General features: G+C 35.5%; 2 protein-coding genes, 1 non-coding gene and 2 pseudogenes across 3 annotated transcripts; 2 read left to right on the top strand and 3 right to left on the bottom strand.

The window, feature by feature from the left end:
- Nucleotides 1-1,118: 1,118 nt before the first annotated feature.
- On the bottom strand, nucleotides 1,119-35,066 carry LOC127873720 (uncharacterized). The gene is made up of 3 exons (XM_052417682.1): nucleotides 34,674-35,066; nucleotides 15,578-15,641; nucleotides 1,119-5,280 (listed from the first exon to the last, which is right to left on the bottom strand). Exons 1-3 carry the CDS (start codon nucleotides 34,884-34,886, stop codon nucleotides 4,670-4,672), a joined length of 888 nt encoding a protein of 295 aa, XP_052273642.1. The 5' UTR covers nucleotides 34,887-35,066; the 3' UTR covers nucleotides 1,119-4,669.
- Nucleotides 35,067-44,883: 9,817 nt separating this feature from the next.
- On the bottom strand, nucleotides 44,884-44,965 carry Trnas-gcu (transfer RNA serine (anticodon GCU)). The gene has a single exon. It is a non-coding gene; the product is annotated as a tRNA-Ser (tRNA).
- A 1,015-nt stretch (nucleotides 44,966-45,980) lies between these two features.
- Nucleotides 45,981-46,204, bottom strand: LOC127875498 (small nucleolar RNA snR44; annotated as a pseudogene).
- On the top strand, nucleotides 46,023-46,251 carry LOC127875491 (small nucleolar RNA snR44; annotated as a pseudogene).
- Nucleotides 46,252-67,031: 20,780 nt separating this feature from the next.
- LOC127872159 (neuronal PAS domain-containing protein 1-like) lies at nucleotides 67,032-130,063 on the top strand. The gene is made up of 6 exons (XM_052415489.1): nucleotides 67,032-67,166; nucleotides 69,640-69,757; nucleotides 70,748-70,920; nucleotides 118,362-118,439; nucleotides 125,211-125,323; nucleotides 129,860-130,063. Exons 2-6 carry the CDS (start codon nucleotides 69,651-69,653, stop codon nucleotides 130,061-130,063), a joined length of 675 nt encoding a protein of 224 aa, XP_052271449.1. The 5' UTR covers nucleotides 67,032-67,166; nucleotides 69,640-69,650.
- The last annotated feature ends 12,296 nt before the right edge of the window (nucleotides 130,064-142,359 follow it).

The following is a 142,359-nucleotide window of genomic DNA, read 5'->3' on the forward strand; positions in this document are numbered from 1 at the left end:
ATATAATTCAATGGTTGAACTGTCTTTAATTGACCATAATAACTGCACCCCAAAAATAATTATGCAGGCTAGATAATATGGTTATAATCTTGATTACTAGTATTTACCTTCAGGCTGGTGCTACTGTGCAGGTTACTATTCTAGCTAAATTATTTATAAATATTATCTTGATTTAAGAACAAGATATCAGTCATTAAGCTGCGGCAGATAATTAATGAAAGGTGAGTTTTGGTTCAGTAGTACACATTATTGACATGTGTTTGAACGACTAAAATAATGTACCAAAATCATTCTATGCCAAAAACAAATTTAAGGTCGCCGTGGTGCTCTTACATTCTATACATCAGGTACTGTTTTGTTTCTCCCCACTACTTTGCTCTACTTAAGATAAGCCTAACGCTTTCTGCACAATCAAGCTAAAAAAAAAAGTAAATCAAGTGATCATAAATGGAAGCATTGTTTTTAAAAGGATATAGTAAGCCTTTGATAATATCTGCAACCATAGCAACCACAATTAATTAAAAAAAACATGAGCTTTCTCCATGGGAAGACATAATTATGCCCCCGAAAAACGCTTTGATAGAAGTTTTGAGCATTTTTCGAAACCTAAATGCAGATTTCGAAACCTTAACGCGGACCATAAGTTCAAGGTCAAAGGGGTCAAAATGTGTGTGCGTATGGAAAGGTCTTGACCATATACACATGTATACCAAATATGAAGGTTACATCTGAAGCGACATAGAAGTTATGAGCATTTTTCGAAACCTAAACATAAAGTGTGACAGACAGACAGACGGACTGACAGTGCGATCACTATATGCCCTCCTTATGTGCAAAATTTCCAAAATATCCTTGTGTGCACAAAGTTTCATCTTTGTACCTAAGTTACACATATATGGCCCTCTATCCACATGCTAAGTTTTATCAACAAAGCTTAAGTATGTTTTGATGGACAGACACACGTAACGGAATGACAATTTCCATGTATATATCTCCACATCTTTTGAGGGTGGTTTTAAAGCATTCTCATAAGTAAATATTTTTATTTGAGACTAATGTTTGAGATTGAGAACATCTATAGTCCTGAGTCCAGAAAAAACAACAAATAAGGTCATCTGTTGGTTTCTAATATTTTTTAATGTTTTCATAATATATTATATACATCTTTCAATGTACAAGGTCATTAATATCATAGTCCACCTATGACATCATCAAAACTTTAATTAAAATAACCTAGTCTACACGTTCAGTATATTTACAAACATAATTTGCCCTGAATTGTCGGAAATCATCCATTTCATATCAACAGAGTTCTGGTCTTAAACAACATCGAACCAGATATAAAAATGATTTTAGATTGTAAAAATATAAGAAAAACAACATCACAACATCCATACAATCTACTCAATTGGAAGAAAACATATCTGCTGAGGTTAAATTAGAAGAAAAGAAACCTGATAGTGTTTATTTCATATTCTTATTAAAAAAATAACCTGAAAAGGAACTGTTTTCTAGATCTAAATTTGAATTAAATGAATATTTGTTGTCTTTTTTTCAAAGCCATTAAAAATCTTAGTACTGTAGACTAGTACTGATTCCGCTTATCCCATATCTTGATTTGAAGTTTATAGGACTTCAAAACATTTAAACCCTTTCAGTGCTAGAACCGAATTTTGAAGGCCTTTGCAAACAGTTTGGATCCAGATGAGACGCCAAAGAACGTTGCGTCTCATCAGGATCCAAACTATTTGCTAGTCTGATAGTATTCTTTGAAAAAAAGGAATAAAATGCTAATTTTAGAAATTCAGCAGACGACATTTTAGCAGACAACAAATTTTTCCAGCATGCAAAGGGTTGAATCAAGGATTATTCATAAATATTGTGTCGAACACATGGCGGCAGCACATCGACAGGTAACTTGGTATAGAAATGGTACAGAAATAGAAAATTAAAATGAAGCCAAAGCAGAATCTTTCACCAGAAAATGTGAGAAATGAAATATCATCATGAAATACAATGCTCTTTGTTCAACTGATTTTTAAAGGGATCTTTTCACGCTTTGGTAAATTGACAAAATGGAAAAAAGTTGTTTCAGATTCGTAAGTTTTCGTTTTAGTTATGATATTTGTGAGGAAACAGTAATACTGAACATTAACCATGCTCTAATATAGCCATTATATGCATCTTTTGACGATTTTAAAACCTAAAAAATATAAAGCGTTGCAACACGAAACGATTGAATAATTTGGAGAGTTCTGTTTTTGTCGTTAAATTTTGTGAAACTACGAAGATTGCTTATATAAGGTAAAAATTACGTCACGAATGTGTACTCGGCGGAATAGCTCAGTAGGCTAAAGCGTTTTTACTTCAGGACTCTGGCAGGACTCCAGGGGTCACTGGTTCGAAACCTGCTCCGGGCAATGTTCTTTTCCTTTTTTTAAATTTTTTCTTGATTTTTTACTGGATCTTTTACGATCCAATGTTTACATTTATCAATATTAACCATTTAATGAATAAGTTAAAAAAATGCCAAAATCTGTGAAAAGGCCCCTTTAAGTAAGACTAGAGATTGTGAGTGAAAATTGGGAAACAATATATCATGGGAAACTACTTCAAAATGTTGTATGCTATAACTAGAGAAAAACATGACTGATTCTTAACTACATACGTATGAATATCAAATAACCACAACAAGTTATTTAAAAAGTACCAAACAATTCACAATTAGATACATTGTACGAAATGAAAACTGCGAAATGGTGCTAAATAATATATTGGTGTGGACATGAGATAACAATAATATGATAATAGAATGATGGAAAGGTAATATTTCAAATAAAAATGGTGGTAATATTAGCAACTGGATGGCACCATTTACCCAAAGATGTTGACATTGCCATAGATACTAACGTCCATCCACAGCACGCAGTTTTAAACAACTTGGAAAGACCTACGGTCAGTCAAACACACATGAACATATTTTGTTCAGACACACTTAAAGTAAAACAATTTTCATGTAATATTAGTCCCCTTTGTTTGAATTCTTTTGAGGTAGATAATTCTCAAATTCACAGATCAATCTAGCCCACATACCAAAGAGAAATCAAATTTCAAAGAATCTTAACTTTTGATTTCCTCAGAATATAAAATAGCAAACTTATCATAAAGCTTGCTACCTCTGACAAAAGAGATCAAATGTAGAAGGCTGAAAGCATACTTTTGTATCTAATGTACACGACTTAAAAGTGTTTAGCAGTCTAAAGCAGGTACAATACTTATAGGGTCAACCCTATAAAAATAAACACCACTTTGGCAGAATAGGATTTCCCGAGGAGTCAGGTTTGTAAAAATTGACCTTCTAGTGCTCATGAAACCTAAAATTAATGCTCTTCTTTTGGTATGTGGACTGCAACGGTTTATCACAAGCAGGGGAGTTCAATATTTCAGCACAAAACATTCAACTTTCACGATACTAAAACATTCCATGTTGCAACGAAGGAAATTCAAAGCATAAAAAAACGCAAGATATAGATCTAACATGTATCAACTACATTTACAAAATTTGAAGCATTAACTTCACACACAAAATTTCTTCCATTAGAGTATGATTTATTCCTGAAGTCACAAATGCGTAGACGATAATCAGATATGCATGTCTTAACCCTTCCTGTGCTGAATTGTTTTATGAGGTTATATATCCCATTGCTGACTTGTTTAGGCCTGATTATGCTAAATGTACCTACTTCACTTGCATTACATGTTACATTGGTTTTAACGGTCCAATTAATACACAATTTTCCACGTGAACTGGTCACACATTTTGTTTGACGATAATCATACCGTATACACATTTGATTGATCGGTTACCATGGTTACCATAGAAACAAAGATAAAAACCAGGTTTTTTGTGTTTAAATCATCTTTATAACACTTTAAATTGTCAGTTTCAATCTTTTTTCTAACGGGAAATCTACATATACATCCACATATCATTTGTACTTTTGTCACCAAAATTAAATAGAAAAACTATTTATATTTTAAATTATATAATACATATAGCATGACATTCTAATTTATTAATTAATTTAAAGATTAAGCAATCCACTTCCAGTTGTTGTTTTTGTTCGAAATGGCGGAAAAATTGTTACATGTAAACCACAACAAACGATTTATTTTGTTGCAAGAAATATACAAATAACAATTACAAGGATATTAAAAGATATTGGAGAAAAGACTTAGGAAATGGATTATGTTTAAGAATGTTGATGACAACATTGGATTATCTAGGAGGAGGATTATTAAATGGAGTATGGGAAATTGTATGATTTGACGGATTTATCCGGTTGCCGCATGAGCCGGGTTAAGAATTGCCTGACCGGATAAATCCGGTCGCCGCACAGGAAGGGTTAATATAATCACAAAAAGCAGTAAAGCAAAATGATTAATGGAAAGGTTGGTCAAGTCAGATACAAAATGAAAAAATAAATCATGTCCAATTTTAATAAAAACGTCCATTCCAATTTGCCCTAGCACTATTCCGCCCTGAATAATTCTCTACTTTCTCCTACTGTAGAGAGAAATATTTCTGTCCCTAAGAATGTTAACATAGCCCTGCAGAAACTGTCCCTACCTGTCATTTTTTTCCACATTTTGAACACAAGATTCATGATCACACAAAAGCTTGCACTTGCTGCATTTTTTCAAAATCCAGACACGGCCTTTGTGTGACAGGGCCTGAATCAGAGTCATACGCATCGTCCGATTTTTTGTCCGAGGACTTATTCAGCCTGTGCCGTTTCCGTGGAGACATGGTGGTCACTGTAATTGGGGCCATTCCCGCCAAAACCCGTCTTTGTGTCTGGCCTGCCGATTTTGAATACACTTTAACTTTCTGAACACCTTTTGGTGGACTTGCACTTAACAAGACTGGTTGAGAATTTAGCAGAAATTCTTTCACTTCGTCGTCTGACGAATCTTCGCTATCACAGTATCCGCAAAAATTCATGTCTGACCACTTGCGCTTCTCCCTAACATTCTCTTTGTTAATGTTCACGAGTTCGTCTTCCGAACTGTGGCGATCAAAATCTAAACTGTGCCGCTCGTAATCAGAGGTGCAGCTGACCGTGTCAAAGTTGTGCTCGCTGATCTCGTGGGTTTTTGCCCCAGGCAAGTCAAGATCTTGTGTTTTGTCGCCAATGCGGTCTGTGTTGCTTGTGTTGTTGTTGTTACTGTTGTGGTTGTTTTTGTGTGGCAAATCATCGAGACTGGTGTGAGAGCCATCTTAAAATATAAAACAAAATATAAATGGTGTTTTATATTCTTTACGAAATTATTTTCTAAACAGAACTTGAAAGTTTTAAAAATTATTATCAAATATTGATCTTCTCATGTAATGAATGTAAGTGCAGAAATGCTCATTAGAATGATCAAACAAGAGCAAACACTTAACATCAATTTAAGATCTGATCTGACATTTCCTCTCTTTAAGTAGAGAAATTTCCTTTAACACAATATTTAGGATGAGCATGCAATTATGATGGTAGTGCTTAATGGTCATGGTGGATGATGATAATGATGATGATGATTGGAAAATGAGGAGGAAGAAAAAAGGATTGAAGAATGACGGGGTCATTGAAATGCTGATATACTACAAGGCAGCTGCTTAAGCTAAATTTTACTGACCGAAAATTGCAAAGGCTGATTTTCTGCCTTCGGCTACAACAATGACTATTTACAACGTACTGATGATATTTACCACAGGGTAAATGTGTGCAGGGTAATTTGGTGGTGTTGATGACAATACATGCAGATGTTACAACAAGCATTTTCTAATTTTAGCAATTTGCTTTCTGTGAAAATTGACCCACCAAACTGATAGTGCCTGCATCAGATAAAGGTTTATAATTAATCAAGGATTATTTTGCTGCAATGTCAGCCTGCCAGCAAGCCTGCAGATCAAATAAATTCTGTGGGAAATGTGAGTGCAGACAAAAGCAATGCAGATAATTGGTTTTATATCAGGAGAAAGGTTCTGGCTTGGAGATGAATGCTGCAATTTGTTATCATTATCTCTGCAGAATTTTCTTGCAGATAGACCAATGAGAGAGGCATGCACAGAAACTGCAGGTTTAATTTCACACCAGAGATTGTAACTGAATTCATGCATTAGTTATGCAAATTTTCTTCCTGACAGTAACAAATTTTGTCAAAGCTTCTTGATGAAAGGGAATCTGACAGAACACGCACCACATTCAACTTTGAAATATTTTTTACTCACACCACCAAATTAAGGGCCAATGGGGACACTAAGTTCAATTACTGGTAAATTGTAAATTGAAAGCTACTAACTATATTTTAATAGAAAAAAAAACGTATTACACAGGAAATTTCTGATAACACGATTAGATATTTATTTTGAATTAATGAAAAAGTTTAAGAGTTGAGAGGTTTCTTTCAATCCAGCAGGCAGAGAGACTTCAACCCAAAACAGGCTCATTAAAATTCAGATCATTTCAACAGGGCAATTTTCTAATGTATGTGATTTAGTGCCCTCTTATTGAAAAGCAAAATAACAGGCTTAAGACCATGCTTGAGTCATTTTATTAAGTTTAATTCTAATCTTCAAGATCATTTCAAGTGGATTGGTTTTCATTACAATCACCCTGAAATATGATATGCCCATGAGTTTTATTGTTGAATCCCAAGCTAAACTTTCGTGACCAGTTCATGCAAAACAAATGGCTGTTTTGTTCATAAACTTGAGTTGCTGAGGCTTTGAACTTATGTTCATGATTTGTTCATGAACTACAAATAAGTTCATTCTATGAACCAATTAATCTGCTAAAATTAATAAACAAAATTGCCATTTGTTGAGCATGACATCCACTGTTCATGAATTATATCACGAAAAATATTTAAGTGATGGCATTAACATAAGGCAAAAAGAATGTTTCCAATACTCCAATCCCATAATGTCTGTATACTACATTGGAAGTTCAGGTTGAAATTATAAACAATTTTGCAAACTTGTATCCAATTTTATACATTTACTCATGTTAACAAAGAAAGTTCAGAGTACAGATTATTTTGCCAAAACCTGGAGTCAAATGAAATTACATATCTTTTAATCGTTCAATGTACATGAACGACCTCATTTGTCGACAAAACATGTATGAACCTGGGGTTAATAAAACCATCATGCTTTTATACACACATTTATTAGTGCCGTATTATTAATTTTATGGTCCATTAAAAGATTATTATCACTGTTTTTCATCAATTTGCCTTGCATCCACAATGTAGAAACGAAAAATCTAGAAATCAACTAAGAAAATAGATCCCAGCCACAGTTTTGTAAATATGACATAACCACCCCATGACAATTTCCAACATTTTTTGTTATCAAAAATAATTTTATAGTACATAATAATACAATTATAACTAACAAACATTTATTTGTTTATTCTTACTAAGCTTTAAAAATAAAAAAAATCCTGATATGCAGATCTATTGTACAAGGAAGCGTTTTTATGCCCCTGGATCGAAAAATGGGGGGTATATTGTTTTTGTCCTGTCTGTCTCTGTGTCTGTCTGTCTGTCTGTCATTCATTCATTCATTCATGGTGTGTGTCCCAAAACTTAAACCTTGATTAAAGTTTGATAACTTTTGCATTATTGAAGAAAGCAACTTCATATTTGGCATGCATGTGTATCTCAGGGAGATGCACATTTTTAGTGGTGAAAAGTCAAGGTCATCCTTCAAGGTCAAAGGTCAAATATCATTGTATTTTTCTTTCCTAAAACTTTAACCTTTGTTAAAGTTTGGTCATAACTTTTTTAATATTGAAGATAGCAACTTGATATTTGGCATGCATGTGTATCTCATGGAGCTGCGCGTTTTGAGTGGTGAAAGGTCAAGATCATCCTTCAAGGTAAAAGGTCAAATTAATGGCTTCAAAGCGGCGCAATAGGGGGCATTGTGTTTCTGACTAACACATCTCTTGTTTCTTTTCTTTTTGAGAATAATAAGCTTAGCTTTTTGAATTGTTGCTTTTTCACTTTAAGTGATCATGTTACTGTACTTGTTACAATAAACCTCCTAGTACATGTTTGGAAAATTATCAGATGTGCCAACAATTATCTGACAGGTTTTTTCCACATGATTTTTTTAAACCTAGCAAGCCCGCAGGCAGGCTGCTCTTTATTACAATGTTATCATCTCCTCATTGTTATCATACATTTAATTTCATTCAGTTTTACTAATGATAAACTCTTTATATATGCCTTTGATTTACGGCATGGTGGGTGGTTAATTTATTCACATTGGTTGAGCTGGCACATTTTTCTTTTTTCTAATGTATTTAAACAGGATAAATAATCATGCAGCAACGCAGTATTTAAGTACCATATTTTTTACATAAATCAAATAGTTTAGCAAATTATGGAAGTCCTCACATAATCATGTTTGAAACATAATGCCACCCATGTTTTGACTGAGTTTATTACACAAGACAAAGATATATATTTTTCGATAACCATACTTCATGTATTAATCATATTATTTGGTCATGAACTATTGGTTCATCAACGCATTTTTTTTCCACCATTTTGGCCTTAATAGGATTGGGAACATTTGCAGCATTTTGATGGTTGTTTTGCTAAACAATGTTTTAAAATTGAGAGTATTAGTGTTGTCATTATATTTACTAAGGTTGAAACTTGAACTTTATGGATGGAAGATGAACAAAATATTGAGATCTAGAAAAAAAGAAAAAAAAAATTGGGGGGGGGGGGACCTTCCATTGGGAATTTTTAACTCCAATTTGAGAAAAATATATATGTAAAATAATATGGTTTGTGTTTCTTTCTTATGGTGCTTTATTTTAAGATAAAAACGGTGTTTTGGACATTTAAAAAAATAACTAAAGCCCTTTATTTGCCATTAAAAGACTATGTTGTAATACCAGTCAGACCACAGCATTCAACATTTGCCACAAGCCTGTTTTTTATTATGTTATAAACATGTTATCATAAGGCAAATAAATAAGGAAGAGGACCAAAGACTTGCTGTGTTCAGGGATGTGCTGACAGCATGACCTGTCCGTTCAAGGGCAGTACATGACAAGCAAGCCAGGCGAAATGTTGTTCATGATTTCATGAACACTTCAAGCCAATCAAGAACTGTTCATGAACGGTTCTGAGAAAGTTCCTGAGCTTGGTTCATGAACTTTTGGACATGAACTGTTCTTAAGACATGTTCATGAACTGTTTATGAATTATTGTTGAACATTTCAAAGTTCATGAACAGTTCTTCATCTAACCATAAATACTTAGTGATGAACATTTCATGCACAAGTATTTCTAATGACTTTTCTGAGACAGACTTTAAGGATAATTCATGAATTCCTTTGTGCTAGATTTTTCATACATATTTTTGAAAGTAATATTGAAAATCTAGCATACAAATCTTGTAGATTTGTGAAACCTGTGAAGTTAGTATGAATATGCATAGTACTTTCACCACTGTAAGTTAGAGTTCTTGACCTGTTCTAGAGAATTTTAAGAACATTTGTACAAGAACTGTTCAAGAACTGCCTTCAGGAACACTTCAATAACTTTTTAAGGACCTTTCCTGTTCTTGAATTATTCTTTAACTATTCTTGAACACTTTAAGAACTTTTTTGAACAACATGTTTCCTTCTGATGTTCTTTAAAACAGGTCTACACAATGTTTTTGAACGTATGATGGACTTTTTAAGAATCCAATATGTTCTTAAAAGGATCTGTCATTGTTCTTGGAAGACTTAAAAGACAAGTTTAAGAACGTTTTAAAGACATCTTATTTCAAGAACAGTTTAAGATGATATCAAGAACTCAATGTACATTGCATTGCTGTTTTTACAAAGAAAGAATATTGTGTGCACAGGAAGTTGAAACGGAAAGCACATGGTTTATGTTATATTTGAAAATGTAAGTCTTTAATAAATTACCGGCTGAACTGATCAGCCATTGGTTCCATTTCAAGTTCTTTGGCACTGTAAGTGTAACCTATTCAGGGAAACCATTGATTAGTAAATGATTCTTGAACTGAAAATGAGACTATTAATAATCTTTTCAATACATGAATTATTCATGAACATATAGTGCAAAGTTGTATTATGAAATTTAAAGAGTATTATCAAACCACTTGTATCTCAGTTATTAGTGTTATATTTAAATTATTGTTATATGTTGCTATCAATATGTTAAGTGCTAATACAAGACTTGTTTCTTCTTATCCTGACCTGTTTGTTGAGCTTTAGTAACACTTATGATAACCTTTGCATAAATTGACAAATTCTTGTTCATGAATAGTTCATGAACACTTCATGCCACCTCAGTTCATGAACTCTTGAAGAACTATGGTTCATGAACTATTCACTTACAGTTAGTGAACAGAAAATGAGCCATTGAAAAATAGAAGGAAAATGTTCATGAACTGTTCATGAACAGCAAAACCCTGAAGAATTTTTCAAGAATTGTGTTGTTCATGAACTGTTCAAGAACACTTCATGCCATTGATGTTCATGAATAGTTCATGAACATTTCATGCCATAATGGTTCAAGAATAGTTCATGAACACTTCATGCCACACGGGTTCAAGAATAGTTCATGAACACTTCATGCCATAAGGGTTCAAGAATAGTTCATGAACACTTCATGCCATTAGGTTTCAAGAATATTTCATGAACACTTCATGCCATTAATGTTCATGAACAGTTCATGAACTAAAATTTCAAGAACTTTTCACAGACGTGGCTCATTTTCTGTTCACGAACTATTCATGAACAATTCATGAACTCAGTTCACGAACAGTTCATGAACTGTTCACGAATTATTCGTGAACTGCAGAACAACATTTCGCAGGGGAAGGCATGCTGTTAACATGCCTGTCAGCATAAAGCAGTGCCCTAGTTGACACTTTATAGGACTGAGGAGGCTATTGGTTACCTTGAAACTTGCACTATTTTCCTAGAAATGTGGTGCTAGCATATTACATGTCCAGTCAAGGACAATGTGACAAGGACAGTATGATAAGGGGGGGGGGATGTTGCTAAAATGCAAGTCAGCATAAAGCTGTCCTAGTGGACAATTTACAAGTGGCTAATTTGTTATCTTCAATATCATACTTTTTCCTAGAAGTTTGGTGACGACATTATTTATAGTGTCCATTTTGAAACTGCTGTAACTTATAATTATATTTCAATATCAAGTACAAGAGTTTCACATGTAAAATAGAATTTAACTGCATAATAACAAAAACAGAGATATTTCATGACTATGTAAAAGTGGACCATGAGACCATTTTGTTCAGTCTACTAAAGACTCTTTATCCCCAACTTCCCAATGCTGTTTCATTATGAGCACTTACAAAAGTTGATATTTTTAAACCCTCATATTTCTGACTTACAATTAAGACCTAATTGTAAAAAAAAGATAAATATATTTCTCTTAAAGGGGCCTTTTCACAGATTTCGTCATTTTTTAACTTATTCATTAAATGCTTTATATCGATAAATGTAAACATTGGATTGTAAAAGCTCCAGTAAAAAATCAAGAATAAAATTTAAAAAAGGAATAGAACATTGCCCGGACTGGGTTTCGAACCAGTGACCCCTGGAGTCCTGCCAGAGTCCTGAAGTAATAAAAAACGCTTTAGCCAACTGAGCTATTCCGCCGAGTACACCTACGTGACGTATTTTATACCTTATATAAGCAATTTTCGTAGTTTCAAAAAATTTAACGACAAAAACAGAACTCTCCAAATTATTCAATCGTTTCGCGTTGCAACGCTTTATATATTTTTAGGTTTTAAAATCGTCAAAAGATGCATATAATGGCTATATTAGACCATGGTAAATGTTCAGTATTACTGTTTCCTCACAAATATCATAACTAAAACGAAAATGTGCGATTCTGAAACAATTTTTTTCAATTTTGTCAATTTACCAAAGCGTGAAAAGATCCCTTTAAAGACACCATTTTTAGTTATGCCCCTTAAAAGTACATGAGAGGATAATATTTTTTTTATGAAGAAAATAACTGGACTTTAATAATTTCATACTTACGAAAGACTTCATATTTTAACCTTGTCAGATATTATGGTTAATGTATCAGAAACAGGGAATTTATTATCATGGTTTGGTCATGATAAAAAAGATCTTAACAAGTAAGGTCACAGCTGTGACTAATTATTTACTATTAGTTATCTAGATTTTATAGCATTGAATTCCATTTGAGGTTTACAATTCATGTTTGTTTTGTTTGAAGTGGAAAGCTGCATAAGTAAACAGAAAGATAAAAATATTTGCATAACGGGCCAATTAATTACAAAAACAAATCCCTTGAAAAGACATTTTATAGCTCTACAGTCTGCAGTCTGTTTACACTGACTAGATGACACATCAGATTGCAAAAGAAGAGCACATTTATTTCCCATTAGCTTGAATAACTTCCTTAATTATACATGCAAAGATAGGCATTATAACAATAAACAGTAAGTTAATATCACAATTTGTATCACATGTTATTGCTAATGACTTGTCATGTTAGGACAGTTAAATAAGTATTCTGAGAATAAAGCATGTGTTGCCTATAGTATAAGGACATTTAAAAGTGCTAAATAAATAAGAATGTGTCACAAACACACAGAAGAATACTCAAAAACAAAGCCACAATTAAAAAGGGGCATAATTTTAGGAATTTTTACATCAGACAATACATTTTGCACATGCACAACTTCATATTGCGAGGAACAAAGCTTGCAAAATCCATGGTTTAACTTCTATCAAGTCATGTAGGTTTGAAGGTCCGACCTTTTCACAAATTATGCATGAAATGATGTATGTCATTAAATGCTTTATATTTATAAATCTAAACATTGAATCTCCAGTAAAGCTCCTGAGTAAAAACAAGAATAAAATTAAAGAACGAAAAAAAGTAGCCCTCAACTGGGCTCGAACCACTGACTCCTGGAGTAAAAGTCTAACACTGAGACAAATCGGCCATCCTTGCTCATGTAATGAGTGATGTATTTTATACTTAATATAATTATAGCTCATAGCGTCACAAGATATAACAACAAAAACAGAACTCTCCAAATTATTCAATCGTTTTGCGTTGCAATGCTTCATAATTTACAGGTTTTGAAATCCTCAATAGATGCCTATAATGGATATTTTAGAGCATGGTTAATGTTCCGTAATACTGTTTCCTCACAAATACCGTATCATAACTACAATGAAAATGTTCGAATCTGAAACATTTTTTTTAAACCTCAATTAACCAAAATGTGAAAAGGTTCCTTTAATATGAGCCACACATGCCACAATGTATATGCTGTCAGCTTAGCTCATGACCAGACTGTGCATTCTTGCAGTCTTGTCAGGAGCTACCTTAAAAACTTGCATGACTATAAAACAGGGTAGCTCCTGACCAGATTTTACTGGCCGCATATGGCACAAGACCTATTTTCGCAGGATGTGGTTCATTAAAACATAACAGAGAGCATGAACTTTCTTTGTCATTTGCCAAAATCTGTAAGCAGTCTGCATTAAACAATTCTTGAAGAAGTACAACAGTGTACTGTAAAAATACAAAGAATGTAATTTTGAGACCACTCATGTACCAATCAAAAATGTATGTAAATTAACAACATGTTTAACACCAATAAATGACCTGCACTTGAAGTAGCTTGTAACAAAACTTGGTTTCTGATTTGTGAGCAAAAGAAAGCCAGCTGTTTAATACCACAGAAAGGCAATCTATCCCCAAAAATTAATATCCCCTCTGTAATAAATGGATTTGTATTGATCAGCTAGGCTAGTGTGATGAGTAGCCCATAATTATCAAATTCACCATCACTCAACGCCAAGACAATTGCCACAGGCACAGAGAACTGTGTTCCATCACGCCATCAATTTTGGTTTTGAATACAGTCTCCAATTCTATTGTGGGATGCTGGGTTTATGTGACACTCGTTACATTTTGAAAGACCCGAGCCTGAAACCATAATACTATGAGTCCCGCTCGGAGGAAATGGGGCTGAATTCAGTCTGCACATGCTAATCAGGGTCAACACTTCCGACATGACGTGTATGGTATTTTTGTTTACAAGGAAATCTGTTCTTAGCAAAAATCCAGTTTAGGCAGAAAGTATCATCCCAGAGTAGCCTGTGCAATATAAGACAACACTTTATGAACATGCATAAAGCTCCATGTTCCCAAAGCAAGGCTAACAAGAGATTGAAAAGCAATATGGTCCCCTACTGGTGAAACTCCACCATTGTCAGTTAAAAAAAATATATATATATATATATTTGTTGCCATAGTAACCAGAATTTTTTACATAGAAACAAAATGAAATGACGTGCATAATCTCCATATTTCCATCTATCCATGTTTCAAGTTTCATGAAAATATATTAAGAACTTTTAAAGTTATCACAGGATCCAGAAAAGTGTGACAGACTGACTGACAGACAGACAGACTGAAAGACAGACAGACGGAGTGCAAACAATAAATGCCACCCCAAGTATCACATTTGGGCATTAGACTTCCTCTATCAGTTGTGTCTGATCAGCAATAAATGTAGTCCCTGGGGGGAGCACAAGAAGAAAGTGTGCAAGTGTCACAATCAAAAGAGAGCATCATAAACATTATCAGAATCATAATTTGATCTTTTGCGTAATGTGCTTATCAGCCATACTACAACAGAATTTACAGCAAAACATTCTTCAAGTATGGGAATATGGACATAATGATAAGTTGTTTGGAATAATGAAGAGAATATCATGAGCTCTAAACAGCCACTTCAAATGGCAATGTAAATGACCCCATCAGTCATAAACACTTGTAGCCCATTATATATTCCAACTTGACCCATTACAATTATCCTGTAATATCCCCCTACCCTACCTTAATCCAAATGGTGTACTCATTGCAGCAAGTCTCATTCCCACTATTAGCTTTCTGTGCAAACAATTTTCTTTAAACAAGTCAGTTGTTTTAAGCCTGACAATGGCCCTTGAGGATCAATCAATATTGGCAATTTATCGACAGCTACTCCACTTAGTTCCCTTTAAAATCAGAGAGGACTTTATTGCCTTGTTTGATAAGAACAGGAAATCTGATAAATGGCATTTTGCATTTTGTTGGGAAGGTGGTCTGGATTTTTTATTGCAAAAGGGGGAGATGTATCTGGCGGTGATAATGTATACTGTATATGATTTGCTCTATAACTGAACCATTTACAGATTTCGTTAACTCTGTCAGTCTACATTATGACACAAACAGAAACATGCCATTATTCTTGATAGTTTCGAAAATGATGATGACCATGATGATGATGATGATGGTTGTGGTGGTGGTGGTGATGATGATGTTGATAATGGTGATGCTGCTGCTGCAGATGATGATGATGACCATATGATGATAATGACTTGTGTTGATGATGAGGAGGAAGATGATGATGAGGAGGAGGAGGATCAGTGATGATGATCATGGATTATGATGATGATGTTTATGAATAAGCACTCACAGAGATCATCATCAAAGTTTTCATCGGATTCTGTGCCGGAGTCTCGTTCTTCATCGTCAGCGTCCTGCAACGACAACCACACCAACTGCTTAATTATGAAATAAGAACACTGGTAAATTATGGCACAAGACCAACAACAATAAACATGTGAACACCAGCGTTTTTATCAACAAAGCAACAGAAGTGTTTGTTTATCAAGCCTTGCAGTAAGTAAGCAGCATTCACACATAATGGAAGAATGTAAAAAGCTGATCAAAAACACCCAATGGCATATGGTAGAAGGCATATGGTAGAGCGATAACCAGGCTTTATGCTAATGTAAATGCTGATAAATTGGTACAAAAATTCCTTGCTTACAAATTGCGATTGAGAGTCAGTCCCACGAAAATACTTTTCACTAGGAAAATTGATGCCTATTCATCACACTGCCAACCAACCAGAAATCAATCTCCCTGTGTACTATTAGCATCCGTGGGTTGCACTATTGGGCTATGCATGGAATATGAAGTCTTAACTCTTTCAGTGCTGGAACCGAATTTTGAAGGCCTTTGCAAACAGTTTGGATCCAGATGAGACACCACACAACGTGGCGTCTCATCAGGATCCAAACTGTTTGCTATTCTGATAGTATTCTTTGAAAAAAATCGAAGAAAGTGCTAATTTTAGAAATTCAGCAGATGACATTTTTGCAGACGACAAATTTCCCAGCATGCAAAGGGTTAATATTCAGGCTATAATAATCATTTATGGCACTGGTAAGCATTAGCACTTATTCAAATGATAAGCCATGGGACATTTAGCTGTGTCCACTCGAACTTTGCCAGAGTGCCATATCAACAATTTATGACAATTTCTTGTATGTATGTCAACCATTGCTTCTCTATTTGGAACATTTTCTATAAAAAGGCCTTTAAATATGTAGTCAAAGATCAAATTATTTACTCCCCAACGAAACTTTCATGAACAGTTCCTTCACAAAAAATGGTTTCTTCTTCTATGAACTCAGGTTCATTAGCTCATGAATTTAGGTTCATGATTAGTTAATGAAATACAGCAAGTCTTATTTATGGAACACCGTCCTTGAACTTATGTTCATGATACTTTAAATAATGAAGTGAACTTTATGCAATACAAAGCATTAACAGATCTGTAGAAAGAATGCGCATATAAATATTTTGAAATACTGGTATGTATGATTCGTGTTTTGCATTTACTTTTTTAAAGTTTCATTCAGTTTTTAGTGTTTCATGAACATGAATACATTATCAGAAGTATCTTATATAAGAAAAAGAAAAAATGAAACGCAAATGATGTTCATGTGATGCAGGTAAAAACTGCACCAACAAAAAACTGTCGGAGACGGGTGATGCTCCCCAAAGGTTTTTTTGTCACAATATTGCACTATATATTCAGACAAGAGGGCCTGAAAGGCCCAAAGTCGCTCACCTGAGATTCAAAGGAACTGACCTGTTCTGTGCAGCCCATGAGATGTCATTAGAACAATATGTTTTTACCAACTTTCATGACTAGTGAACACCCTGGCAGCCACGTTTTTCAACAGACCAGAACCATTTTCATACACATCCAAGATATCATTTAAACAAATATACTGACAAAGTTTCATGACGATTCATAAGTCCATATAAGGAAAAATGCCCCGCCCATGGGTGGCCATGTTTTTCAAGCAACTGGAACCACTTTCAAACTTGTCCAAAATATCATTGGGACAAATCTTCTCACAAAGTTTCATAATGATCGTACAATAAATATGGCTTCTAGAGTGTTAACAAGGTTTAACTATAGCTATATCAGGAAAAATGCCACGCCCCCTTGGCGGCCATGTTTTTCCACCAACCAGAACCATTTTCAAACTCATCCAAGATATACTTGGGACAAATCATCTGACCAAGTTTCATGATGATCGGACAAAAAATGTGGCCTCTAGAGTGTTAACAAGGTTTTACTAAAGCCATATAAGGAAAAATGCCTCGCCCCCTGGCAGCCATGTTTTTCAACCAACCAGCATCATTTTTGAACTTGTCCAAGATATTATTGGGGTGACTTTTGACCAAGTTTCATGAAGATCGGACAATAAATGTGGCCTCTAAAGTGTTAACAAGATTTTACTCTAGCCATATTGCCATATAAGGAAAAATACCCCGCCCCTTGGCAGCCATGTTTTTCAACCAAACTTAACCTTTTCGAACTCATCCAAGATATCATTGAGACCAATCTTTTGACTAAATTTCATGAAGATTGGACAATAAATGTGACCTCTGGAGTGTTCACAAGGTTTTACTATAGCCATATATAGCCATATAAGGAAAACTGCCCCGCCCCTTGGCAGCCATGTTTTTCAAGCAAACGTAACCATTTTCGAACTCATCAAAGATATCATTGAGACCAATCTTCCAACCAAATTTGATGAAGATTGGACAATAAATGTGGCCTCTAGAGTGTTAACAAGGTTTTACTATTGCCATATAAGAAAAACTGCCCCACCCCCTGGCGGCCATGTTTTTTCACCGATCTGGACCATTTTCGAACTCGTCCAAGATATCAATGACACCAATGTTTTACCAAGTTTCATGATGATTGGGCAAAAATTGTGACTTCTAGAGTGTTCACAAGGTTTCTCTATAGCCATTTAAGGAATACTGCCCCGCCCCCTGGCAGCCATGTTTTTCAACCGACCAGAACCATTTTTTAACTCAACCAACATATCATTTAGACAAACATTTTGACAAAGTTACATGAAGATTGGGCATCAAATGTGACTTCTACAGTTTTCACAAGGTTTTTCTTTTTTTGATCTAGTGACCTAGTTTTTGACCCAGCATGACCGAGATTCAAACTCAGTCAAGGTATCAATGGGACAAATGTTCTGACCAAATTTCATGAAGATCACACAATAAATGTGGCCTCTAGAGTTTTCACAAGGCAAAATGTTGACGACGCACTACGGACGACGCACAACGGACAAAAAGTGATCACAAAAGCTCACCATGAGCACGTTGTGCTCAGGTGAGCTAATAAAAGGAAACGTCTTGAGGGGCATAACTTTGGACAAAATAATATGATGGATGGTTTAGCAACTTAAAAATTTCAAAGGGCCATAACTCTCTAAATAAATCATCTAACCAGAACCCACAAATAACATGCGCATCTCCTCAAGGTAGTTAAGCTTCCCATAAAGCTTCATTGAATTCCAGTCAGTAGTTGGGGGGACAAGAATTGCACTATATGTAAAGTTTATAGAAAATTTCAAAGGGCCATAACTCTGTGAAAAAACATCCGACCATAACCGGCTGATAATATGCACATCTCCTGTTGGTAGTGAAGCTTCCTATAAAGTTTCATTGAATTCCGGTCATTAATTGCTGAGAAATAGCCCGGACAAAAATTGTGCACGGACAGACGAAGCAGTGACTATATGCTGCCCCAAAAAATTTTGGGGGAGCATAAAAAAACAGCCATGCTCTTTGACCTTACGGACTATCTGATAATTTTTTTCTCAAGGATTAACAAACATCAACGCAGAATATCTTTTTAAAAGATTCTTATTATAAATTTTAAATCAATTATAATTGCGCACATTTTTCCCAATTGGGCTGGTACCGGTACTTTTCCCAATCTAGCAAAAATCTCTGAGCTCACATACACATGTAAACATATATCAGCGTGTCAAATAGATATAATTATAAGACATGGCGACACAAGAGAATAATGAAATTTCTTGCCTACAGGGCATGAGCTATAAATCATAACTTATTATTTCCCATTCAGACCTTAGACTATATCAAACATAATTTATCTGAAATAATCATAAGCATGAAAGTATCTTATTTTCCCCAAGGGCACACTCAATCACATAACTGTGAAAGAAATAAAAGAGACGATTTAAAAAAAAAATGAATACCAGTACTCAATCTTTTATTAAACATGTTTACATATTTGTTATTCCTTTTCCTGATATATTTTATAAATAAATATTCAAAGTTCATTATTTATTAAAAAGCTATCAGAGGTGTCAAGAGGTATACTCAATATTGCGCCCTGAGGAAAGTGAATTGTATGCCTGAAGGACATTAATATACAAGCAGGCAAAATTTACTATATGTGCTATTATCCGAACCACCAAAATACAAAATGCTAAATTGGTTTCCACATGTACCATCCATTAACACGAAAGGGCTTTAAGTCTTTGTTTTGAAGGTCTAATTATTGTTTAACATCTGTGCCATGTATGCGTTATAAGAACTTTTGCCAGCAGTTACATATACTTAATAACCTGCCACCCATTACAGTCATACCATCATTTCATTCATTACTTCATTCCCCCTGTAGCCATTAGGTAATTACATTAAAACCTTTGATATAGACTATTCTACCACCCGATGTCACACTGACCGATCACATGTCCACATTGACAGATTACCCCACACAGCTGTTAAAACATAGCAGTCCATAGGGACAGGATTTAAATCAGTTCTATGTAACTAAAAACAACCTTTTCACATATTTTGGCATGTACTGAAGTTTGTCATTAAATGCTTTCAATTGATAAATTTAAAAATTGGAATTGAAAAGCTCCAGTAAAACAATTATAAAATTAAAGAAATAAATAATAGTAACCCTTAATTTTGCCCAAACCAGTGATCCATGGAGTAAAAGTCTACCACTTAAACCACTTGGCCATCCGTGCTCATACAGCGCAATGTGTATTTTATACTTCATATAAGCATTCCTCGTAGTGGCACAAAATAAAATGGTAACAACAGAACTCTCCACATGTTTCACGTTTGTAGCGCTTTATAATGTTTAGGATTTTTAATTGTCAAAAAATGATTATCATAGATATTTAAGAGCATGGTAAATGTTCAGTATTACTGTTTCCTCGCAAATATCACAACAACAATGAAAATTCGCATATCTTAAAAAATTCTTTTCAGTTTTGTCAATTTACAAAAACATGAAAATGTCAATTTAAGTGTATTGAATAATAGCACATATTACTCAAATATCTACATGCTATAAATGGTATCAAGGAAAATACCATTTCAATTTCACATGTGTGTGTTCAATAATGAGAAATAATATGCTATCAATTTAAAAAAATAAAATAAAAAAAAAAAAAAATGCTTATAATTGAGAATTCTGCGACAGCAAAGTCATTATGACATTTTAATATATTACATCATTCTTCCGTGGTTCAAAAACATAAATTTAATGTTAAGCTTTCAAAAAGAGTTTTAATCTTATATGATCACTTAATACTCCATTAGAAAATTTGAGGACTGAAAGAAAACGTACAGGCATAGATCGTAATAATTTAGGCATTTAAATTTCAAAAAAGCCCATTAAATGCTGTTAACATAACCACTTCGCTTCATGATCCAATTCGAGACTTTGATTACCTGAGCGTGCTATGAAGAAATTACTTCCAAATCCGGCATGAAAGACAGAGTTATTTATATGTAGAGAGACATATAAAATTTGCATCAACATCTCTGTGGGTGACATTACATGGCTTTATTTTCTGATTTACTGGATCCATGGTGCAGTAAAACTAGCAGAGACAGTGAATCAATTGTATTGAACATGTAATCTGAAAATAGTCTCACATCACCATTTATAAGAGAGATCCAATATAAAGTGTTGGCCAACTGCCAAGGCACATCAAGCCAAACTTATTAAGGACGACACAGAACTCTTGCTGCTAGAGCCTGATGTGATATTGGTTTTGCCTGATTTCGGTTCAACTGATTGACAAGTTTGTAAGTACTTTTCGTAAAACCTGTTATTTGTGTCGGAGGGAAAATGTATAAGATTGCCGAGTCAGTAAAAAAATCAATCTCCTGACTTTGCTGGAATTATGATTACTGAAGTCACTGACAAACGAGCTACATTATGCAAAAAAGGGTCTTAAGCCATACACTGCAATTGTAGCTCCAGACCAGCCAACGCATTCCCTCAGTCCTGTTGCTGACTGGTTAACTCTTTCAGTGCTGGAACCGAATTTTGAAGGCCTTTGCAAACAGTTTGGATCCAGATGAGACGCCACAGAACGTTGCGTCTCATCTGGATCCAAACTGTTTGCTATTCTGAAAGTATTCTTTGAAAAAAAATGGAAGAAAATGCTAATTTTAGATATTCTGCAGACAACATTTTAGCAGACGACAAATTTCCCAGCATGCAAAGGGTTAAGAGATCAGCAAGAAATTAGAACTTTTATTTGAGAAGCACCTGGACAGCAATTGACTCAGAGTTGACTACAAGTGATCCCTTATGATTACAAAACTGGTGCACTTCAACTTAGTATCTTAAGAAATGATGTCAATTAGTCAAAGCAATAATTTCCTCAAATGTGGATGGTACAAAATGAAGACATTTTCTTAATTAAGTACATGTACATGTTATACATGATCAGTCTAGAATTAAGACTGGAATACACTAGCACTTTTTTGAAAACATTAATATTGCACTTCCGTTTGAAATAATTACTTTTGAAGCAAACTTGTGTGTTGTTTTTTTTTTGCTCAAATGATGAAGAATTTGCTGACTCCGGGACAAAATTTTGTTACATATCAATAAAAACATCACAACAAATGGGCCCAAATTAAATAGAAAATGTTACAAATTTTTTCGGTAAAAACAAGCCAAACACATTTTATCCTTCCAATTGAATTGAATGTAAAATTATGTAATTTGTCTGGAATGAGGTCATTGACTGTATACTAAACTGCCCTTAAGCAGCTGTCTGAACTCTGATGCTAAATTCAGGGTTGAAAGTTGTGGTGGAGTTTAGGAGCAGATGGTATCAGTTAATACTATGATAAGATGATTAGATATGCACTATGTATATTTAGAAGTCATTAGCAGCGTTGCATATTGAGATGAAAAGTTTACCTGTTTTTTGTTTATTAAAAAAACACAGCAACTACCAGTACCTTTAATCCTCTACTGTAACAAATTATTACTGCTGCAACACTCTATGATTATTATGAGTTTAATTGTAAAAATACATGTACTTGAAAACCATAAGAACATAAAATGTAACTCTGTAATCTTAAATTTCTCAATTACCTACATGAACTTCACAACTAAGTCAGCAAATTTGGTTGATGTAGTTAAAAGGACTGTAAAAGTTCATCTAATAATACTCATTCTTCATTTAATATTGCTCATGAACAGTTCATGACAAATAAAATATAGATAATTAAGATTGGGATTCTAAACAGTACATGATTTTTAATGACTATCTTTGCAATTAAGTTTTTGTCAAAATAATTATTTCATGAACTCTTACGAATGATTGAATTACTTTATTACTCGAAAAAAGCATCAAATCTTTTACAACCTTAATGTACAGGGGCTTGCATTTTATGAGCCAGTTATATAACTTTCAATATAAAGAAGTCCTGAATAATTTTATGGCTGTATTGCCTAAGGTCTACATTTATTTCTGCTGTGATTCCCTTGCTTCAGTTCCCTTGCTTCAGTTCCCTTGGTTCAGTTCCCTTGGTTCAGTTCACCAGTGAACTATGTGAGCTAAAAATCATGACCTTTCCTTCTGTCCTGAACGCATAAAAAGCAAATGAGCTGTGCTCTGTGAAAAGGGGGTTTAGCAAAAATCAAGTTAAGGCCAAAGTGTCGTCCCTGATTAGCTTGTGCGGACTGCACAGGCTAATCTGGGATGACACTTTACGCACATGCATTAAACCCCCTTTTCACAGATCACAGCCCAAATATTAATTTGACAGCTAAGCCATCAAAATAACAATTTACTTTCCACTTAACTACTAAGGTATTCATTTCAAGTAGAATGGGCCTCGGTTTTTGTTCTCAACCAAAAACCTGAAGTCAGAGCACTTGGAGCACTTGGCACGCGATTTATTGGCAGTGAAAGCTGGCACTGACTTGGACCTGTTTTTATGAACAAATTATAACTGTGCCAAAATATTTGCAGCCTTTCCCACAGCCATCTGCATGCCTTAAATTGGAATTAAGGAACTGTGTTCTGTCTCATGAGATCAGGAATATGAGACTGGAAACATTTGTTTCTGTAACATCATTGTTATTCCATAAAAAACAAAGATTTTTTTAATTTGTATTTTGTAATGTGCTGTTATGTAACAACTATTTTAAATTTGATATAGCTGACCCTCTTCTGTTTCAATTCCTAAACTGGCCATTTTTGTTGTTTATTTTCAAACACATCCTTTTTTTATGATAAACAATATTATAGACCTGACAATCCCTTAATCAGATATCCATAATAATTATAATAATAATAATAATAATAATAATAAAAATAATAATAATGTTTGGAACCAGAATTTTAATCAATTTAAGTAAAATTGTTTCATGCCAGACAAGATTTTTATGCAGCGATAATTACTTTTTCAAAATTATTAGTTTCTACAACTGAATCTACAAAATCTAAACTCTTGCATTAGCCTGAATAATAATCTCAATGTCTAGATCTGTTTTGACAGCACATATTTTTATGTGCTATTATAAAGGTACAGGCTGTTGCTTTGAAACACCCAATATGAACAAAAAACAAGGGCTGTTTGTAAAACATGCATGCCCCCCATATGGGCTGTCCGTTATAGTGGCAGCCATTGTGTGAATACATTTTTTGTCACTGTGACCTTGACCTTTGACCTAGTGACCTGAAAATCAATAGGGGTCATCTGCAAGTCATGATCAATGTACCTATGAAGTGTCATGACCCCGGCGAAATGTTGTTCATGATTTCATGAACACTTCAAGCCAATCAAGAACTGTTCATGAACGGTTCTGAAAAAGTTCCTGAGCTTGGTTCATGAACTTTTGGACATGAACTGTTCTTAAGACATGTTCATGAACTGTTTATGAATTATTGTTGAACATTTCAAAGTTCATGAACAGTTCTTCATCTAACCATAAATACTTAGTGATGAACATTTCATGCACAAGTATTTCTAATGACTTTTCTGAGACAGACTTTAAGGATCCATCATGAATAATTCATGAATTCCTTTGTGCTAGATGTTTCATACATATTTTTGAAAGTAATATTGAAATGTTTAGCATACAAATCTTGTAGATTTGTGAAACCTGTGAAGTTAGTATGAATATGCATAGTACTTTCACCACTGTAAGTTAGAGTTCTTTACCTGTTCTAGAGAATTTTAAGAACATTTGTACAAGAACTGTTCAAGAACTGCCTTCAGGAACACTTCAATAACTTTTTAAGGACCTTTCCTGTTCTTGAATTATTCTTAAACTATTCTTGAACACTTTAAGAACTTTTTTGAACAACATGTTTCCTTCTGATGTTCTTAAACAGGTCTACACAATGTTTTTGAATGTATTTTATGAATCCAATATGTTCTTAAAAGGATCTGTCATTGTTCTTGGAAGACTTAAAAGACAAGTTTAAGAACGTTTTAAGGACATCTTATTTCAAGAACAGTTTAAGATGATATCAAGAACTCAATGCACATTGCATTGCTGTTTTTACAAAGAAAGAATATTGTGTGCACAGGAAGTTGAAACGGAAGGCACATGGTTTATGTTATATTTGAAAATGTAAGTCTTTAATAAATTACCGGCTGAACTGATCAGCCATTGGTTCCATTTCAAGTTCTTTGGCACTGTAAGTGTAACCATTTCAGGGAAACCATTGATTAGTAAATGATTCTTGAACTGAAAATGAGACCATTCATAATCTTTTCAATACATGAATTATTCATGAACATATAGTGCAAAGTTGTATTATGAAATTTAAAGAGTATTATCAAACCACTTGTATCTCAGTTATTAGTGTTATATTTAAATTATTGTTATATGTTGCTATCAATATGTTAAGTGCTAATACAAGACTTGTTTCGTCTTACCCTGACCTGTTTGTTGAGCTTTAGTAACACTTATGATAACCTTTGCATAAATTGACAAATTCTTGTTCATGAATAGTTCATGAACACTTCATGCCACCTCAGTTCATGAACTCTTGAAGAACTATGGTTCATGAACTATTCACTTACAGTTCGTGAACAGAAAATGAGCCATTGAAAAATAGAAGGAAAATGTTCATGAACTGTTTGTGAACAGCAAAACCCTGAAGAATTTTTCAAGAATTGTGTTGTTCATGAACTGTTCAAGAACACTTCATGCCATTGATGTTCATGAATAGTTCATGAACATTTCATGCCATATTGGTTCAAGAATAGTTCAAGAACACTTCATGCCACACAGGTTCAAGAATAGTTCATGAACACTTCATGCCATAAGGGTTCAAGAATAGTTCATGAACACTTCATGCCATTAGGTTTCAAGAATATTTCATGAACACTTCATGCCATTAGTGTTCATGAACAGTTCATGAACTAAAATTTCAAGAACTTTTCACAGACGTGGCTCATTTTCTGTTCACTAACTATTCGTGAACAATTCATGAACTCAGTTCACGAACAGTTCATGAACTGTTCACAAATTATTTGTGAACTGCAGAACAACATTTCGCAGGGGTATCCTAGGCAAAAGTGTTCTTGAGTTATCATCTGGAAACAATTTTACTGTTTCGGGTCACCGTGACCTTGACCTTTGACCTAGTGACCTGAAAATCAATACGGGTCATCTGCGAGTCACGATCAATGTACCTATGAAGTTTCATGATCCTAGGCGTAAGCCTTCTTGAGTTATCATCCGGAAACCATTTAACTATTTCGGATCACCGTGACCTTGACCTTTGACATAGTGACCTGAAAATCAATAGAGGTCATCTGTGAGTCATGATCAATCTACCCATGAAGTTTCATGATCCTAGCAGTCTTCGAAATTAGCTTTGAAAAGTTACATGCCAGTCGGGCCAGTTACTTAAGAATTTTTACATGCCAAACATATTTTTTACATGCCCAAACTTTTTTAACCAAAATTATAACAAAACACAACATTTTAACACTTACATGCTACACATAGTAAAGCAGAACATTTGTTTCAATAGTAGTGAATACAATTACATCTTATCAATCACTAGAATTAAGACGGTCGATCGTTACACCAGTGCTCTTGAAAAGAGCGTTCTCTGGTGTCCTCGTACCATTTCTTGGCTTCCTTTTTCTCTAAATCATTGTCAATTTTCTATTTTGGGAGTGCTTTATCGGGCTTAGCCCCATCAACATACTTTAGATACTGCCTCTATGTCGACAATGACATTTGTTTACATTGACAAAAACGGAAGCGTATTACTTGATTGAAATGATCGATTCAAAAAGCATCTTCTCGATTAATGTCTAGAGAAACCGTCGATAAGAACCGAATGTGACCGAACTGCATCGGTCAAAAACAATAACGATGACGTGTGCAAGCAGGTGCGTGTTGTTAAACCAATCGAATTTCATTGTTTTACAACTTACAGCAAGGTGTTTGTTCGCAAAATTGAAAAATAGATCTGCAAATATCAAGAACCGCTTACGATTTTTTTATTAACTGTCAATTGGCTTCAATAATTTACATGCCCGGCGGGCCACAAACGTGAATTTTTGTATGTGCCCGGCAGTAATTTTACTCGCCACGGGCGATCGGGCGTGTGCTAAATTCGAAGACTGTCCTAGGCATATGTGTTCTTGAGTTATCATCCGGAAACCATTTTACTATTTAGGATTACCGTGACCTTGACCTTTGACCTAGTGACCTCAAAATCAATAGGGGTCATCTGCAAGTCATGATCTATCTACATATAAAGTTTCATGATCCTAGGCGTATGCGTTCTTGAGTTGTCATCCGGAAACCATTTTACTATTTTGGGTCACCATGACCTTGACCTTTGACCTAGTGACCTCAAAATCAATAGGGGTCATCTGCAAGCCATGATCAATGTACCTATGAAGTTTCATGATCCTAGGCATATGCGTTCTTGAGTTATCATCCGGAAACCATTTTACTATTTCGGGTCACCATGACCTTGACCTTTGACCTAGTGACCTCAAAATCAATAGGGGTCATCTGCAAGTCAGGATCTATCTACCTATAAAGTTTCATGATCCTAGGCCTAAGCTTTCTTGAGTTATCATCCGGAAACCACCTGGTGGACGGACCGACCGACAGACAGACCGACCGACATGTGCAAAGCAATATACCCCCTCTTCTTCGAAAGGGGGCATAACAATTAAATGTCACTTTTCAACACTACCGTGTGTATTAATTTATAGAGAAAATAATAACTGCAATTCAATCTTGCCAAAGTAATCTATCCTTGTCTGAAGTATATTGTATTTTGGACATGAAGATAATGGTAAGTAATACATTTTCAGGATAGAAAACTTGGTAAATATACCGTATGTCTAAGGATAAGTGCAGGATTTTTTTAACTTTAAGGATTTTCTTTTCTCAATTAATAAATTATAAAGATAATCTTTACAAAAAAAGCAATATAAAAATAAAATAGGGTAACACAAATCACAAGCAAGGCATACCAATGCAATATATTTAAATCTGTGGTATATGACTGTGACAGTTCAGTTTGTATTTAGCATTAAATTGTATGCAAACACAAAAAAGAGCATTAAAAAACATTTCCATCTAATTATACTAGAAAGGCACTTAACCAATTTACTGAATATAACCACAAAACGTGTAACCTAATCTTGCATTGTAAAACCTGTTACCACGTTCAAAAGATATGCATAATTATGACTTGTCATCTTTTTTTGCATTTTGTGGAGATTTGTTTACAACATATCCAGGTCTATAAGCAGCAGCAGCCGTATATGTCTTAAGCACGTTTTTTTTTAACATAACTAGGTAGTTTATGCAGATTTACGCAATAAAAAATGATGTACAAAATAGCTCTAGGATTTAATTGCCCTTGTTGTTCAAACCTGTATCATAAAGGGACCAAAACATACCGTAAGATCATAGATGGATAGAATTTTATTTCAGACTTGTACAGGGTTTATGGTCTACAACACATGAAATAATATAAATTGTGTAAATGTGTATTGCATGGTTGAACATAAACATCTTGAAAAAGTAATACACATAACACACAACTAAATCATTCTATTATTACCATAAAATATTTGTAATTTAACATTTGCTTTTGTTGAAACTTACTTCCTTTTTAAAATTTACGACTTTACAAAACAAAGGTTCTGCTACACTTCTACGTTCTAATTTATAAATAGACCAACAAGCGCTGTGTTTGTGAAACACAATGCCCCCTACTGCGCCGCTTTGAAGCCATATATTTGACCTTGAAGGATGACCTTGACCTTTCATCACTCAAAATGTGCAGCTCCATGAGATACACATGCATGCCACATATCAAGTTGCTATCTTCAATATTGCAAAAGTTATTGCAAAACTTTAACCTTGAAGGTCAAAGTTTTGGAACAGAATGACAGACAGACAGACAGGCCAAAAACAATATACCTCCGATCATTCGATCTGGGGGCATAAAAAGCATATTAATTACAGATTCTCTGTTTGAGCACTTAACCCCTAAAATAGACATGAACTCGGTCAAATAATCTATGATGCATGAATTAAATGGCTCAATTTAATCAACATTCCATTTACATTCCATGTCATCATGACATGTGTTGTCTAGACATGGCAACACAATGCAAATTAAAAAATGCTGCAACAGATTTATCTTCAAGTGATAAAAATGTTATAAATAAATTATTAGTTCTCACTCATTTTAATGGTCTATTGTGCGATATACACTGTTACGTTTTAGCTTTGAGGTATTCAAAAGCACAGCTGGCTCCTATTCGAACTCGGGCAAACTTTCTAAAAATGATGACAATATACAGCTTCCAAAAAACAAAAAAGCAACAGGGAAATCTGATGTTTTGAGGACAAAATGCAACAAGGGCTGTTTGTAAAACATGCATGCCCCCCATATGGGCTGTCCGTTGTAGTGGCAGCCATTGTGTGAATACGTTTTTTGTCACTGTGACCTTGACCTTTGACCTAGTGACCTGAAAATCAATAGGGGTCATCTGCGAGTCATGATCAATGTACCTATGAAGTGTCATGATCCTAGGCAAAAGCGTTCTTAAGTTATCATCCGGAAACCATTTTACTGTTTCGGGTCACCGTGACCTTGACCTTTGACATAGTGACCTGAAAATCAATATGGGTCATCTGTGAGTCATGATCAATGTACCTATGAAGTTTCATGATCCTTTGCGTAAGCGTTCTTGAATTATCATCCGGAAACCATTTAACTATTTCGCGTCACCGTTACCTTGACCTTTGACCTAGTGACCTCAAAATCGGGTCATCTGCGAGTCATGATCAATCTACCAATGTAGTTTCATGCTCCTAGGCATATGTGTTCTTGAGTTATCATCCGGAAACCATTTTACTATTTCGGGTCACCGTGACCTTGACCTTTGACCTAGTTACCTGCAAATCAATAGGGGTCATCTACGAGTCATGATCTATCTACCTATGAAGTTTCATGATCCTAGGCGTATGCGTTCTTGAGTTATCATTCGGAAACCATTTTACTATTTCGGGTCACCATGACCTTGACCTTTGACCTACTAACCTCAAAATCAATAGGGGTCATCTGCGAGTCATGATCTATCTACCTATGAAGTTTCATGATCCTAGGCGTATGCGTTCTTGAGTTATCATCCGGAAACCATTTTACTATTTCGGGTTACCGTGACCTTGACCTTTGACCTAGTGACCTCAAAATCTATAGGGGTCATCTGCGAGTCATGATCAATGTACCTATGAAGTGTTATGATCCTAGGCCCAAGCGTTCTTGAGTTATCATCTGGAAACCACCTGGTGGACGGACCGACCGACAGACCGACCGACCGACAAACCGACCGACATGTCATGTGCAAAGCAATATACCCCCTCTTCTACGAAGGGGGACATAAAAATGAAATTCTATGTTCATTAAAAGAAAAGACAAACAAAAACAGTTTGAAATGTTGTTTTCCTGTTTTCCTTTAAAATCTTTCATAAGTGATAAGTTACAAACTACATTTTAATACCAAAAATCTACAGACAATGCCATCAGTGTCTATGTAAATTATTTAAAATCTGCTTTGCAAAATGCACCGCTAAAAAAGCAAGGCATGTGCCAGACAATGTTACGCCCACCTATTTGTGATGATGAGTGTACACCCACTTATTTCAGATGACATTTTCACATCTGTTGTTTTTTTCCAACAAGAAGACATTTGAATGCATGTAATTACTCGGCACAGCAATCGCACTGCCTTTCAAAACCTGAGAGGCTTCACATTTAAACATAATTGTATTTTAAACTTTTTTTTTCTTAAACTTATCTGTTCCATTACAATTGGCACAACAGCAGCTTGATGGATGAAAGTTAAACTCAGAAACTGTTAACATGGGCTTTATGCCATCAATTATTTGTGGAAGTCAGTCCCCTTATGTAAACATTAATTAATGCAGTATAAACACCAAACTGTATAACGGGCATGTTTTACCTTTTAAATGTTGAGCATCAGGCTAATCAATCATGCACACTGCAACCATAGCAGCAGGAAATAACAACTTATATCATTAAAATAACCAGTTCAATCATTCACACTGCAACCATAGCAGCAGGAAATAACAACTTATATCATTAAAATAACCAGTTCAATCATTCACACTGCAACCATAGCAGCAGGAAATAACAACTTATATCATTAAAATAACCAGTTCAATCATTCACACTGCAACCATAGCAGCAGGAAATAACAACCAGAATATTAAATTGAAGATGATTGTTTTATTGTTGCTGAATATACTTTGAAACAATAAAAGGTGATATGTTTTAAGGAGCAATATAACACCATAGGTTTCTGACACAGAAAATATACTTTTAATATAGTTTTCAATGAACCAGCATAAGCTGAAATCAAGTTAACCATCAAATGTGTCTTGTTCTGAGAAAACTGGGCATAATGCATTTGCGTCTAAAGTGTCGTCCCAGATTAGCCTGTGCAGTCTGCAGATTTTCGATAAAAAGGGACTTCCTTTAAATGAAAAATACCATTTAAGCGGAAAGTGTCGTCTGGGACGACACTTTATGCACAAGCATTATGCCCAGTTTTCTCAGAATGCGACTCAAATAATTTCTTATCAGAAACTGCCATTTTCGTTTAGAGCTTCACCTATTGTTCTAGAGGCAGGAAGCCCAAGTTGGTGTAACTTCTAAGTTCTTGTCTTTTTAGCATATTACTGTGATACTTCACATAAGTTTTCAATACAAACACTGACATTTCGCAAAGCCTGTTTACTATGCTGACATGATTAACAATTTTCTACAGTCTGACGTGAATGCTTTTTGACATCTTGCTGAACTTTTAAACTCCTAATATAAAGTTAACACAAACCAGATGGTAATTCCTGCTAATCAGTCACTGTAAGCTATTTTTAAGTACCCTGTACATGTAAATGAAATGGGCACAGTGCTCTGTGAAGATAAGCCTGTACAATCTGCACAGGCTTATTATCAGGGACAACACTTTCCACTTGAATGGTACATTTCGTTTAAAGAGTCTCTTCTGAGCAAAAATACAGTTAAGGCGGAAAGTGTCGTCCCTTATTAGCCTGTACGGTCTGCATGCATTAAACCCCCTTTTCTCAGAGCACGGCCCAAATAATTCTTGACAGGTTGATTATCCAGAGTATTAACCCTTTGCATGCTGGGAAATTTGTCATCTGCTAAAATGTTGTCTGCTAAATTTCTAAAATTAGCTTTTTCTTCGATTTTTTTCAAAGAATACTATCAGAATAGTACACAGTTTGGATCCTGATGAGACGCCACGTTTTGTGGCGTCTCATCTGGATCCAAACTGTTTGCAAAGGCGTTCAAAATCCGGTTCCAGCGCTCAAAGGGTTAACAAGTATTACATATGCTTTTTAGACTTGAATGTTTAATTAATATTAAATGGAAAAAAAAATTCCATGCATATATCTGAAAATGGTGATCATGATGATAACAAGCCCTTTTTTTTATAAAAATGGCTTCAACTTGTATCACTATAACATATTTAAGTTCCAGCCTTTAAAGGCCTAGTTTAATAATTCTTACTTTGAACCCCCCCCCCCCCCTACATATCAGAAATCCTGTGTATTTATAATGCCCATATATATTGGCAGCCTGCTGTGGTAACACTTTGCAGGGACCTTTATCTGACCCTTATCAGGCAGGGGCCTTTATCTGACCCTTATAAGAGATCATCAATACACAGAGGCAGAGGAAAGCTTCAAACAGTGCACTGTACATTTGATTGATAAGGGGCCAATATCATCATATGCTTAAGCCTTTAAAAGCAAAATGTTAAGTACTCAGTGAATTACATTAATGGTTACCTTACAAGAACTTATCGTATTGAATTTTTGTTTCTTTGTACCTTCCGTTTATATTCAGTATATTAATACAGCAATGCTGCTGTAACAAATATGTACGTGTAAATTATAGTGCATTATATATTTGCAGCCTGTATATATTGCAAGTATATGTATTCCAGAGAAAAGAAGTCAGAGCCATATCAACCAAAACAGCATGTGTGGCAAAGTCCACAGAAATTCAAGAATCATTATTCTGTCTCTTTAAAATGATATGTTTTGCCCTGTAACAATAAATACATGTAAGCTGTACATTTTATATCAACCTGTCTGTATATAAACTCCACAAGTTACTAGTTTCATGTTAGAAATCAATAATTTATAAATTGTGTAAAATTTATCAAATTGTATTGAGCTTTTGTTAAAACAATACAATTCTTAATAATACTGTTCAGTAACTTCAGTACTCAGCTTTGATATAACCTACATGTTTTTACCATCTATCATATTTATTTGTATTTTTGATGACAATGATTCGTTATTTAATGTTATGTTGTTATGCCTCCCTTGTTACATGACCGAGAATAGTGTGTTTATTTAAGCATGAAGATGATGTACATTATTTTGTATAAGTCTGCCTGAGTGTCTGCTATAACTTCTCAAGTGACTGACTAAATAATAATGATTAATCAATCTTGTCTTTTCTACTATCTTTTCAGTCAAATACTACTTCACACATACATTAATTGATAATTGAATGGTTACATGCTGAGATCTGAATTGCTGGTATATGATAAAATTCAACATATAATTCATTAATGCACAATTTTTAGAATATTATTTAGAAAAAATTCATTGAAATATTGTGGCACTGTAATGTAAGGGCAAATAAGCTTGCATTAAACTTGAAAATGGTAGTAAAGTGTGCAGTACATTTGTAATACTGTTGTCTGTGTGTTTGTGTCAGACTCTGAAATAATTAATTCTCACTTTAAAATATTAGACTTTCAAAGGTGCAAATGCTTTTTTTGCAACAAAATGTACATTAGGTGCATTGCTTGTAATTCTACATATTCAAGTTATATCATACAGATTTTCTCCCGACAATAATCACATAATGTCCCCTAAATAAAATGTCCCTATATGCACATAGATGTAATACGTAATGTCTTCAATATGTAGTATTAATTAAATTTATCAAGTCTGTAAAACAGTATGCAATAACATGACACATTGACTGCCATGTAAGAGAGAAAGGACTTTAAAAAATAGACCTCAATGCAATAAATATACCCTATAGCTGCATGCCACTGCCAAATCACATTTACTGCCATGTAAGAGAGAAAGGACTTTAAGAAATAGACCTCAATGCAATAAATATACCCTATCGCTGCATGCCACTGCCAAATCACATTTACTGCCATGTAAGAGAGAAAGGACTTTAAAAAATAGACCTCAATGCAATAAATATACCCTATGGCTGCATGCCACTGCCAAATATGGTGCATGTATATACTTAGAAACAGGATAACTTCTGGGAAACCACATGTTTGAGGACTATTAATGAAAAGACAATTATGTGTATCGTATAATTAATATGGATTACTAGAGATTCTAATTTCAACGAACCATAGTGCAACGCCCGGGGCTTTGTCAAGTGTTTAATGTATCATTTAGGACAGTTAACATATAAAACAGGCAAATCTTATTTACTTAGAGCTATCAGAAGTTTGATCTGGCTATCACTATCAAGTTATGGAAGGAAACCCACCTCGTGTTGGTAGGGGTCACTTCCTTCGCTCAGACTCTGTGATTTTAACTTCTTGGTCAGTAATTTCAACATATCGGTGGTCATTCCAAATGGCAGTTTAAATCCACCAAAATTGAAGCCGATTTGCGCAGCGCGGTAGCACCAATTTGTTACAGGTCGAAATGACTGACCGCTCACCGGCAAAAATCCGTGTGTGGAAAGTGATAATTGCATGAGATCTTGAGCCTCAGAATCTATTTTATAATCCGAATTTCTTTGCTCCCCATCTACTCCGTGTTATATAGATATTTAATAGACAAATCCATGGGTTACACCCGCGCACAGAGCAGAATTTTAGGCATGCATGTTGTTTCATTGACAAATTTTCTTTCTTCTCAAACATCACAATGTGTGTATTCAGTATTTATCGTAGTAGTGGACGATCACAATACCGAGAGGTGGAGTAACACGTATAATAAATAGGTCAAAGCACGAAATCGTATTAACGCACGTAATATTTAACACTATTTGGTTGATTAAAGAAACAATACTGAATATGTAATTTATAACTTTCGCAATTCATCAAAACCGATAAACAATTAAATACAGTTCACATAACTAGACTAAACTAGTAACCCCAAAGTTATGTGAAAACAGGAAGAGTCCACCTGAACGAGAATTCTCATTGGTTAGCAAGAATTCCGCTATGTCAAACCGAGTCGAGCGCTGGCAAGTGGCCAAAGGCAAGGTATAGTCTTTTTCATTGAGCAATATTTGACTATCGATTGGTATTGTTGAACGAGAAAATTTATCTGCTCGCATTCCTTGCTTATGGCTTTTTTCCGTCAGTATACTTAGCTCATGCTTGTTGATTTCATCAGACTAATACTTTTCATCTTTCATCTGAAAACGTTGCATTGCTTTATTTGCTGTGTTCGCAAAGTGAATTATACACGAGGTACACAAAGAAAGCTAGCCAAGTGCACAGGTGGTTAGCGTGTGGCTATGATATTAATTAGTGAAAACATCATTTTGAATGATAAATAATCATATTATAACGAAAAATTAACTTTTCTGAAAAAAAAAATATTTCACTATCAAATATATATTTTTTTGAATGATAAATAATCATATTATAACGAAAAATTAACTTTTCTGAAAAAAAAAATATTTCACTATCAAATATATATATATATTTGATAGTGAAATTTTTTTTTTTCAGAAAAGTTAATTTTTCGTTATAATATGATTATTTATCATTCCAAATGATGTTTTCACTAATTAATATCATAGCCACACGCTAACCACCTGTGGCCAAGTGGCGCATGTGTTTATCTGCCGTAACGTGGGCAGACGATCAACAGTGCGATAAGGCGCATGTACGTCCGAGTATTGCATGGTTTATGATGCGCCTCTCGTTCACAGCTCAGATTTTTTAGTTTTTAACGTGAGCTCAGGGCGTATTACACTTTTTGTTTGCAAGTACTCAATTACTGCATGTGCAAGTAGTAAATTGAAACTAATTATTACTAGAATATTTTGCGGTAATTAATTTTTGATGGAAAATCAAGAAGATAATTATTAATCTCCTGTTGTAAAATATACTTAATAGCTTATGTTTGTGTCATCAGTTTATTAATTATTATTTAGAAGTTCACATATATGAATTTGAAATTCACCAGAACAGAATAGAATAGTAAGGTTATTAACAAGTAATCAGTATCATATGCAGTAACACAACATAATCTCTAATGAAGGAATGACATAGTATTTTCCTATATCATTTGTCTGTATTGTATTTACTTAAAGCTATGATTTTATATGTAGATTAAAGGGGCCTTTTCACAGATTTTGGCATATTTTGAAGTTTGTCATTAAATGCTTTATATTGATAAATGTAAACATTGGATCTTAAAAGCTCCAGTAAAAAATCAAGAATAAAATTTAAAAAAGGAAAAAAAAATAGCCGGTGCTAGGGCTCGAACCAGTGACCCCGGAGTCCTGGAGTTAGTCTGAAGTAAAAACGCATTAGCCCTCTCGGCTATTCCGCCGTGTGTACAAAATTCTTGTATTTCATACCTTATATAAGCAATCTTCGTAGTTTCGTAAATTTAAACGACAACAACAGAACTCTCCAAATTATGCAATCGTTTCGCGTTGCAACGCTTTATAATTTTTAGGTTTTCAAATCGTCAAAAGATACATATAAGGGCTATATTGGACTATGGTAAATGTTCAGTAATACTGTTTCCTCACAAATATCATAACTAAAACGAAAATTTGCGAATCTGAAACAACTTTTTTTCAATTTTGTCAATTTACCAAACCGTGAAAAGATCCCTAGGGGTTATTAGTTTGAACTTATTACCCTAAACAAATCAGCTACGACATTCGAAGGAGAACATTTCGGGGACTATGCCTCGAACCCCTTACAACACGGTGCGTTTCAAAATATGCATAGGAAACCCGGGTCACCTGATGTAAGTATACATTTCAAGCTTCTAACGGCTGCATCGTTCAGATGTTAAGGATTTCATGCACGTGGTTCGGTTTTGAAGATACAATAAACCCTCGGACTGAGAAGAAAAGGAGGTTTACAATACCATAACCTGAGTTATGAACCGTAAACTATGAGAACACAACCACCCATGAAAATGTAATTCTGCACAAACAATCACATTGTTTATATTGCTGTAAGACTTTTGGTTATGCTTTTCAAGATTTGGTTTCAATAAAGCATTTACGAGCTGTCATGGAAATATATAAATTCACATTTTGAATTAAATCACTTCCCTCTAGCATAACTCTGTCGCCATTGTCTTCCAATCTCCTACGCAGTGGTCTCCCTTATACTAGAAGAGACTGGGCGAATGCCCAAGGGAAGTAACTGCTGTGAGGAGTTTGATTGTCTTCGTGCTTTAGCGAGTAATCCCCCTTTGACATCGGTTCTTCGTCCCTACTATTTATAGAGTTTATAGAAAACCCACCATTAACCGAGTTTTTAGAGCGAGGTCATTTATAAATAGCTTACAAATGACTAAGGGAGACTACCGCTTTAGTAATATTGGGAAACCAGAATTGGCATTATCCTCAAGAATACTGACATACAAAAACACATAAAAAATAAGTTCACGCGCCTCTTCGTGAAAAAATATTTGCACACAGTTAAATGTCAAACAGATTAATAAATTTGCTTGTTTCAGTTCTCATTATTAAAGTATAATTTTAAATAAGTAAACATAGTTTTATATCATACACGTTGTGCTCACTAATTTTCTTTGGTTTTCTGCGTGCGATCCCGTTCTTGTTACCGGTATTTATTTGTTCTTTTGCATGAAATAAACAACAACAGCAGCAACAAAAACAGCATTAATAATTATAATAACAATAGAAAAAATAATGATGATGATGATGATGATGATGATAATGATGATGAAGATGAGGACGATGATGATGTTGATGATGATTGTGGTAGTGGTGTTGGTTGTTGTGATGATGACGATAATGATGATGATGAAGATGATGAAGATGAAGATGGTGATGATGATGATGATGATCATCATCATCATCATCATCATATGAATGCTGCCATTAGCAACTGCAACAGCAGCATCAATATATATTACCACTGAGCGGTTTTCCAAAACACAAGCTCTATATATTAGCTTATACATCATAATTGTAATTTCATACATATATAGAAGGATTGGTGAACTCAGACACCAATCATAATACGATCTAAGGGAAATAATCATTAATGTTGTGTACGTCTGTCCTTCCTGTGTAATCTCCCGTAAATTATGTTTCTTTTCACGTAGGTTGACAAAATAATCAATATTTGTTGTCGAAAGTTTATCAAGTAACGTTATATTATTATAATAATTATGGTATATATTCATAAGGTTTCCAATAAAACTCTTTTCTAATATGAACATAAGGTGAATACGTAAACACAGCTACGTGTATAATTTACGATAATTGATTTTCCTGTACATGTTTTATAAACAATCGAAATTTGCTGAATTATAGGATATTAACATTAAAACTTCGATACAAATCCAGCTTAGCTTGCATAATGATAACACGAGTATACTAGTTGTACTAAAGTATTATTCAGTGCGCTTAAAGGGGCCTTTTCACAGATATTGTCATGTTTTGAAGTTTGTCATTAATTGCTTTATATTGATAAATGTAAACATTGGATATAAAAAGCTCCAGTAAAAAATCAAGAATACAATTAAAAAAAGAAAAAAGGTAACCCTCGGCGGGGCACAAACCACTGACCCCTGGAGTCCTGGAGTAAAATGTCTACCACTTAGACCACTCGGCCATCCTTCCGTATACAAATCCAGATGTATTTTACACTTTATATAAGCAATCCCCGTAGTTTCGCAAAATATAAATGACAACACCAGAACTCTCCAAATTATTAATTCGTTTCGCGTTGCAACGCTTTATAATTTTCGGGTTTTTAAATCGTAGAAAGATGCATCTAATGGCTATTTCAGAGCACGGTAAATGTTCAGTATAACTGTTTCCTCACAAATATCACAACTACAACGAAACTTTGCGAATCTGAAACACTTTTTTGTAATGAAATATACCAGACGTGATATTTTAATCAATATAAACTAATAATTGTCAAAAACACAGTATTTTAGAACTTTTCTTTTTTCGACAATCGCGGTTGACGGTCCCATTAACATGTTTAAAAGTGAAATCACACTGTAGTAAAAACATTAAACTACATCACGATGACGACGAGCTTCGAACTCATACGGGGAAACCTAGTTCTGGCTACCATAACTTTAAATGTCGCTTTTTATGATTTTTGACTGGCGCGACTTTACAGGTCTGTCAATACTATATAAACTGTACGCTGAAGTTTCTTTAGCTAGGGGAAACCTCAATGCATTAGCAGTGCATCGCCTTAACCACTCGGCCAACTCGTGGTCTGTATTTTCGTGCTGGTAGAAAAATAATCACGATGAAGACTACTTATACATACCTATAATAAAAACTTCAAATGTTAAGCTTGTATTACCGGTAAAACCAAGCAACACTTGTGAATACGTGTCTTTCTGTCTACATGCCTGCCTGCGTGCATGGCTGCATGGTTGTTAGTTTGTCTGTGTCTCTGAATGTCTGTAAGTCTGACTTCTGTCATGTGCCTGTTAGTTGTCTGTGAGTCCGTTTGCTGGTTTTCCTGTTTACCATTCGGCCACCACGTTCATTTGAGCCTGAAAGTAATTTCAGTTGAAAAAGACTTTGGGTGCGTAGTTTTCAGGAATTACTATAGCAGAACATCGTGTTTTTTAAAATTATGTTTAGCATCTATATTTTATAAACAACGGTGTATTTAATTCGGTCCGTTCCTGACGGCCTGCCGTCTATGGTGTACGGATAGGTCTAAAAGTCGTATTCGTATCATAACATCGTATCAGACGGTTTAGCTAGAACCGTATCAGACGGTTTTGGGGGTCATAAACCGTCAGATACGATTGTATCAGACTGTTTTGACTTTTGGACCGATTGTACGCTTAACAGTTTGATGCGAAACCGTATGATACGATTCGTACCAGACGGTTTACGATTCGTACCAGACGGTTTACGATTCGTATCATACGGTTTAGCGTAAACCGTATCATACGGTTTACACTGAACACGGACTCTAGATTACACGGATAAGAAACGGGACCGTTACGCCAAATATCTTGTTGTGTCTAAGTCACGTGACCGTGTCGTAACTATCGATCTTTTATCGAAGCGCAGAGGTTATAAATTTGATGTACCCACTCACGTATTTTGTTAAATTATAGTTTCATTTCTAGACCGATTTTGACAATTTATATATCATTAGAAAGCTTACGTAACGTTGTTTTCAGATATATAAATATATATTAAGTTTTTCCTCTGATTTCGGCAGCCCGGCGAGTTATAACTTTAACTTTTGCAAATATCATACCGTTTTGGAGTTTTAGAATCTAGATTTACGATTGACATGTTCGTACTTAATACCGAGTTGTAGCGTTTATATTTGGAGTTCAGTTTTAAAAATAACATCTTGCTTAGGAGACTAGAATTATGTATATGATAGAGAAAAAAATGGTTTTAAAATGAAAACAAGTAAGGAATGAAGGCGGAAAAAAGTAGCGCGCGGTCCTAACGAACCGAACTAATGCTAAGGTCTTGGCGATTATGCTTTTGTTTAGATACCGGCCATGATTATTATATTTTTTATGAAATAAATTGAAATATTTTGTTCTAGAGACATATCAATAAAGCTAAGTATTAATGAAGCTTAATAAATTAACGATTTCAGCTCTTGATTATAACACAGAAAGGGTGTTAATTTTATGATGAAACAGCGTATATAGCGGACCCTCTTGATATTTTTCGGCTTTGCATACTTCAAATATAATGGGTGTCAAAACATTCATCGTTTGTTGTTTATTATCAAAAAGTTAATTATGTAAAATTATATGAAATGTTATTAACCATAAATTATCAATTAATTAAAATTATTTAAAGATTCTTGAAAATCACGGTAAACTGTCTATGCATGTATATTGAAATATCTTTATAAGTTAACAGAGTTATAAATATATAGAATTCTAAATTAAAACTCTGTATTATTTGTATTTTTCGGAAAGATTATTTAACCCCGTTGTGGTCAAATGAGAATGCTGTATTTAATTATGTTGTTCCGTACACTACCATACACTCTTTATAGGACTACGAAATGACGGAGTTTTTTACCGGTACCCGCTAAATACGTTAAATGTTAAGTATTAGATTTTTTAAATGTTTAAAATGTACATGTTTAGGTATTAAGCACTTATAATTATTATGATTAAGCTGGCTGACATCTATACAGTATTTAGTTTATGGCAATCTGTATGGGCAGATGACTATACATGTTTTCAATACGCTACATATCTTATAAACGCAAACTTGAGTATTTGGCGTTACATTACTCCAAGAAATGACCACTAATACCACGAGAAGACATGGAGGTATCATAAAAAGTGTAAACTGACCAGACATTGCCACCTGTGGTTAGGGACCAATATACAAGTATAGGTCCCTGCTGTGGCGTATGACACCATAGTGTTATTTAGTATTGGTCGGCACAGAATCTGATCATAACGAGATAATTGGTTTGTGCTGAACACAGGGGCAATAAAACCACAGATCTATCAATAAACAAGATTATTGAGATATCTTTTATTGAACACCGCGATAAAAATGCTCAAACCATGGACTCTAGATTACACGGATAAGAAACATGGCAACATTCTCAGAATCATCGCTGCTATATGTGTAATCACCTAACAATTCGTATAAAATAATTTATATATTTGAGTTGAAGACGATGTACTGTTGTATAAGTCTGAACAAACTATCTGTCTGCCTGTCTAAATCTAAGCCGTCATCGTCCCGGTGAAAAAAAATCTGATTTTGAATAGTTGGACATGATGCCCTGATGTCAAAATACGAAATGACCCGCGCAACACCGACCGTGATTTTCAAGAATCTTTAATAAATTGATAATTTAAGGTAAATAACATGTCAAATAATTATACATAGTTACCTTGTTGATAATAAACAGCAAACGATGAATGTTTTTGACACCCATTTTATTTCAAGTATGCATGCAAAGCCGAATAATATCGAGAGGGTCCGCTATATACGATGTTTCATCATAAATTTAACACCCTTTCTGTGTTATAAACAAGAGGTGAAATCGTTAATTTATTAAGATTCATTTATAATAAGCTTTATTGATATGTTTCGTGAACAAAATACTACAATATATTCCATAAAAATATAATAATATGGCAAAGGGAAATTCAATGGCCGGTTTCTAAACAAAAGCATAATCGCCAAGACCGTAGCTTCAGTTCAGTGCGTTAGGAACGCGCGCTACTTTTTTCCGCCTTCATTCCTTAATTACTTTCGTTTTCAAACAATTTTTTTTCTATCGTATACAGAATTCTATTCTCCTAAGCAAGATGTAATTTTTAAAACTGAACTCTAAATATAAACGCTACAAATTGGTATTAAGTACAAACATGTCAACCGTAAATCTAGATTCTAAAACTCCAAAACGGTATGATATTTGCAAAAGTTAGTTATAACTCGCCGGGCTGTCAAAATCAGAAGACAAACTTAATATATATTTATATATCTGTTTACTACGTAACGTAAGCTTTCTAATGATATATAATTTGTCAAAATCGGCCGAGAAATGGAATTATAATTTAACAAAGACGTGAGTGGGTACATCAAAATGTATAACCTCGGCGCTTCGCTGTACGCTGATTGTAAAAGATCGATAGCCACAACACGTTAAAACGCGCGGTGGTAAAACATAAAATGTGTATTTCTTGTGTTTAACTCGCTATAAATCCATTAATCACAACGGGAATATACTAAAAGTTATATTTTTTTGAAAGGGGAATTAATAAGCAACACGATAACGTACAAACCAATAAAATCGGATGAATAGTTTTTGCATAAGATTGAATTTACTACAGTAAGGGTCAAATACTTGATTCATCTCCTGTCAATATACACTCCGTGCACTGAATAAATCTTTAAATTGGCTGATTGGACATTGAATAATACCCGTCATAAACGATTCGTATCATACGGTTTCGAATCGCACGGTTTAACGTACGAACCGGTCCAAAAGTCTTAAAAGCGTTTCATACGGTTTTAAGCGTATCATACGGTTTAGTATTACAACCTCTGTCACTTTCATATGAATGCTGCATTCTGATTCGATAATTTGTTCACGTGACCGTTTTTTTTTTTTTTCGATGAACCCACTTTGTATGCAAATTTACACATGAATATTCATGGCGCTACTTTCTGGTCATAAACAAGTTGCCAAATGACGTTATGTTTTGCGCGAAACTTTATGGCGTTGTTTTTTTATTGGTCAATAGCGAAATGACGTTATATTTTTTGCGCGAACTTCAACGATATACCCATTTGACGGAGATGAAACCGAAACTGAAAATAGATTCATACGCTAGATTAAAAAGGACTTTTATTATCTTTGCCACGATAGATTTTCAGCTTTACGATCATTTTGTGTTGTAATTATAAGAATTGAATAGCATTTTTCTGCATTTCATCAGTGTATGAACTGTCATACACCTAATTTATGCATAAACGCCGTCGGCGTTTCAATTTTTAAATAAACCGTATGATACTGTTCTAACTAAACCGTCTGATACGAATACGACTTTTGGACCTATCCGTACACCATAGCCGTCAAGTATGCCTGCACTTCTTTGAGTTTTTCTAAGTTTCTAAAACACAAACGCCTTTTACTTAAAACATAAATTGCTGGGAAAATGCAAATATAATTTGAAATTCGTCCTATTTTTAGGGATGCTAGTAAGTTAATAATTAAGGAATACTGGGACACACTATGGGACCTCACATGATGCAGTCTCAGGCGCGGAAGAACCTCCTAATTGTCGAAAAACACGCACTGAACAGTCAATGGGCTGTCCATTTAGCGAAGTGGTTTGTGCACGCGCTTCTCAATTAGGTGACACAGGTTCAATCTACGCTCCCGGCGCATGTGAGCTTGGTGAGGTGTTGAGATAACGGATAACTGGGATTCCCCCACAACACAACACCAACACTGAATATATATATATATATATCTGAGTTAATACTACTATGAGAGACAGAAATAGGATTTCAGATATTTTGATTTCGATTTCCAGGGCAATATTAGACAATTCTGAATACCAAAACGAGTTTGTTCGGTACTTTTAAGATGGGCCAAAAAGATGGACCGCAAAGTAGCTATTAGAAAATATTATCAGAAAATAAAAAAACTTGTCGATGAGAATGAGATTCGCGGACAGACCCAAGTGCATTAGCAGGGCATCGCCTTAACCTCCACTTACCGGTATTTGCAATTCCTCTTGTACAACGTGTGATATATTAACACGGACCAATACAACAATGTAATTAATAATCAAGGAACAATGGCGAATACGAGTCTACCTGTCCGCCTACAGACATGTTTGTAAGTTTTCATGTGAGTGTGCCTTTCTTTGAGTCTGGCTGGCTGTGATTCTGTCTGTGATTCGGTCTGGCTGTGATTCTATATGTGAGTAAATCATTGAGTTATTTTTCTCTGTTTGTTTGTTTATAAGTCTGTTTGTTTTTCTGTAGTTCTTTGTTAATGTAAACAAAAGATAGACGAGGATGAGATTCGAACTCACGCGGGGAGACCCCAATTCATTAGCAGTGCATCGCCTTAACCACTCGGCCACCTCGTCACATAAACAAACCAACAGTATTTGTAGATAAAGTACTATCAATGTACACTTCTGTTGAACATGCCTTTAGTAAAACTGAAAGCGAACAATTGAGTACTGCAGCCAATTGTATAAACGCTGGTTAAAGTTACCGCTCGGTAGCTTTTAAACCTTGGTAAGTTTGCGGTTATTCAGGTTTAGTAACCGTCAAGGATATGGTGTACGAACTGGTCCAAAACTATTCTAAACTGTCCGGGACGGTTTATAAACCGTCCGGGACGGTTTGTAAACTGTCCCGGACAGTTTACTAAACTGTCCCGGACAGTTTTTTACTTTTGAACCGCTCGTTCGTCTGTAAACTGTATTGGGCGATTTATTTTGTGTATTACAAACCGTCCGGGACGGTTTCCTGGAAACTGTCCGGGACGGTTTCCTAAACTGTCCCGGACGGTTTACAGGCATAAATTTTAGTACGGCAAAGGTTCTTAGGAGGAGTCAATCAACCAATCAGAACACTCGTAACACTTCGCATTTGTGTGCCATTTCGAAAGTGAGAATTTCCGTTTTAGTAACGTTTACTCGAGTGATTGTTCGATAATTTATCATTTGTACGCGAATATTGACAGAGATCGGTTTTTAGAGACTTGTCGGGAGGTGTTAAATTCTATTACAAGAATTTTAGAGACAAATAGATCCCTTGAGGTGATTAACTCTTCACTGACAAGATTGGATGCTCTGGCTAGAAATGTAAACAGAATGACCACATCATATCCCGAGTTTACACCGTTACTCGACAGTTTCAGGGCAGCGACTGTAAAAGAAGAAATTCGTTACCAATGTCAGAAATACTTTGTGGGCAAATACATTTATTTCGAGTACATAAAATAATCATTTTTAACTCTGGCGTTTTGGGCAGCAATGATTGATTGAATATTTTTAAAATCATGTTTTGTCTGAGAAAAATAGCGTCGCTCGAGATGACAACGATATTACATTACGACTTCTAAAGTAAAGCATTATTGTAAGGAGTGTTCTGATTGGTTGATATAAATAATACCGTATCGGACAGTTTAAACCGTCCCGGACAGTTTACTAAACTGTCCCGGACAGTTTACTAAACTGTCCCGGACAGTTTAAACCGTCCCGGACGGTTTATGCGCACGAACGGTCCAAAACTTTCCTAAACCGTCCCGGACAGTTTGTAAACTGTCCGGGACAGTTTAGTAAACTGTCCGGGACAGTTTAGTAAACAGTCCGGGACAGTTTACAAACCGTCCCGGACGGTTTCTAAACTGTCCCGGACAGTTTAGAATAGTTTTGGACCAGTTCGTACACCATACAAGGTAACTCGATTGTATAAACACGAAATACCGCAAAGTTACTAAACCGCGCATAGTGGAATTGAACCAACGGTAAACTTAACCAAAACATTCCCACAATGCATTTTCTAATGACGTAATTTTCGCGCGAAGTGTCACGCTTCGATTTCGTTAACAAACACAAACAAAATAAACAGCGTTATGTATTTTTTTATCAAATTCATTTAAAAATGCTTCTACAATATAATAAAGCGTACATTTTAACTATGAGTTCATCAAATTTTTCAAAATGTTTACGAACATATGTCACAGACCAGGGAAAAAAATATCATGATGTCGGGATTTGCCTCATTTAGCGGAATCCCTGGTGCTTCCAACTGCGAGAGAGTGCTTGATAAGACGCCTAATTTTCTTGTTTTTTAAATGATGTAACATATTCATGGTCGTCGTAGAATGCTAGCCTATTCTTTTAATTTTGCTTATAACCCGTTTTCATATGGCTGCGTTATAAAATAATATCTTTCGCCAAAGAACGATGTTTACACATTCAAAGCACAACGCTGAGTATATCCTTAACTTCAAATTACATCCGAAAATCACTCTGTCTGTAGTCCGATATTGCATATTGAAATTGAGAAAAGTGCGAGTCTTTTTGACGATTTATTATAAACGCGACTTATTTCACACGTACATGCACTGTATATCGACGCATTTCAATTGTCAATTTATCACATTTTCCTTATTTCGTGCAATGTGCATTGTTTATAATCCGTGCATATACTTTTGACATTTTTAGAATGTACAACAAGCCATAAAAATATCGCACAATTCATAAATAATCTGCAATATTTGCTTTCCGATTAAATTCATGTTAGGCATAGAGATGTGTAAAGTATAAGATGATAAAAAGAGCACCACACTGGAATTCGGAATGTCCCATTTTTTACACGGGTATTAACGACTCATTTATCTGTTGTGTAATGGAATGTTTTTCATTCTTTGTTTACTAATATATTAAATTATTTTCGTGTACAGTAAGTGCATTTACCATAGACAAATAAAACATTGTGTAAGTTAGTTCTGGCTTCCATAACTTTAAATGTCGCTTTATATGATTTTTGACTGGCGCGACTTTATAGTTATGGACCAACCCCATTAGGAAAGTCAACCAGAAATTCCCGAAAAGTTGACAATTAACAAAGACCGGTCCAAAACAGCTTTTAAATGGAGTTGTTGGCCCAAATCAACCACTTGATTGGAAAGATTGACATTTTTCACATTTAACTGATATATTCTTTCACAAAATACTATCTTAAACTTTTAAAATGTATCTATTCTGCTCTTACATATCGAGAAAAACAGCGATCTGACAGACTTTCTTGAAATGCGAATCTCCCGAGATTTCACGGTCATATGACGTTATTTCTATTTTTAGTAACAAACCATGTGCTCAGGTGTTTTCAAATTCAGAATGACATTTCCCGGTATTTTAATTATTCTGGCTTATTTTGTTAACAAATTGTAGTGTCAATACAAAGTCAAAGTAAATATTATATAAAACTACCTGATTCACAATGAAATCAGTCTTATAATCCGCCAGACGTAAGTTGTTAATGACAAATAATAGATTTCAGAAAACGAAAGTAATGTTTACAATTTCAGCATAACATGTCAAGGTTTATCCGAAAGTATCCAAATGAAAACTCGTCACGTGGCAAAGCGACAATGGCGTCAAAATTGTGAATTTCAGACTGATGAGAGTTATTTTCATCTATTGTAAGATGCATTTGAAACATTTGAACCTTAAAATATTCCTCGATGCAGTAATTTATATTCATTCACCAATATATGTAGAAACGTATCCAAGAAAATGAGCTTTCTTTTATTTATAGCGTGACATAAATATGTTACGACTCTGGTTGACTTTCGATACGGGGTTAGCTTCAGCGTACAGGTCTGTCAATACTATATAAACTGTACGCTGAAGTTTCTTTAGCTATGTGTAAGTTTAAACATATGTTTGTATGCAGAAATCTGCAAATGTAACCGAGTTTACCAACGGCTATTATTTGTTAAACTGCTCCGGTTCATTTGAACAGCAGTAATGTAGAGTACGTGACGTAGCGTGTGACGAAAAAGAAAGTTTATCGAGTTCATAAACTCATTTGAAAATAGTAATACAGTAGGATGGCACAAGGGTTTTTATTTAACTATGGTAAAAAAATTATTAAAGACCCTAGATGCAAAATCGTCAATTATTGACTTAAATGGATTATTTATGGATTTTAAAGGATTATTAAAGGTAAGATACTAGTTTGAACGTGTTTTGGTTTTTGTTTGTTTTTGTCGTTTACGGTTTTCGGAGAAATTATTTTAACATGGGCGCCATTGATGCATCGGATCACACACGGCATATCCGTAACATTATATAAAAAATCACGTTCTGCGCGTCCTTAAAATCGTCGTCCGAAGTCGGAAAACGTATTGCCCTGTAAATTAAGTCAAATAAAGTGTCAGTCGCTGCAATTGTCTGTTTACTTGTCGAAATGTTCAAGGTTGTCGATGGTTAGCTTTTATAATGTCGCGCGACTCGGCCATATTGTGTAAGTTACCTCTCGGTTACTTGTACTTACCCACCTAGAGAAGCAGGGTATGTTTAAACTGGGTTTTAACCGATCGGTATAACTTATAGTCCAGGCCACTTACAAGAAAAAAATCCAAAACCTAAAACAAATTGCAAAAGAAATGCCGTAACTATTTTCGAACGGTTTAGGATAAGTTCTACCGCGTATTAAAATTCGCCATCCGTAGGTCGAGCGCAAATTTGATTTTTTGCACTTGCAAAATGTTACATGCGAAATTAATTAATTCATCAATTATTTCAGCGAGAAGTAACACTCTGTTGCATTAAACACTTTTTGAACCAAAACAAACCTCAAAAAGCGTTATTAATCACACAATGTTACCTTAAGATAGAGTAAATACATGTTAAATGCTAAAATTTGCTTATAACTTTGACATTTCAATTAACGTTGTACCGAAAACAACAACAACAACAACAACTTTTATTAGCATATAAGCATAATACAATGCTTTTTTGCCACAAAACAGAAAGTTACGCAGTGTATAATAATATCAATACATTGATTTAATTAGAGAAGTTTACAAAAAGACATTAATACATCAATAATCAATATAATATATCTTCAACTGCAATACGAGGAAATCGTAGAATTATTAAATTATACAAACATGAAAATCAAATAACATGGCTATAGTCTTGTAAAAGTTAACAATTATAACTGATTGTCTATATTATTACGAATTTACGAATTTCATTAGCATTAAACAAAGCAACGTTGTGTGTGTATTACAAATTCTATGGAGTAAAGCGGCGACGCGCTTTAGAGCAAGTTTAAACATGAATGGTATACAGTTGAATCTCAATAGCTTGAACAAATTTATCTCAAACTGTTTTTAATAAAACGGGGGTCATACTAAGAACCGCTCAATATGTTTATTATCGAGTTCGAGCTATTGAAATGCGACTGCGCATTCGCTATATGATAAATATAAACCTCTGTAAACCGGACAATTGGAGCCTGCGCATAATAATATGGGTATCTAAATGAGCCTGGATCCCAACCGGATTGTTCATACATAATCAGCTGAAGTGATGTCACTTGGGGGGGCAGTTTGAACAACTTGAGCCTTTGCATTCCTTGCATGCAACGGAGCGCTCAAGCCCATGCTTTCTGCATGAGCATCGCCGGGTGTCACAGTTTAATTTGCAGTTACACCTCACTATCGCGAGAAGATTGGTTGGAGCGGGTGGCATATTTGTTTTAACTGGAACGTATAGTCCGTTGTCCGATCTCCAGCCCACATAGTTGGCTCAAAATCGGAAGTCTGAGTCCATTCTCGAGCCTGAAGATGAGCGCGAAGAGAGTGGAATTTTGCTGCAGCGGATGTTGGTGGAAGGGTATGTATCTGTACACTGTTAATGCCATTGATGGTTTTCTCAGTGAAGAGATGTAAACGCAGGCTATTTAAATCAGAGAAGCTCGATCCGCCGTAGAGGGCCACAATGATTCCCTCACCTGCTTCTTTCACATGCTCCTGTGTCTTCCCTTCTTGAAATTCTGCGAAATCAGCCTGCAGAACTTGACTCGACTTGGCTTTCTTGAATGCGATACCCTTTCCAATTCCAAAAATACGCGAATTGGTATCGCACCCTGTCAGCGCATGCAAGGCAGGAAGTATATGACACAACTGCGTACCGAGAACTGTTTTCGTTTTATGTACACTCCAAATTTTCGGCTTTCGATTAGTTCCTGAGTTCTTGTCTGACATAAAGACGATGTCATGCGTTTGCATGTTGGCATGGTAGCAAAGAAGTACCAATAGGTCTGTGTCTTCGCCAATAAGTGTCGTAGGCTGTGTAGAGGCAGATTCGATGGCTGTTTTTACAATAGAAACATCTGCATCTGCACTAGCTTGTACCATTGTGCATCCAATATTTTGAAGCATTTCAGTCAGATGATTGATGAATGCCTGTTTGTTTGCCTTGTTTGCCATGAAATGGTCCTTCCTTGAGCGAAATGGTGTTTCTTTTGTGAAAACAACATGTGTACCCATTACGCCCTTTCTCCTATGTTGATGTGTAGCGTCTTTGGTTGAGGGCTCGTCTGAATATCCATCAAAGACTACTGTCGGCGTACCATACCTGTTGGATACAAAATCAGCATATATCTGACAAATTCCCTGGAATGTGTATCCTTTTGGCCATGGGATTCTATGAAGCAGTGAGCCGCCATCAAACACGTATGCCATTTGTCCGTCCACCTCAGCACTTGCAGCACAATCACCCTGTGCCCATATTGTGTCTGCAAGTGTTGCTTTTTGTGCTTCTCTCATGCAGCCTGTGTCATCAAATAAAGAAGCTGGAACCGGAAAAAGTTCGTGTGTAAACACGGTACTCATATCTTTAGTTTTCCCACTGGCGGCTACCGGTAAACGCTGAAAGAGAAGCTGTGGGCTAACCTTCAATACTTCACTGCCAATTTGCAGTGTGGACTGCGAATTCATTGTAACTACCTGGTTCCCTTTTTTGAATGACACTTCCATCACATCTTGGCCCTTCAGATTGTCTACAATCATTGGAAGAAATGTCACAGCTGACTTTCCTGGAAACTGTCCAATGTCAACAGATTGCATAAATCCCGACCAACCAGGGTTTGACAACTTCAGTGGCCTGGCGACTTTTACTAAGACATCTAGATACGCTGTTGGGTCTTGAACATTCCTGGATTTCAAAACTTTGAGTATAACACTTGAGCGCTCTTGTTTAGGCCGGTAGAAGTGTACATTGATCCGTCCTGCTGAGACTATATCGGCATTGGAAACCTTTATTCGAAGAATGCTGACGTCTTCTGTGACACCTGGGGTAACGGCTGAAATAATACCCATGCCATGGAAAGTGCCATACCCGTCCAAAGTACATATATTGTGGTCTACATTATCGGCCACGAACTGCAAGGAAGATGACGACGTCACTCCTGGAATGTGCACTCCATTTGTAGCAAAAGCGCTGGTTTCAAATCTCATCACTTCTTTGTAACTTGAACAAAATCCCATTTTATTGAGTACATCAATCAGAAATCGTGAAGAAAATTAATTGTGGAGTTGCACAGCAAGTCCTAGTTGCAGAGGCGAAAGCAACATACGCGGCCTAGCAGTCTGTATTATAGCTTGTCATATTGACGCCTTCTTGACACCATTAGTGTTTTTCGAAAAAAGTGTGGACAGAAATGCGCTTAACGAGCCAGGTAAGAAACCTGTCTGTTCTTCTAGGGAAGAAAGTGCAACTGGGGACGGGTATGTGTCCTTACCAACAGGCATTTCTTTAATCTCACTTTGTATGAGCTTTGCTGCTGCTTTGATGATTGACGCCTTCTGTTCTGCTGTGTCCATATTCTTCGGTTGGTTGTAAAAGTCATTCAATATTGACGAGGCGGTTACTTTGAATGTTACAATATTGGAAACACCATTTAGTTCAGTAATTACAACTCGATCTTTATAATGTTCCTTCAACCTTTTCTTCATGTACACGGCACTGTCCGCACATTTTGTAATCAATTCTTCCATTTTTAAAACTAAGTCATGTACACTGGTCTGTTCATTGTCATTTTCTTCGAAGAACTGCATAACAGATAAAAATGCAGCATTTTGCTCTAGATTTTCTGGTCTGCCTCTTGGAGATTTTACTGTTGCTTCCGGGACAGTCTGTTTACTAGAAGGTAATTGTCGTGCAGTTCTAAAATTGACATTGCATGTCTGATGATAAATTGCATCTGCTGCTTGCAAATCTTGTGCAAATTCCAGTCTTGCCAACACCTGATAACCCCACTCATCCTTTCTACCTTCACACACTTCCCTGATTGTTGCTTGAAAATCAAACGTTCGCACAGGATACACATCATGTCCTCATTTGCAGCCCTTAAGTTTGGCAGCTTTGCCACAAAATAAGCAATGCTGACCAAAGTCGAAACCGCCATTTGACCGAAGACGTCTGTATTCTTCTGAAAAGCCTGCACCACAGTTTCCTAATTGCCTTGCTTCCCTCGGTCGACAGAAATCACGACGGCAGTCTTTGTGAACACGTTGTCCAGTTGTTTCAATGACGCTCAAACTCAGGGAACTGGCGAGTGTGTTAATCGTTACGCACCCCTTTTCGCTGAGCTGTGTCGTGGGTTGGCCATCGCCCAGCGTCTTTGTGCAGAATATACAGCAGCTCATGGTATTACCCTGGAAATTAAATGAAAGTAATTAAAAAACTGATACAAAGTTCCTGTTTTCATAGATTAATAAGTATAAATGACTCTGTAAGATAAACTATTTGGGATATTACACAATTTTAACATGACATCTTTCTTTTACTAACTAGACATATAGTAAACTAATAGATACAATTACTAGCTGTGTTTTTTTATAAGCACTTGGTGCGTGCTGCTTTAAAAATATCTAATTAATATAGCACATGTAGAACTAGATCCATGTTATGACTTTATTCATGATTTGCATCAGATTCATTATATAGATTATAGATCTATCTGAATAATTTATGAAAAACCAAACAAAAGTGCACACCAATACATTAAACATTGGCTAAAACGAACTTTAAAATGAAAAATTTGTAAATTGAATTTTGACACGAATGGTCTTCCGTAGTTTTTTTTGTCGAGCGTAAGTCTCCCTCGAGTTATTTTTTGTTATTTTTTATCAAACGTGATTCTTAATATTTGTTATACATGATTTTAAATATCTTTTATACATGATTATCACATAAAGAGCACAGAAATAACAAAAATTGGTAAACAAATTTTACAAAGACTATGACGTCATGACATGTTTTCCAGCGGTCAATTTCAATCTATTTAAAGCACAGACACAGATAAATCGGGTTTTTATATAGAGGAATGCATTTGTCCTGTATTAATGAATATGCCATTGTATCATTTTAGGTTGTAATAAAATATAACTCACCTTTTAAGACCAAACAGCGTCGAAAGTTACGAGTCTCGGCATTTTGTTCTAGAATAGTTGCAACTTCCGGTATAAACATTGTCAAGAAATAATAGGCTATGGAAGCCAAAACAAGCCAAACAAAATTATAGTTAAAACCGGACGGTGTATCGCGGATATCTGAAAAACCGCACGGAGGCATGGTGGCGAATTTTAATACAAGGTACATATTGCATATATCTATGCGATGAACGTTGTTTCATTTCTTTTGAAATTTGTTTTAGGTAATTTCTTTAAGTGGCCTGGACTATTACCCAATTTTATACAAACGCTTACCGACCAGTCACCAACAAGTTACCGACTTTTAACCGCCGGTATGTGGTTAACCGCCGATTTAACTGTTTAAACAATCGGGTGCTGTTTGTAAATAAAACAGTAAGTATCTACAGGAACACTTGTAATGAATTTTTATAGCAAAACTTAATTGGGTTAAAACCTATGAACATCGACAAATTCAAGTCGGACTGCCTGTCGGCCTGCTGTATTCTGTCTATGAGTTTTATGTGTGTGCGCGTGTCTGTGAGTCTGTCTGTTTGTGAGTATATATGTCTGTCTGTTCTACCATCCGTCCGTCCGTCTGTTCGTTTGCGGCGCGTTCGTTCGTCCGTCCGTCTGTCTGTATGTCAAAATCGTCAAAAATAGCGACGTTTGTTGGTTTTTGTTTAACAATTACAGAATTTTAGCATTTAATGTAGTTGAAAAATCAGCAATCAGCTTTAAATATTGCATAAATAATCATTGGTTAATAGTGAGACAGCTACGCATTCCGGAAAAAATATCATAATATGCATGCTCAAATAAGTGTGCTAGTTTCAGTAGCATAAACTTTATCATTATTGTGTTATTGGAAAGTATAGTGCATATTTTTTTCTAAAATTCATTAAATTGTTTTGCTGTATTAATTTCTACATTTTGGGATATATTAATACACTTACAAGTACAGCGTTAACGTTTTGAACGCACTAGTTTTACTAACTACGATGAGTGAATATGTATTTTGACAAATTCTATTGTCAGATTACTTGATTGTGCTGAAAGTAGAGTGCGACAGCTTGTTCTTTTATCTTTTGCATATTTTTCAGACTTATGTTAGACATGAAATATCAAGTGAGGTTGACATATCAGCCGAGCCTTTTTTGTTCACGTCCAGACATTTTTGTGTTCATACAAATAACATAAATTACGTAATTAGCAGCGGCGTCATGAACGTAAGAATCTGTGACGTAATATTAGATTCAATTCTATTCTATATTTCGTACATATGGCCTCCGGTCCATATACTTCATATAAGCATCATGATATACAATGGTAAGTCAAGGATAGAACATATTCGAAATAAGGAGAGCTTAAAAAGACAATGCATTCTCAAATAAATAAAAATATGGAGAATCCACACCGCATGTCTATAATGTGAGTCGTCCTATATGGATTGTTCATATTTTGCATGTATAATATGACATGATATATTATTTCAATAAACCCAAAAGCACCAAGTATACACAGTTTCTCATTACTAGAAGCACATAATATGCCAACAATGCAAAGTATATATAAGCAATGATGATGAGTTACTCTGTACCCTTAATGAATTCATCTCGTTGCATGAAAGCATATTATAGGAAATGCAAGAAAAATGGTTTTAAAGTTGCCAGTTGTATAATGTGACGCTATTGGCTAGAATTAGTGCAATCCAACCGATAGTATGTCTACACATACTTTGATGAAGTCATCTGTAATTTGTGTTGTAAATAGTATGTTTTAGCTGAATCGTACTGCACAAAGTGCTAACAGTAAAATGGTGTATATATATACAGTATTATAGCGCAGATTGTGTACTACGCCATGAATAAAGTTATAGTGCGATATGTTTACTTTGCGGCTCGATTTAGTTTGGGTTACGGATAATATTAAAATCTATTATCCCGGTAGTCTGCGGCAATAATTTATGAATTTTATTTCTTTCTGGCATCCGTATCCACTTGTTCTCAAATATGAATGGATACGCTTGAAGCAATATTAGTCTTTGTCAAGAAATTTTCGCATGAAAGTGTGGTAAGCATTGTTGCAGACGTGCACAACAGATTCAGTTCTGAATACAGATTTATAGTGCAGATTGTAATACTTTTATTTAACTGCGCCGATACAATCTCCGCAAGTGCCTTTACAAGTTTCTAGCGTTGTGGAACCAATAAGCACCTAATAATTTAATCTGCGTCCAGACAACGTTCACATCGTTCTTATAAGATTAAATGCGGTTTTATAAGAATACATAAACATGCGATTTTGTGGTCTGAATCGCAAGTGCTCATGGAATACTATCAATCTGCTTCGACTTAACACATCTAGTATGCTTATGCGCTATTAAATTAACTGCATCGGATAACTAACGAACTTCTTTTTATCCGCGTCCGTACAATCTTCGCGTATTTCTCCACGAGTTTTGTAACGTTTGGAAACTAACGAGACACTCTATTAATCTTCGGCCAGACAACGTTGTTCACATCATGCGTATATGGTTACATTAGGGTTAAATAAGTGATGAGTGTTAATCTGTGTCCAATGAACATTCACATGCGCTTATACGGACTGGCTTTAATTATAATGCTAATGGAACAATATCAACCTGTGTCAAGTCAACACAGTAAGTAAGTTTTACTTATCTACATGTACATCCATAAATCTTTGCGTGTTCTTAATCGCTATTTCATAGCGATGGAGAACTTATAAACCACAATAAATATGCTCCCAGAAAACGTTCCCATTTTGCTTATTCTGTTGAATTGGGTTTAATCGGTAATATAATGAATCCAAATAAATATGCGCTTAGTTTAAATGCGCATGCGCCTACACGGTCTTTATTGTATTATTGAGTTAAAAGACCCTATCAATATGCATCTAGTAAATACATTAAGGCTTTTAATACGCTATACATTGCATCTAATTAGTTATATAATTCTATTTATCTGAATATATAAATATTCGCATGTTCTTGTAACGATTAAATAGCTTGGTGGAAATAAGTAACCCCTATTAACCCCTATTAATCTTGGTCTAGATAATATTCACATCGCGCCATTGGGGTTTCATAGTACTCCCCGCTAAGCACGCAGAAATAAAAACAAAGTGCACGAAAATATCAACAATAACTAAATAACAGAATGTTAATGCATGCTCGGTATACCAGATGCTGTTCAATTTTCACTCCAGCCACCAGTTGTGGCAAGTACGAAGGGCGTCGTATGATCCAATAAAGTAACTATTTTTAAAGGTTAAAAACCAAAAACACATGGTATGGTTTGAAATTCTTCCAGAAGTCAGAGAGACCAGCAACCCGCTATAAGACGTCATGAACTATGCCAAACAATCTGAAAAAGACGTTCAAATGCAATGAAAAGAATCTCTTCATCAACAGATGTCCATACAGACCATGCAACCAGGTACCAATCCTATCGAAATCTCTTATTGTAACAGCTTGGAACATAATTGGATTCCGGATAACATTGGGGAAAGATGATTTCTCAACAATTATTAAGTAGTATTTTGAAGAGAAACATGAAAATCGAGTGATGGAATAAATGTACTTTTGCTCTTGCATGTTAACTTTAAATACTTGTGTCGCAATTAAAAGCGGAAGAGAACATGCGAAGATTGAACGAACGCAGATAAATATAGGGTTTCCCAACTTATTAAATGCAATTAAGACCATATAGACACGTATTTGTGTTCACTGAACGCATATTATTGGGGGTTCGTTAGATATGTCTTGAAACCAAGGCAAGGTAATATTTTAATGTCAATTGATCGTAGAATCCCGCAGATATATGTGGGAAAATGACATACAAACCCCGATTCAAACCGTATAAGCCCCTGTGAATGCCGTCGTGATGCATGCATATTAACATGGCTAGTTCTCCATCGCAATTAATATCCTTATATAAATCTGGCAATTACCATGTGAAGGTTGTTTGAACGCATGTGAATTTATAGATCATCATTAGTTTCCCGTTAATATTAAACCCATGTAAGAATCTGAAAAGATTGTTGATAGGTTCAAAATAAAGACAAAGTCATGACATGTTAATGTCAACTTAGCAATGATTAATAATGGTATGCCATATACGAAACCCGATTTCAACCGTATAAGCGCCCTGAGAAGGTTATCGAAACACATGCAGTTGTTTAGGACTTTCTTGGTTCTCCGTCGCAAGTTACCCCATATAAGAACCTGAGAAATACCATTTGAAGGTTGTCGAAACTCATGAAGATTATACCAGTATAAGAAAAAAATAAATGCCCTGTAAATTTTATCGGACGATTTCAAGCTATTTCTTGTGTTGTATGCAGATGGGATGATTATTTTTGCCAATAACGCTCAGGAATTGCAACATAATCTAAGGCGGTTGCCAAACATTATTTCATTCAGTTACCATGATATTGAAATTGAGATAGTAATGAAAGTTAAATTACCTTGGTGTTGTATTTACGCCTAGTGACTCTTTTTCTGAGGCACAAAGCACACTAGCTGGTAAAGTTTTGAAAGCGTTATTCAATATGAAAAAAATCCTTTACAAGTTAACCGACACTAATGTGAAACACAGAATAAATGTGTTTGATAAACTAATATCACCTATTCTTAATTTCGGTAGCGTTGTTTGGGGTTTTGTCAAGGGCGATGCTATAGAACGCATTCATTCAAATCTCATTTTCTATAATTGTTATGTTTAAATGTACACTATGGTATTTGTATCTCTCATCTTTTTCTGTATTTTCAGAAGTTTTGTGTGAGTTCTTTTTATAGTCTCACTATGATTTTGTGCGACGAGTTAATGCATGTAATATTAACTCCAGATCATAATTAATTGCTATTATTTATTTATTTAGTATGTATATTGCTCAGCAACCTAGTTTACTCATCACTTAAATACTCATCCAAAATATGTTTATAGTTTTATTAATGTTGTTTTTGACTTGCATGTACTAAAATGTGCCCACATAGGCCATTGGCCTTCTGGAAATATTGTAAATAAAATCTTGATCGATTTATTTCAATGTATAATGTCAGAATACATGGCAATACAAGTAAAACACGCATATGTACTTAAAGTCTCTATAACGCTCAAAATAAACGAAATTTCGTTAAGAATTTCGTAAAATAAAGTAAGCACCTTAACAATCAGTGTTCCTTATAGCAATAGCCAAAATTTCAACGCTAAATGTGGTATTATTACGTAGATTTTTGTAGATACAAAATGCTCGTTTTTATTTATTTGTGGCCACAATTAATTTCCGCGAATATATCTATTCATACGACACACGAACACCATTTTAGTGTTTATGTGTCGTATGAATAGATATGCAAAACAATAATAAAAACGAGCATTTTGTATCCACAAACATCTATTTTACCAGACCACATCTATCGTTGAAATTTCGACAATGGCCATAAGGAACAATGATTTTAATTCTTTAGCTTTATTTTACGAAATATTGACACAAAACGCGTTTGAAAAACACTTATTTCCATTGTGGTCCTTGCGATATAGTGTTTTGTGACATAAATAGACATAATTAGATATAAATATATATCACATATTTGAGCACCTTCATCAAGTCATATTGCACCTAGTTTGATAATATTCAGTTTTAAATTATTAAAACTTAGTACCTATAACTATTCTAAATTGATGCTTAGAACGACATGTATTTATCTATTAAATCTTGTAAAAATTAATCGACAAACAATTAACAATTAATCTGAGCAACTTACAGACACACAAATATTTTTTTAAGAAAAAAATATGGCTAAAAATCAAGTAGACTGATAAAATGTTCCTTAACACTAAACTTGAAGTTATTATATGTTACATAGTCTCTAATATTATGTGGCAAGTTATTCCACAAAGTGCATCCCTTGTTGGAAAATGACTTTTTACCAAACCCGTTTACCTTAGGTGAAGGTATTCTCGTCGCATTAAACAGGGTATGTACATTTAACAGCCTTGGCTATGAACCTAGTTTTGTGTTATGAACAGAGCTAGCTAAGGTAAAATGTTCCTTCATATATAGTGAAGCTGAATAAGTCTTGATATTAAAGACATGACAACTGGTTTTAAAATGAACTCTAATGAGTAACTGGTAACCAATTAAAATTGCAAATTGCTCTTAACCAACATGAGCTCTGGCATCTAGGTTCAACAAAAATCGATTCAGTTTTTTTCGCCTTACCTTTAACTGGTTCTTGATAACTTGATTGGTAGAATGAAACATAAAAATTAAGCATAATCAAAATTACATTGGGCAATCGCCGTGGAAAGCAACTTCTTAGTATGGAAGTTGAAGAATTATCTCTTTCTGAAGTGGAACTGAATTATATCCTTTTGTATAACTGACAATGCCATGGATTCACATGACAAACTTTGGTATATATTCGCACTCAAGTACTTTGCCGACTCTTTGGATTGAATGATGTGGCATTTGCAAGAAATATCAGGAGCATATTGGACTTTTACATTTGGCCTTGATCCAAAGAGAAAATACTCTGTTTTGAAATCTAAATGTATGGATAGTTTATGACATATAAGCCACTCATGTACTGTATCGAGTTCAAGACATAACAGGGGCTCCATTTCGTCTTCATTTTTACATAAGACCAAGAAAGCAGAATCATCTGCATACAGAAGTAACTTTTGTTTGACAACAGCAGACATATCATTCATAGAGATCTAAAAAGGACAGACCCTAATAAACACCCTTACGGCACTCCGCAGGTTGTACGCTCCTAGGAAGAAAATGTCCCAGACACATCTACCAACTGTTGCCTGTCAAATAAGTACGATGAAAACTACTTGACCCTAGACTTTGAGAGACCCAGAGCTTCAAGTTTCATTAACAGGATGCTATGATCAACGGTGTAAAAGGCCTTCTGGAGGTCAATCATCCCTACCAAGTTTGATTTATCCACCTGAAAACGAATGAAGTCAGTTAAGTGAAAAAGACAGGTTTAAGTTGAGTACTTGCGTCGAAAGCCAGATTGATAATTAAACAGTATTTTTTTCAGTAAGATACTTTTAACCTGGTTATAGACAACTCTTTCAAGAACCTTTGAAATGACACTTAAGGTAGAAAGTGGTCGATAGTTACCAACCTCTGTCTTAATATTTTTTTAAACAGAGGTATCACCCTTGCCAACTTTAGTTCATCAGGTACGATACCCTGTATGATTGACAGATTTATGATGTGGGACAATGGATTTGTAATCAATGAAGCAGAATCCCTGACAAACCTTGAGGGAATACTGTCAAGTCCAGTTGCTTAATTGAAACTTTATTTGCTTACAAGAAGATATTGAATCTTAAAATCTTATAATTATGGGTTTACTGCGTACTTAATGCAATATAGACCGGTTAAGCACCCGCTTTGTGTTAACTCGACGCATATTGGCATGATTACATTACTTCTTTACTGCAACAATAGCTGATAATCACATGTTTATGTAAGCTGTGGTGTATTACACGTATAAACGCCGATTTTTACCGAATGAGATCACTGTCAAGGCTGTGGAAACACCTTCAGATTGATAGGGCGGCACTAATTCTTCGTCGAAATTAAACCGTATATTAACTTATTTAATTGTTTGGACGTATATGATTAGGTGTTCATTACACAATGAAGCCAGATCAATAGTGGTTTATTAGTTCTATAATATATATTTCTATAATGCAAAAAGACCGTAAATGATTATGTGAATGTCATCGAAACGACCATCACCCAACGGGGTGCAGATTTAGGGCTAATTATAAATTGTTATTAGCTTTTATATAATTGTGTTTATTAAAAAAAAGCGCCATTTAGTCCGTCTTTTTTTTTGAAAACGTGCGAATTGTTAAACGTTAATTTTAACGACATGCTTTTATTTTCTGTTCAAAGATATTTAAATGAGACATTGTGTATGATAGTTTGGTTGAATTGAAGAATAAATGAATGCCTTTTTGTTACTTATATTTTGAAAACGTGTGAATTGACGAAAACTAATTATGCCGGCATGCTTTCATTGTCTGGTCACATATTTATTAATAAGACATTCGATATGACAGTTTGGCGTGATTAAAGAATAAATAAGGTAAACGAGCTTAACCAGACAAAAATTCTGTTTGCAAAGTTATTATGAGGGCTGTCTATATATAAAGAGGTCATTTGAATAAGTCCAAAGTCGGATATTACTATTTGTGACTTGGAATACGATTGCTAGTTATGTGGGTTTCGGAGCATCTGCCATGGCAGAGAAGTGTAAATAGACCACATTTATATATATAAATAGTTCCAACATATGTGCTTTTTGATGTTGGGTACAATAATTTTCTACTGTGAGAGTTAGTGAGTTTTGTGTTTGTGTTTCAGCCATGGCAGAACAGTGTATTCATTGTGGAAAGACAGTTGGGCAGAGGCAACGTGCTGTATCATGCGATGCCTGCGAGCGATGGCATCACATAGGCAGTGATTCTGGTAAGTTAACTTATAATATAATTATTTTTGTGACTTAACATTTTTCAGGTAAGGCATCAGATGTTTCTCCATAACTAATTAATTTAAATTATTGCCTTTGATCGGGTAATCAGCCAATGTCCGTTAATCCGGTGACACATAACAGATGTGTTTTACGACCTGATAACGATCATAAGACCTTTCATATAAATGTGAGAAGTCACTGGACCGTTACCTTTGCGTTATTCGGGTAATTTACACCACTAATAGACAATTGCTACACGCGGCAATTAATTAAGTAATTTTTTATCCAACAAAAAGTTCTGATTATATAGGAAATAAAACAATATGTTTGTAATATAACCTAAAATAATTTAAATAAATGCTATGACCACCATGATTATATTTTTAGACTGTAGGTACAAATGCTAGATGTTATATAGTTAAATAGAGTTTTAAGCAATTTTTTCTTAGGATATTGCGTATTGGAGGAATTAGTAGTAGTAATTAAAAGGAGTTAGAACAGAAAGGTGTGATATTTCTTCTCTGATTTGTAATTGTTACTTGGTTTTGAGAAACACTTTAAAAGATGGAATTTTTAATTACAATTAACAATGTTCAAACTTACATTTTAATGGTGAATGTATTTACAGTTTTGTTTAATTGTCACAAAGACCTATAGAATACATGTATTGTATTTTAAAGGGATCTTTTCACGCTTTGGTAAATTGACAAAATTGAAAAAAGTTGTTTCAGATTCGTAAGTTTTCGTTTTAGTTATGATATTTGTGAGGAAACAGTAATTCTGAACATTAACCATGCCCTAATATAGCCATTATATGCATCTTTTGACGATTTTAAAACCTAAAAATTATAAAGCGTTGCAACGCGAAACGATTGAATAATTTGGAGAGTTCTGTTTTTGTCGTTAAATTTTGTGCAACTACGAAGATTGCTTATATAAGGTATAAAATACGTCAGGAATGTGTACTCGGCGGAATAGCTCAGTAGGCTAAAGCGTTTTTACTTCAGGACTCTGGCAGGACTCCAGGGGTCACTGGTTCGAAACCTGCTCCGGGCAATGTTCTTTTCCTTTTTTTAATTTTTTTCTTGATTTTTTACTGGAGCTTTTACGATCCAATGTTTACATTTATCAATATAAAGCATTTAATGAATAAGTTAAAAAAATGCCAAAATCTGTGAAAAGGCCCCTTTAAACATTTGTCAAATTGTATATTTATGATAAGAATTAACATTAACGTTAACTTTGTATGTTTTCAATAAAGAAGGAAGTATGCAATTGGAATGCCGGACAAAAACCCTCCCGGACAAAAACCCTCCCGTCAGTTTTATAGGGGGCGGACGAAAACCCTCCCATGAATAAACATGGGCGGACAAAAACCCTCCCATGAAAAATACGAGGGAGGACAAAAACCCTCCCATGAAAAAACGAAGGCGGACAAAAACCCTCCCGTGAAATCTGAGCCACGAATTGCAAGTACCAACGTTTTTTTATGAATTTGTATTCCGAAATCGGTCATTTCCGAATGTCATTTTCGACATTTGTATTTTGTTGTCGGTTATCCGAGATATTTATTTTTTGTAATAGTGACTTCACTTCAGTAGGTAACATTACACTATATATTGACTAATTAAAACATTTCTGAATTGAAATGTTATTTTACACCCATTTGACGTCAATTATATATGTTTGAACTAAGATTTTTATTATTACTTAATATGATAAGAACCACGATACTTGTATGAATAACAAGTAGGGTGTTTATATAAACTATATAACATATCAAATTGTGCGCCGGCCAGTGCATTTAAGAACATCAAAGTCATGTTGTTTTTTTAATTCATCATCGCAAAAATAACAGAGGCGGCCACAGGCTTCCCAAGACATTCTTTATTTCGTTTTATAACAAGTATTATGAAGTCTAGACAGTATAATGTTACATACATTGACAAATAAGCATAATCAATTGATAAAAAAAACAACATTTTAGACACTTGGGAATTCAAACAAACACGATTGCATTAACCTTACACAGTTCACATACACTCCTACACGTGAATACGAATGCAGTGCCCAACTGCAGCCAAGAATTCCTGTGTCGTCTTGTTTCCCGAGGCTACCTCCTCACATAGCCGTTGCATCTTCTTTTGGTGAAGAAGGGTCCCCTTCCGGACTCGCTTTGCTACCGGCTCCCCATTTTCGAACCGGTACACCTCTGCTTCGGCCATGGCGTTGTCCTTCTGCAGACATGTGATGACGTTCCATAATGACGGATTTGCGTGCCCGACGAGATGCTTGAACCCATTGTTCCAACTTTCGCACGCTTTTTTTGTCCGCGCTTCACCAAGTTGTGTTGCCTAATGTACATTCCATACATCAGGCGGGAAGCGCGGCGGGGTGCGTCTGAAGCGGAGGCGACCATCCATCATGACGCTTCTGAACGCCCCGTTGACGTAGTTAGCGTCGAAGTAATCTAGTATGCTGTCGATGCCATCTGGTGCCGATTGTGCGAATTGTTTCGGTGCTGTTGAATGTGTTCCATCGCACAACCAAGTCTCTGCCATTCCTAGCAGCCGCAGACCGGTGTCGCTCGCGAAGACCAGCAACCGTGCATCGGTAGATGCATTGTCATAAATAAGGAATGATTTGTCCCCTTCTGGCTGCGTTGTGGTGTACTGCGGCGGCAATGGATGAGGGATGCCGACAGAGCCAGCTGGCTCTACTGGTACCACGCCACGTTTCTTCCTCCGGATGGCCCGCTTCAGACTCTCCGTCTTGCCGATAGCGGCTCGGACCTCAACCGGACGAGTGATAAGTTTGTCGGCGATTATCTGCCCCGGTTGCCCTCTGTTGGCGGTGGCGGTCGACAGAATGTCTTCACGCAGCTTCATTGCTTCGACGTGAAACTGATCTCCCTCATGGTTGTGGGTTGTGGTTGAGTTTATTGTCGTCATATTTATGTCTGTGACTACAGCGCCCTTACAAGAATTTGCCGCGCGTTGAGAACATTCCCAGCGTATAGTCGATTTTGTTGTTTTCTTCTTAGTGTAGACGAAGCCATTGTGCGCGAGTCTTTTCTTTCCAGCATGAGTGGTGATGATTTCCATTTTGGATGTGTGTCTTTATACAAACAAATTGCTTTTTATATGTTGCAAGTTCACAGTATGATATTTTGAGCAAATGTTGTCAGCATTGAGTGATTTTTTCGGATTAATGAATGCATTGTGTGAAACAAATACATTTGTCGGCGTTTAATTGCTTTTAATTGATTCTGTGATTAAACTAATTAAAAACTAAAAGTAGTTGCAGATTCATAATTTGCTATTTTGAATAAATTTTGCGGATTAATGAATGCAACAATTGAAGCAATTACATTTGTCGGTGTTTAATTGCTTTCACGGGAGGGTTTTTGTCCACAGTTGCAGATTCACAGTTTGCTATTTTGATATATATTATTGTATGACATTAACTAGTTATTTGTTATGATTAGCTGATAAGTGGGCCTAAATAACCGCATCATTGACATATTTGACAATACAGTATGCTTTATATATTGTCTGCAAAAATGCAATTGAAAACGTTACAGTCAAAGATAAATTAAATAAGTAATTACGACAAATTAGTTACATGCTAACGAATTGTTAGTTGTTCACAGAATTTTACTTTCATTTTCGCAAAGTTTTCAGAAACTTCCCGGAAAGCACGTTTTTTGCATGAATGAGCGTATGTCGCGATTAAACGTTGCACTGTATCGTATTACATTCAATCTAAATTTAAATTCAATGTCTATAAATGGCCTCATTTTATGTTTTACTTGATGTTATTATTATATTGGATTATCGGATATATATGCACATTAGAAAGCGGTATGTTTACAGTTAATGGATACACATTTTCTTTCAATTTCACACCCCTGAAATTACCCCAGACAGTATTATTTTGTCGGATTAATGACTGCAACACTAAGTGTTAAATTTCTTTTACGGGAGGGTTTTTGTCCGCCTCCGTTTTTTCATGGGAGGGTTTTTGTCCTCCCCCGTTTTTTTCATGGGAGGGTTTTCGTCCGCCCCCTATGAAAATGACGGGAGGGTTTTTATCCGGGAGGGGTTTTGTCCGTATTCCATGCAATTGTTATTAATTATGAATATAATTATGAATATAACAAATTTCTTTTTTTCTTTCTTTTTTTTCCCATGTATTATTCGTTTTGTGTATTCGGCATTCCTTTTGAAGTCAAAATTTGTAAATAATACATTTTTCCCTCAAAGAGTATTCTTTATATGACAAAACATTTCGTTGCGGGATGTCATTTCATTTGGGGCGAGTTGTCTTTTATTTGGGGAGAAAAAAAATTGAATTCGGGAGAGTTGACCATATTTTGGGGCGAGTTGTCTTGGGGCGAGTTGGCTTTTGGTGAGTTGTCTGGGGACCTTCATTTATTCCCAATCGCAGTTTCAAAACATATTACACAATGTGAAGATTGCACGGCTGCAGATAAATTTCGTCTGTGAAATCAAAGACCTATAGATAACATTCTATAGGTCTTTGATGAAATAAACATCATACAATTGATTAAATCTTTTCCGGTGAATACACCTGCAACAAGAAAATACTCAATTTTTGATGACGCAGTACACACTGGGATATACACTTAATGTAGTACAATCTGCGCTATGCAATCTGTTGGGCGCGTCTGCATATAACATTAACCCAAAATGGTGACTTGTTATCGTCAGGTGTGTTAAATGTTATGGTCAGGTGTGTCAAAAGGGATTTTGTTGGAAGAAATATAATGTCATCACCGTTGATACCAATGGTAATCATACGCCTTACGGTTATAAATGCTGTTGATTAGTTCTTTATATATATAGAAAACTTGCGCAAGTAATGTTGTTGATCAAATTCTATCAACTTATAAACAAACTTTTATCATTTACGACAGTCAATTTTAAGATGAAATTTCAACCTTTGATTCATCGTACATACATTTTTTTAAATATAATCCTGTCCAAATGTTCTTATTTCAGTTGTATTGATGCCAATATCGTATTACTGCATTGTCATCATAGAATGACCTCGGAGTCTCAGAAGGTTTCTCTTTTGGATATACATACACTGTGGCCTAGAGCTGTATTGCTGAACTCAAACACATTTTACCAAATATTGTAGCAACTTTCTTATGATATTTTAATCAATACAAACTAATAATTGTAAAACAATACGGTATTTTACAACTTTTCTTTTCTTCGTCGTCATGGTTGACAGTCCCTTTAACATAAAAGAATACAATGCTGTGCGGTAATCTTGCGCAGTTAAGGCTCAATTGGTTTAATAACATGTTCTTTTATAAATTGACAACACAATATCTAATTTATTATGAAAATAAGAAGTTCATGTGCTTATTAACACAAAAATATCTGATTAATTCAATGGAGAACTGTCCGATTTGATTTCAATAACAAACATGACTCACCTCATTTTTAACTATGACATTGTCCGCTAATCTTGCGCACTTGGTGTAATGACCTCATTTAGGCAAAATTGTAGACATATGAAGTCCAATTATTGACAAAAAACATTCCAGAAAATTATTAAAACAATCAGTTTGTAAAACCATTCAAATTCAATGTGTATTAATAGCTGTATTTCTTTGATGTTGACTGTTGCAAAAGAAACATTAAAATTTTAAATCAATTGATTTCTAGCGTGAAAAAAATGTTTATACATAACAGGTTTAATTTTACAACGTTCATGCTTCCATAGTTAACAGAAAATATCAAAACTAGGCCATTGCGCATGCGGAGATCGTACCAAATGTGGTTTGACAGAATGGCAAGAAATGATGACATATGTTGATTGATAAAAAAAAACAACATAACTGATCGAATATTGTGCAATTACACCTTGGATTTATAAATTCTTAATTTTAATTATAAAAACGCTAAAGACTGCAGGGAACTTGTGATTCATTTCGAATTTATCGTAAGAAGGTCAGTGTTTATGATACATGTACAATGTATAGGGATGACGCATCCGGTGAAAATATATTGATCGAATTTAATTTTGCATGGAATACATTCCTTTTTAATTCGTGAATTCTTAAAAATGTGAAAGTCCATCTTTCATCACTTAAGAAAACCATTCGTCGTCTTCGAAATTCGCAAACTGCGGAGTGCGCAAGATTCCGGACGCGCAAGATTACCGGACTTAACTGTATATCAGTTTGTTGTGCAGTTGAAAACTAGTTTTGCTAGATTGTGTACTTTCTTAGATGTATGAAACTACTTTACATATGTTCACAGATTTTTTAATACTTTTTTAATTATTTAAGCTTCATTAATCATTATATGTCTTTAAAGTAACACTCTTACTACCTTACAACTTAAATACGTATTTTCACGCATTTGTTGTGCCTTAGAAAGTAATATATTATTTTAGACCAGTTTCTTACGAGATTCAATTTTTAAGGCAATATCTCCAAACTTAAGATACTGATGTGCAGCAAACAGCATAAAACCTGATCAGGCGGCAAGTTACTTGCAGGCTGTTCTGGTTTTATGCTGTTTGCACATAGCCATTTTCACTTTGCTACTACATGTAAGTGGGAAAGGGTTAAATTGTTTCAAATTTTACTCTTTATTCAAATGCTAGACATAATGTGAAAAATGCAATTTTAATAATTCTCAAAACCAACATAATGTTATAAAGTAACTTATACATTATCATGGATATATCATATATTGTTGTTCTCCTGTCAAATAAGATATTGAGAACGTTTTATTTTTACTTTTTGTAAGTTATGGCTTTCTCTAAAAATACATACCTAAAAATACATACAATTTCCATTTCAAGCTTCATCATATTCTTAACTTTTCTACAATCATTGTATCGCTTAAGTAGCCCGTTATGCATTGCTCATATTTGTGTAGTGGAGTACATAAGGTACAAGCGCAGAGGAATAGGAAGGCTGTGTCAACATAAAGTTTGCCTGTTGTATTTTCTTCTTCAATTTATGCAATCTCGATACCATCCATCCCCACGGATGAGTGGAAGAAATGGGTTTTGTTAATGGGATGTGAAAATTCAGAGGTTAAAAATAACCCTGCTAAGAGAATGTTTAACTTTTTGTTTAAAACAAATTATTTATTATTCATGTCTTTTTTTACCGAAGTGCACTTTTTACTCTGACATTACTTTATTCATTCATTTTGTAGATAGTAGTGAAAACTGTAGTTTTTACTTGTGCTACATGTTTCTTTTATGAACTCAATAATGGTCTTTTATTTCAGAATACTGTAACATGAATGGTCATAACATGAATGGTTTTGAGGATTCCATGGACTGTGGTTCAGACAGTGAACGGACCAAGTGTGATCAGAATGGAAAACCACATTCAAAACTTACAAGGTAAGATTTATATCTCTGGGTTAGAAGCCTGAAATGTTATTGTATTTGTGTGCTCCTTTTAACAGTGCCTACAAGTATAATATGTTCTGCTGCTTTTTCTCTTAATGAAACCACAAACCTGCCCAGACAGCTCCAGACTAGCTGTGCTGCGGACAGACAGCTCCAGACTAGCTGTGCTGCGGACAGACAGCTCCAGACTAGCTGTGCTGCGGACAGACAGCTCCACACTAGCTGTGCGAATGCTTTTGCTGACCTTGATCTAGCTGGCAGCATATGGCATTTTGTGAAATTGTTGTTGTCAGAACTTTTTCCTTAATGTCTGACTCCTCATAAGGTGGCACCAAACATTTGAATTCACAGAAGAACGATTACTTATGCTGCAAAGTCATACTATTGACATATTTTGTTTAAAAAATTACATGTTCTGTAAGTCTTTTTCTAGTTATTGCATTTTTATTGCTTTACATAATGCACTGATTTTGTTCTCAGTTTGGGAATGAATCTGGTTACTTGGAAACTGTTGCTATCATGAAAGCCTACCATTTTGGAAATGATTTGGCTCATCAACATGTAGAGTTAGATTGTTGTTGAACTCTGAATCATTAAGGGTTTTGATCCATGAGCTATCTATTTATGTATAAAAAAAACACTGGACTAGGATATGCACTTGGTACTCCTGCTTGCCCTCACAACACAAGGCCATATCAAAATAGATTTTTTTTCTGTTAAACGATATATCTGGAAAATTGCAGCTATATTTCAAAATTTGTCCCAACTTTCGTGAGTCCAGTAAGGTAATTAGGTTGGACGGCTGGGGAACACTCCAGGTCTACTCACAATTTAGCCTCTGGCTCGGAAATGACCTAATAAACTCGAAATTCACACACTCGGTATCCAATGATAAAACAGAAGTATTTGGTTCATAATGTAAAGACAAACGCCTCCATGGCCATGATTTTCGACATTAACTCAAACCATGTTTTTCTTCAGGGGTGAGAAGTCCCGAATTGCAGCAAAATGTCGTCGGGACAAGGAAAACATTGCGATGAATGACCTGATATCAGAACTGCCAATTGCAGACTCCGTCCTACAAAAGATGGACAAGGCAGCGGTGATCAAACTGGCCATCTGCTACCTGAAAATCAAGCACTTTGTACAGAAAGGTAGGAATGGAACCATCAATTAAACAGTTAACCTTTTACGGCTCAGATAAGCACGTTAATATGTTTGTAGAAAAACAGTGTGTTTAAAATTATATTTGCTAAGGTTTAACAAAAACAGCTGATTAAGAAGAAACTTTAAAATTGAGATTTAAAACAGGGTGTTTAAAAAAAACTACCTGTATTTGGAATTGTAGACAGTCATTTGGGAAAAATACTTTTTGAGATTGGGAATGGGGTCAAATGTTGGCTTCAAATTTAACCAAAAAACAACACTGCCTAAAAATCTTACACGTATATTGACCTGAAAATATCTGTTTCTATACGTTGGGGTCGCAAATAAAGTTGTTACATTGGTAACAATTTTGTTCTATATTTTGGTTTTGAAAGATATATAAGAAGTTTTGTGTTTGTTACAAAACTATATGCTTGACTTTGAGTTACACCTGATAAGGGCTATGATAAAGAGAACAGGGTTGTGATTTTTCGTCCCATCAGTTGATTTCCTCCTTATAAATGCCAAACTTGTTGTATGAATAGTTATTTATTTGTATGGACCTATAAACATATAGAGTTTAATCAAACCGTGTTAGAGGGGTAGTGCATTTTCCTCCCGTGTCGTGGTCATTTAGTCCCAGCCCTGAAGACTTCGGAACAGATTCTACAGAAAGTATTGAAAATACCTCGCCATATTATAAGTATTTATTACTTGGGTATGAAACATATAGCCTGTTTTCCTGTCTATCTGTTCACCTTAGAGGTTGAACGCGCGCATGCGCCTTAAATGTTGATATGGATGAATGAAACTATTAAACAAAGTTTAAGAAATGTCTTATCTATAAGTTTAAACAACAAAAACATGTCGATAACTTTGATAACACAACTTACTTACTTACAAAGGTTGCTGTCAACACATCAGAATCATCCAAACGTTTCCTATGTATTCGTTCACGTCATCCGATGACGTAACGCGCACCTAATTAGAGGCCTTGGAAGGGGATACAGAGATCAGTGCATTGCACTATGATAGAGGCATATAAGACGAGCCCTTTCGCCACGAGAATATATTACATTTGCTGTCAGAAATTATATTTTCTGTCATTAATCATAAATGAAGACAAGTAACAAATGTAGAATTAAGATAAACATCTAAACAGAAATACACTTAGATATATTAACAACAAAAAAAGAGAACAAAGTTTTACTTGAAGTTAAAATTATGCAGTGCATGCACCAAAAAACATCTCCCCTCCTCAAGACTCTTTTCTTGTCACAGAAAGCAAGGTGAACCCAATGTCCACACTCATCACACTGTGCCCAGTTGACTATTTTAGTAAACGAATTTTTGTCAGCTCTGCGTGGATAAAAAAGTCCACATACGCAGCAAACCTTGCTTTCCCCATCTGAATCCATTTTGTTGTCGCTGTCATTTATGTGAATGACATTTAACCCACTTGTAGAGGGCTGTGGCCTTTTTGTCAGCTGCGGCAGCGCTGGGGTCACATCATCCTTTTGAGGGAATACAAGTCTAATTCTTCAATGTACTGCTCGCTCGTAATTTCCTTACCACCAGGGTCTGGTTTAGAAGGTTTTTGTTTCTTATTCATGCAGTTACATTTATTTTTATTGGTTTGCACAGTTGTTTTTTTTGTTCTGCTTCTGACTTTTTTTGTAGATAAGCATCGATTGCCTCTTTTCCTGAACAAAGTGCATTTATCTTTTGAAGCAGTGTCTTGTCTCTAAATGATTCACACGGGTATAATTGGTTCTGTGAAATTGCTGTCTTGTCAAGTGGGTATATGCCTGTTTTCTTAAAGGCAGACACAATGTTCCACGGACTCATAGCCTTAAGATACGCTTGACAGGCGATGGCAGCTATATCATACTTAGTTACGATTTTACCCATGTTGGTTTTCATGTACGCAGCACATTCGCTGTAATAAAACCGCTTGAATGGCCCGAACACTGCGACATCAAGAGGTTGTAAAACGTGAAGTATGCGCCGGCAATACAAATATGTATATGTTGTTGGAAAGGCCCATTGGATCAACTCGGATGATGTATGAGTTGTATGTCCATCGAGTATAAGTAGGACGGGTTAGTTCTCGTGGTCCCGTTTTACATGTTTAAGAAAATGGATTTTTAGGTTATAACGGAAAAACTGTGGTCGTTGACCACCAGGAATCGGACATAGCATAACCGGCCCCAGCAGATGCACCTTTCATTAAGTCTTCGTTGAATCTTTTACCTGTTAAATTATAACATATTATTTAGATTTAAGTCCGAAACATATCGGTAGTATTGATCGAAAGAGACTTAATATCATTTGGTCACTATCAATTTATCGTTTTAAATGAGATACATATTGAGTTTCTTTTTCTTTTACAGTGTTTTTTTACTTATGAAGTCATGTTCGTAATTAAAAATTGTCTGACGTAAAATTGTTTAAGCAATGGTTAATGGCATAGATATTCGATATTCGTTTGTATACCTCATCAAAAACAAAGTAGGGAGGAATGTTGCTTCCAGCTGGGTTGGCACATGCTATGAGGGTAGTCGTCGCTGATCGTGGGGACCTTACTGAATGTGGTTTTTCATTAGAAGGGGCAATAATATTTGGCGGTCTTTGCTCTGGACTTATGCCAGTCTCGTCCATATTAAATACCAGGTCTGGCCTGTTTTCAAGATGTAGGGTGTCAATGGTATTCTTAAGATTGTCAAAGTATGTCTGAACGGCCTCTGGGGTAGTATTTTTCGCTCTGTTGGAATCAAGAGCATATGGCTTTAGTGTTGAAAGCCTTTCTCTCCCACATCCCAAGAAACCATAAAGCCAGCAGTTACTTAGGGGTTTGTCTCTTTTTCTTCTTCCAAGCTTGAACGCCAGTTCGCCGGCAAGTTTTTTCATTTCCATATTTAAATACCCGTATCCCAATCTTGCACATTGTTTCGCATGTTCTACCAGCCTCAGTTCCTCTTCTGTCTCAAGTACGGTTTCCCTCGCAAAATCTTCAGGATCAACCTTGCCAGAGACTCTGTCCTTCAATGTGTGGTAGGGGACACCGTATTCCCTCGCCGCCTTGCCCAGAGATGATCTATGATTCTTTACATCATAGTAAGCCTTTAGAATTTTATCTTTTGTATGGTTTCTATACTTGCCATGTGCTTTTGAACGAAAGAAATGATTAGGAATTATAGGGCTCAACAATTGTAGAATTTTCAAAAAGATAAACGCCATAACGTTAATTGAAAATTAATTGACTAAAGACATCACTGTTACCCCATTGTGGGCCTCCATTTTTTTGCTAAAGTGTCTGTATGACTTGATAAAATAAGGTCATTTGATCTGGGCATTCCAAACAGCCTTGCAGACGGAAAGACAAATGAAAACACAGAGAAAAAATGTGAATTATAAGCATATTTCATTAAAAGGATGACTGTTGGTGAAAGGTTGGTTTATATTTTGAAAAATAGTTAATTGAATATATTACTTAAGCTTTTAGTTCATATTTTTCACATATCTGGGGAGCAAAATACCTCCTGTCAAAACTGGTATAGAAACCGGGAACGCGCAACCGTTCGGATTGCGGCAAATTTCGCGTGAAGATCGTTCACGAATAGATAGGGCTGAACAAATAGATAGGAAAGAAGGCTAGGTGAAAAATTTCTGTTCAGGGATATGCTCTAGGCTTTACAGCAAAACCAATATTAGTTACAAAGCTTTTAGATGACCCTAAATACGATGTGATACATGGTCAGTAAATTAATCTTGGGCTTACCATGAAGTCAGTTATAAATGTATTAGCATCAATGTTATAATAGGAGAAAAGTTAGCTACACTATAATTATTGTCGTCATCATTTTTTGGATGTCATTTAACGTTACTGACCTAATATGAACAAATACACAGATGTCAGTCAGCATGTGACTATGCTTAGACAATTCAAAAATGTGTATTCTATACCAGATATTTTTTTATAGCAAAACCTTAAACAGTTTAATTACTGAACACATCTTTTAATCTGACATTGGAATAAAACACGTTGTATATATAGGATGCCTGTTTAGGAGTGTGTTGTAAATTTTGAAGTTACACCATAGTCTATGCTGTTCAATTGCTGTGTTAATTATTCAATCTGTATTTTGCAGTCTCTCATCTCTTGTGTATGAATAAGGTACATAGTAATTATCAGCAATATATTCCTTTGCATACAGGGCAAACCCGCCATTTATGCTATAAAAAGCACCATTACATTTATGATTCTTGGGCATTTGTTTATACATTAATTGTAATGTTAATGCCCCAGCATCTTGATGCAGGAAGCTTATATGATCTTCATTCTTGGAAAACTGTGCCTACACTACCCACATGCATTAAGCCCTTTTTTCACAGAGCGAGTCTCGTAATACATGCTGCTATTAATGTAATGTTTATGCGCCGCACCTGCAGGAAGAACACATTGAGATTTCCCGGTCCATTTTTCTATTCTTTAAAGGCTAAGTAGTTCTGTCTAGCACCAATATTTATTTCTACTGATCATTTATTCTTACACAGTGTACTAATGTGAATCTGTGAACTACATTTTTAGAGACCACGTAAGACTTCTCTCTAAAGAGATGTGCACATATGTGTTGAGCTATTTGATTCATCATTATAAAGAAAGTGTGAGGATCTGTATCCATAAGTGCTGATCAATAAGCTAAATGATCATACTTGTCAGCGAATGGTATCAACTGAGACAGGTCGAAGGTCTGAAAATTCCTGATGTTGATAATTTGTGAAAAACAAATAATGTTGGAAGCAATTAGCGATATTGATAATCATCATTATTTGAACCGGTAAGTTTCTTTGTCTAAGTCAGAGGCCCATAACTTTGCCAGAAAGCAATGGACCCGAACGAAACTCATCTGTAAGTCATGTAGGTAGACTCACACACCAAATATCAGGTAAATATCTTAAAGCGTTTTTAAAATAAGTCCAGAAAATTAAATGCCACAGATAGACAGATGGACAGTCTGACTTCTATATGACACACTACTGGGGGCATCGAAATTAGCTCAATATCTGAAAGAGTTGCATGAAAAATCCTCTGGAAAACGGTTATGAGAGAAAAAAATTAAGCCAAAGGCCCATAACTTTGCCAAAATTCAATGGACTGGAACAATTTCCACACTTCATCTGTTAGTCATGGATGTAAGTCATAAAGGTAGACTCACATACCAAAAGTTAGCTCAATATCTGAAAGCGTTGCATAAAAAACCTCCAGAAAACAGTTATTATAGAGGAAATGACAAAGTCTAATTTAATGTCGGAGTTGTAGAGTGTAGACAATTGTTATGGTTTATGTGTGTTGATGATGGAAGTAATAATGAGTAGTAGTTGATAAACATTTTATTAGGAATTTACTTTAGATGAGGTTTGAATTCAACGATAAAATACTATAATGGCTATATGTCAGTCATACTTTATGATACATTTCTTAATAAAGGTTTTTGATTTTCAAAGTTTGCTTTCCTTCTTCATCTAACATTTCTGAAATCTGAAGCTTTAAAAAATAGTGAAAGATGGAGACTTAAGAAAGGTACTGATTTACTGGTGAAATTCCATAAATTTATATCACAAAAAAAGTAAGCATTAAATTCCAGCTTTTAAAGTGTAAAATAAAAAATAATAATACAAGGGGGCAGACTCCTCCCATCCCCTCCAAGGTTCTCCCAGTCAAAAATTCCTGTGTTCAGCCCTGTGTTACATTATTTTGCAAAAAGCATTCTGGTAAAACAGGTCATAATGTATGTGCTTTAAGTGGAGTCCCAGATGATTAGCCTGCGCAGTCAGCACTGGCTAATCTGGCAATGCACTTTCAGCTTTTATTGAATTGTTCATGTGAAGGAAGTTTTTTCTTAAAAAAACAGTCTTAGACCTTAGGCGGAAAGTGTCAGTGCAGAGAAGCCCAATCCAGTACAGGCTGATCTGCGTATACAATTTACGCACATGCATTAAGCACTATTTTCCCAGAGTAAGCTCAAATAAAAAGAATTGAATCACATCTTGAATCACAAAACAAAGGAATATAGAATCAGCAGCTGCTCTAATGGAGTGGGGCAACTAATCATTACAAAAAGGGATTTTCCCTGATAGTGATACATAAAGTAAACACTGTTATTTCTTTTAGTCTGCTAGAATCAAGGCAAAAACAAATGTTATAATTCTTTAGCGTGATATTGATTAAAATTCTCTGGAGACGTAACCTTTCAGCAATAAGACAGCATTCTGTTGTCAAAGTTTGCATTAAACAACGTGTATGAATGTATGACATTTCTTTGCTGTATATTTTGTAGAGAACAGCTTCTCAGGAAAATTGCAGTTGAAATCTTTTTAACTGTTTTTAGAAGGGCATCACTCTGTTTTCTTTAATGTTAAATGCTACTTGTGTCACAAAAATTACTAATCTGAAAATATTGTTTCCAATCCATTAAAACTATTATTAACATGGGATCATATTTTCCCGCAACATCGATCGGTCCGGATATAAACGGGGAAAAGTATCCGAAAATGTATATCCGAAATCATGACAAATTACGTTAAAAAATATACCATTGATTTTGGTATAATACACGTACAAGTAAAATTCCCTTAGGCATTTTTTTTTAACGGAACGAGTTTTCTCAACTGGTTTTATCATTTGGTATTTCATTGTTGTTTCGTGTGCTGTTTTATCAGACTTTTTTCATCGTTGTCAATATCATTAATCTGTGTAAGTCTATACCGATGTATTAAATTGTTGTCGACTCGATAATAGCTTACAAACATGCACTGAACCAAACAAATGTCTGTGCGTAGGTTGGCTACTGACAACAACAAACCAAATAATTAAGAAATAATTTGTTGTCAAATAACCCACGGCCGATAGTTTAGATGCGTAGGGATTTAATCACGAGAGCGTGGCATTTGAAACCACGCATCTAATTTTCCGGTCGTGAGTTATTCAATAACAAAGTATAATGTACACAAATTATTTCGATTCTAACACGGTTTTACTAAAGATTTATTCAATGTATATTATTTTTCTTGTGTACTATTTTATGTGAAGTTCAGCCCATAAAAATAACTTTCGGCTGTTCTGTCGATCAGATTCGCGACTTTCATTCATAATTATATTACCGGATTATTACGCTGGTGGAAAATGTATCGGCATGTTTTGTTTAGTTACAGCGTGTGCATTCAGACGCGTCTTTTCAGAAGCGTCTTTAATCCGATGTTCACAAGTTTTTGATTCTTGGTCTGACGTGCAATAAACCGGTCCTGACCGGTTTAGAGACTGCAGCGAATGGGTCATCACACCTAATCGAGATAAGAATGTCATTAGGGTGTGTTAGCATGTACACTGTGTAATCAATTTCATGACATGGAAATTTTAATAGCAAACAGAATTGGACCGACTGTTTGGGATTTTCAATCGGTCTTTCATGACCCCAATCAGTCTAGGACCGACAAAACCGAAAAAAATATGATCCCTGATTATTAAATATAACTACATAAAATAGCATGATCGACACACCATTTAGTTAGCAAAGTCTGTGGATTCAAAACAGTATTAAATGTTAATTTCAAAAGCGTCTTAATGTATGATTCAGCAATTTATAACTCTCTGGTTGTAAATATTGTGAAATTAACGCATTGAAAAAAACTAACCAATTAATTTAAATTGCAAATAATAATTTTGAAATCATGACGGTTAAAATGTGAATAATTTTTTGTTTTGGACAATGAAATGGAATTTTGTTAATGTCATTCACTGGCATCAACAAAGTCCATTAATATAATTCAAAAAGACTATTGAAAAATTGAACTGTATGTGCTAATTATTGTTAAACTAGCATCAGTCAGAAAATGGCAATATAACACAGTATTTTATTGCTACTTAGCCTGACTGAATCATTTATTAGACGACTAGGCAACTATGTAATATGTCCTACGAATATGGCAGTCATAAAAATCTAAATCAACAACTTTTTGATTGTTTGGACAATAATAACTCTGATAGGATTGGTTGTTGATTGATAGATTCATTCAGTGTGGTTTTTTGCTTGATTATTATATATGAAATATATATTGTGGAGCTATCCTACTCACCACGTCGTCGGCGTTTCCGTGCCGTGCCATTAGAGTGCAAATGTTAAAGTTTTTGTACTACCCCCAATTATTTTCATTGTCCCTTGACATATTGCTTTCATATTTTGCATACTTGTTTACCAACATGACCCCAACCTATAAACAATAGCAGACAACTCTATCAAGCATTTTGTCATAATTATGGTGTCCCCTCCCGATGTTGATTTTTTTTAAATTAACGTGTCAATTCACGTTCTGTAGTGCGTTATAACTCAAAGAAAAACAGCGCTGTGACTCTTCAAAAAAAAAAACCAGTCATTTAGAAATATATTTTTTTTATATTGTTTAATTGTTTTAAAACTTTCCCGCACAGATAGTAAAATCCCGACTCGAACGATTCCCAAATACATCCGTTTCAACCCAACTCTACTACTGTATACTTACTATTTTTCAAGTTTCTATTTATTATTCGATAATCCCGTTTATTCCGTTTTTATCAATCACTTTCTGGTATATATTTACGATAAAAGCTCTCAATTATTTCTTTAACACAAACCTTGCAATTTTTTAAGTGACTATTTAAAGATTTGATGAAATATTGCCTCTGAATATGCGTCAATACCCTGACCTGTTGTGTGCTTGTTAAAACGCTCAATACACGCACGCTTTTGTATGCAAACGACGCGACGTTTTACATGCTGCATAATTTTCGCACTCTTTTTAATTGAGAAAAAGATTCGACACAAAATAAATTTGCACAGCTAATTTGAAGCAAAAATATTTAACGTTGCGGTAACATTTACATTAGGAAGTGTGTTTCGGATTAAACACGCGTTAACATCGACTTACGGGAATGGGTTTTGGATTACAAATTTAATAATTGCCATTTGAGATTTCAACAAATATTAACCGTTGCGTTATAAATTCAACGATAATTTAATAACACTTTACGAGTCGAATAAATGTTTTGACGGAATTATGCATGAAATTCACGTTGTCCACGAGGATCACGGCGGTTGCCATCATCAGTCTTCTAACTATCGTTTATCGGACGAAACATTTACAAGTGTGTGTAATTAATGCATCGAAAATTTGTTAAAGCGCGTTACGTGTCGAATAAATGACAGAAACACGAGGTGAATCAGTTCTATAAATGGACATGATGAAATATACATGTACTGGAAATAAATTTTTATCACATAATTGTAACCGGGAGTCATTTGCACAACTTACCTGCTATAATAATTAATTGTTTACCACTTGCAATTAATTTCTCGTATTAATTATGAGTCATAGGTAACACTTGTTTACAGTTAAAAGGTGTGATGATGATGCCCGAAACCGTCTTTAATTTAATGTACTGTACTAATTACCTGTTTTATATTACGTAAATGGCACAACTTTTTGCTAATCAAGCTGCGATAAACTCTTACTTCATGCCCGACGTCAATCAAAAATAATGGTCGATAGTTAACCCCGCCCTCATAAGCATTCGCGTAACCGATTGGACAATGAACTTCACAGTTTGACGACTGGAAAGTTACCAGATACATCCTTGTCAGCATTTAAATGACTGTGTAATGTGGCTAGAATAATCGATATGCGCGTCATGCTATTCTCTTATCAGTGGATTATCCATTACCCCATGTGGTGTGTATGGCGATTACTTGTGAAAGTAGGTACCGAGTGCTCTTTTAAAACAGGTTATATTGATACACTGATAGAGAAACCTTGACTTTTTTGGACAATCTCCACTTTCTTTTACTGAAAAATACACTGATCGGAAAATTTCCGATAAATGGCCTGGGGAAAACCCTGCTATATCCTTTTTGCTTTTATATGTTGCATACTTGTTTACCAACATTACCCCAACCTATAAACAAGAGCAGACCACTGTATCAAGCATTTTGACATAATTATGGCCCCTTTTACACTTAGATAAAATTGAACATTTTGCTTTAATTGCCATAACTTCTTTATTTATGATCACATTTTATTATTACTTTGACAAAACAACACTTACCTGAATACCACAATGGATTCCATCCAAACAATACCCCACGCCCCTACCCAGACACCCTTCCCCCCCCAGCCTACCCCCCCCCCCCAATTTTTTTTTAAATATCATCTAATTACCACACCCCACATTATACCCGCCTCTCACCCCCCACCCCCCCTTTTCCCCCCATTTCTTTTTTAAATATCTAATAAATTACCACACCCTACATTATACCCTCCTCTCACTCCCCCCTACCCCCCCCCCTCATCAATCATACCATATAATCGGTATCACTTACACATTTTTCTGTCATTATATACTTAGAAAGTTTACTTTATGCCTTTTCTTCATGAATTATTTTTTTACATTTGTTTTGAACTAAAATGTATTGAAAACGTGACATACTTCTGTACTGTATGTATTAAGACGATGTACTGTTCTGTTACAAGCATACATTGGTGTGTTTTTAAGATTGGCATTGAGTTGGTAGCTTGGGAAATAACATGCCAGGCCAGTGTATTTTTCCATTAATTAACGACACTTCATATTGTGTGATTACGAAGTTAACATATCTTCATTAGCATACGTACATGTTCGAATGCAGTGTAAATGTTCTCATTTAAAGTCAAACACATTTACACACAATAATTCGAAGGCATGCTTCGTTCTGTTTTGTCAGAAACATGTTGTACGCACTATATTTGATTTATCATAAACATCTTATAGACATTAATGCAAATATTTGTTGCCAATTAAATAGAAAAACATTCAAGAACATCTTAAATTTCCCCCAAAAGCTGTGTCGGTGTCAAACGATTTTAGGGAGTAAGTTAAAATACCCCCTACCCCCCCCCCCCCACAATTTTTTTTTTTCCTTTTTTTATTTTTGAAAGATTGTCTTATAAATGACCACACCCCACATTTTTCCCCCTCTCAACCCCCCGCCCCCCCCCCCCCCCCACAAAAAATAATTAATATTTTTTCCTTTTTTATTTTTGAAAGATTGTCTAAAAAATTATTGAATATGAATAGTCGAGCTCGTTGTCCTCTGACAGCTCTTGTTACATAATACAATACCCCACGCCCGTACCCAGAATCCCTTACCCCCCCCCCCAACCTCCCCCCCCCCGATTTTTTTTTTTAAACATCATGTAATAAATTACCACACCACACATTATACCCCCCCCCCCATCTCACCCCCTACCCCTCCCCTAAAAAAAATAATAATTGTTTCTCCTTTTTTTATTTTTGAAAGATCGTCTAATAAATGACCACACCCCACATTATACCCCCTCTCAAACCCCCACCCAAAAAAAATAATTTTTTTTTGTCCTTTTTTTATTTTTGAAAGATCATCTAATAAATTATTAAATATGAACAATTTCCCCAAGATGGTTTTCGTTATAATGTTAAGCACTCGAATAGTCGAGCGCGCTGTCCTCTGACAGCTCTTGTTTGTTTCACTTTCTCATAGTTAAGAGAACATTTTCAATGTAATGGGGCTATAGTATTATTGGTATTGTATTTTAATTCTTGATGAAATAATGTTTAAAATTGACAGTTCTGCTCAAGTAATTAATGACCTACGCTTGTTTTCTGATTAGTTAAACAATACCTTGCACTATTAATAAACCACAGACCAGAATAGTTTATTAGTGATATTGTAATTTAGCCTCATTCCGGGAACATTTGGCTTAATGCATGTGTGTAAAACGTCATCCCAGATTAACCTGTGAAGTCCGCACATGCTAATCTGTGACAACTATTTCTGCCTAGACTTGATTTTGGTGTAGAAGAGACTTGTGAAATGAAAAATTCCATAATAGCAGAAAGTGTTGTACCTGATTAGCCTGTGCGACTGCACAGGCTGATCTGGGACAACACTGTATGCATATGCATGTCGCTTTATTTTCCCGAACCGAGGCTCACATATTGTTTGAACTTTGCTGATTGATTTGTTTAAATCCTGCCTGAAAGTGCATGGTCATCATTGGACTGTGGACTGTACTTATTTTGCCATTTAATTGGTATATTGAAGTTAAGAATCACAATTTGTGTTTAAAAGAACTTCATAAAAAGTCAAATGTTAAGTTGTAAACTTAATAATTGGAGGTATTGTGGGTGAAATGTTAAAAAATGATTGTAATAGTGGTGTTAAAAAGCGAAACTTTAGCTGCACCTGTAGGAAAGAAAGCCCTTATTGTTCAATACAGCCCTTTATTGATGGCAAGGAACCAATTACTAACTGTGAGAAAACAAATGCATTAGACAAGAACAGTTTCCTCTCATGTCTGCTACTGAAATGGTATTTTCTGGAAGTATTTGTAAATGGAACAGATTTGTTAAATGTAACAATACATTTGTAAGGGAAGTAAAAACAGCTAACAAATCAAGTTGTGGGACATTCTTATTCCCCTTTGCTTTATTGATTGCCTGTTACAGTTGTTTACACATGTATATTGAAACCACTTATACAAAACACCCTATGAAAAATAATATGCTTTAAAAAAGATTTAAAAACAGATACCACGTAAACATATGGCACAATGGGAGCAGTCATACATGAAGGCTAACCAAATGATACTAAATTTAGCACATATAGGTACAGCTGTATGGTTTATATTACAGTTACAGTTGGCTGGAGAGTGAATTTATTTACTATGATCTTTAAACAGTCAGTCATAATTGAATGCAATGTTGCATGATAAAAATCTGTTGTATTTTGTATGAGTAGTCACAAGGCAAACAAATATGTTGAACATGTGAACATTTGTTTGTGCTCAAAGTAAATACTTTGTTGGTGTTTATTTTGTGTAACTATAAATGGGTAGTGCTCTGTGAAAAGGGGGTTTAATGCATGTGGGCAAAGTGTTTTCCCAGATTAGCCTGTGCACTCCGCACAGTCTTATCAGGGATGACACTTTTTGTTTTTAGCTCACCTGAGCACAACGTGCTCATGGTGAGCTTTTGTGATCGCTTTTTGTCCGTTGTGTGTTGTGCGGCGTCAACATTTGCCTTGTTAACTCTAGAGGCCACATTTATTGTCCAATCTTCATAAAACTTGGTCAGAAGATTCATCCTAATAATATCTTGGATGAGTTCGAAAATGATGCCGGTTGGTTGAAAAACATGGCCGCCAGGGGCGGGGCATTTTCCTTTTATGGCTATAGTAGAACCTTGTTAACCAGGGTTTTTTTTTAGAGAAAGGGGAAGACGCTGGACGCTGGGTGAAAGGGGAAAAAAGAGTGCGAAAGAGAGATAATAGGGGAAAAAATAAAAACTGTTCATTTCAATGTCTATAACATCAAAAGAGACTTGTCTCTGTCCTTTTTGTTCTTAAACACATTTAACAGGTATTAAAGTCAAAGTCCTTAATAAAGTTGCAGGTGTAGATCTAATAATGGGAAATGTTTTCAACTATATTTTTGTACTGGGGTTGGGGGACGATGTCAATTTTGTGATTTCAATTTCATGATGAATGGGTTGACGATCTTGATTTGCTACAGTATTGGAAGGGAAAGGAGCGGCAGCTGCCGATTGTCTACTTTCACTTTCACAATGTTCGATGTTGATTACCTCGGAATCCTGCTGGGTTATAACGGTTTTCGATGATACTTTCTTAAAAAATGCCTCGATGCGTTCAGTATCTTCCGAGTTCGAATGTTTTATTTTGTTTGTGTAAGAATGCTAATTGTGAGACATTTTTTTCTGTTTTCACGTTTATACCTCGGCTTGCACATAGCCCGGATGAAAATTCGACTGGTTTCCGGTAATTAATTGACGAAACACCCTTCTCGCGCAAGACCGGTATCCAGTAAAATAGTCACATGATTATTACGATTAGTTGCCCAGTTTACATGACGTTATTTAAGAGCTATATTTAGAATAACTGGGATTCCCAGATGTTGTGTGTTCGTCTGGAAAGAGAGAGCGCGAATTCGTTGTACATGGTGCAAATTGGATAATTGTCGAATGCCCCAAGGCCACAACTTTTTTTTTTATTGGTTTACAAAAATTATTTTGAAAATGGTCCATCGGGCGGTCGAAAAAAAAAAAAAAAAAAACATCATTGGAAAATTTAGTTAATACTAATAACATCAGAACAAAGACATCATATCTTTTATAACCTTAACACAGAGACGAAAAATCAAAATATGCAATGAAAGCCATCTATATCTTCAAATGAAATGAGTCACCTAAAAGCACCTTTTGTAACATCAGGATATTTTAAACACTCCATTAAATGACATGCGTTCTTCTCCCATTAAAACGAAAAACTGCGCTTCATTTCCGTAATTCGATGCGCACCATTACGCAATGCGATGCCCGTTGCATAAATCTCATATAAGATAAACTACTCATACACAAAGTATGTGTTTGCTCTTATTCGACTTATGACATCGTCCATGCAAAAAATCGAGGTAGATCGATCCCCGCGTCGTCGCGGTAATGTTTGTTAAAGTTGTTGTTGTCATGAAAACTCGTTGATTTACAACGCAAAACGTCTTAATTGAACTGACGCGAATTAATACAATCATATTTGTCAACTTGGCTTTTGCTTTATTTTGATAATTTAATCCGAAGTTTAATGTTAGCAAGTGTTTTTACTGGAATTGTAAACAAGGAGCCAGTTAAAGTCTTCCGAAAATGTGCAGTCTGTGTGAATTGACAGTTTGACGTCATCAAAGGAAAGCCGCTTGCTGTCTCAAGCAATAAAGCGACAAATTTCGCGCCGGCAAAATTGGCTTCCTTTGTCTAGCAATCAACATGCCGAACCAATCGTGCGTTTGTTTCTCAATTGCAATCCTCCAATTTAATAATAGCACGTGCATAGCTCCGCCTTGGAATCTTTTGCAGAGAACGGAGGCGGAGTTTAACGGTTAATTGAGCTAGTATTTTACGCAAGTTGAGTTCCGATTTGCCGAAATTACTCGGCCCTAAGCATTAAAACGACAAATACATTTATCAATGATTTTCCGAGATATACCGATTTGTTCCGATTTCCAAACTTTCTGTACAGTTCCTAACTATGGCGGACGTGTTTACAAAATTCCTAAACACATATATCGTAAATAATGGCAGTGTTTTATTGGATTATTTATACTAATTATCAAATTGCACGGTAATACTTTTTTTATCTACTATAATATCGGGTTTGTTTAATATAATAAACATGTTAAACAATATAGTTGCGTCACAGACTCGGAAATAAATTTTGATGCGGTCGACATTTTACTGACGCTGATTTTCCTATTGTCTGTAAATAAATAAATTTTGAGAAGTGCCCATAAAAGGACTGGTACATACTGTGTCGCATTGAAAAATATCCCGATCTCCTCAATATATGTGAACCAATCGTTGATTGTACTTACTTGATTTTATTCGCAACCGTTCTCAAATCGGATCGTTTTTTTTTCTCGTTTCGCTCGTTTTTCAGTGCGGTCGGGAATAAAATATATAAAAAAAAGACGATTTTCCGATTTTATTTTTTTTCCCATTTTCCAAAAATTAGGGTCGGCGGTTTTGTAAACCAAGAAATATAAAAGTCGTGGCCCAAGGAAAAATAAACATTTCTTTGAGAGAAAATATTATATTTTGGTGAAAAATGATATTTTTGGTGGGGAAATTGTATTTTAAGGGGAAAAATTCTGGTAGGGGAAGACGCCGAATATCGGCGTCACTTTCTTAGTAAAAAAAACCCCTGAGTTAACACTTATTATTTTCCAATCTTCATGAAACTTGCTCAGAAGATTTGTCCCACTGATATCTTGGATGGTTTCAAAAATGGTAACCTTTACTTGAAAACATGGCTGCCAAGCAGCGGGGCATTTTTCCTTATATGGCTATATATATTTGGCTATTGTAAAATCTTGTTAACACTCAAGAGGCCACATTTATTGTCCAATCATCATGAAACTTGGTCAGAAGATTCATCCCAATAATATCTTGGACGAGTTCGAAAATGATGCTGGTTGGTTTAAAAACATGGCCACCAGGGGGCAGGGCATTTTTCCTTATAAGGCTATATATAGTAAAACCTTGTTAACACTCTAGAGGCCACATATATTGTCCAATCTTGATGAATTATGGTCAGAAGATTTGTCTTAATGATATATTGGATGAGTTCGAAAATGGTTACGTTTGCTTGAAAAATATGGCTGTCAAGGGGCGGGGCATTTTTCCTAATATGGCTATATAAGGCTATAGTAAAATCTTGTTAACACTCTAGAGGCCACATTTATAGTCCGATCTTCATGAAACTCGGTCAGAAGATTCATCCCAATAATATCTTGGATGAGTCCAAAAATGATGCCGGTCGGTTGAAAAACATAGCCACCACTGGGGCGGGGCTATTTTCCTTATATGGCTAAAGTAAAACCTTGTTAACACTCTAGAGGTCACATTTATCTTCCAATCATCATGAAACTTTGTCAGAAGATTTGTCCCAATGATATCTTGGATGAGTTCGAAAATGGTTTTGGTTGCTTTAAAAACATGGCCACCAGGGGCGGGACATTTTTTTTTATATGGCTATATATATGGCTATAGTAAAACCTTGTTAACACTCTAGAGGCCACAATTATTGTCCAATCTTCATGAAATTTGGTCAGAAGATTGGTCTCAATGATATCTTGGATGAGTTCGAAAATAATTATGTTTGCTTGGAAAAAATGGCAAGGGGCGGGGCATTTTTCCTTATATGGCTATAGTAAAATCTTGTTAACACTCTATAGATGCCACATTTACTGTCCGATCTTCATGAAACTTTGTCAGAAGATTCATCCCAATAATATCTTGAACGAGTTCAAAAATGATGCCGATTGGTTGAAAAACTTGGCTGCCAGGGGGCGGGGTATTTTTCCTTATATGGCTATAGTAAAACCTTGTTAACACTCTAGAGGCCACATTTATTTTCCGATCTTCGTGAAACTTGGTCAGAAGATTTGTCCCAATAATATCTTGTTATCTCAGGTGAGTGATTTTGGGCCTTTGAGGCCCTCTTGTTATGATATTTTTCTTTTAAAGAAACTCTTCTTAGCAAAAAGCCAGCTAAGGCAGAAAGTGTTGTCCCTGATTAGCCAACATCCTGATCTCATGTGTACAGTTAGGCTAATCTGGGACTACACTTAATGCACATGCATTAAACCCTCATTTCACAGAGCGGTTCAAATAAACAAATACAATCAAAATTGTATAAAAACACTGTCTTGTATATTAAATACTCAAGAGAGAATCTGAACAGGCTCGTTTAAAACTTTGCATTGGCATGCTTATTAGCTTATGTCACTCTTTTGAAATAATTTAGCTTGGACAATATGGCATTATATTTCATCAGTGCCTCATAGAAATACTTTAAAAAAAATTCTTGGTTGTCAAGACAGTATTCTGTTAACATCTTAAACTTGTATGTGTTTGTGAAATAAGCTTTCTTTCTTTGTTCAAATATGATTATAGTAACATACTGCTTCAATGTGTTCTTAAGTTTTTTGGATGACTGGCTTGTCAATATAACATTAGGAAATCTGGTTGTACTCTACACTATTTTGTAAATAATTGAGCATTTTTCAATTTTATAAAGAACTGCAATGATATAATTAGAATGGGAGACAATTCAAGTGTGTGACATTGCTAAGTGTCAAATGCATTATCTCTCTTAGGTTTACATTGAGCATGTATTAGCAAAATGTCACAAAAAGAATGAGCTTTCTTTGCATGTTATAAACATTTTTTTTGCTGAAATATTTGTGAGGCAAAGTGTTTTGTTTTATTTAATATTCAAATAATAAGGTGACCATACAAGCTCATTTTAAGTACAAATTTGTGCTTCAAGTTTATCATTATAAGTTATGAGGACTATCAGAATGCATTTTGCAGCTATTTAATGTCATACTTGTATCCAGGGATCATATTTTTTTCGGTTTTGTCGGTCCTAGACCGACTGGGGTCATGAAAGACCGATTGAAAATCCCAAACAGTCGGTCCGATTCTGTTTGCTATATAAATTCCCATGTCATGAAATCGAATACACAGTGTACATTTTTACACACCCTAATGACATTCTTATCTCGATTAGGTGTTATAAACCATTCGCTGCAGTCTCTAAACCGGTCAGGACCGGTTTATTGCACGTCAGACCAAGAATCAAAAACTTGTGAACAGCGGATTAAAGACGCATCCGAAAAGACGCGTCTGAATGCACGCGCTGTAACTAAACAAAATATGCCGATACATTTCCCACCAGCGTAATAATCCGGTAATATAATTATGAATGAAAGTCGCGGATCTGATCGACAGAACAGCCGAAAGTTATTTTTATGGGCGGATCTTCAAATAAAATAGTACACAAGAAAAATAATATACATTGAATAAATCTTTAGTAAAACCGTGTTAGAATCGAAATAATTCGTGTACTTTATACTTTGTTGTTGAATAACTCACGACCGGAAAATTAGATGCGTGGTTTCAAATGCTTCGCTCTCGTGATTAAACCCCTACGCATCTAAACCATCGGACGTGGGTTATTTGACAACAAATTATTTCTTAATTATTTGGTTTTTTGTTGTCAGTAGCCAACCTACGCACAGACATTTGTTTGGTTCAGTGCATGTTTGTAAGATATTATCGAGTTGACAACAATTTTAAACATCGGTATAGACTTATACAATTTAATAATATTGACAACGATGAAAAAAGTCTGATAAAACAGCACACGCAACAACAATGAAATACCAAATGATAAAACCAGTTGAGAAAACTCGTTCCATTTAAAATAAAATGCCAAAGGGAATTTTACTTGCTCATGTATTATACCACCTTCATGAATGGCAAAATCAATGGTGTATATTTTAACGTAATTTGTCATAATTTCGGATACACATTTTTGGATACTTTTCCCCATTTATATCCGGACCGATTGATGTTGCGGGAAAATATGATCCCTGCTTGTATCATTAACTTGAAATAAAAAGTTAAAAATGTTAAAGGCTCTATAAAGGTCACAAATCCAATTATTATGCATATCAACTGGTCTTATTTTTACCGGATTTCAGTTACTCTTGCATAAAAACTGCTAATAACACAGCTTGGGTACAACGCTGTCAAGAATTATGGAAGATAAACCCGTTTCATAATTGGAAGAAATGTTTACATTTTTGCAACTAACGTGATGTGTAGCCTCAGAGCGTTGACATATGCTAAAAATAGCCGAAAGAAAATTCAATTTTAATTCTATTTTAACAACTTTTTACCAGCAGAAAGTAACTTATTAGATCACTACAAACGTTTTAACCATTTAGAAGAGACCTACTTTGTGAGTGATACCGGAAAACATTAAAAGTCATCATTATATTTTTGGTGACCTGAGTCACTTTCACTTTCTCTTTTGCGAGTAAACAGCGATGTAAATAAACTGATTGTTTGTAAACACAATTGACTTGGAGGACACTTTATTTTGAGCTCAAAACAAGTTGTATTGCTCATTTTTTTATTATTATGTCCAATAAAATATATATATTGTTTTTTGATAACCTTTATAAATAAAATATGAAAAAAATATTTAAAAATCTGTAAATAATTACGTATCTTCACCTTTATAGAGCCTTTAAGACTCTATACTTTAAATCATGTCCAGTCTTTCGCTATTCTGCTATGCTAATTGGGCTTATTACCTCTCATGTGTGATGTCATGTTCCTTTTTCTAGAGTCACAAATTGATGCCTTCATGCAAAAAAAGTAAGATATCTTTATCAATGTGTGATATCTTTATCAATAAACAAACGCCTTTCCTAAAACATGAACTATACTGTCTTTAGTGTGATTTTTTGTACATAAGGCACACTAAAATGATTCAATATCTGTGGTCACATGAATGTCAGCTTTAATAACGATAGTTCCAGAGAAACACTAGCAAAAGTACCCCAGCTTTAAACATTTTGATAACAAGTGTTGCAGTGAAACTAATTATTTCATTGATTATTGAATAACCACATGATTATATTTGGAAAGGTCAGTAAATACAAAAGTTATGTTATAACTTTAGATCCTGTGGTTGGTTGAGGCAGTGGTTTAACCCTTTACTGTACCCATGAGATCAGGATGTTGCCAGTTTGAAGCCTTACTGTACACATGAGATCATGATGTTGTTGGTTTGAAGCCTTACTGTACCAGTGAGATCAGGATGTTTGTGGTGTGAAACCTTACTTTACCAGTGAGATCAGGATGTTGGTGGTTTGAAACCTTTCTATACACATGATATCAGGATGTTGGTGATATGAAACCTTACTGTACACATGAGATCATGATGTTGGTGGTTTGAAACCTTACTGCACACATGCGATCATGATGTTGGTGGTTGAAACCTTACTGTTCCCATGAAATCAGGATGTTGATGATTGAAACCTTTCTGTACACATGAGATCAGGATGTTGGTGGTTTGAAACCTTACTGTACACATGCAATCAGGATGTTTGTGGTTGAAACCTTACTGAACACATGAGATCAGGATGTTGGTGGTTGAAACCTTACTGTACACATGAGATCAAGATGTTGGTGGTTTGAAACCTTACTGTACACATGAGATCAGGATGTTGGTGGTTTGAAACCTTACTGTACACATGAGATCAGGATGTTGGTGGTTTGAAACCTTACTGTACACATGAGATCAGGATGTTGGTGGTTAAAACCTTACTGTACACATGAGATCAGGATGTTGGTGGTTTGAAACCTTACTGTACACATGAAACCAGGATGTTGGTGGTTGAAACCTAACTGTACTCATAAGATCAGGATGTTGGTGTTTGAAACCTTACTGTACCCATGAAATCAGGATGTTGGTGGTTTGAAACCTTACTGTACACATGAGATCAGGATATTGGTGGTTTAAAACCTTACTGTACACATGAGATCAGGATGTTGGTGGTTTAAAACCTTACTGTACACATGAAACCAGGATGTTGGTGGTTGAAACCTTACTGTACAAATGAGATCAGGATGTTGGTGTTTGAAACCTTAATGTACCCATGAAATCAGGATGTTGGTGGTTGAAACCTTACGGTGCACATGCGATCAGGATGTTGTCGGTTTGAAACCTTAGTGTACACATGAGATCAGGATGTTGGTGGTTTGAAGTCTAACTGTACCCGTGAGATCAGGATGTTGGTAGTTTGAACCCTTGCTGCACCCATGATATCAGGATGTTTATGATTTGAAACCTTACTGTGCCCATGAGAACATGCTGTTGGTCGTTTGAAGCTTTACTGTACACATATCAGGATGTTTGTAGTTTGAACCCTAACTGTACACATGAGATCAGGATGTTGGTTGTTTGAATGAAGCCTTACTGTACTCATACTATCAGGATGTTGGTGGTTTGAAGCCGTTCTGTGCCCATGATATCAGGATGTTGGTGGTTTGAAGCCTTACTGTACCCATGATATCGGGATGTTGGTAGCTTGAAGCCTTACTGTTCACATGATATCAGTATGTTGTTGGTTTGAAGTCTTACTGTACCCATGATATCAGGTTGTTGGTCTTTTGAATGAAGCCTTAATGTACACATGATATCGGATGTTGGTAGTTTGAAGTCTAACTGTACCCATGATATCAGGATGTTGGTAGTTTGAAGCCTTACTGTACACATGATATCAGGATGTTGGTAGTTTGAAGCCTTACTGTACCCATGATATCAGGATCTTGGTGATTTGAAGTCCTACTGTACCCATGATATCAGGATGTTTGTCGTTTGAAGCCTTACTGTACACATGATATCAGGATGTTGGTAGTTTGAAGCCTTACTGTACCCATGATATCAGGATGTTGGTAGTTTGAAGCCTTACTGTACACATGATATCAGGATGTTGGTAGTTTGAAGCCTTACTGTACCCATGATATCAGGATGTTGGTGATTTGAAGTCTTACTGTACCCATGGTATCAGGATGTTGGTAGTTTGATGCCTTACTGTACACATGATATCAGGATGTTGGTAGTTTGAAGCCTTACTGTACCCTTGATATCAGGATGTTGGTAGTTTGAAGCCTTACTGTACCTATGATATCAGGATGTTGGTAGTTCAAAGTCTTACTGTACCCATGATATCAGGATGTTGGTGATTTGAAGTCTTACTGTATCCATGATATCAGGATGTTGGTAGTTTGAAGCCTTACTGTACACATGATATCCTGACAGGATGTTGGTAGTTTGAAGCCCTACTGTACCCATGATATCAGGATGTTGGTAGTTTGAAGCCTTACTATACCTATGATATCAGGATGTTGGTAGTTTGAAGCCTTACTGTACCCATGGTATCAGAATGTTTGTGGTTGAAACCTTACTGTACCCATGATAACAGGATGTTGGTAGTTTGAAGCCTTACTGTACACATGATATCAGGATGTTGGTAGTTTGAAGCCTTACTGTTGTAACCCTTGATATCAGGATGTTGATAGTTTGAAGCCTTACTGTACCCATGATATCAGCATGTTGGTAGTTTGAAGCCTTACTGTACACATGATATCAGGATTTTGGTAGTTTGAAGCCTTACTGTTGTAACCCATGATATCAGGATGTTGGTAGTTTGAAGCCTTACTGTACCCATGATATCAGGATGGTGGTAATTTGAAGCCTTACTGTACACATGATATCAGGATGTTGGTAGTTTGAAGCCTTACTGTTGTAACCAATGATATCAGGATGTTGGTAGTTTGAAGCCTTACTGTACCCATGCTATCAGGATGTTGGTAGTTTGAAGCCTTACTGTAGCATGAGATCATGATGGTTTTGGTTTGAAGCCTTACTGCACCCATACGATCAGGATGTCGGAGGTTTGAAGTCTGACTGTACATATGAGATCAGGATGTTATACTCTACAGACCTTGTGATCAACCATTTATGTATATTGATGCAATCTTTATTGCTGATGACTTCCTGTAGTAAGTGCCACAATTCAGTGTTGTTGACTGTAACTCCATTGCACAAACACGTCTGCCACAATATAAACAACATGCTTTTAAATTGATATTGATAAAACATTTAGGTCAAAAGTAAACAAGCACATAACTATAAGGTAGTATGTTTTTAAGGCTTGACCAAGTAAAATGTTATTTGTATCAGCATAAATTGTACCATGTCTGAAGTCCAATAATTGTTACTCAGGTTCACAGGTTTAAAACCCATCACTTGCCATTCATTGATACTAATTTGAAGGGGTCTTTTTACAGATTTTCAGGTTTTTAAATCGTCAAAAGATGTCTACAATTGATATTTTAGAGCATGGTAAATGTTCAGTATAACTGTTTGGTCACAAATATCATAACTACAGCGGAAATTTGCAAATCTAACATAAGTATAACTGTTTGGTCACAAATATCACAACTACAGCGGAAATTTGTGAATCTAACATATTTATTTTTTAGTTTTGTTAATTTACAAAAAGGTGAAAAGGTCCCTTTAAGACTCTAAGACTTTCTTGACTGCACACTTGTTACTTAGGCATATTACTTTAAACCACATCATTTTCCCTTGACTGGTTTATACCATTATTACTTTTTATGCCCCCTTTTGAAGAAAAGGGGGTATATAGTTTTCGCACTGTCGGTCAGTCTGTCTGACAGTCTGTCTGTCAGTCTGTCACACTTTTGTGTCCGCTCTCTAATTCAAATAGTTTTCATCAGTTCTTTACCAAACTTTGTCTGAAGTTGTGTCTTGACAATATCTAGGTCAAGTTCGAATATGGGTCATGCCGGGTCAAAAACTAGGTCACGGGTCACTTAGTGCATTTCAAGGATTTAGCATCGTGTCTGCTCTCTAATTGAAGTAGTTTTCATCTGATCTTTACCAAACTTGACCAGAAGTTGTATCAAGACAATATCTAGGTCAAGTTCGAATATGGGTCATGCCGGGTGAAAAACTAGGTCACAGTTCACTTAGTGCATTTCAAGGATTTAGCATGGTGTCCGCTCTCTAATTGAAGGAGTTTTCATCTGATCTTTACCAAACTTGGTCAGAAGTTGTATCAAGACAATATCTAGGTCAAGTTAGAATATGGGTCATGCCAGGTCAAAAACTAGGTCACTGGGTCACTTAGTGCATTTCAATGATTTAGCATGGTGTCTGCTCTCTAGTTTATGTGGCTTTCTGATTTATTTTAATATTCTAAGACATTTTTATGCCCCCGAAGGAGGGTATATAGTGATTGGACCGTCCGTCCATCTGTCCGTCCTTCCGTCTGTCAGTCTCACTTTGCGTTTAGATTTTGAAAAATGCTCATAACTTCCATGTCGCTTCAGATAGCAATTTCATATTTGGCATGCATGTGTATATGGACAAGGCTTTTCCATACGCACACAAATTTTGACCCCTGTGACCTTGACCTTGAACTGAGGGTCCGTGTTTAGGTTTCGAAAAAAGTTCATAACTTCTACCAAGCGTTTATAGGGGTCATAAATCATCCTATGGTGACAGCTCTTGCTATTGATTGTTACATAGGCTGACTGGTTGAGAGATTAAAACCTCATCACTTTCCCTTGACTGTTACTAAGACTGACTTGTTCTTGTTCTGATTAGCTAAAACTCCATCATGTTCCATAACTTCATGTATCTTGGCTGTCTTGCTTTAAGTTCACCACTTTCCCTTTAGTGTTTACTAATGCTAGTGTTTTCTATTTAATTAACTTGTCAGCAGTACTATCTATTTAACATGTTAATGAGTTTTATACCTGTATATAATGTATAATGTTGTTAACCATTAGCTGGCACAGGTTTCACATAAGCTGGTCACTGCACTAATAAATTGATATCAGTCTGGGCAGTGGTCAGTACAGGTCAGCAAATATTGTAGTCAGTTCAAGTGAGGTCTGCTGATAATACAGTCCCATTTATTAGTGACACATTTCTTATGTGTAAGTGACCCCATGGCCTGATCAGTGGACATGGCATGATTGGTGAAGCAGACAGCTTGCTGGTGACACAAGTCCATTTAAATTTAGGGTATTAAGATGGGATGGGAAGACAAACAAATAGAGCTTGCTAAAAAGCCTGTAGTTAATTAACTCTGCTGATTTAAATCCAGATTTATCAATATAAATTTTTAATGTCTATAGTTCAAATCTGCATTTGACAAGACTCTTGTCCACATGGTTTCCATTGCAATCTGGTAGCACATCTACTGATGTAATTTTTTAGTAAATGACACTTTCATAGTCAGTTGGATTACAAGGGCTTGATCGGAACATGTACTGAGAATTGAAAATAATGCAGACATCCCATATGCCTTTCATGTTTTTGTAAAACAGTTAATTGAAAGCACATACAAAATCCAATATGTAATTTTATTGGAATATCTCTTTTTAAAAGATGTTATTCTTGTCTATTAATATGTAATCAAACAGCTTTATTATTGGTTTCAGATAATATCAGGGCTCAGCCTAGGTTCAAACTTGAGGGAGAAGTGACTTCTCCCTGAGCTGAAATTAGGGAGAAGTGAGGCCACTAGAAGAAGAAGTGGTTTCTGTTTGGCGTTTAATAAAATCTGCACTTGTTTTATACCCCTCATTACACCAAGCCTATCATCATCAATGACAAACAAATAATAATTTCAAATTCAATAAATCCTTACATATGAAGTCACATAAATCAATTCATACAAATAAAACTTGTGATTTCCATGTGCATCATAAAAATAAACAATACTTTAATAATGCAATGACAATCCAAACCCTATTTACATTATAATGTACATGATAATTAGTCAGTGATTTTTTCACTCAATTGGGAACGGGTCCGGTACCCATGCCATTTGGAATTTTTCATGTTGTGAAATCACCAAATTTAATGCATGGGACATATAGTATATCTATTACTGTTTATCCGAATTCTATGCATGTCCGAAATATGTACACTTGAGAATGCCTTACCTGTTTAACTTTAATTATCCAAATTTTCCTTGTTGTTATCTGGTTTAAAAAGCCTTATTAAACGTTTGTTAAATCCAGTTAATGCTCTCTCCATTATTGAATCACCATTACTTGTTATTTGAATCGCCAGTTTTGAATTGAAAGCGGGTTGAATGTTACAATAGGTCCTCCATTTGCAATGTAGAAGGTCATGAAGTAGCAATTTAATTTACTCGGATAATTTATATCTAATAGAAGAAATGTGTTTTCTCAATGTCTATTGTGTAGTCTTAGGACTTGTTAGTATAAAAATGAACTGTGATTCCAGTTTATATAAGATGGGTGTTACTCGTAATTATCGATGAATTAACAAACTGACAAAACTCGCTGGACTTTAACAGTAGTGGATCTAAGTAATTAATAGACCTTTGATCAATTTAGTTTTTCTTTAATAATTTTTCCGACTTTCTTTAACTGTGCCGTCTGCCAAAAACCTGCAATTATCGGATGGTCAATCAATAATCACTTAATCATTAGACAACTTACAGCACGCGCAAAGAGGTTGCAGGATATAAAATAAAGTCGTTTACGTATATGATCATGGATAGATAAAATTATTGAAATTAGCACTATGCACGGGTGAGTTGTTAGTTTTCGTTTATATGGTTATGAATTAATGTCTGACAAAATAAATTGCAAATCGATTTGATTATTAGTGTTCAAGAGTTTTGAAACACAAAACAAGCAAACAGTAGAACATACTAGAATAAATCGTAGTCATATTTACTGTTGGGAATATATTGCGAGTGTAATATTTTTTGTGCGTAAATACATGTCTTTAACGACGTCATTTCATCGCTCAGGTAAACTACTGCATATGTATAAAAAATGTGTGCGTTCTCATTAGTTACTATCAATGTTAATGTACCTCTTAACTCCGCCTGCAAGGCATGTACTAGTTGCGCTTGCAGAACAGAGAACTGACACTCGCTTTGATCTTTTGATCTAAACCGGTATTGTTTGGAGTAAATGTCCATGTATGCTAGTTGCCTTGATAAGCTTTCACAGCAGTCGATCTTTTGCTGTGATAATAAACTGATAACATAACAAGCGTCATCTGTGACTTTATGACATGTGAAAATAGAGAATTTTTAGATGGAAAAGTTGATAAAAAAACGTCAATGTTTTAAAAAAAGAAGGTGAAGTCAACTTCTCCTTCATGTAATTTAAGGGCGACATAATTATGTCCCGGGCGAAGATATCGCCCAAGTCGCCCTCACGGCCGAGCCCTGAATATAAAGGTAATTTCAAAGTGCTCATAAAGGGAGCAAGAATGGTGGGGGTGGGTTAGGGTTTTACATTTCTCTTTTAATCACTGCTCACCAATTTCATAATGAAAACATGTTCCCAATGTGACCAAACTGAAACATTTGTCACAGCTCTTATCATATGTACTGCAAAAACATGATAGCTGTTAAATTGCTGGTCCAAACAATTAAGTTTGTGATTAAATCTTCTTGTCATCAGTGTATGACATCACACCTTGAAAGAAATACCTTACCTTTTAACTTGTCCTGTATTTGGGACAAACAAGTGAACCATTTATGATTGTGGCAATTGATTAATCTTGCCAAGTTTGAACTTATGTTCAATACTAACTAGACAAAATTCCAGAAAAGTGTTCAATTAATTATGCTGATCATAAGTCTGTCTGGCGTTTTTTTGGCTTTTTTCCCTGAAACAACAAAATTTTGTTTGGCATTAAAAAAAATAATTGAATATTATTTTGGTCCCAAACATTCTGGTTTCATGTGTCATTATATTATTTTCAGTGGGTCTGACATGCTGTGTGTTAAACCTTGAATATACCGGTAAAAACCTGCTGTTTGTTAAACTCAACTCCAGTTGGTTTATCGTTAATCTGAAGATCCAAAGATTAACAGTGCATGTGTGTGTACTTTCTTCAAGTTTGTATTATCTTTGAATGGATAAAACATTTCATAAAATAAATGTCTCACTGGTACTGTAGTTTCCAACATTTAATTGATACATGCATAAACGCATGCAAATCCTAAGCTCATGATTTAACATTTTTAAGTATTTAATATGTATCTGCTAGGCTTAAACTAGTAATAAAAATATACTTAACCAGTGAACTATTATTAGATGCAGTTTTAAATGAGCTAATTATAACTTACTGTGGTGTTAAAGCAACAGCAGAATATTGGAAATAGTTTGCGCTAGCATACGTGAAGCTTTGCATGGGGAGATGCAGATTTCCCAATATTTTTTATGTTGTTTGACCTTGACTCGAGAGCACTTGCAGTGGTATTGCGGAATGGCTGTGATACAGAGACTCTAGTGAAGGGTTTAAATAAGGATACTACCAAGTGTGGTACTTTGTTTATTGTGGTGCATAGTGTATGGTGCTATCATATGTGCAGGAAAATGCATCTGCGGGACCGTTGCATACAAAATGGGAGATATTGTGTGGTGAGAAAACATAAATTAGAATCAAATTTAAAAGAAATTAAAGGAGATTTAAAGAAGCAAAAGACATGCAAAGGTATTGTGTTTTATTATATGAATTAGTTCTGATAATAGTGTTCATACTATTTTCATATAAGGGAATGTATAATGTTTCTTGTATGTGTGTGAAAGGATGATACTTATAAATGTGAATGTATAATTCTTCTTATAGTTTAATATATGAATGGATAATGTTCATAATATGTGTGAGATGTCTGAAAGGATAATGATACATGAGCTTGAATGTAATGATTAGAACATATCTATGTTTGTATGACTATATCATGTGTATGTGTAAATGTGAAATGCAAATGTGGAAAAGATTTTTTATGTGTGGTGGGAGGTATTTGTAGTCTGAGAGGGTAATGATTCCAAGTTACTTGTGAATGAATGGCAGTGCATTAAATGATCGTGAATTTTTAATTATAAATAAAGTTGTGAATTTACATAAAGGCCAATTATATGTATGGATATATGATGACAGCACAGATCTGCTGAGAATGTGATTGTACTGGTGTTGTTGAAGGATCAATAATATGTTTTCAAACATTGGCCTTTGATCTGGAATGTTCAACATTACCCTTTGATTGTAGTCTAGACAGAAAGAAGTGAATATGAACCATTGAATATGCTGGACAGGTCAAATAATAGGGTTGAATGATATGATCAAATAAGAGAAACACTTGATACTCTTAAAGGGGCCTTTTCACAGATTTTGGCATTTTTTTAACTTATTCATTAAATGCTTTATATTGATAAATGTAAACATTGGATCGTAAAAGCTCCAGTAAAAAATCAAGAATAAAATTAAAAAAAGGAAAAGAACATTGCCCGGAGCAGGTTTCGAACCAGTGACCCCTGGAGTCCTGCCAGAGTCCTGAAGTAAAAACGCTTTAACCTACTGAGCTATTCCTCCGACAACACATGCTAAACGTATTTTATACGTTATATAAGCAATCTTCGTAGTTTCACAAAATTTAACGACAAAAACAGAACTCTCCAAATTATTCAATCGTTTCGCGTTGCAACGCTTTATAATTTTTAGGTTTTAAAATCGTCAAAAGATGCATACAATGGCTATATTAGAGCATGGTAAATGTTCAGTATTACTGTTTCCTCACAAATGTCATAACCAAAACGAAAATTTGCGAATCTGAAACAACTTTTTTCAATTTTGTCAATTTACCAAAGCGTGAAAAGATCCCTTTAAGATAGAATGGTTAAAAACATATTTAACATATTTTGTTGTTAAAGGTACATGACAGGCTTAGTTGCAGAAAGTTCTCATATAGAATGTTTGCAAATCAGTTGTGAATCAGTTGCCACTTATGGGTTATTGATAGGTTTTACTGCCATCTTGCAATTTGAAAGAGTGAAATCAAAGTGGCAGTGCCTTTGAGGTAACTGGCATGATACATATCTAATTGGTGTTAATGACATGTAAGTCCTGTACATTTTTTATTATTGTTTTTATCACTCCAGATGGACTTCATTAAAAGCATGTTCTGCCTTCTAAAAGTCAGAAGCATCAATTGTAAGCAGCTGAAAACCAGGCCGTTTCCCTCTATTGTTGCCATTTACTTCTCCCCTCATTAATAAGATAGGCGGACAGCAGTGATGTGTGGCTGATACATGCAGGAGATTTCCTCAGTTATTCATATATGATTAAGTGTAGATTTGGTCAGAATAAATGCTGTGTAGCCTTTGCTTTTATATCTGCACATAGTATACCAGAGTAATGAGGAAGTGTTATGCAATCAATTGTATATTGGTGGCAATTTAAATACCCAGCAGGTCAGGATGAAGGCATGTTATAAAACACAAGCCCTAAGCACCGCTTTTGCAGGCTTAAGTATCAGTAGTAGCTGACAAGCATTTGGCTGAGCAACAAGTCCACATTCTGTAGGATCAGCTACCTGTATGTGCAGTGAACTTTTGCTGGAAATAGTTATTAAAGATAAAAAGGAGAATTAAACTGTGAATTTTACATATGTTATAGCAAGCAAACTTTATATGTTCCATATAAGTACAAGTGATAGATGAATGGATTCTTGAGATAAACATTGTACTTGACCTGAGGTAATGGACACTGAACAAATACTGAAGGCATAGTTACATCTTATTGGACACTTGAGGCATTGATTGATGCATACATGGTATGGAACACTTGAGGCAATAATTGAGGCATACATGGTATTGGGCACTTGAGGCATTGATTGATGCATACATGTTATTGATGCAATCATGGCAATGGAAAGTTGAGGCAATACTTGATGCAATTGTATGGTTTTGGACACTTGAGGCAATAATTTATGCAATAGTATGGTATTGGACACTTGAGGCAATAATTGAGGCATACATGGTATTGGGCACTTGAGGCAATAACTGATGCATGCATGGTATTGGCCATGTGAGGCATTGATAGATGCATACATGGTATTGGACACTTGAGGCATTGATTGATGCATACATGGTATTGGACACTTGAGGCATTGATTGATGCATACATGGTATTGGACACTTGAGGCATTGATTGATGCATACATGGTATTGGACACTTAAGGCATTGATTGATGCATACATGGTATTGGACACTTGAGGCATTGATTGATGCATACATGGTATTGGACACTTGAGGCATTGATAGATGCATACATGGTATTGGACACTTGAGGCATTGATAGATGCATGCATGGTATTGGCCATGTGAGGCATTGATTGATGCATACATGGTATTGGACACTTAAGGCAATAATTGAGGCATACATGGTATTGGGCACTTGAGGCAATAACTGATGCATGCATGGTATTGGCCATGTGAGGCATTGATAGATGCATACATGGTATTGGCCATGTGAGGCATTGATAGATGCATACATGGTATTGGACACTTGAGGCATTGATTGATGCATACATGGTATTGGACACTTAAGGCAATAATTGAGGTATGCATGGTATTGGACACTTGAGGCATTGATTGATGCATACATAGTATTGGACACTTGAGGCAATAATTGATGCATGCGTTGTATTGGACACTTGAGGAAATAATCAGAGCTCCAGATAAGGGTCGTATTTGCGTAATTACGAATTATTTTCAAGTCTGTTACGTATTTATTTTAAAATCTTGTCGTACCATTAAGAATTAAAAAATCAAGTTACGAATATTATTTTTACATCGGTTCATATCGATTTTTATTGAGTTCTTTTCGCATATTAAAGATCTTTTCGGTGCTTATATAGAATGGTCATCGCGTTTGTTTAACAAAGTGCATTTTTTCCAATAAAAGCGGGGTGTACAGTCTATCTGTCAAAAAAAATGGCGGCGCTCGCAGAGGACGCCCGCAGAGCGTCCTAAAAAACTGCAAAGCGTGCAAAAACACGCTTTTAACAAATTGTACACAAAGTCAGCCAAAGTTGAATGTTAAGAAAGACATTATAGAAAAGATCTTATACGATGTTGTAGGTTCAGTTTCCAACACAGTAGTAAAAGCTAAAAAAAACGCAACACGACAGGTCCAAACTTAAACAAAAAAAAACACTGAACGAGTGGAAGGGACAATACCCGGGGCTAATCGTTGAAAAGATTGAAGGGTAGACCCGTTTTAATTGTGAAATATGTAAACATTCATTGAAGGCATGCACTCAAAGCACAGTTTGGACATATGAAGGTATTTTAAAAATAAAATTGTATAATACTGAATAGACACTGTTGAACTGGTATAAATAAAGTTGCTAGTATGTTTATTTTGATTTTTTGCATGAAAATAAACATTATTATTTATGTTTAGGTCATTTAGAAAAGTTAAGAATTATTTTCCAAAACTTAACAGTAACGTTAAGAATAAAATTTCAGAGTTAAGAATTCTTTTTGAAAATCTGATAGTAAAGTTAAGAATTTCACAAAACCTTATCTGGAGCTCTGAATAATTGATGTAATTGTATGGTATTGGACACTTAAGGCAATAATTGAGGCATACATGGTATTGGGCACTTGAGGCAATAATTGATGCATGCATGGTATTGGACATGTGAGGCATTGATAGATGCATACATGGTATTGGACACTTGAGGCAATAATTGAGGCATGCATGGTATTGGACACTTGAGGCATTGATAAATGCATACATGGTATTGGACACTTGAGGCAATAATTGAGGCATGCATGGTATTGGACACTTGAGGCATTGATAGATGCATACATGGCATTGGACACTTGAGGCATTGATAGATGCATACATGGTATTGGACACTTAAGGCAATAAATGAGGCATACATGGTATTGGACACTTGAGGCATTGATTGATGCATACATGGTATTGAACACTTTAGGCATTGATAGATGCATGCATGGTATTGGACATGTGAGGCATTGATAGATGCATACATGGTACTGGACATGTGAGGCATTGATAGATGCATACATGGTACTGGACACTTGAGACATTAATTGATACATACATGGTATTGGAAACTTGAGGCATTAATTGATACATGCAAGGTATTAGACTCTTGAGACATTAATTGAAACATACATGGTATTGGACACTTGATGCATTAATTGATACATACATGGTATTGGACACTTGAGGCATTAATTGATTAAGAAATAAAGTTTTTTATAGTAAAGAAGTAAACCGTGAGCTGTTCTGTCTGCCTACTGCTGAATTGTCATGAATAGCTTCATACACAGTTGTTTTCTCTGAGTTTTGTGTACCTACGAACCAGGAAGCTCTGTCAATTGCATTGTGCATGACCATGACACTTAGGTAGTTTCATATCTGAAAAAAAAACTCTGTATTTCTATGGGAAATTATTTAAGAACCTTAACATGCAGCTGCATATAGGGAAGTGTGAATTTATAATAATTCTTTCCTGCTTGACATAAAAGAGCTGTTTGTCATTATCTTCCCAGTTGGTGGGTTGAGAATAGAAGCAAAAGTCTGAACAAGGCTGATAACCGTTTGTGAACCAAAAAAGCGTACCTGGGTTTACCTGTGTCCTGATTATTTGACTGACACAGAAATCATAGACTTTTTCCCCTCTCAGCTTCAGAACGGTACTTTTCTGCACTGCAACAATGATCGTTTTAACGGCTTTCCCACTAAGAAGCAAAGTGAAAAGGGCTATGTGCAATCAGCATAAAACCAGAACAGCCTGCGAGTAACTGCGAGTTTTATGCTGTTTGCTGCTCATCAGTAAGTAAGGGTTGGAAATAAAGCCTTTAAAACTTGAATTTTGACATGTATTGAAGTTTGTCATTAAATGATTCATATTGATAAATGTAAACTTAGATCTTAAATCTCCAGTAAAAAATGAGAATACAATTAAAGAAAGACAAAAAAGTAACCCTCAACTGGACTCCAACCACTGACCCCTGGAGTAGAAATCTAACACTTAGACCACTCGGCCATCCGTGCTCATACAATGAGAGATGTATTTTATTCTTCCTTTTCAGGTTAGTCAAAAGGTGCATATTATTGATATTTTTTAGCATGGTAAATGTTCAGTATTACTGTTTCCTCACAAATATCGTAACTACAATGAAAATTTGCGAATCTGATACAATTTTTTTATTTTGTCAATTTATCAAAACATGAAAAGGTAACATGTCAAGTTTAGATATAACGTAAAGACGTAGTTATAAATAATTGTTTATTTCATGGTACTGCATTTTAAGGCTGTTTTGCCGTTGAGTTAAATAACATATCAGCATGGATGTATTATGCATGAGTATTTATGATGCCCGAAATTGATTGATATAAATGCTTATGTATGTCCAAGCAATACATTTGAAGTCCATTTCCCAACCATTCAACTTCCAGTGTACTCTGTCCAATATAAGGTCAGTCATTCGTTTTGCATAAACTGGAGCATGTATGACACTTGATTCTATAGTTGTTATTCCGGTGATAATAATCTATAAATGGATCACATTCACCCATATGTTCGTCATGTCACTGGAGATTTACCAGAATAACGCTGCAAGGTTTAATCATGATTTATATACTGTAGAATCATAATTATTCCTTGGACATTAATTTACAATGATTCTGTTGGTTTACAAAGCCAGTCCTGACACGTTAGTGTAGTGCATCACACAGTAAAGTTTTTGCTTCTGGATGCGCCATTATTTTACCTCTGCAAGATGTATAATGGGCATACATGCCATAAATTTTCAGACAAATTCCGGGACATTGAGCTCAATTTTCCGGGATATTTGCAGATTTTCCGGGACATGTATACATATAGCGATATTTAAAGACATATATGCATTTTTGGTACGCAATTTTTTCACATCGTAAATTGAGTACATCATACTAGTAAATATGTTGTTAGCATCTAAAACAATTTTATGCATCGTTGATTATCACAGGCATTTCATTAATCTTTTCTAAGTGTATGATCTCCATCGTTAATTCGATCTTTATCACATGCTATACCCTGTTTCCCATGAACTATAATCATTACAAATATTTTCATCTGTAACACATGTGTAATATACTTTTAAGCGTTTTCATTGGCTTGGTTTTCGTTTGAATGACCAATCACATTTTGTTATTATGCTGAAATGATGTTGCAACGTCAAATGACATCATGAAATGTTAACAACATTCAGGATTTATCATTATATTTGCATAAATATTTATTTAATTTGCTCATTTAAAAGCATGTGATAAAAAAGGTCTGACACTCGTTGTCAGATCATACCATATTTTATTTAACTCGTCCAGGAAATTTGTTAGTAATCTTGCCAGAGGCTCGCTTACTAACAAAATTCCTGAACTCGTTTAATAAAATAACCCTGAGATAAGGTACATGTGTATATGGATTTTGTAAATTCGGGACATTTGACAGATATGCGGGACTGCGGGACACATTCTTCATTTCCCGGACAATCCGGGACGTATGGCATGTATGATAATGGGTTTTATACCTGAAGCTTCCAGATTTTTTGTTTTTATAATATTAATGTTGTTTGTCTCTGTGTGCATTTTTTTTTAGAAAGTTCCAGATAATATCATTGTTTACTAAAGGGAGACGTGCAATCTTACAATTTTCAAGCAGATAGCACTAAGCAATTTATGAATCTGTTGGGCACTGTGTTGTGCAAGCTACATTAATAATATCAGCCAGTCATGGTGATATCGGTTTGCCCCTTTCTGGTGTTTAAAGACATGGCAAATCCTAATTCTCTCATTCATTATCGTCCTCATCTCTAAAGAGTACACTTGGCATGTTGTCAATGTTAGTATTATTTCTTTGTTTTATTGTTACATCATCAGTGAGTGTCAGAAATCTGATCAGCATCAACTTCAATTGTCATTCTTGGCTAATGTGCAAGAGATTTGCCAAAAATCTATAAAATATCATCATCATCATCATCATCTGCATACTGTGGTTCATTACGAATACCAAGCAAAACTCTCTTTACTTCTTAAAGTCTCTTTCGGACATTTTGACAAATCCTTTATAGCTCATCAATTTTTTGAAAAAAAATTATGAGCTATTGTCATCATCTTGGCGTCGGCGTCCGGTTAAGTTTTGCGTTTAGGTCCACTTTTCTCAGAAAGTATCAATGCTATTGCATTCAAACTTGGTACACTTACTTACTATCATGAGGGGACTGGGCAGGCAAAGTGAGATAACTCTGGCGTGCATTTTGACTGAATTATGTGCCCTTTTTATATTTAGAAAATTGAAAGTTTTGGTTAAGTTTTGCGTTTAGGTCCACTTTTTTCAGAAAGTATCAATTCTATTGCATTCAAACTTGGTACACTTACTTACTATCATTAGGGGACTGGGCAGGCAAAGTTAGATAACTCTGGCGTGCATTTTGACAGAATTATGTGCCCTTTTTATACTTACAAAATTGAAATTTTTGGTTAAGTTTTGAGTTTAGGTCCATTTTATTCCTTAAGTATCAAAGCTATTGCTTTCATACTTGCAACACTTACTAACTATCATAAGGGGACTGTGCAGGCAAAGTAATGTAACTCTGACTGGCATTTTGACAGAATTATGTGCCCTTTTTATACTTAGAAAATTGAAAATTTGGTTAAGCTTTGTGTTTAGGTCCATTTTATTCCTAAAGTATCAAAGCTATTGCTTTCATACTTGCAACACTTATTAACTATCATAAGGGGACTGTGCAGGCAAAGTAATGTAACTCTGACTGGCATTTGGACGGAATTATGGGCCCTTTATACTTAGAAAATTGAAAATTTGGTTAAGTTTTGTGTTTTGGTCCACTTTACCCCTAAATTATCAAAGATATTGCTTTCATACTTGGAACACTCGCAAACTATCATAAGGGTACAGTAAAAGGACAAGTTGCATAACTCTGGATGTCATTTTTATGGAATTATGGCCCTTTTTTGACTTAGTAACTTTGAATATATGGTAAAATTTTGTGTTTCGATCCACTTTACTTCTTACGTATTAAGGCTATTGCTTTCAAACTTCAAATACTTTCATGCTATCATGAGGTTACTGTACCTGGCAAGTTGAATTTTACCTTGACCTTTGAATGACCTTGACTCTCAAGGTAAAATTATTAAATTTTGCTAAAATTGACATAACTTCTTTATTTATGATTAGATTTGATTGATACTTTGACAAAACTACTCTTACCTGACATACCACAATAGACTCCACCCAAACCATCCCCTGTGCCCCCCCCCCCCCCCGAATCCCATCCCCCCTATCCCCCCCCCATTTTTTTTTAATTTTTTTTTTAAGATCATCTCACAAATGACTTCCACACCCTCACACTATATCCCCCCCCCCCCCAATTAAAAAAAAAAAAACGGTTAAAAAACACAACTATTTATTTTTATTATTTTATGTTTGAAATACCCTCCAACCATCGCACCCAAGAATCCCCCCCCCCCACCCGAATCCCCCCCACCCGAATCCCCCCCCCTAATTTTTTTTTTTTTTTTTTTTTAAGATCATCTCACAAATTACCACCACACCCTCACACTTTACCCCCCCCTCACCTCACCCCCCCCCCATTTTTTTTTAAGATCATCTCACAAATTACCACCACACCCTCACACTATACCCCCCCCCCCCACCTCAACCCCCCCCCCCCCCCCCCCAAATTTATTTATTTTTTAAACGGTTATTTTATGTTTGAAATACCGTCCAACCACCGCACCAAAGAATCCCCCCCCACCCGCTCACCCTCCCCCCCCCCCCATTTTTTTCGCATTTTTGGAAGATAAAGTAATAAATGTCCACACCCCCATACTATACACCCCTCTTCACTCCACCCCTCCCTTCTTTGTGATTGAAAATGAGAGTCCCTTCACCTTTAAAAAGAAAATAGATGAGCGGTCTGCACCCGCAAGGCGGTGCTCTTGTTACTAGTTCTAATAATGACCATCATCCTTCACTAAAGCTAGAATGAGGATGCTTTCTCTGACATACAAAATTGCAAATCTTGCACTAGTCATTTTATCCATATATCCCACACAAATGAAACCGTTAAAGGCTCTATAAAGGTGACAATCCATAATTATTTACCGAATTTTAAATATTTTTTTTCATATTTTATTTTTAAAGGTTATCAAAAAACAATATATATATGCTATTGGACATAACCATACTAAAATGAGCAATACAACTTGTTTTAATCTCAAAATACAGTGTCCTCCAAGTCAATTGTGTTTACAAACAATCAGTTTATTCACATCGCTGTTTACTTGGGAAGGTGAAAGTGAAAGTGACTCAGGTCACCAAAAATATCGTTGATTTTCAACGTTTTCCGCTATCACTCACAAAGTAGGTCTCTTCAAAATGGTTTAAATGTTTGTAGTGATCTAATTAGTTACTTTCTGCTGGTAAAAAGTTGTTTATAATTAGAATTAAAATTGAATTTTCTTACGACTATTTTTAGCATACGTCACCGCCTTGAGGCTACACAGCACGTTAGTTACAAAGTTGTAAACATTTCTTCCAATTATGAAACGGGTACATCTTCCATAATTCTTCACAACGTTGCACCTAAGCTGTGTTATAATCATTTTTTATGCAAGAGTAACTGAAATCCGGTAAAAATTATACTAGTTTATATGCATAATAATTGGATTTGCAACCTTTATAGGGCCTTTAAGTGAAGTCACTTGCAAGAATATCACAAAAATTCTGAGATGCACATGTGCAGTATCTGTGACATTTTACAAATATTATTGCCAGCACTGATATGCACATTCCTGCAATAGTTACAGACATTACTGGTTGCAGGAAGTATTGTTAGATACTTATAATTCAGTTCTAGATCTGATATGTTTTAATGGCAATATACTTGCCCCACAGTGTGATAGCTGCTGATGCTATAATAACAAACCTGCAATCAAGTTGAAAGATATTGAATTAACACTGACAATGAACACTTGAAGCGCAGGAAAAATATCCTTATTTGAGAAAAAAGTGTATTCAATGCATCATTTTTGGTGCATGCAGGCATATCGTGTGAATACGCTGTTTGCATTTTAACTGTTTATGATGTATCATACTTTGTTGTAAAAATGCAGAAAAAAAGAAAACATACATTTGCAGTAAAAGTAATCACACAACTTCTGCAATTTATGCACATAACATGCTTTTTTTTTAGATCAAATCAAAACAAAAACACGAAGCCAGATTATTGTACTTTGACCTTTGTAATAAATGCAGCCTTATGATACCGAATAATAATGATTGTCTGTGTGTTTTGCTATATGATTGTGTTTTATATGTTTAAATATTGCATCAAATCCTGACACATTCTACTAACAGACATTGCAGGGTGATGATGCAATATTTCATAACCAGTTTCTTTACATCAATAATTAATCAGGTAGAGATATTTTTGATCAACTTATGACTTTTGATAAACATTTTGAAAAGAATGTACTTTCACTATAATTATGCCCCCGAAGGAGGGCATATAGTGATCGCACTGCCCGTCTGTCTGTCTGTCCGTCTGTCCGTCACACTTTTGCGTTTAGGTTTCGAAAAATGCTCATAACTTATATGTGGCTTCCGATGTAACCTCCATATTTGGTATGCATGTGCATATGGACAAGGCATTTCCATACGCACAAAAATGTTGACCCCTTTGACCTTGAACTTTAAGGATCCACATTTAGGTTTTGAAATCTGCGTTTTTATAGGTTTCGAAAAAGCGTTTTTAGGGGGCATATGTCTTCCGATGGAGACAGCTCTTGTTAGTTGTATTCTTATCTGCAAATGCACTTATATTTTAATAGCGTGAACAGTACAGTAATGCTTGTTACATAACAATGATTTGTTCTATGCATAAGAATGGGATAATCTGGAATAATTCTTCTTGCTTCTCACCATAAATCAAATTGATTAGACATGGGTTGTCTGGAATCAAGGTCAAGATCACTACTAACAATGCATTCATACATACATAATTTTTCTGTCCACAATTAGAACAGTACATTGACCTTTTAGCAATTGTTCAGACATTGAATTTGTAGGGGTAACTTTAAAATGAGTCGCTAATTAATGCTTATCTAAAACAACAGGAAAGTGATTTACCTGATTCTTTTCTGCTTTAAGATTTGATGGCATAAATGTCAAAGCAGGACATGGGTAACATCCTTCAACATGTAACTTGTTGTTAGTGTATTTGGCACCGTTCTTATTGAATTAATTAATACAACCGATCTACAAGTGAAATTTAAATTTAGATTGAATGCATTATGTACAAACTATTTTCTGAAGGGAAAATTAAATATCTTTGCATGATAAAAATGCATGAGTTTGCTTTTTTTCCACGCAAATTTACATGTGGAACAAATAATGATGACCCCAATGCACTATTGTATTATTGCCATTGATTTCTTAATGTAAGCTTTAAATTTGTAAATATTTATGAGACTCAAGTGCATATGCCATTAAAAAGTTGTTTGTGCCTAGTAATAAGTTGAATTACAAATTAAGTCTATTAAGTACTTTATTTTGTACTCTTCTTCGAAACTGCATGCCTAAAATTGTAATGATATAATCCAAGAGATATTCATGAATGTCGGGCTTGAAAACAAAAAACAGTCGACTTTTTTCAGAATCCATGTAACAGTGACAGTTATACATCTTTGGTAGCAATTTGCAACTGCGGTTAAGGGGCACTTTGTTTGTGAGGGTTAAATAACCAGGTTTTTCAACTTCATTGAAAACCTGGTTAATTACACTGCTGCCCAGGCAGTAAACATATGGCAAGGTTGTTATTTACAATCTCTCACCTGCCTAGGTTGACAATGAGTAGTGCAGGATATTAGGGGCCAAACTTGATAAGAGTTTCAGATTGCGTAATCCCGGCAGTGACTCATCCAAGGAATTAATATTGCTGTTCAAGGCCAACTTGTATGTTTTTAAATTAACCCTTTGCCTGCTGGGAAAATTGTCTTCTGCTAAAATGTTGTCTGCTGAATTTCTAAAATTAGCATTTTCTTAGATTTTTTCCCCCAAAGAATACTATCTGAATAGCAAACAGTTTGGATCCTGATGAGACGCCACGTTCTGTGGCCTCTGATCTGGATCCAAACTGTTTGCAAAGGCCTTCAAAATTCGGTTCCAGCACTGAAAGAGTTAACAAACAGTTTCTCTTATTTACACTAGTTTGCGAAATAAGTTTAATGACATAAGATGAAGTACAAACTTCAATCAAAGAAGCTTAATTTTTGTTGTTGTGTGCCTTTTTGCACAGTCTTACTTTGTTAATTACATGTGAGAATGCCCCAAATTGGTACACCAACATGAACTAAATAACAACTGTAACAAACTCTGCACAGGTAAGTTTTATATCACCCTGTTTTGGTACCGCCACTTGGTACCTTTTTGCACCCATGGGTCGATATCCATATTTATCAAAAGCCTGCAAAATACCTTGAAGTCAGAACAGCCATTTTGTAACCATGTCAATGGGTTATCTGTTAAATTTCAACCTACTATTCAGTTTCAATATACTTTTTTGCCTACGTGTACACCCTTGTTCTTTTAATTCATTTATAAACAAGACAATCATCAGTCAATGGATGTTTTTGTCAAATAAATATTTGTTCCCTCCGTTCAATCTCTGAGATCTGATGGTTGATTGCAGCGGTAATTAAGCAAGGTTTGTTATGTTATCAGTCCAGACAATTTAACTAGTATAGGGTTTATTAATTTGCGGCATTTAATCAGTCCAGACAATGTTAACGCACTGCCAAAGTTGTTATTTACCAATTATTGTTGTTTACTAGTGTTGTTAAACATTAAACAAATTATTGCTGTTTACAAGTGTTTTTAAACATTTAACAATTATTGTTGTTTACAAGTGTTTTTAAACATTACACAATGATTGTCATTTGCTTGTGTTGTTGTTGTTGTTTAAAATTCTCAGTCAGGAATGTTTATTGGCTCATTTGATACAAAAATAAAATAGAATTGCAGTGTTTTCTTAAATAAACATTGTATGTATCAAACTTCAATATTTTAGTACATAAACCACTCTTATAGTGAACAGAAATGTTAAATTATATTAAATGATAAAACTTCCCTATTTACAAGTCATTTTGAGAAGACCTTGATGCCTGGGAAACCTAAAATACTAGAATACTCAGTGTTTCTGATTGCAAACTGGGGCAAAAAACAAGTGTTAAAGAAGAGATAACAGGAACGCCAGCCAGTATGAGACAGAGGATGTCCTTTATGGACTGATTAACTAGTCTATAAACACCTTAAATAATTTAAGCTGTGATCTGGGAAATTGGGGCTTAATGCATGTCATCCAAGACTATAATATTAAATCTCCACAGGCTAATTCAGGACTACACTTTCTGCCTTAACTTGATTTTTGCTGAGAGACTTCTTTTAAATCAAAAATACAATAAAAACAGATAGTGTTGTCCCTGATTAGCCTTTGCAGACTGCAAGAAGTGCTGAGTCACATATCAATGAGGACATCATGGTATCCCGGGCGACGAAACATGTGCACATTTTTCTAAGATGGGCTTTAAAGCTTTCATATCAAGGTAATTTTTTAAAGTATTGTGTGGTAACCACTGATCTTTTAATATATGCAAGAAATCCCAACATAAGAAGATGTGTTCAATATTTATTAAAAACCATTCGTGTTCCATAAATTACAATACAAATTCAAATTAAAACTCTATTTTGCAGAACTTTATTGCCTGCTCATCTAAACACTAACTAGCCTAGTGTTCTTGTTGAACAATATGAACAATAAAGACCTTTGATTTCGTCAGGCTTTCATGCTACATTTTAAGTTTAGGGGGGTATATAAGATGAACTTGTCTGTTGGTCTGTCTGTCTGTTGGTTGGTCCGTATGAAGTGTCCGCTTCACCAAACTTGGTCAGAAGTTGTATCTTTGTGATGTCTAGGTCATGTTTGAATATGGGTCTTTCCAGGTCAAAAACTAGGTCATGGGTCACTTAGTGCGTTTTTAACATTCAGCATGTGGTCTGCTCTCTAATTCAAGAAGTTTTCATTAAATCTTCACCAAACTTGGTTAGAAGTTTTATCTAGATGATCTTGTGGCCAATTTTGAACATGGGCCATGCCGGGCCAAAAACTAGGTCATGGGGTCACTTAGTGTGTTTTTTTAACATTCAGCATGGTGTCCGCTTTCTAATTCAAGTAGTTTTCATCCAATCCTCACCAAACTTGGTCAGAAGTTTTATCTAGATGATCTTAAGGCCAAGGTCGAACATGGGCCTTGCAGCGTCAAAAACTAGGTCGCCGGATCACTTAGTGAGTTTAAAACATTTGGGATGATGTCTGCTGTCTAATTGAAGTAGTTTACTTTCGATATTCATCAAACTTGGTCAGAAGTTTTATATAGATTGTCTCTAGGCCATGTTCGAACATGGGCGGCATGCCGGGCCAAAAACTAGGTCCCGGGGTCACTTAATGCCTTTTACACATTCAGTATGGTGTCCACTCTCTATTTTAAGTAGTTATCATCTGCTCTTCCCCAAACTTGGTCAGAAGTTTTATCAAGATGATCTCTAGACCATGTTTGAACATGAGCCATACTGATGCAAAAAAGTAGGTCACTGGGTCACTTTAAGCGTTTACACATTCAGCATGATGTTCTCTATTTCAATTACTTTTCATCCCCTCTTCATGTGGGGGTACTCATCAATTCTGTGACAAAGCTCTAGTTAGATTTTAGTATTGGGGGGGGGGGGGGGACAGGCTGGTGGCTGGATGGCATCATTGTTTATCAGAGTTTGCGTGGATGTAGAAAAGTCTCAGTCAACCATTTACTTTGGTTGAAAAATTCATGGAAACTTGGAAATGATATTTTTGCTTTGTTGGATTTTTGTCTGTTTTCAACAGTAATATGAGGGAGGTCAGATTACCAAATACATTTTCCTGGTAAAGCTCAGGTTTACCAGTACCATAATGCGTACACTATGCCAGTTACTGAAAACTGCCCTTATCAATCAGAGGTAGGGACGTAACGGCCTTGAAAGGATTTATGACTGATCCCTACTCAAGAAATGTGGGCAGGAACTCTTGATACTCAGGTTCTATATAAACATTTAGAATTGCTTAAAAAACAATCAGCACAATGTGCTTAAAATGGCTTCAAGGAAAAAACAAGTTCATATATGTATAGAGTTTAGTGTCGCACATATATTTTCTTGGATGGTTTCATTTTCACATTACTTAGTGTCATTTGCATTGTATTTAACACTGAAGTAATGTACTATCTACCAAGAAAATGGACTTGAGAGTGTTTAACCCTTTCAGTGCAGGAACCGAATTTTGAAGGCCTTTGCAAACAGTTTGGATCCAGATGAGACGCCACAAAATGTGGCGTCTCATCAGGATCCAAACTGTTAGCTATTCTGATAGTATCCTTTGAAAAAAATCGAAGAAAATGCTAATTTTATAAATTCAGCAGATGACATTTTTGCAGACGACAAATTTCCCAGCATGCAAAGGGTTAAGTAAGCCTAATAGGCTTTCAATCCAATCAAGCTTGACTAAATAGGTTCATACTCATTCAATTGGGATTGATGTTCACTTGGTTTTGATGATGCGTTCATTAACTACATAATAAACTTTCACGAAGATTCATGTTGTTAAATTTTGCTTGATTGCTAAAAATGAGATTTAACTTGTTTGTGCAATCTTGCAGAACCTTATTTTCAAATGGTTTCACTGTGATCTTACATTCTGCACAGATGATTTATTGCAACATTTAAAATTTGAATAATGATGTTAGTTTGCTAGTTTAAAGACAAATCACTTGCAGTTATACAAGATTTTAACTCAGTTAAAACTGTTATTTGATCCTTTCAAATGTTAGAAAAAATCTCTGCCTGAAAAAGTACTAAATGTGCTGTGAATGAAAGATATCACTTAGTTAAAATATTTCAGTTAATTGGTTTACAACTTGCATATGAATATTATTTTAATATTAATATTATTGTTGTAAATATGAATCTGTGTGAAATATTATATTACACAAAAAATGAAGGAAATATGTTCTTAAAATGAAACAAATATGCCCAGCTTTTAAGATTATTTTAACTTTATATATGTATTACTTACCATAAATGTTGAACTTTTGAAATAATTAAAAATATATTACATCAATTTTTTTATTTTGTGCAATTAAATGTCTATGTGAGATGTTATACAACATTATTGATATAGAAAAAAGTATATTCATAAGAAGACCTTACCTCTAAATTTTAGTTGTGAAAAATCTGTGTAGCTTTTAAGATTTATTTAAATTTAAGTCAATTATTGCTTACCGTAAAGTTCGAATGTAAAATCATTACAACAGGTTCATGCAGGTTAACTATTTCTTGTAAAAGTTATGACAACACTAGAACATTATTTTGATTGCTGGAAAGAAATGTATAACAAGGGCTGTTTGTAAAACATGCATGCCCCCCATATGGGCTGTCCGTTGTAGTGGCAGCCATTGTGTGAATACGATTTTTGTCACTGTGACCTTGACCTTTAACCAAGTGACCTGAAAATCAATAGGGGTCATCTGCGGGTCACGATCAATGTACCTATGAAGTGTCATGATCCGAGGCAAAAGCGTTCTTGAGTTATCATCCGAAAATCATTTTACTATTTCGGGTCACCGTGACCTTGACCTTTGACCTTGTGACCTCAAAATCAATAGGGGTCATCTGCAAGTCATGATCAATCTACCTATGAAGTTTCATGATCCTAGGCGTATGCGTTCTTGAGTTATCATCCGAAAACCATTTTACTATTTCGGGTCACCATTACCTTGACCTTTGACCTAGTGACCTCAAAATCAATAGGGGTCATCTGCGAGTCATGATCAATCTACCCATGAAGTTTCAAGATCCTAGGCATATGCGTTCTTGAGTTATCATCCGGAAACCATTTTACTATTTCGGGTCACCGTGACCTTGACCTTTGACCTAGTGACCTCAAAATAAATAGGGGTCATCTGCAACTCATGATCAATCTACCTATGAAGTTTCATGATCCTAGGCGTATGCGTTCTTGAGTTATCATCCGAAAACCATTTTACTATTTCGGGTCACCATGACCTTGACCTTTGACCTAGTGACCTCAAAATCAATAGGGGTCATCTGCGAGTCATGATCAATGTACCTATGAAGTTTCATGATCCTAGGCGTATGCATTCTTGAGTTATCGTCTGACAACCACCAGGTGGACGAACCGACAGACCGACCGACCGACAGACCGACAGACCAACATGAGCAAAGCAATATACCCCCTCTTCTTCGAAGGGGGCATAAAAATAATAATCTTAAAAAAACTTTGTTATCAATGAAGCTTGAGGATATTGTTAGCAATGGTCAAGGTTCAAGAAATATAATTGTTGCTGCTCTGAAAATACAGTGGTTAATAAGTTATGTTACTCATAAATTAGGGGACTGTATTCCCCATACAATGGAACATATAATATGTCTCTTTTATAGTTCTTCATTGTTTTTATTGTCTAAGAGATCCCTAGCACTACACTGAGCATTCTTCCTGTTGGGTAAATAAAACATGCAATCAGAACTCACTGCGTCCTAAATTGCAAATTTTTGCAGAGACTTTCCCCCTATGTTTATTCTTGCAAGAATTATTGTTGGAAAAACTTATTTCTGAAGAAGCATTAATATGTTTACCTGCTTACATACCTGAGGGCATTAACCTTACTGTTATGCGATAGCGATGAAGCAAATAAAAACTACACTCAAATGCTGTAAACTTTTTGTACTCACATAATCAACTTGGTAAAACAGCTAGGTAAGAATTCAGTGCACACACAAGTAGTATCAGATGTTTGACTATCTGACCTTGTTTTAGGATGACATGAGGTTGGAAATATCAGGTTTAGGCTCAGGTTTGATGCTGTTTGCTGCTCATCAGTATCTTCGGGTTGGAAATTAAGCATTTAAAACGTGAATCTAGTTAGAAAGATCTTGTATAGAATTAAGGGACTACAAATGCATAAAAATAGGTATCTAAATGGTACATGGTTACTTATTTTATTTATTTTTATTCCGTCCTCCTACCCGACACTTTAGTTCTGGAAACCCCTCATTTTTAATTACATGGTTAAACATAGCTGGGAGCCTCACAAAGCTGTTAGGAGTTGGGTCCTGTGGAGCTTTTAATCATGTTGGAAACACTCTAGTTACAATACCAATGATACTTCAACTTGTCTTTAGCTGTATCATAAGGAAAATCAGACTGGTTTTTTCATTTGTCAATGATTAAATTGAACACCTTTTTTTTATATAAAATTCTCATGATTGTGTTTTTTTGTTTTTTTTTATTTTGGTGATCATGGTCACTGGTTTGTAGAATTTCACAGTTTATCATGCGTTCTTGATTTTTGTTTTTGAATGATTGTGATACTTTTGTGCATTTTTCAGATCTTGCCACCTATGGAAATCATGGGATGATAGAACCTGCAAAAAGACCCAGTATGCCTCAGTTACCAGTAAACAATGGTGAGTGACTTTTAAGAAACTTGTCTTGTAGAATAGAGGTTCAAAAGTTATTTACTTTTTTTTCACTTGTCCATGAAAAAAAATTTGGTGATTTTTTTGCTGACCATTTTGGTCATAGTTCCTGTGCGTTTTGCGGACTTCGTGCGTGGAACAAAATAACTTTTGTTCATTTTGCTATTATTTGAATTTATTTTTTTGTTTTAATTGTCACATTTGGTTGAAACTTGCCATCTCTATGGGTTTTTATGCCCAAGGTAGGGTGGCATATAGCAGTTGAACTGTCCGTCAGTCAGTATGTGTGTATGTCAGTCTGTCTGTCCGTCCAAAACTTATCATTGGCCATTACTTTTTCACTATTGAAGTTAGCAACTTGATATTTGGCATGCATTTGTATTTCATGGAGCTGAACATTTTGAGTGGTGAAAGGTGAAGGTCAAGGTCATCCTTCAAGTTCAAATGTCTAATATATGGCGTCTGTCTGTCGTTCCAAAAACTTTAACATTGGCCATAACTTTTTCACTATTGAAGATAGAAATTTGATATTTGGCATGCATGTTTATCTCATGGAGCTGAACATTTTGAGTGGTGAAAGGTGAAGGTTAAGGACATCCTTCAAGGTCAAATATCCAATATATGGCGTCTGTCCATCCGAAAACTTTAACATTGGCCATAACTTTTTCAATATTGAAGATAGCAATTTGATATTTGGCATGCATGTGTATCTCCTGAAGCTGCACATTTTGAGTGGTGGAAGTTAAAAGTCATCCTTCAAGGTCAAAGGTAAAAAAAATGATAATTCAAAGCGGTGTTCTCATGAAGCTGCACATTTGGAGTGGTGGAAGTTCAAGGTCAAGGTCATCCTTCAAGGTCAAAGGTCAAAAAGATTTAATTTTTTTCAAAGCGGCACAAAAGGGGGCATTGTGTTTCCGACGAACGCATCTCTTGTTTTCACAAGGAATCCATATTTTGCATTAAAAATTATGCTGCATAAATGTTTCAGAATTATTTATTTAAACCTAGAATCACACAAATATACATCATCTGAAAGGAAAAATTAATCAAACATCAGAAAATAAAGCATCTCAATTCAAATTGTTAAACAGTTTATACATTTGGTCATTTGGACATGATATACATCAACTTCTGTTTATTATCAAATTTCACAAATTCTAAAACAACACCTATTGTTAAAAGCTTTTGTGTTAGCTGTGGTGGTTCAAGATTTCCAGGTTCAATTAAATGAATATTTTTCACAAATATTTCTTGACAGAAAGGCCCAGGATAATTGCCACCATCCATTCTTGTTGTCTGAAATAACACAAAACATATTTTTACAAACTATATACAACAAATCAACACATAAATGTCACTATCTTTATATGTCCAAATTTTAACATATCCGAAATATAGTACATCAGAATGACCTACTTTTGATTTCAGAAATAGTTAGTATTTTAATTAAAATATATCGGTCCCAGAACATTATATTAATGGAACTGTTAAACATAAGTGCTCACAATTGCCTGTTGAAGCAAGTTAACATGTGTTTTTGTCATGGTCTTGATTAAGGAAATAGCGTCCCTAATTATATGGCTAATAATCGTTATAATTATTGATCTTCGTGACAGTTAATCCCAGGATAACATAATTGATAGTTCAATGTCATACAGGAGCCGTTAATCCGATAATAACCCCCTTAAACTTGACTCTTTAATTTGGATATTCATGGCTTGAAATCGTTTTAAAAACTGTTGATTTTGCGATTTTTGAACTTTTGGTACGAATCAGTTCGGAACAAAACCGAAGTTTCGTACCCATTGAAAATAAAGAAAAGACACATATTATATGCACAAATTCTTCACTACAACTGCATTAAACAACACATTAAATTTTATTCTCTAAAATATGACCGTATTTGTGCGTAAAATATGGAAGGTTTAAGTTGACAAGCATAAATGGGTTTCGCATTTCGAGCAACTGTTAAATTAAAATCGTTCTTTTCTTATTGCTTTCATAATAATGTTAAGTCATTTTAATATTATCAATTTTATAAAATTGTAAAGAAATAATACAATATTTACTTACAAATCGATTCCATTCAGGATTTAATTTGACGGTAACATAATTATTGGGAAATAAGCAGACTTTGCTGATGAAAGCATTGTAACATTCTTGAACAAACAATGATGGCGAAGCTTTTGGTAAATTCCAGCACATGTACATGATGAAGGATGTTCAGGTATTAATGTGGGTAATTAAAACTGGGTTTATTATGATGATTTATAGCTCATTTGAACTTTTTGTAAAACCCGGCAAGCGTTTTGTGTTTTAAAGCCACCTTTCGGTATCCGAAAAAAATCGAGATTTTTATAAAAAAAATTGGTTTCGTCAAAAATTGGAGTCGGCGGGTCCGAAAATCATTTTATTAAAAAATTCTGGCCTTATTATTAATTTTTCTTAATAACAATTTTTCTATTCATGGGATACCAGTTCATAACAACACACATTTTGTGACCATATCATAACTCAATTACCAGAATTTTTCACAGAGATTAAATCTTCCAAACTTAAAAAGCTGACTGCTCCAAAGTTATTTTGTTTCAAAATGAATTACTGTTATAAATGTAATCAAATTCGATGTCAAATTTCCTATTTGAAGTCCTTGTTTATATATAACTACCATCAGCCCTTTTGTGAACAAGGAATGAACTCCTGTATTACTATACAAAAGGCCACTTACAATTTTATGAATGTGGTGATATTCATTTTTAGCTATTATAGTTTGCATATGTACTTTCTACCCAAACACTATGGCATAGCTCATTCTGATGCTCGAGTACTTAGCAGATCTGAACGTTTGACCTCCTGGTCACACATACCTGCTGGTATTCAATTGAAGTTGTGCTCAAAGATATCACAAAAGACATTAGCATTTATCGGAAGCTTTGTACCTTGATAGGCTGATACAATCAGGATGCTCTTGTATTTAAGCCTCATTCTGAAAAACGGGGTGTATTGCAGGTGCATTAAGTGCCGTTCCAGATTAGCCTGTTAAGAATGCATAGGCTGATCAGGGTGTACACTTTCTGTCTTAACTTGATTTTGCGCTAAGAAAAGTTGGCTTTTAAACAAACAATTCTATAAAAGCAAAATGCAAAGGCCACTCTGGTACTATGGGACACATGCATTATGCCTAGTTTTCCCAGGAGGCTCATTTTGTCAGTTATTCTATAGCAATCTATTAAGTTGTCAATACAGGAGACAGCAGTTGTGAACATTGCCCAATGAGAAATGAAAGCTGTCATCATCTCCAAATAATTTTCAATTCCCCAATGACATCACTGAGAAAATAGCTGGTTGATTTTTCATAATGACTAAAATGGTTTTGTTAAAAACATCATTAAAGACATTCTGCTGGATATTACATTTTGATCCATGAGAAATAAAACTAAAACAAAAACAACTATTCATACTATGAAATCATTATTATTCAATTCACCTAATCTTTTTAAACATTATTGTCCATTGAAATGATGAAAAGTCAAAACTCACTGTATTTGAAATTTTAAATATTTGTACACAGAAACATAAACATTTTTGTCAATATTAAGATTTAAAATAAGTATACAAGTATTCAATACAAGTACACCAGTACTATTCTATTTTTTACTCCTAAAGCAGTTTGAAATATTAAGTGCAAACAGAAACAATTAATATATAATACTTTAACAGTTAGATAAAATGAAAATCAGGAACTGCCCAATGAAACACTGATATAATTAACTTCCTTAAGAGAATGGATGTTTGTCCCTGTGCATTTGAACTCAATTTATAAATACACAAATGATGTACCTGGAACTTTAAAAATTGATGGTAATAAATGTTCACAACAAATGTTCATGAACATATGAAAACATTCATGAACTACTCAGTTTATGAACTACACAGTCTGTTACATTTTAGTGCATGAACTACTGTTGATAAACTTTTTAGTAAATAGACAACAAATTCATGGACAATTTATGAATGGAATTTATAATCCTTTTTGGGGTTTATGAAGAACCCTTTTTAGAGTTAATGAACTTTTCATAAATCTGTTTTTTCATGAACCATGTAAGAGGTCATGAACAGTTCATGAACTCATGATCCTTTTTCAACAAAGGTGAAATCTGAGTTCATGAATCATTTCTTGCACATGACATACCAAGGTTGAAACGTTCATGAGCTATTCTGGAATCTGCAGGGGAATTATTCTAATGTAGTCTGAAAATGAAGTAATCGACTATGGCAAATAAAGTCTTGATTTGCATACATATTGAGAGCTGATTGTGATGAAATTAATGCTTGGTTTAAATGACTTTGTAGTGCCATTTTGTATCAGCATTTGACCATATGAGCCGCATTGTGGCAAAACTGGGCTTAATGCATGTGCGTTAAGTATTGTCCCAGATAAGCTTATGCAGTCTGCACAGGCTAATTAGGGACGACACTTTCTTCTTTAATGGAATTTTTGTTTCAATCAAGTTTTTTCTAAAAGAAAATCCATTCTCGGTAAAAATGTCATCTCTGATTAGCCTGTGCAGAGTGCATTGTCTGAATCTTGGATGATATTTTATGCATATGCATTAATAAGCCCGTTTTTTCCAGAATAAAGCTTATATGTTTATGGGATATTTGAAAGACCAACTTCTGCTGTTGCTTCAGCTGCTGCTGATTTTTCACCTATGGAAAATTGCTGTTTATGAATAATTGGTTTTAAAACAATTGTTTGTAATAAAAAATACCATTTTAATAATGTATAAATGCTTGGCTGTCAGTTGAGGACTATTCACTACCTCCCACCATCAATACACCCCTTAAACTCTCAGGCACTAGCCTGGTTTGAATCTGCTTGTCGTTGCCATGTGTCAACCTTCACCTCAAAGGTTAGTTGGTATGTGCCGTACATGTTAATTGCTTACCATGCTGATGCATGTATTGAGATTGAGTGTCGTTTTAATGTCTGACTGTGTCCAAAATTAGGTCTACCCTATTTATCCTAATAAACCCTCCCTTCTTACTAAATGTGCCCCCTTACTTATGATAAAATAATTGTGTCTCCCATTTTGGTTGTGCTAAGAGCAAAATGAGCAGCAAATAAATATGTTTTATACGACATAACTATTCAATTACTACAAATTCAAGTAACTTTGCATAAAAGAAACTGTAATAATTTTGCTCATCTTACAGTTAACATTAAACAGTCAATGATTCTTATTCATAACATCCTCTTAACATTATAATTTGTCATGGTCATTGTCACTATAAAAATAATTGTTAAATACAATACTGGGCTGTATTACCCTAAAGACTTAGGCTAAAAACAATTTCATTTGCACACTTTTTACATTTAAACAGCTGATCAGAATTCTGTACAATCTACTTTTACTGAGATTTACATTTAACTGCGGTTGCCATGCAGTTATGGCACTAACACTACACTGTTGAATGTTCAATATTTATGCACACTATTCAACGTGATTGCATATTTTCATGTTCTCAATAATTATTATTGTCAATTATTGTATCAACTGCATATTTGCGTCTCAAATTACTCCACCAAGTCAGAAAACACATAAACAAGTCACTTATTTTAATTACTATTCAAACTGTTGCTACCTTTTCCTACTGTTCAACACCTACCATTTCCTTCTTTTTGATATGCAGTTGCCCAATGAAATATTGAAATAATCACCAAAAACACACCTAGATGGTGAGTATTTTACTATTTGCTGGGGGGGGGGGAATAAACAAATTGCCCTGACAAGGATTTTCATGGCAACCAACAGGTTTATTAGGATTAAGATGGCATGCCTATTAATACCAGTATAAGCCCCTAGTTTTTGCTATATCAGCTATTTCAAATCTTAATAATTGTATAGTCATAGCAAGTAATTGGTATTTAAAACATCATAACATGATAATGAGCTCAATATATTTCATATGCACACTATTTGGCAACTTCATGACAAAAACAACATTGGTAAGTCTTAGTTATTAGGCTCCAGGTCTGTGTTTAAGCAGTATTTTGGGAGTATTGATAGCTCTAGTTTTATTTGTTTTTGTTATCTTACCTTAGAGCCTAACATGCTAATTGTGATCGTTTGTGATCGCCTTTAGTCCATCCTTCTTCTTGCATCTGCATTGTCCATAGTCAACATTTGCAATGTGAATTCACTAGAGGCCTCATTTATTTCCCAATCTTCATGAAATTTAGTCAGAACATTTTTTCTGGATCATGTGGGATAAAAATCAAGAGCTTTAAGTCAAATTAAAGAAAAGGCTGGTGAACACTCTAGAGGCCACATTTACAGCACAATCTAACTAAAACTTTCTGAGAACATGGTTCTCAATGATATATAAACGGAGTTTGAAACTGGGTAACATGTTTGGACCATTCAATAGGAAACTACAACAAATTAAAGAAATTGCTTGTGACCACAAAATGCCACATTTATTGCAAAATCTTCTTACCTGGTCAGAACATTTGCCTCAATGATATCTCAACCAAGTTTATTACTGGTGATGTGGTTTCAAAAACTAGGTTGAATGAAACAGAAATGGTTTAAACACTCTTGAGGTCTCTATTATTGCCCAATCTTCATGAAAAAACATTCATGCAATTGGTAAGTTATACATATTAAGTTAAAGTAAACCCATTTGAACACTCTATTAATCACATTGGTAACCCACTCATGAAACTTGCTGAGAATATTCTTGTTGTTGTTTCAGGGGAGTCCAGGCTGATGCTGGAGGCATTGAACGGGTTTCTGATCTTTATCACCAAGAAGATGACCATCAAGTTCATATCAAGCACTGTGCACGACCATCTCGGGTTGAAACAGGTCAGTGACCCTTGCTACCTTGACGACTAAGCTTGGGCACATCACTACCGTTACTGTGTGTCCCTTGCTACCTTGACAACCAGCTGGTTCATATCACTACCGTTACTGTGTGTCCCTTGCTTCCTTGATGACAAGCTTGCTCACATCACTATCGTTACTGTGTGTCCCTTGCTACCTTGACAAACAGCTTGTTGAAATCAGTACCATTACTGAGCTACCCTTGCTACCTTGACAGGGGTCTAGCTGGGCTCAAAATTAAGGGAGAAGTCACTTCTCCCTAAAGCCAAAATAGGGAGAAGTGGTAACATCTTTTGGAGAAATGGTACATTTGCATCATAGATCTTAGTTTTACATATATTTAGCTTCAAAAGATAGATTCAGGGCTCAGCCTAGGTTCAAATTTGAGGGAGAAGTGAGTTCTCCTTCAGCTAAAATTAGGGACAAGTGAGGCAACTAAAAGATAAAATGGTTTCTGTTCAGCGTTCCATCGATGGGGGTTAATAATAAAATGTTTAAAGCTATTATGTCACTATATTCAAATGTTCAGTCTTGTATTAGAATAAATGGTTTTAAATCTGAGTGGTTCAATGTTGAGATAGGATTGCGTCAGGGCTGTATTTTATCGCCCATACTTTTCAACTGCTTTATCAATGATCTTGCTGTTAAATTAAATGCACTAGGTTTTGGTATAGAAATCGAAAATGGTAAACATCTGACTTTATTGATGTATGCTGATGACATAGTTATTTTGGCAAAAAATGAACAAGATTTACAAACAATGTTGAATTGTCTATGTGAATGGTGTCGGGATAATAAAATGCATATTAATATGTCAAAAAGTAATGTTGTTCATTTAAGAACTAAATCCATGCAGAGATCTCAATTTACTTTTAGGTGTAATAATGAGAAACTTGAATACACAGATAATTATAAATATCTAGGAATTATGTTAAATGAATATTTAGATTGCAATGTTACTGCAAAGTTTGTGTCACAGTCAGCAGGAAGAGCGTTGGGCCTACTCATTGCAAAGTTCAAATCTATAGGTGGCATGCCCTTCAATGTTTATACAAAACTTTATGACTCTTTAGTTTGGTCAGTTATTTCATATGGGGCGGCTGTCTGGGGAATGAGACACTCTATGACTCTTTAGTTTGGTCTGTTATTTCATATGGGGCGGCTGTCTGGGGAACGAGACAATTTACATGCATAGATGCAATTCAAAATCGTGCTATGCGTTTTTACATGGGGACAGGTCGATATACACCAAATCTTGCTGTTGCCGGTGACATGGACTGGGAGCCAACTTTTTCTAGGCAATTGAAATGTATTGCTACCATTTACTGAAGATTTTCAAAAATGGATAACAACAGGATAAACAAAGTTGTATTTAACTATTGTAAAGTTTCAAGTGGTAGACAATGTAAAAATTGGTTTTACTTGGTTCATGAATTGTTTAGAAAATATTATTGCGTAGAGTTTATCAATATGGATAATTTTCATACATGCAAGACAGCTTTTATAAAGAGACTGCAAGAAACCTTCTCTCATTTCACACTTTTGGGGACAACATTTACAAATACAAACACACACACTTAAGTGTTAATGTTGTGTTATTGGTGTATTAAACTTAGTTTAAATAATATATTTAACACTTAATTCACATGCTATTTATGTAATAACTGGTAAGCCTCATTACTGCTGAAATAATTTATATTATAGAGACTGAAATGGAATGTGGATTTCAAAAGGGTGCATTTCATTTATAATTAGACATGTGTAAAAAACCTACATTTTTCTTCTTTGTCATTGATTGTAAATTATGATGGTACTTTCAACAATTTTTTTTCCTGTACAGGTGTATCAATTAAAACTTCAATTGTAACAAAACCTGAAATGTTCAGAATCTTTTTACTTCCTTGTACATTTTAAGCAATTTAACATTAAATTAAATTTATATTTTGTTACAAATATTTGCTTTATATTTAAAATTCCTTTAAAATCTCATTTTACAGCAGAGATAACAAATAAATAAAGACTTGTAAACTAGCCCCATATATATTGCCAATGCTAGGTTACCTCTTTCCATTTAAGGTTACCTCTTCCCATTTAATCATTCTTGAGTATTGTTTAAATGGGCTATTTAACTTTGCTGAATCATAGTTATTGGTAGCCAGCTCAAGGCAATTAATCAAGGCATCATCTATTAACAATTTCAAGAAGTGTAATAGCTCCAGACTGTTCTTTTGAGTGTTCAACTTTGCATGACCTGTAAATGGGGCAACTTATGGCTGAGAATCCTCCCGAGTCAATTTTCCACATCAAATTGATTTTAATCAGTCAATGTCTGGCACAAAGTAAATCATTAAAAGGAGGAGAAGTCACTTCGCCTTCATGAAATTAATGTGCAAAGTTAAGATTAATTGGGCGAAGAAATCGCCCACTTTGCCCACTCGCTAGACCCCTGCTTGATGACCAGCTTGCTCACATCACTACTATTACTGTGTGTCCCTTGCTACCTTGACAACCAAGCTTGCTCACATCACTACCGTTACTGTGTGTCCCTTGCTACCTTGACAACCAAGCTTGCTCACATCACTATCATTACTGTGTGTCCTTTGCTACCTTGACAACCAGCTTGTTCAAATCACAACCATAACTGTGTGACATTTACTACCTTGACAACCAGCCTGTTCACATCACTACCTATACTGTTTGACCCTAACTATCTTGACAACCAGCTTGCTCACATCAATTCCAGTACTGTGTGACCCTTGCTACCTTGACCACTAGCTTGTTCACATCAATATCATTACTGTGTGACCCTAGCAACCTTGACAACTAGCTTGTTCACATCTCTTCCATAACTGTTTGACCTTTGCTACCTTTATCACCAGCTTGATTTCATCACTGCCATTACTGTGTGACCCTTGAAAGGCAACACAATGTCATCAGTATATGTACAGAGAAGTGAAGAACTCACTTAAGCTTCTTAACGTTTCCAATAGATTTCCAATATGAAGATATAGTACAAATGACATTTGCTATTTGTTGAGTTCATTTAAGTCAATACCTGGGTGTTGTGGCACCAAATTAATCATAATTGCCATTTCATACATAACTTGTTATGATGTTTACTTTGAAAGCTGTATCTTCTAATAAATCACTTAGTACTGACTGCATGTAAAGCAGCTGTGTGGAACCACCACAATCCTACCTGTAACATGATGTTGATGCTATCAGTGAGACCATTATTTTACTTTGGTAATTGGCTTTTAGACATTTTCCAAGATATATATTATAAAGATACAAACATAATGTATGTAAATGTAGTAGGGTGAGGTATAAGGATCATTATATGCTATATGAGCTCTATAAGCTGCTGTCAAAGCTTGGCTATTTGAGCTCCATAAGCTGCTGTCACAGCTTGGCTATATGAGCTCTATAAGCTGCTGTCACAGCTTGGCTATTTGAGCTCTATAAGCTGCTGTCACAGCTTGGCTATTTGAGCTCTATAAGCTGCTGTCACAGCTTGGCTATTTGAGCTCTATAAGCTGCTGTCACAGCTTGACTATTTGAGCACTATAAGCTGCTGTCACAGCTTGGCTATTTGAGCTCTATAAGCTGCTGTCGGACTGATTTTTTTATTGTGCCTAACCTAAAATTATGGCCTTTTAAGGAAAAAAGGTTTTTGCATTGTGTTATGGTAAAAGTATAACTGCTAGAGGGATGAAACTTAATTTACATATTAACATTCATGTAAACGTATGCACCTCTTTATTTTTCTCCTTATTTGTTTACATTATTGAAGTCTTGATGCAAACGTGTAATGTGTGTGCATCTATGTGATAAGGACACATTTCTAGTGTTTTCTTAGATAATTCAATGTTATAAGATATCATTCTGGTATTTGTTGAGAAAAAACAGAAAATATTTCTCCAGTCTAGATGATGGAAACAGTAACAAATCTAATGTATAGATTGTTGCCACCATTTTATTGCCCTGAGAGATTTTCAGAAATATTCCAATCAATACATGCCCATACATCACCACACTGTCCTGTGGAGGCTGGTATTGTGAACATAGTTATAGATAGGAACTTTGAACAAATGTTCAATGCAAATAAACATATTGCACTGTCTTGTTGTATGAATTGTTAGTATATTCAATTACTCAGCCAAAACTGTTTGTATTCATAGGCCATAAAGGCTGTTTGTTAATTGAGTTTTGATCTTCTTTAATTATTTTTGCTTAAATATTTAATTTGATAGCCAACAATAGTAATTGCTTATGTGTACACATCTTAGTGTCTGTGTATCCCATGTGTTAACATCTCGGTGTCTGTTTACCCCACATGTACACATCTCAATGTATGTTTACTCCATGTGTACACATCTCAGTGTCTTTGTATATCATGTGTACATATCTCAGTGTCTGTTTACTCCATGTGTAAACCTCTCAGTATCTGTGTACCCCATGTGTACACCGCTCATTGTCGGTTTACTCCATGTGTACACATCTCAGTGTATGTTCTAGGAGCGTATGATTGGTCGCAGTGTCTTGGAGTACATCCACACCAGTGACCAGCACGAGATCAGCAGGCAGTTTGCTGATGACAAGGGGGACCACTCTCAAAGCAACGGTCGACCTGGTGAGTTCATGTTCAGTATGATTATATATGAGCCTCGTTCTGGGAAAACTGGGCTTAATGCATGTGGGCGAAGTGCGGTCGCAGATTAGTCTGTGCAGTCCACACAGCTAATCTGTGGAGACACTTTCCCCTGTTATGGTATTTTGTTTGTCTCCAAAATACAGTACAGCCATAATCCAGTATAGGCGGAAAGTCTAGTACCTGATTAGCTGGTGAGGAGTGCATGCCCATCATTACACGTTTCTCAGAATGAGGCTCATATGTTTGATTGATTGATTGATCTATATATTGATTGGTTGGTACATTGATTGATGTAAAATATGGCAATAGCAATTATAGTTAGAAGATATTCAGAATTCAAGACAATAAGTATTTGATTCTAAAATTTAAATTGTTTGGCCTTTTTGTTTATTTTATGTTCATTTTAATGTATGGCTTGCGCACTGATCATTACACTCTCAGGATGTTATTGGTGTAAGCAATTAGACTCTGGGTGCTGTATATGGCCATTGTAGTTTTTATTGAAATCTTATCTTTATTGACTTTAAGTACAGTATCATGAACAAACTGACCTTGGAGTTAATTGCAGATAACATAATTGCAATGTGCTTTATATGTTTTCAAGTTGTTATTGTTAATTCATCTATAAACTTAGTAATTGTAGTAATCACATTCAATTTCATGCTGAATGCCAGCAGGGATTTGTGGAGTCCAGATTGCTTTTCTCTCTCAGCAAATAAGGTCATTGCTACTCACAGTTTACTTGCAAACATTTCACATTACTCTCATGCATGTTTTATAAATGAGGACTGTGGTTAAATGTGCAGACTAAACCTTATGTCAAGGTTTCTATATATGCTCATTTATTGTTCTGCGCTTTTTGCTGTTGTAAATGAGGCTGTCGTGCCGTTGACAAGTAAGAAAACAATCAGATTTAATCTAGGCAGACATAAACAAATCTATCAGCTGGTGTCTCTTTGCAAGGGCTTGTTTCTAGCATGAGTACAGCAGAGTAAAGTGTGAGTACAACTAGTTTGATCACACATTCTTGCAGCAGGGCTACTGGTCTAGTTAACTTGTGAGTCTGCTGTGAGCATGACTATAATAATCTGTTCTCTTTAGTTTATTTAGACTGTCTAGTGAGTGCAGTGGTTGGTACACACACTTCTCAACTCAGCAACCTGGTTTAACCCTTTGCATGCTGGGAAATTTGTCGTCTGCTAAAATCTTGTCTGCTGAATTTCTAAAATTAGCATTTTTTTCGATTTTTTTCAAAGAATACTATCAGAATAGCAAACAGTTTGGATCCTGATGAGACGCCACGTTCTGTGGCCTCTCATCTGGATCCAAACTGTTTGCAAAGGCCTTCAAAATTCAGTTCCACTGAAAGAGTAAAATTCCACCTGGAAACATGTGAGTTTGGTTGGTGGTCACCAAAATGGACAGGCATATGTCAGTTATGTTTGAATATAGGAGAATATTGACATCTGCGCGGCATCACCAAGAGAGTAACTCATGTAAATAACAAAAAGTTCTTTATTCAAGGCAAGGGTCATGTACTAGACATGCTTACTAAAAAAAAACATTTGAACAGATTTACAGTTCACATGCTGATAAAAAAAATGGGTGTGAATTATGTCAAAGTTATGTTTACTCAAGATGTTGAGGAAAGGGGTTCTCAAAAGTCTGTCATATGGCATGCACCCAGGTATGACAAGATAATGCAAAGGTACTTTAAGAAAAAGTACATTAATTATACCCCCACAAACGAAGTTTAGGGGGGTATATAGGAGTGAGCTTGTCTGTCTGTCGGTCTGTTGGTCGGTCCGTATTAAGTGTCCGCTCTCTATTTCAAGTAGTTTTTATCCGATCTTCACCAAACTTGGTCAAAAGTTGTGTATACATGATGTGTAGGCCAAGTTCGAACATGGGCCTTGTTGGGTCAAAAACTAGGTCACGGGGTCACTTAGTGCGTTTTAAACATTCAGCATGTTGTCCGCTCTCTAATTCAAGTAGTTTTCATCCGATCTTCACCAAACTTGGTCAGAAGTTGTTGTATCTAGATGATCTTAAGGCCAAGTTCGAACATGGGCCTTGCCGGGTCAAAAACTAGGTGACAGGGTCACTAAGTGCATTTTAAACATTCAGCATGTTGTCCGCTCTCTAATTCAAGTAGTTTTAATCCGATCTTCACCGAACTTGGTCAGAAATTGTATCTTGATGATCTTAAGGCCAAGTTTGAACATGGGCCTTGCCGGGTCAACAACTAGGTCACAGGGTCACTTAGTACGTTTTACACATTGAGCATGGTGTCTAATTCAAGTTGTTTAAATCTGATCTTCACCACACTTGGTCAGGAGTTGTAACTAGATGATGTGTAGGTCAAGTTCGAACATGGGCCATGGCGGGTCAAAAACTAGGTCACGGGGTCACTTAGTGTGTTTTAAACCTCACCATGTTGTTCGCTCTCTAATTCAAGTAGTTTTTATCCAATCTTCACCAAACTTGGTCAGAAGTTGTATCTAGATGATGTCTAGGTCAAGTTTGAATATGGGTCATGCCAGGTCAAAAACTATGTCACGGGGTATCTTAGTGCATTTTAAACCTCACCACGTTGTCCGCTTTCTAATTCAAGTAGTTTTCATTCTATCCTCACCAAACTTGGTCACAAGTTTTATCTAAATGATCTCTAGGACAAGTTTGAACATGGGCCATTCCGGGCCTAAAACTAGGTCACGGGGTCACTTAGTGCATTTTTTAACATTCAGGATGGTGTCCGCTCTCTAATTCAAGTAGTTTACATCAGATCTTCACCAAACTTGGTCAGAAGTTTTATGGAGATGATCGTAAGGCCAAGTTAGAACATGGGCTTTTCTGAGTCAAAAACTAGGTCAAGGGGTCACTTAGTGCGTTTTAAAAATTGAGCATGGTAACCGCTGTTTTTTGTGAAGACGACATGCAAAATATTATGTGTCAATGCGGCATGTGGGGGTATTGGTCACGTCTGTGACAAAGCTCTAGTTAAATGAGCATTTAAGTATTTTACAGTGCACTATATAATGTATTACTGTAAAAAGTGTATACTTCACTACTGAAGTAATCTTGAGATTTATTCAGTTACCACTTTCTAATGCTATCAGTTAATTGAATCATGTCAAACTGTACACAGTTATTTGCATAATGAGCATTTTAACACATAAATATTTACTGCCTGCAAATTGTTTCATTTTTAAATATAGCCTAGTTCTGTGAAAACAGAGCTTTACGTATATGCATAAAGTGGCGTCCCAGATTAGCCTGTGCAGTTTGCATAGGCTAATCAGGGAAAACACTTTCCTCTTAAATGGTAAATTTTTTAAAAAGGAGATCTTGTTTTAATGACAATCCAGTTTATGGGGAAAGTGTTGTCCCTGATAAGTGGTGTGAAGACTGCGCAGGCTAATCTGAACAACACTTGATGCACATGCATTAAACCTCATATTCCCAGAGCTAGACTGATGGATGATGTTGGGTGTAAGTGCAAGACAGTGCACATATCTGACAGTACCTGTTAACATCATAATGAACGAATCCCAAACCACAAACTTGATGATAATGTGTGGTTAAATAAACTGCCATTCATGTTCGCAATCACAATCTTCTACAGATTACTCAATCTCCAATACCTAATCTATCAGGAGAATAGTACTTGAAAAGGGTTGAGGATTGGTCCCTTTCAAACTGGTAAACCACAAGGATTGGGAGCACATGGTGTAACAAACAGTGCAGGGCCATACAGAACAAGTGTGTGCTCAGTTTTTATGTTCTCATGTAGCCCCTCCTTGCACCTAACTGCAGGAATGCATTTAAATGTTACTCTTGTAGCCCATCTGTGTACCTAACTGAAAACAGGCATTGAGATCTGACTTATGAAGCCCATCCTTGTCTCTAACTCTAGGTATGAATTGCATTGAGATGTTACTCATGTAGCCAAGTTATGTACCTAACTGCAGGAATGCATTGAGATGTTACTCATGTAGCCAAGTTTTGTTTTGCCCATCTTTGCATTTAACTTCAGGCATGCATTCAGATGCGTCATGTAGCCTTTTTTGTACCTAACTGCAGGCATGCATTTAGATGTGACTCATGTAGACCATCCTTGTACCTAACTGCAGGAATGCATTGAGATGTGACTCATGTAGACCCTCCTTGTACCTAACTGCAGGCATGCATTGAGGTGTGACTCGTGTAGACCCTCCTTGTACCTAACTGCAGGAATGCATTGAGATGTGACTCATGTAGACCCTCCTTGTACCTAACTGCAGGCATGCATTGAGATGTGACTCATGTAGACCCTCCTTGTACCTAACTGCAGGCATGCATTGAGATGTGACTCATGTAGACCCTCCTTGTACCTAACTGCAGGCATGCATTGAGATGTGACTCATGTAGACCCTCCTTGTACCTAACTGCAGGCATCCATTGAGATGTGACTCATGTAGACCCTCCTTGTACCTAACTGCAGGCATGCATTGAGATGTGACTCATGTAGACCCTCCTTGTACCTAACTGCAGGCATGCATTGAGATGTGACTCATGTAGGCCCTAATTGTACCTAACTGCAGGCATGTATTGAAATGTGACTTGTGTAGACCCTCCTTGTACCTAACTGCAGGCATGTATTGAAATGTGACTCATGTAGACCCTCATTGTACCTAACTGCAGGCATGCATTGAGATGTGACTCATGTAGACCCTCCTTGTACCTAACTGCAGGCATGCATTGAAATGTGACTCATGTAGACCCTCCTTGTACCTAACTGCAGGCATGCATTGAAATGTGACTCATGTAGACCCTCATTGTACCTAACTGCAGGCATGTATTGAAATGTGACTCATGTAGTCCCTCATTGTACCTAACTGCAGGCATGTATTGAAATGTGACTCATGTAGGCCCTCATTGTACCTAACTGCAGGCATGTATTGAAATGTGACTCATGTAGACCCTCATTGTACCTAACTGCAGGCATGTATTGAAATGTGACTCATGTAGACCCTCATTGTACCTAACTGCAGGCATGCATTGAGATGTGACTCATGTAGGCCCTCATTGTACCTAACTGCAGGCATGTATTGAAATGTGACTCATGTAGGCCCTCATTGTACCTAACTGCAGGCATGTATTGAAATGTGACTCATGTAGACCCTCATTGTACCTAACTGCAGGCATGTATTGAAATGTGACTCATGTAGACCCTCCTTGTACCTAACTGCAGGCATCCATTGAGATGTGACTCATGAAGACCCTCATTGCACCTAACTGCAGGCATCCATTGAGATGTGACTCATGTAGACCCTCCTTGTACCTAACTGCAGGCATGTTTGAAATGTGACTTGTGTAGCCCATCTTTGTACCTAACTCAGAAGGCATGCATTGAGATGTGACACATGTAGACCCTCATTGTACCTAACTGCAGGCATGTTTGAAATGTGACTTGTGTAACCCATCTGTGTACCTAACTGCAGGCATGCACTGAGATGTTACTCATGAAGCCCATGCTTGTACCTAACTCTAGATATGCATTAAGATGTGACTCATGTAGCCTGGTTTTGTACCTAACTGCAGTCATGCATATACATGTTACTCATGAAGCCCATCCTTGCACCTGACTGCTGGCATGAATTGAGATGTTACTCTATTTCCCCTTATATTGCTTTAGAAAAACCTTTTTAACACTTAAGTCTTATTTATAGTCTTGTTTATAATGAACTTGGTTAGAAAAGAATTCTAATGATACCTTGGATTAGTTCAAAAATTATTTCAGTCAAATGAAAAGCATTGCCACCAGGGGGCAGGGCATTTTCTTTATATGGATGTAGTTAAACCTTGTTAACACTGTAAAAGTCAGATTTATTTTCAATCTGCACGAAACTTGGTCAGAACATTAATTTTGTTCTAATGATACCTTGGGCTGCACACAGTCAGTTCCTTTGTATTAGCGACTGTATTACCAATTTTGCTCAAAAGTGTTTGCTGTATGGGAAAGACTTTAAGCACTTAAATCATATGAAAACATCCATGCATTATTTTACTCCAAAGAATAATGTGGTCTGAGGCTTGGATGTTTCCATCCTGACATTTAACACTTCTCTTTCTATGGCTGAAACCTCCACTTTATAGTGTGACTATTTGGACTACATGCCATTTCTGTGCATCTTGCTCTCTGACATTTAACTGGATCGTTGTGTAGGTCACACATTTCTATTTGTAATATTCCTCATAATGTATTGTGAAATCATTTTTCCAGGCATTACTGTGACTGGCTCTTATTCCATGTGCAAACCGTGCTCTGTAGTAATATATAACCTTCATTCCTGACCTGAAGGTGAATGTGCTTTATTAATAACTGGAATGACGAATGTCTTGTAATATACAGTATTTGGCCCTAAATTAGGTCATAACCGTCCTTGATTTCTGCTCTTTATTCCAATCTTGTAAGCTAAGGATTTTGCCTCTCATACTAAGAATTGCAGTAAGAAGCAATTTCTTCAGTGCTGTCATGTTTATTATGTTATCTAATAGATTTAACGATTTACATTTTTTGTCATGCTCCTGTACTTCTCTGTATTATGATTTATAAATAGAAAGAATAACAATTATGCAATAAAGTGTGTGTGGTTTATGGGTCAAAGTTAGATGGAATTTCCAATGTTGAAAGTATTTTTATTTCCAAATGAACTCACAAAATTGAAGGTTTCCAAACAAATTCCTATGAAGTAATTCCATCATTAAGCTCATTTCACTTTCCAGGTTTATTAGTTGAACCTTGGTTGATATCATTTGAAAAACATGTTTTCTCAATGCTTAAATATTTGTTGGGGAAGTCAGCTGGGAAAGTTGTGAGCGTGTATGAATTTGTGATTAGTAGTGCATGGGGATGATGCGTGTATGAATTTGTGATTAGTAGTGCATGGGGGTGATGCATAACAAGTGCTTGTGATTAGTAGTGCATGGGGGTGATGCATAACAAGTGCTTGTGATTAGTAGTGCATGGGGATGATGCATAACAAGTGCAATCTACAGAAGAGAAAATGTCTAATTGTAGTGCAAATTAATCAATACTGCAATTGGTTAATTCAACAAACACTATGTTATGATGGGTCAGTATGATCCACAGATTATTTTGCTGCCATGTGCGATTTCATTAGTCATCTACTGGTGTATAAGGAGTATATAAGTGGGAGGGGAGGACACCTTTACTCTTTGTCCGTGTGTCCCACTTATTGGTATATATGTTGGTATAACCGAAACTGGATCCTGAAAAAACTTAAAAAGTATTTAAGCTATGTTGATAAAACTTGGTATGTGTATTGAGGGCCATATGGTGAATATGCAGGTTATTTTAATTTTTTTCTTCACACACAAAATTGTGGTTGCTTTGGTTAATGGAATAATTGAAAACCTAAGTGTTGATCCCTTGATAACTCCGAAAGGTTGAGAAACATGGTATGCAAATAAAGGAAGACTTTCAGCTTAAACTGTATTTTTGCTGAGAAGAGACTTCCTTCAAATGAAAATTTCATAAAAGCTAAAAGTGTTGTCCATAATAAGCCTGTGAAGCCTCCACAGGCTTATCTGAGAGTACACATTATTGGCGTGCATCAAGCCCAGCAATCTGAGAGTACACATTATTGGCGTACATCAAGCCCAGCAATCTGAGAGTACACATTATTGGCGTGCATCAAGCCCAGCAATCTGAGAGTACACATTATGGGCGTGCATCAAGCCCAGCAATCTGAGAGTACACATTATTGGCGTGCATCAAGCCCAGCAATCTGAGAGTACACATTATTGGCGTACAAGCCCAGCAATCTGAGAGTACACATTATTGGCGTGCATCAAGCCCAGCAATCTGAGAGTACACATTATGGGCGTGCATCAAGCCCAGCAATCTGAGAGTACACATTATTGGCGTGCATCAAGCCCAGCAATCTGAGAGTACACATTATTGGCGTGCATCAAGCCCAGCAATCTGAGAGTACACATTATTGGCGTACATCAAGCCCAGCAATCTGAGAGTACACATTATTGGCGTGCATCAAGCCCAGCAATCTGAGAGTACACATTATTGGCGTACATCAAGCCCAGCAATCTGAGAGTGCACATTATTGGCGTGCATCAAGCCCAGCAATCTGAGAGTACACATTATTGGCGTGCATCAAGCCAGCAATCTGAGAGTACACATTATGGGCGTGCCATCAAGCCCAGCAATCTGAGAGTACACATTATTGGCGTGCATCAAGCCCAGCAATCTGAGAGTACACATTATTGGCGTACATCAAGCCCAGCAATCTGAGAGTACACATTATTGGCGTGCATCAAGCCCCAGCAATCTGAGAGTACACATTATTGGTGTGCATCAAGCCCAGCAATCTGAGAGTACACATTATTGGCGTGCATCAAGCCCAGCAATCTGAGAGTACACATTATTGGCGTGCATCAAGCCCAGCAATCTGAGAGTACACATTATGGGCGTGCATCAAGCCCAGCAATCTGAGAGTACACATTATGGGCGTGCATCAAGCCCAGCAATCTGAGAGTACACATTATGGGCGTGCATCAAGCCCAGCAATCTGAGAGTACACATTATTGGCGTGCATCAAGCCCAGCAATCTGAGAGTACACATTATTGGCGTGCATCAAGCCCAGCAATCTGAGAGTACACATTATGGGGGTGCATCAAGCCCAGCAATCTGAGAGTACACATTATTGGCGTGCATCAAGCCCAGCAATCTGAGAGTACACATTATTGGCGTGCATCAAGCCCAGCAATCTGAGAGTACACATTATTGGCGTGCATCAAGCCCAGCAATCTGAGAGTACACATATGGGCGTGCATCAAGCCCAGCAATCTGAGAGTACACATTATGGGCATGCATCAAGCCCAGCAATCTGAGAGTACACATTATGGGCGTGCATCAAGCACAGCAATCTGAGAGTACACATTATTGACGTGCATCAAGCACAGCAATCTGAGAGTACACATTATTGGCTTGCATCAAGCCCAGCAATCTAAGAGTACACATTATTGGCGTGCATCAAGCCCTGCAATCTGAGAGTACACATTATGGGCGTGCATCAAGCCTCCACAGGTTAATCTGAGAGTACACATTATGGGCGTGCATCAAGCCTCCACAGGCTAATCTGAGAGTACACATTATGGGCGTGCATCAAGCCTCCACAGGCTAATCTGAGAGTACACATTATGGGCGTGCATCAAGACTCCACAGGCTAATCTGAGAAGTACACAAATATGGGCGTGCATCAAGCCTCCACAGGTTAATCTGAGAGTACACATTATGGGCGTGCATCAAGCCTCCACAGGCTAATCTGAGAGTACACATTATGGGCATGCATCAAGCCCAGCTTTTCCAAAACAGGCTCAAATGGTAACTCTTTCAGTGCTGGAACCGAATTTTAAGGCCTTTGCAAACAGTTTGGATCCAGATGAGATGCCACAGAATGTGGCGTCTCATCAGGATCCAAATTGTTTGCTACTCTTATAGTATCATTTTTAAAAAATCGTAGAAAATGCTAATTTTAGAAATTCAGCAGATGACATTTTAGCAGACGACATTTTAGCAGATGACAGATTTCCCAGCATGCAAAGGGTTAAGCAATGTATTACTTTAATCAGCTAATAATATCAGCAAAAAGATCAAACATAATGTAAGTTTGTCTTTATTTATTGAGTAATTTGTGCTCCTTGTAATTCCAATTAAAATGTATCAAGGTTGATATTAGCATATACCAAAAGTTTATTTACAGCTCAGATGAATTGGAGAGTAATAGCAGACTGTGATGTGATGGTAATCCCTGGTGTATTTAACAAGCCAGATATTGGAAATCAAATTGTGCACAAAGGACAAACATTAAGTTTGTCCCAGCTTACATGAATGGAATAAAGCTGAGCATCCAGTCAGTATGTATTGATCTGCTGTGAGGAAAGTGTGAATCTCTGTTAATTTGATAGAAGGTCATGTTAGTAGAGAGAAGGCCTGTCACGTTCATGTCTTGTATTTAGGACAACATTGGTTCTCCCCAAAGTAAACAACCTTGTCTCGCTTGTTGTAGAATGTTGTATGATATCGTTTTGACATTATGGTTATGATGTGATAACCACTCTTATGGTGTCATTGGGTCTCTATGTATGTCACTGACAGTGCATGGGTGTTTATTTGTCCCATTATTGATGGCATGGACTACAATTTACATGAACTCTTTGGGAAGGAGGGTTCCTTAAATTCATATTATCATAATTATATAGTCAGTTCGCTGAACCACAGCTATGGTCAATATAACTCTAACAATGTTGCATATGTTTATATCAGCATAAACACTTAACTTTCTTAAGTAAACATTATTGATAGCATAAATATGTTAACATGTTGGAGAATAGTCTTTTCAGCAGGATACATTCTTAAATACTGTTAACCATGGTGAAATATCCAACAAAATAAACAAACAAACTGGACAAATTTTAATGCCTAAAAAGCTGAAAGATCTATGTTAATTAAATATTAATAAAATTGAAAATTTTGTTTTAAATGCTATGTTTTATATGTTATGTTTAGATTGAAAACAATGTTACTTCTCTTGCAGTTAAAGTTTTTTTTATATTACATAAACTCATAACCCCAAACAAAACAGCATTTTCACAAGACCATGACTTTGAATAAATCTTCCAGCTTGTGGGTAATGAGCCATTGAGATTACATGGATTATTATGCTGATTACTAATTGCCATTGAGATTACATGGACTATTATGCTGATGACTAATTGCCATTGAGATTACATGGACTATTATGCTGATGACTAATTGCCATTGAGATAAACATGGACTTTTATGCTGATTACTAATTGCCATTGAGATTTCATGGACTATTATGCTGATTACTAATTGCCATTGAGATTACATAGACTTTTATGCTGATTACTAATTGCCATTGAGATTACATGGACTATTATGCTGATGACTAATTGCCATTGAGATAACATGGACTATTATGCTGATGACTAATTGCCATTGAGATACATGGACTATTATGCTGATTACTAATTGCCATTGAGATTTCATGGAGTACTATGAGATTACAAAGACTTTTATGCTGATTACTAATTGCCATTGAGATTACATGGACTATTATTCTGATTACTAATTGCCATTGAGATTACATGGGCTATTATTCTGATTACTAATTGCCATTGCGATAACATGGACTATATGCTGATACTAATTGCCATTGAGATTACATGGACTATTATGCTGATTACTAATTGCCATTGAGATTACATGGACTATTATGCTGATTACTAATTGCAATTGAGATTACATGGACTATTATGCTGATTACTAATTGCCATTGAGATTACATGGACTATTATGCTGATTACTAATTGCCATTGAGATTACATGGACTATTATGCTGATTACTAATTGCCATTGAGATAACATGGACTATTATGCTGATTACTAATTGCCATTGAGATTACAGGGACTTTTATGCTGATTACTAATTGCCATTGAGATTACATGGACTATTATGCTGATTACTAATTGCCATTGAGATTACATGGACTATTATGCTAGTTACTAATTGCCATTGAGATAACATGGACTATTATGCTGATTACTAATTGCCATTGAGATTACATGGACCTATTATGCTAGTTACTAATTGCAATTGAGATAACATGGACTATTATGCTGACTACTAATTGCCATTGAGATTACATGGACTATTATGCTGATTACTAATTGCCAATTGAGATTACATGGACCTATTATGCTGATTACTAATTGCCATTGAGATGACATGGACTATTATGCTAGTTACTAATAGCCATTGAGATTACATGGACTATTATGCTAGTTACTAATTGCCATTGAGATTACATGGACTATTATGCTGACTTCTAATTGTCATTGAGATTGCATGGACTATTATGCTAGTTACTTATTGCATTGAGCTAATATGGACTATTATTCTGACTACTAATTGCCATTGAGATTACATGGACTTCTATGCTAGTACTACTTGCCATTGAGATTACATGGACTATTAGGCTAGTTACTAATTGCCATTTGAGCCTCACTCTGAGAAGATGGACCTTAATGCATTGTGCGTAAAGTGTTGTACCTGATTAGCCTGTGCAGTCTGCACATGCTGATCAGAACAACACTTTCTGCATAAATTGGATTTTTTGTTTGATTTTTTTAACTGCAATGGCTAATCTTTAATTACTCTTGGACACTTTATGCACATGCATTTGCCCCTGTTTTCATTACTCTTGGACACTTTATGCACATGCATTTGCCCTGTTTTCATTACTCTTATACACTTT

This window comes from Dreissena polymorpha, chromosome 3, assembly GCF_020536995.1.
Source record: "Dreissena polymorpha isolate Duluth1 chromosome 3, UMN_Dpol_1.0, whole genome shotgun sequence".
Lineage (NCBI taxonomy): Eukaryota > Metazoa > Mollusca > Bivalvia > Myida > Dreissenidae > Dreissena > Dreissena polymorpha.

Bases quoted from the DNA above. Each gene is read 5' to 3' on its own strand.
- LOC127872159 (XM_052415489.1), top strand. From the start codon at position 69,651: ATGAATGGTCATAACATGAATGGTTTTGAGGATTCCATGGACTGTGGT. The intron at 70,921-118,361 runs GTAGGAATGGAA...TGCATTTTTCAG, and splicing joins CAAGCACTTTGTACAGAAAG to ATCTTGCCACCTATGGAAAT. The intron at 118,440-125,210 runs GTGAGTGACTTT...TTGTTGTTTCAG, and splicing joins TCAGTTACCAGTAAACAATG to GGGAGTCCAGGCTGATGCTG.
- LOC127873720 (XM_052417682.1), bottom strand. From the start codon at position 34,886: ATGCAATTATCACTTTCCACACACGGATTTTTGCCGGTGAGCGGTCAG. The intron at 15,642-34,673 runs GTGGGTTTCCTT...TTGTCGTTGCAG, and splicing joins GTGACCCCTACCAACACGAG to GACGCTGACGATGAAGAACG. The intron at 5,281-15,577 runs GTGAGTGCTTAT...TTATATTTTAAG, and splicing joins AAACTTTGATGATGATCTCT to ATGGCTCTCACACCAGTCTC.